At 43.0% G+C, this 144,179-nt stretch overlaps 5 protein-coding genes and 1 long non-coding RNA gene across 8 annotated transcripts in view; 4 read left to right on the forward strand and 2 right to left on the reverse strand.

Moving 5' to 3' along the window:
- Positions 1–22,271: 22,271 nt before the first annotated feature.
- On the forward strand, positions 22,272–35,080 carry LOC144114444 (vesicle-associated membrane protein 7-like). Of its 2 annotated transcripts, none has more exons than XM_077648190.1 (6): positions 22,272–22,508; positions 23,155–23,332; positions 26,181–26,277; positions 31,012–31,113; positions 31,630–31,788; positions 32,948–35,080. In XM_077648190.1, the coding sequence occupies exons 2-6, from the start codon at positions 23,178–23,180 to the stop codon at positions 33,089–33,091; spliced, it is 657 nt and encodes a 218-aa protein (XP_077504316.1). In that variant the 5' UTR covers positions 22,272–22,508; positions 23,155–23,177; the 3' UTR covers positions 33,092–35,080. The 2 variants fall into 2 exon arrangements, with proteins under 2 accessions (XP_077504316.1, XP_077504314.1); XM_077648188.1 differs by having other exon boundaries at positions 22,273–22,412.
- Positions 35,081–45,375: 10,295 nt separating this feature from the next.
- LOC144114446 (inositol polyphosphate multikinase-like) lies at positions 45,376–61,323 on the reverse strand. The gene is made up of 5 exons (XM_077648192.1): positions 60,909–61,323; positions 58,174–58,359; positions 56,011–56,186; positions 53,308–53,389; positions 45,376–49,850 (listed from the first exon to the last, which is right to left on the reverse strand). The coding sequence occupies exons 1-5, from the start codon at positions 60,997–60,999 to the stop codon at positions 49,546–49,548; spliced, it is 840 nt and encodes a 279-aa protein (XP_077504318.1). The 5' UTR covers positions 61,000–61,323; the 3' UTR covers positions 45,376–49,545.
- Positions 61,324–61,500: 177 nt separating this feature from the next.
- LOC144114445 (uncharacterized) lies at positions 61,501–92,019 on the forward strand. Its single transcript, XM_077648191.1, has 6 exons — positions 61,501–61,857; positions 64,930–65,400; positions 68,512–68,772; positions 75,061–75,141; positions 83,937–84,214; positions 86,638–92,019. Exons 1-6 carry the CDS (start codon positions 61,785–61,787, stop codon positions 86,755–86,757), a joined length of 1,284 nt encoding a protein of 427 aa, XP_077504317.1. The 5' UTR covers positions 61,501–61,784; the 3' UTR covers positions 86,758–92,019.
- On the reverse strand, positions 92,012–92,907 carry LOC144114447 (nuclear cap-binding protein subunit 2). The gene has a single exon (XM_077648193.1). It carries the CDS (start codon positions 92,774–92,776, stop codon positions 92,318–92,320), a length of 459 nt encoding a protein of 152 aa, XP_077504319.1. The 5' UTR covers positions 92,777–92,907; the 3' UTR covers positions 92,012–92,317.
- Positions 92,908–113,767: 20,860 nt separating this feature from the next.
- On the forward strand, positions 113,768–122,946 carry LOC144114449 (uncharacterized). 2 transcript variants are annotated; one of them, XR_013311039.1, is made up of 3 exons: positions 113,768–114,100; positions 117,998–119,073; positions 120,364–122,946. It is a non-coding gene; the product is annotated as an uncharacterized LOC144114449 (long non-coding RNA). The 2 variants fall into 2 exon arrangements; XR_013311040.1 differs by having other exon boundaries at positions 113,768–114,055.
- Positions 122,947–129,037: 6,091 nt separating this feature from the next.
- LOC144114448 (ribosomal RNA processing protein 36 homolog) overlaps positions 129,038–144,179 on the forward strand; it is a 26,134-nt gene continuing 10,992 nt past the window's right edge. The window contains 5 exon segments of the mRNA XM_077648194.1: positions 129,038–129,365; positions 129,453–129,468; positions 129,531–129,591; positions 130,975–131,046; positions 137,580–137,646. Coding sequence (XP_077504320.1) covers positions 129,273–129,365; positions 129,453–129,468; positions 129,531–129,591; positions 130,975–131,046; positions 137,580–137,646 — 309 coding nt within the window. The 5' untranslated portion in view covers positions 129,038–129,272.

The raw sequence follows: 144,179 nt of genomic DNA on the forward strand, positions 1-144,179 counted from the left end.
ACTGCTGTCAAGCTACTTTTCCCCTAGGTATTTAATGTCCTAGTCATTTTCAACTGGCTGCTCCCTTTCAAACTGGAGTGGCTTGTATACAGGGTGTCTCAGATATGATGGACCATAATTAAAAAAAAAAAAACAAGTGGTCTTCCGACCTGAAAGGAAGTGCATGTTAGAAGCTATGCAAAGTATTTAAAGCCCTTCAAACACTGCCCTCACCAAACCCAGTTATACCAACATCACTCCGCCTGCTGAGCAAAATACAATATTACACATCACTGCCCTGTCCTACCTACCTCACTGCCCTGGATCATATGCAATTCAAGCGCTGTGTACCAGCAAACATGAACAAACTTGCTCAACTTTCTGCCCAGTTGCAATTAGCCTCTATACAAGCAAACTACTTCTTTCCAGGTTGACCCTGGATCTACTACATGATCAGTAAATAACGTTAATGGAACAAGCTCGTTCTCTCCTCGGTGACAATAGCAAAGTTATCAAGTCAAGTGCTTCCTTTCTCTCTAAACAAAGTGGAGCATAAGCATCACAATTTCTGCATCTTGCACAGGAAAAAAAAGAAACTACGGCAACAACTGAACATAAACCGAACGGAGCTACAAAAATACAAACGAAACATCAAGTGCTTAGCCCGATGTGGGCGGCAACACTTGGTTACGAGGCAGAAGAGTGCTGCCACAGAGGCAGGCCGTGTCGGCTCTCATTTCCCGCACCGAGATTGCAAGCTATCAGCAGCTGCACCTGTCTGTCGGCAGTTGCTTCTATGTGATGATTCATGGTTTTCTGGTATTTTCTAAAGAAAATAAACAGAACCACACGTCACTCGGCGATCGATAGGCGCCGACCGAGAACACAGACTAAAGTTGTCTTCGTCGATTTTCGAGCCGAGCGCTGCTTGTAAGTTGATCTCGGCAGGCCCGTAGCATTCACTGCCTTCAATCAGATTTTTCTGCGCACTTAAGACATCCGCAAAGTACCTTGATTTTAGACGACACGCGAAAAAACAGGAACTAGCCATGGAATCAGCTGTTTTCTTGCAGGCCGCCATGTTCACGTTATGCCACTGCCAGCGCGCCCTCATGGCAAGAGAAGTTAACCTGCAGCAAATTTAATTGCAAAACTGAAAATGCTTCTAATTTTCCCTCATGTTGTTGAGATTGCAACACAGTTTACTACCAAAATAAAACATTGCTTGTTTTCTTCATTGCGTTTTTGTTCATTTTCAGACTAACATGTTCACGCTATACCGCTGACAGCACACCTTCGCGGCAAAAAAAGTGACTGAACAGCAAACTTAATTGCAAAAATGAAAACACTGGTTCTTTTGCTTGGTGCTGTTGGGTTTGAAATACAGTTACTTAGCAAAATAAAACATTACTCGTTTTTATTCACTGCGTTTTTACTGCAAAACATTAGTCTACGGTCCCTTGTCGTGCGATTAGTGGTTTCGGGGCGGAGCCCACCGCCTCCTTGCTCCGCATTGGCCGATTCGGCGGTCGGCATTTCTCGGTGTCGTCATTTTGACGTCACTGTCTCAATATTGAGACAGTTTTTTGAGACTGATCCGTAATCGCGCCCCAGGTGTCTGGGGTCGCTCATGCGCCGTGTATAAAGGACGAAGCAACGTTATGCCTCATTGTGAACAAGGCTCCCGTGGGGGAGCCGAAACGTCATCCCATCTTTTCTTTTGGTCGGCGCCTTCTTTTTTCGTCAGATATCTGAGACGGTTGCTTTGGGCGTTCGCCGCGCCGTCTGGCATGACGTCACACCGCGCGGCTCGCCGCCACCGCCGTTTGGTATGACGCACACCGCGTTCCCTCACCCGGTGGGCATGGGCAAGGGTGTGACATTCCCGTAGAGCCAATGGGGACGATTTTGAAATGCGACGGTGGCGGTGCCTGGGAGTTGGCGGCGCGGCCAGCGCGGCTGATTAGCAGCTGCTTAGGGCGCTCGCTCGAGTACCAAAAACGTAAATAGTTTTCTCCAAAGAACAGTTTATTAAAGGAAACATCAGTAGTGACAATCGATGTACAAAAGTGATTTTAGGCATCTTGGGCATTGCAATATCAGTGACAATCGTTCTAAAAATCAAAATTAATAAATTCCATTATGGAAACCTAGAACACATGAGCCGCCAGATACCAGGATCGCTGCAATCGTTCCGACCGTGGCGACACTTACGGCGCGGACGCGCAACTTGCAACATGCCACAGCACTGGCATGGGCATGCCGCAGGGCTCTGTCTTATCACCATTTCTGTTTAATGTGGCCATCGTCGTTGCGCTCGCCTCCGCTCGCTTCGCCAGCTGCGTCGCATGCCTGATAACATGTCACAGGATTGAAAAGGAGAGCTCGCGTGCGCCGCAACCACAATTGTGCCGTCTTTAAAGGGACTATGCAATAAATTAATTGAGATTACGTAAATCAGACGAGGGATAGGCCTTTCTTCACTCGTCACCTCAATGCTATAATTTTTAAGCTAGCATCAATAACACCAAAGATATAGACGATTAAAAATTACGCTCCTCCTCTCCCCCTCAACTCGTACACGCGGGGCACCAGACAAAAATAAAGAACACAGCTCTGGGTCTGGGCCCCGCCCATGAATACGTCATCGATTGACGTTCCTTTTGCAACTTCCGGTTGTCGCTCCTAGCAGCCCAGCAGCAGCGTTGGCGGCGTGATTGCGGCGCGCGTCGGGTTTCTTTGCTTGTCGTCTGTTGTAGTTAGCAGTAATGGACCCGGACCTCGAGGCGCGACTGCTCGCTCTTACGGCCGCGATGGGCATCGAGCCGTATGCGTTCGTGCCGTACCGACTGAAAGCCAGCGACGACAGTAGCGACTCGGCGAGCCACATGGGAGTGGCTCCGGAACTCCCGACAGAAGCAGGCGGCAGAGGAAAATTGAAACCATGGGCTAGATTACGCAACTGTGGCAATTCTGTCACAAGTTATTAACAGTGACGCCAAATGACGACACGATGAGAGTCACCACGTGACGCAACGAGGAATCAGCCAATTACAGCAGGGCGGCGCCCTGAGAAGATTCGAGGGACCGTCTGCTTAATTTTTTGTAAAAAGAAACAAGAAATAAGCAACGATGAAAATAACTAATATTTTATTTTGTCAAAACATTGTGTTTAAAGTTCGAAAATATTAAGGGAAATCAAAAAGCGTTCGATGTTGTGCTAATAAATTGACTGGTGGGTAACTTTCGGTGCCGCGGGGGTGTGCTGACGGCAGTAAAAAGGCCGCTTTGCACTAAAGCAGCTGTTTCACGCCGTGTTATTGCTTTTTTTTTGCGCGGCGTCTGGAATCGAGGTACTGTGCGATTGACATAAGTGCGCAGAAAAATTTCAACGAATGCAGTGAAGGCTATGTGACTACCGAGCGAACTTGCAAGAAGCGCTCGATACGGAATCGACGAAGACAACTTGTTGAAGTCTGTGTTGTTCGGCTCTTTCGATCGATGACAAAAATGCCAAAAGGTGAGGTGTTGCAGTATGTGATGTGTGGTTGTTTGTTTCTTTCCCCTTGGGAAACAGAAGACGACCAGGAAGCGCCATTTGCTAGGAAAAATAAAGTGCTTTGTCAGCATAAGCGTGTCTTATTTGTATGTAGCTGTGTGTCACAGATGTGACGACGGAACCCACCCCTTCTGCACACTAACTTTGCAAATTGCCTCCAACACCCGCTGTACGCATTTGCTCACCGCCAGTTGTGCGATGCCGACGTGCGCCTCGCTACCAACGGCAGCCTGAAAGCCGCCCATGGCAAAGAACCGCAGTGCACACAGCACCTGCCGCCGCACCGACAGCGCACTCGCACGCAAACCTCCCAGTTCATCGGCGAGTTCGTCGCAAGCCACTCCAGTCGAAAAAGGCGTCGAAACAGCTCGTCCGGCAAGTCAAACGTAGGGAGCCTACATACATGCCGCCTGCCGCCTGGCTTAGGGTGGTGACATCTCTCCCAGTGTTGCCGAAAACGGCCGCTAAACATGACGGGCAGCCATGTTGTTCCCCTTGAAGAGAGCATCCCCGGCTTTCAGTGGCGTGGTCGCTGGGGCGATCTACAACATTAGTTTATATTCTAGTTTATCGGCGTTTCTTTCGAAGTTAGTACCAACAGATGACGCCGTTCCGACGACATAGAGCAGTTCTCAGCGACGGTGCATTACACTCCGAACGGGTCTCTCCTCTGCGCGCGTCATCGCGCCAAAAGGCAGCGCTTATCAATTACGTAAAAAGGGTTCCTCCTCACGATGAGCTCTAACCGAGCTTAGGTGTTGGGCGTTCAGAATTTAATGTTATGACGGTAATCAAAAGATTACGCAGGCCCACTTTTTAATGCTTATCAATTGGTTCATGCGCGGCCTGTACAGAATGTGGCCGTAGTGGCTGTGTAGCTTATGTCGGGCATAATCGCCGCAAGTGTTCTATCGTTGGATAGCTTATGTCGAGTATAATTGCACCGGACTAATTGTAGGTCTCAATTAATTACCGGTAATTAGTTAATTGTAATGTAATTGAAATTTACGCTACATCACTAAGTCGCTGGATAGCTTATGTTGAGTACAATTGCACTGAACTAATCTTGTCTTACCGACCATTAATTAGATAACCGTGATTAAAAATCAATCGTTATGCTCCATCATCAAGCTATATATCGTTGGATAGCTTATGTCGAGTATAATTCCACCGGAGTAATCGCAGGTCTTAATTACCAGTAATTATTTATTTGATTTAAAATTGAACCTAATGCTATAGCATCGTCATATATCGTTGAAAGGTCTCGATGAGTAGAATCGAAAATGTAACGGTAAACCGAGCTAACGCTGGTCTATGTAGGTTCAAAATAAAACCACGCAACAGAAGCAAAACAGTAGCACCTAATGCTTATGCATTCACAGCACGGGAAGAGACTTAAGTGCCCCAGTAGTTCTATTACCGACATCACAATGGCATTTGCGTGTGCAATGTACCATTAGTTTGTGCATTTTGCTCTTCTGTGAACAATTACACATGCTCTACGCAATGAGCTATGCAACCCCATACTAGCACACTGTAGCTTCAGCAAAAGGTATAAACATACTTAAAAAAATTTAGGGAATCTTGAGGCTGATGTTAACAAATTAAGATCGAGTGTTGTAAGCGTCTTAGTTTTGTACAGATTGCCATTGAGTTAACATTAAAGCAGTGCTTCATTTCACATTGCCTACCATTTTTCCACGTGTGCTGAGAAACTAACTTACACAGGGTGTTCAGTAGGAGGCTCAAATGTTCAGAGTGTAACATGAGACTTGCTGGAATGGAATCAGAGAAAGAGGAGCAATACAAACAATGGGACAAGTGAGAAAACCTAAAATCAAGAAACCAAATGACATTTTCAGACGCCTTCGTGTAAACATTCAAGAAGCTTCTTTTATTGCCGACACACTTCTGGCAACTGTCAATTAAAGGGGAGGTGCTCATATTCTTTCTCAAGCAAACTGACAGAATATATAAGCATCCGCAGCCAGCTAAAGTGCATATGAAATTACATTCTTCCATTATCAGCATCTGTGAAACCAGTGAAATTTTTGTACACATATCAGTCACTCCTGTAAAACATATCTGGTGCGCACACTGATGGTGTAATTGCAAACAGGCTTATTATTTTTAAACATTGACCGAAGTAAAGCAGCTTCGTTGCTCAATGAACACTTCTACATAAAACAAAATATACTGATAGCCATGAACAAATTGCATGAGTGCAGTACAGAGGACACAATAAATGGGCTAAATTAGCAGGACTAGTAACGCAAACAACTCAAATGATAATGAGAAACACCACGGCAGCTCTGTGGGAGCGTATGTTTTACAGCCCCTAAATAATGCAAGGCATGGTAGTGATGCTCCAGCCACAAAAATAAGACTGTTACGCACTTCACAAAAGACTTGAAACAGTGGTTTACACATTTGCATCTAGTTCCAACACTTGCTCCTAAAAACTTCACCTTTGATGAACACACTAGTGGCACGCACTGTAAATCAGTTTGCTATTTCCAAATGCTGACTGAAGCAAAGCAGCTTCATTGGTTAGTGCACACAATCTGCAAGCAACAGCTTGCTACAGAGAGGTGACATAAAAATATGCTGAAAGACGTGAACAATTTACAGGCGAGCAAAGTACACACGACATACACAGTGAAAGTGTCAGAGTGCTATATTCGGGTACAACCCAAGGAAGTAGTGGCAGATGCCCCCCGACCGTTTCCCTCCAGCCAATAGCAGTGACCGATTTTCATGACAATGCGGTCAATCCGATTAAGCCACGGTTAACTGCCGTTCATCTGCCACTCCCAGCGATGCAACTTCCCAGCATTAAACATGGTGTCATGAAAATCGGTTGGCGCCATTGGCTGGATAGAATTCTTTAAGGACATCTCCCCTATTTTCTTGAGTTGTGTCAAACTATAGAAAAACAACGAAAGCAAGGCCAAATCATTAACTAGCTGACTGCAAGCATCTAAGCATATGATGTTACCATCCTTCTCAGAGTTCAGACCAGGTTTGTTGCGGCACATGTTTTGCTAGACATTCCATCCACCCTCTGTGCATGCTGCTGTCGTAGATGGATCCTCAGTCTTGTCCTCACATATTTTGTCAGGAGGACCTTCCCTGCCTGAGCATGATGTGTTTCACAGCAACCTAAGTTCAACTTGACAGCCTTGCACAGGGCATTCAGAATGCTAGCAAATGGGGTTTTGAGCACCATGATTTCCTTCATATCTGCAAAAGTCTTAAACTGCTCCTCACATTCTATAAGGACATTAATCACTGCTTGCGTTGGATAAATGAGGTTCTCAGAATTTTTCACGTACTCTTTAAGCTTAATAAGATTGCTATACTGATTTGTAGCATCTCCAACAAGGGCATTTTTGCAGTCACTACAGTTACCAATGGACTTCATGACAGACTTGACCAGGAATCCTCCTAGATAAGCAAGAATGTCACATTCTGCTTCTGTGAGAGCACACACAAACAGGTTTTCTAGCTCTTCAGGCTCTTGGTTTTGTCCTTCATGTCTCTGGATAGTTGGGTCAAGGAGGTCAGCTAGATGCAAGCTGTCATCAACCTCGTAGCTAGAATTTGTAGGTGTGTGCATGAACTGTCCAACACAAATCAGCTTCAGTGCACACTTAACGTCGTATGCACTAGGGACCGGCTTCTTGAGTCTCAACACAGAGAATATGTTTTCGAGACAATCTTGTACGAGCCGGCCAAGAAGCACATACTTGTAGCTTTGGTTGTCCAAGAGGTCTTGCGACAGGCTGAGAGCAACAGTGGTCGATGCCAGAAGGCCAGCTTGTGAAGGCTTCCAATGTGCCGTTGCTCCCATTTTCATTTGACGGAAAGTGCTGCACGTCAGTTCCAAAAGCGCAGTGGCCTCTTTATGCTTTGAAGGATCTATATCGCTCAGAGCAACAACCGGATGTCTGGCCGACATAAGGGTGTACCACCTGCTCACGAGGTTAAAAAACCACGCTGTAGCCTCTGCTTCGGGGGGCAAAATTTTTTGTTGGATTAAATATCGGATAGCAGCAGGAGCCTCACGGAACTATTGCACAGCAATGTTCACTTTCATGGTAGTGAAATGTCCACTGCTGATGTGGATTTCCGACAGCCTATTTGCAATCTTCAGCTCACTTTGACAGTCGTACTTCAACACTGCTTCAACATGCTCCACCTTGACAGTGCCAGAAGGAAGACTTTGTTCCTTAACAGTTTCTTCACCCAGAGTGAGTTCTCCCACTCGGAGTAGTTGGGCACGGATGTTCTTCAAGACGTGGGCGGGGTCAGCCATAAAGAATAGTTGCCTGCCACGGAGGTGCGGGTGCGGAATACAGCAGACAGTCTGTGAGTTTCTGTGGTTGGACAAGCCAAGCAGGTGCCAAACTGCACGGTTGGCAGCTCCCATGTCACTTGTGACAACAAGCACTCTAAGCGAGATTTGAAAACAAAGCTCAATCAAGTGGAACACAATGTCCTTCAAAATAGAGCCATCTATCGACCTTCCAGTGAAGTGATAGGCGATAACCTGTTTCCATCTCGTGTTCACGCCACCAACCATGAACACAAGAGCATGGTTGGCAACATCTGTAGCGGACTCCGGCAATGTAGTGCTCCCAAAAAAGCAATCAAGCGAGCGATCGTGGTCAAATCCTTGGGAGATTTCCATCTCATCCATGAAGAGCACACAGTCTTTTTCTATGTCTTGCATTGTGGCTACTTTGGATTTCAGGACATTAAAAACTTCATGAAGAACTCCAGGCAAAAATTTAATATTTTGAAGCCTTCGTATTAATGTCCTATTGCATGGCAGTGGATATGATAATGATCTTAATAATTCATAGCCTGCTGTTCCACATGCGTGCTTTATTTGAAGGGCCTCTCGAATAGTCTTCTCAGACCACTTAAGGCCCTTCGTAGTTTTCACCGTCAAAGCCCTTCTCTGGTCGTGTTTGAGGAACGGTAATTGTTCCAAGGTTATCATTTTTTGTTGTGGCGACTGTGACTTCTTTACAAGACTGCGCAGTTTTCTCTTTGTTTGCTCGTGAAGCCTCTGTAGGTTTCTGTACTTTTGGGCCAAGTCCTTATTTCTCTTTCTCAGCTCAGCATTCTGTCTTTGAAGAGACAAGTCAGTTGAAGCTGTACTTGAACCAAGTGTGAATGCAGCTTGAGGTATTTCTTTACTTGATCGCTCATTACTATGCTGTGACCTTTCAGCGCTTAAGGATTCGGCCTCCATGGGTGAAGCTGCGGGCAGAGGAAGTCGACTTGCATCAGTGGAATCTTCCCCACTGGCTTTATCTGTTCTCAGAAAGGAATGGGCAATGCTGTCTGCATAGATAACAGTGTCGACAGCTTTGGGCGGCAGCAAGGTGGTTGTTAAAGGTAGATCATACCCTGGTACCTGAGCACATTGTAGTGGACTGACAGTGTCCTGGGAACTCATGCTGTCACTCACAGCCGAGTCTTGTGTTTGTTCGGCTGTTGATGCGAAGACAGGCTCTAGAGCAGCACTACCACATGGTTCATTTCCGGTGGGGTCAAGTACTGGGCTTTGCGTTGGCGTGGCCGGACAAAAGCAAGACCGCTTCTTCGGAGGCTTCCGGTGTTTCGGGATGGCTGAAATAAAAAATTCAGTCAATAGGGTAGCACTACACTCAAGAACTGCAGAAATTCTGCATTTACAGAAGAGCAACCTAGTACCTGCATAAAACTTCCAAATAAACTTCAGGAGTAGTAATATCAGTTGGGTTTTAAGATCCCAAAGCTGTACTGGGGGGCTTTAGATTTCTTACCGCCAGTGCATATTTAACAGCGTCGGAAAGCATGCTACAACTGGCAATGATTCAGTCGTGCAAAATTGTGCTCAACAGCAGGTTGTGTTAGCAGCTGAGGTACCATTGATGCAACTAGAATTACTAATCGTCCTGAATTTTGCCATTTTAGCTTCTGTGCCAGGTGACATAGAACAAATGAGACAGCACAGTATGCAGTCTGCTTTAGGATATTTGTTTGATTCTAGACGCCCCCTTTCTCGCAGGCGTCGGGTGAATTATAAAGAAAAAACGATGCTATACAAAGTATAAACACACTATAGGTGGCCTTGTGCTCTTTGAATACAAGGCTATATCTGTGTGTTACGTTTTGGATCTTAGTATCATATATATGAGTGCATTCAATGTGTAGAGAAGATAAACAGTAGTCCCTTAGGGAAGCAGTGGGTGTTCAAGAAAAGCAAATATAGTAGGGGTAGGCAGAGAGTTAGGTGGCAAAAGTTTTGTTTAGTGCCATACTTTATACCTTTATGGCTTACACGGAACATTTCAATTGTCATTCATTCATTTTTTTTTCAATCTACAGTGAAAAATGAGCCAGAGGTAATGCAGAAGCCGTTAAAACACGGCTTAAGGTGATTTTATGTTTGAAGGTGCTGTTCGAATGCATGATCCTACAATAACGTGCAATATACATATTTTTTTATGCCCGCGATTTAGTTTTACAAGAAATGAATTGCATGGATCCCAACAAATTTCTAGCTAGGGATCTAGATGCTGATGCAAACATGCACTGTAGGAATGCTTGGATATAAAAGCCATATCAATAGACCAAGAAGTTTGTGTGGATAATGTGGCCACAGATGGCACAGGAACCGGTTAAAGGGAAGTCAGTAGGATAGGCTTCGTCCTGCTATGGACCTTGAAATGCTGATGGTGATGAACCTTTCTTTGCAGCCTTCTAAAAGCAGATGAGCGCACATTTTTGAGCTTGCACAAAGCAACCACAGCACTACCGTATACGTGTAGACAAATTTCTTTGCAAACATTTCATATGAATGAGGCAGAGTTGTATTTAAGAGATGGATCAAAATTAGAAGCTTACCTCGATAAGTAAAAAGTGTGGGAACCGCATCTGGCCTTAGCTTCTTTAAGCCATCCTGTCTGTTTTGCTCGAAACTTGTTTCTTCAAAATGTGCCTGAAATGAATGGCAGCAAGTACTTCATAAGCATCAAGAAGTATATTCATACCTGCACATAACTGTGACAAATGCTGCAAACCGGAACATGACTAGCGTTACAACTACAGAGCTGTTTCTACCTGCTGTAATGTTTTCACATGCTGTCATTTACCAGGCTATAGTGCCAAGCTAAAAAAACTGGATAAGGGCTTCCTAAAGGCTTCATATGCATGCCAGTAACCGGGCATATACAAAATGTGTTCTTTTAGTCTGATCTTGGGTTTCCAATCTTTTTCTACCGAATAGCGTCGTACAGCAGAACGGTGCCTAGATAACCAGACCTGACTGAAAATAAGTTCCTCCGACCACAGCGCTCACGAAACAGCGAACGCGTACAATGTCAGAGAGATGTAGAAATTTATTTTCACTACCTCAGTCATGTTCTCTGACATGAGTCTTGGCGCATGTATTACAGCGCAAACAAGGAAGCGGGCGCCAATATATCGTGAGTGCACTCGCGTGAGAATTACAGTCAGCGAGGGCGAATGCGAACAGTTGCTTCTCGCCCTTGGTGCTCGAGACACGCCGCCAGCGCATCTAAAAACTAACGAGAAGATTGCACCCACGCCCGCAATGCGTAGCCTGTTATCAAACCCACGCCGCGCACGCCGTTCGAGGCGGCCGTGGTTTAATTATCGTAAACGTGAAGCACAGTACACCAAACATAACAAGCGAGCAGGTAACAAAAGAGAAAAAGGTACGGTACTCACAGAACATATGCGAGAAGTAGCAGTGGGTTCCCAGCAGTCTCGCTTTACTTGTGCCAGCCAACGTTTTCTTCGGTTGGAGTCAGCCGGGAAACGAAACATCCGTGTGCCCTTCCTGCAGTGGTTCGAGCATTGCGGAACGCAACACCCGGGCATTGCTGCTGCGTAAGCTTCCTGGCGCACTTAGTGCAACAACCGACAACATATGACTGTCCCACTCAACGATGAACGGCGATGAAGACGCAACTGCTGCAGCAGCTAATGCGCGCCTATGCACGGCGGGGAACAAGATGGCGCGGCGTCTTCTCGTAACCATGACAACACACGCGCTGGCAACATGGGTCTTAGCGGGAGGCGGCATGTGCTGTGTCAAAGGAAGTCACCACCCTAAGCCGGGAGGGGGCGCGACATGTAGGCTCCCTAGTCAAACGCGTCTTCGAGCGCCCTCCTTCGCCGTTGCTCGCGCCAGCGCAGCAGCCTCAGTCGTACGGCCGCGTACACCGCCGCCATTTTCTGTCACAAACTCAACGGTCAAATGGACAGCCTCAAAACTGTGACAAAAAACTGTCAATAAGCGCCTGCATAATTAGGTGTACAACGTCATCACTTCTGCCATATCTGTGACGTCATCTGCAGCCACCCATGACGCAAAAAAGCAAAATGGCCGCCGGCCACGACCGACCAATAGGAGCGAGGCTTATTGGCACTTTTGTGACAAGTTTTTCACAATTTTTCTAATTGACAGTTACGTAATCTAGCCCCATATGCGCGAAGGCAATGCCCTGGCTCGCGCTTGCCCGGAGGGTCGTTCGGCGGCACGAGCAGACGATTTTCACGGCTACCGGAAGTGTGCCCGTGAGGTCGTGGCTGCCGTGGCTCCAGCGAATGACAGCGTGTGGTGGCCTGGGGACGTCATGAATACAGTGACGTCTTTTTTCACGATTTTAGCTTCAAAATCGGTCACTACGAGCACACCAATCGGCCCGCGAATTAAAAAAAAAAACACTTTTTAAAAATTCATAATAAATTGCCGACTCAATTCCGAAGACTCATACTTGGTGTGAATGCTTCTTAGCATCATTTCTAAGCATTGAAAACATTTACAAGCGACTCTTTATTCACTGCATAGTCCCTTTAATGCGACAACATAGCTAGACAACCAGACTAACCTGGACGTGCAATCAAGATTAACCAAGGCTAATCATGCTATGCCTTAACTTTCGCTACGTATATCCTGGCATAGCCGAACTAAGCCACTGTCAATTTTATCTCTCTCTCTCGCTGCCTAGTCCCTACTGCGCATACGCCACTAGTAGCACCGAGTCACAGGTGTCCCGCCGCTGCGCAGCTCCGCGCCTTTCCTCAAAATCAAACTTTCAATTTTCAGTTTTCTCTTTCCTCCCTTTCTCCCTCCTTTATCCCTTCCTTTACGACGCGGTTCGGGTGTCCACCGAGATATGTAATGCGTTTACTGTGCCATTTCTTTTCCTCAAAAACCAAACAAAATAAGTGAGCCGTCGGCGTTCATAGAGTTCATTGGTGTTGACAACTTTGCAAAGACCGTTCATTTTCACGAAAGGAAAGGCGCACAAGCGGCTCCGTGGGTCAGTGGAGACCTCAATCTCACTTTCGCTTTGTGTATCCTGGTTTAGCTGGGCTAATCCACATTAATTTTTTTTTAATCACAAGAGTGGCTGGTGCTCTGAACTTAACAAATCCGCTCGAAGTCAACTGGGGGCGAGGAAATCTTGTTCAGAAGTTACGCCTTTCTTTTGACATAGTTGAGAGAACGATGGGCACTGATTGAAACAGGTATGTCTCTAAAGGTTTCGATGTTTGAGAGTTTGGAATACTACGCTTTGTCTCGAGTCTGGAGAAGTAGGTTGCCGTTGGCAAGCTTCGTCACCTTGTAGCTAAGGCCCAATGCATCAGTGAGAGGTTTGGAAACTATGAATGGAGAGATGATTCTCGTTTGCTTCTCGGTTACTTCACAATGTAATACGTGGCATATTGGGAAGATTTCTTTTTTTGCCATAACTGGGCACGCGGAAAATAATTGAAGCGGAAAAGGTAGATCAATTAGGATGCATGCCTGCGTTCGCACGCCCTCCGTTAATCTGTCCCAAAAAGAATTTGCGTTCATTCGGGCTCGATGATGCACGTATGTCAGGTGAGATCACGGCAATGCAGCGTGAATATATACATGTGTTTCTGCACAGTAAAGTTGTTGGAAGTTAGCGCTGCGTGTGTACCCTCTCGTTCTGTGTCCTTGTGTGTTGAGCTACAACGATGGTTTTAAATTTAAATGAAGGTATAAGTGTGCGAAGCTGCGCGAATGAGTCTGAACGCGGGTGCCGCTCGTTTAAAATGACAGTTTAGCCAGTGTGACAGAGGTATTCGAGTTACCAAAATTTAGGAGCATCGGCGATTAACTTTTTATACGTTGAGTGCAAGCTCCGAATTAGTCACAGCGAATACACTGCAGGTCAGAGATGAATGCGGTTAGGCGTGTGCAGAGAGTTTTGTGGGAATGAAGATTTATTTAGCACTGTAATTATCGATCGGCAATGCCGCTCTTATAAAAAACATAAATTGGGGAATTTTTGGAAAGCAGGTACCGAATATAAAGTCTTCCGTGTTAATTTGCTGTTCCGAAAGATATCGATTGTTTTCGTATTCGTGCAAATATTAAGATTTATTACTGCCTGCCAAGTAAACACCGCCATGTACGAAGGAAACGATATATCTAAGCGCGTATGGTATTCAGTGCTATTATATATATTCCGCTCTATAGAATGACGTAGTACATATGTTGCGCTCTTATTCTTCTCTCAATTTTAACTTGTCGGGGGCAATGAGCTAAAGCGCCCTTAGCTAAAGCGCACTTAGCCGAATACTAACGTTACTTGGCTGACAACGGTAATATTTGCTGTTACATTTAACTGCTGGGGATGATGTGAATACTGAAAGGTTTTCGCAGTTTTCTGAGGAAAAATTTTCTCACGGTTGCGATGTGGCGGTTGTGCAATAGTCTTAAAGTTTAACAACAATAAAGAATATAAGCGCATATATAATAACCGATTAACATAGACAAAAAAACTGAACTTGATCATGAAGATAGAGGGCATAAAATGGCCCTTTCGAACTTCTGGCGGGAATATACGATCACTGGGCAAGTGCATTCAGTTGTATGGACGGCAGCGACTTGTTCGTTGAGCTTTGATATGGAACATAACGCCCTCGTCGCTGTATTTGAGACGCCGCGCGACAAAGAACCTGAAGGGCCGAAGACCAACGGAAGACATGTCCAGCATAACGTACTAGATATGAGCAATCATTGTCTTCATTGCAGCGTGAGAGGTAGAAAAGTGAATAGCGCAGCACACTGACATCGCGAAACAAACAGCAGTCATGACGAACATCTACCGTACGCACGCTCGTAAACACTGCTGTCTAGCAGACGACGCGAGCGGGAGTTTTCACCGCTGCACCGCAAGATGGCGACTGTGCTCGATCTCGCGGCCAATAGCCACTTAATTTTAGTTGCGTGTTGCTTCTTTCAAATGATGCGTTAGGCATTATAACATATGAATCACCGCGTGGCATTCGCCTACGACCGCTAAGTAATTCATAATTGAATTTCTTCTCTCCTGTTGTTTCGGTTTCATCAACCGAACGATGGCTGTGATGTGCATTTCATATTTAGGTCACCTAAGGCACAAAAAAAACAATACTTAAGCCAGCCTGCTCCAAGAGCTAAAATGACTACAAATGAGGTTTTAGGAGTTATATTATCGTTTTTTTTTTCATACCTCGTGAAACCGAAACAAGATCAATAAGAAAGTCAGTTACAATTTTTTTGGTTGTCGTAGGCAGATACCACGTGCTGATTCGTGCATTCTAGTGCCTAACGCATCAGTTCAAGTAAGAAAACAAGCAGGCAAAAATTTAGTGTTTATAGTCCTTTAAGCGGTTAAGCCATTTTAAGAGAATTTTATTTTTTCGAAAATATCTACAGTGCTAAGGACTCTTTACACAAGCGGTCTGGTTATCAAGGACATCACAATGAGTCATCATTGTACAGGTATCACATATATGCAAATGACATTTCAGTGCACAGTTCGTGGTTTCTACACGAGCTGGCTTAAAGGAGCTTCATTATGAACTTAAGTAGAATACAAGGAAGGAAAAGATGAGCAACATTCACCTAACTTCCTAATACGGAAGGATGGGCGTGGACATACTTCTATCGCTAACAACAATGAACCTTGTTGACCAGTGGAGGAGGAAGGCCTCCTCACCCAACACGACGAGTTCTTCATTCAAGTGTTTCAGCATCAAAGTTCGAAGGCGGTACAGTAAAGGGAACATTGCTTTCTGCGGGCGTCCCCGCAAGACAGCAAGTCCCCTCCTTTTCCAGAGTACATAAGCACCCACACACATTATTAATTCAACAAAGAAATCGCGACGGCGACTCTGCCACCGCATGCGCACCTGGAACATGCGCGCTACCAAGCGCCAGAAAGTTCGCGCGACTGAGCATTCAAAAACGACATGGTTCAGAGTTTCAGTTCGACCGCATTGCGGACATGAGGCGGAGGACGCCACGCCCCACGCCGCAAGGCGGTCAGCTGTGGGTAACGCTTCCCATTCGCGAATTGCATACATCAGCGGGGAGAGAGGCAAAGATTCTTTGCTTCCGCCTTTTGCGCACTTTCCTGCGCTGGTCTACATTCAGGGTGCGAAACGCAACATATTCGCAAGTTTCACTCGCGGACAATTCTTTCAAATCACAATCAGGAAGTGTACCCTCAAGAAAATGTAAGGATCTCATAACATATGCGTAGAAAGCTGGCGACTTTTCAACCGCAGGGCCTTTCCAATTTGATAACTCAAAGAAGCGACGCGATGTTCCCGTCAAATATACGGTGAGTGCTCTTCCTCGGTACGCTCTGTCTGAGATAAGGTCCCACATGGCCCTTAAGGCCAATACGCGACACATAACTTCAAGATCCGGGATGCTGAAGCCACCCATGTTGGTGGGCAGGCGGACAAAGACTCTTGCAATGCTCTCTGCGTGTCCACCCCAGAAGAAAGATCCACACGCTGTGGCCAGCCTCTGGAGGACGCGGCGAGGAGGGCACGCTATTTTTGCGACGTAGAATAAGGAAGCTATTATGCTTGTTCTGATAAGGTAAGCTCGTTCGGAAAACGGTAGGTCGAAGGATTTTGCGACTTCGATGCGCTGGTCAGCCTTGCGTTTTATTTCATTCCAGGTGTCTCGGGCTACGTCACCGGAGGCGAGGAACGTGACACCAAGGACTTTTACGCCACCTACCCATTGGACACCATCGGGAAATTGATCATTAAAAGATCCAAAGCGTAACGCCTGGCTTTTAGCTGGATTGAGACGTGCACCTGACAGGCAGCTGTACGTGTGAAAGAGCCTCAGGAATGCTCTATAGCTGTCAATGTTTCTAATAAACAGAGAAATATCATCGGCATAAGCTGCTACTTTAACCTCACCCAAGTTTGGGAGAGGAAAGCCCCGTATCGACTTGCAACTTTGAATTTGTTGCAACAGCGGTTCTATGCAAAGGAGGAAAAGAATTGATGACAGTGGGCAGCCCTGGCGTATTCCGCGGCTCACTGGAATGGGGTCGGTTATCTGATCGTTCACTGCGAGGCTTGCTGCTAAGTCGGTGTACAACAATCTCAAGACGTCTATAAGACGCCCTGGGAAGCTAAAGCAGTCTAGAACCGTGAAAAGGTTATCACGCTCAACGCTGTCAAAGGCTTTTTCTTGATCTATAGGGAAACAAAAGCTCCCGAAATCTGCGTGCGCGTAGCAAAAGTGAACAAATCGTGGGTTAAAGCTAGTGACGAAAAAAAAATTGTGCGTCCGGGCACACAGCATATCCGAGCGTTGCTTATTATGTCAGGAAGAGCTGACGTTATGCGGTGTGCTAATATTGCAGCTAGTATTTTATAATCGTAGTTCAGGAGAGAGATAGGCTCTTATGCTTTTGGGTCAGACGGCACACCACCACTCTTTATAATGACCACTATACGACTCTCGCGAAAAGATTCCGGCCGAAACCCGTCGACAAGAAGGCCATTGAGCGTGGACAAAAGATGCACATGTATTTCCGTGAAGAAAGTTTTGTAAAAAACAAGTGGTAGCCCGTCTGGACCGGCTACAGCGGAGGCGTTCATTCCCTGGAAAACCAGGCGAAGCTCTTCCATCGTGACTGGATTACATACACAATACACAAATTCTCACCCTTAAGGATGCAAATCAGCTGTCCCCAGACGAACACCCTTTTGGGTGCTAAAAAGGGTGCAGAGATCAGCACCCCTCAGGAAGGGCGCACAGCATGAAAGTTTAGAGGGCGCGCGTCAGTCTAAGGCTTTTGCTTCATGGGTGGATCAATGTGGAGCACCCTTCCAACATGCATTCGTAGAGGTGTTATGGAAAAATAATACCCTTTAATGAGAGTGCAACCATTACATCTTCTAAAGTATCATTAAGTGCACCATTCCTTAAGGGTGCTGATCTCTGCACCCTTTTTTAGCATCGAACAATTGGAAAAGGGTGTTCGTCTGGGGGCAGGTGAATTACACCCTAAAGGGTGAGAAATTGTTTAGTGTGTAGGCTGTCGCGGCGCTCTTCAGGTATGCAGGCTATCCCTGAGCAAAATTCACGAACAGCTGCTTTTAGATCGCTTATGCCTGTGCTCTCAGTTGTAAAGAGGCGAGTAAAATGTTCACTAAAGACAGCCTTGATGTCCTCAGCGCTATCTGACTGTTCACCATGCGGAAGTTCGACAAACGGGATGGTTGCTCGACCCTCTACGGAACCGTAGCGAACGCTGCGGAGTACAGCGGGGTCCGCGACTGGTCTACCTCTCTAAGTTTGTGCTGCAGTTCGGGAGCTGAGGCGGAGCAGAAGTTCATAGCGCTCTTGTAGCTGATTGAGGTAATCCTGCATTGAAAATGTGAGGGGCGTACCACGATGCACAATGCGTGCTCTTCGAAGGGTATCGTTAATTTCTGCAGTTAAACGTAACTTCCTATCTCTGCCAGCTTTGGTCAGCTTGTCACACCAACTAGCTTTTAAATCGTCCAAGCTGCGTGGTTGTGCGGGATGACTGCACGTTTCTGCGAGAGCTTCGCGTAGGATGGCCACACATTCGGGGTCATGCACTAGTGTCATGTCCATTTTCCAAAAATTCTTGGATGGGGCGGGCTGACGAAAGTGCAGTCTCACAGATACTGGTAAATGGTCCGTTATGCGCGGAGCATCGGGCGGAAGAGCCCTTCACTAGTGACATGAGTAGCGAGAATTGGCGGAAAGTAGAAACGATCGAGCCTGCTCATGTTCGAGCCCCGTTGCCATGTGGCAGCAAACTCGTTACCATGTAGTTTAACCCATGGGTCTATAAGGTTAAAGTTATGGATGAGCTGCTTTAAAGCTTGCACACCAGTATACGGCCGGCCTTGTCTGCGACCACTTACATCCCTATAAGAATCCTCGACGCAGTTAAAATCCCTTACTGAAAGGTTGGATAACTATCTAGCATGAAAGAATCGAGGGAATCAAAGAGCTCAGATGTAAAAGAACGTTGGGCTGGAGCGTACACTACATGCGCTCTAACTCGCCTTCCATGAAGGTTAAAATCCACGGCTAGGGTGCGACCACCAAAGCCGTAGTGCAGTGAGCATCGCGGCGGAAATGTGGCTTTAGAAAGACAACACCAACGCCAGATATAAAAGAATTCGTAAGTGTAAAAAAGGCGTCAATACAAAAGCGCGAACAAAAGGACTGAACATCATACGGGGAACTAAAGTTGCATTCTTGTAGGAAAAGAATATCCGCGTCGTGTGCTCTGGCAAAGCGTGTATGTAGCTCCACTCCCGAAGAACATGCACTCGGACTCATAAAAGGGACGACGAAAGGCGCGAGTGGACTATCTGCGCCGCACACATCGACAGGCACAAAATGCAGTACACGTCGACGCAGCCATGTACCCCGATTCAACAAACGCGGTGGCGGTCGTCTTGGACACCAATTTCAAGGAAATCGCCAGCGCCTCCCTACGAAACTGCTCTCCCACAGAACTGCTGCAATTGCCCTCGCAATCCAGCACGGCGATGCTACGGGAAATGAGCTAAAAATTATTACCGACTCCCAGTCCGCGTGTGGCCTCTTCCTCTCTGGCAGACTTCCACACTCCGTCGCTCCCATTCTGACTACCTCACAAGTTCAAAATTCCGCATGCAAGCACCAAATCACTTGGACTCCTGGGCACGAGGGGCTCGAGGGAAACGAGGCCGCGGACAGTCTAGCTCGAGGATATACTAACCGAGCGACTAACCTCCCCGACCTCACCCCTCTCCCCTCTACGTACGGCGAGCGCCTCCTCCTTCTCCGAACACAAAGACAAGTCTATCCCCCACCACACCGTAAGCTAACGACGGCAGAGGCGAGGGAATGGCGACAACTACAGACGAACACCTTTCTTAACCTACACAAGTACCACATCATCTTCCCAGACAGATATGACAGCATCTGCCCCTGGTGTGGCGGAATTCCAACAACATATCATGTAACATGGGGCTGCTCCGGTCCCAAGCCCCCCGAACTAGACAAACATCACTCCGAGGAACAGTGGGAGTCTGCCCTGCTCAGCTCTGACTTGGCGACGCAGCGAAAGCTGACATCCAAAGCAAGAGCAACTGCGGTGGACATTGAAATAAGGACTCCACCCAAAATCTGTATTTTCGCCTCTCTATCCTACCTTTTTGGAATAAATGTTTTCTACTACTACTACTGGCAAAGCCCACTATCTCCCTCTGCTTATCCAGGTTTCTAAAGCCCCGAGTATTCAGAGAGAGAAAGTGGACCGCCTCCATTGTAAGAATAGCATACACGAATATTCTCAAAACAAGAAAAAAAAGAAAAAAAACTAAAGCCATTATTCTAGGGGGATTTGTGCCCAGACTGCTTCGGGGCACTAGGGATCTTGCGGGGCTTACTGGTGATAGTCGAGCTGTCGCTGTCGGTCGTCTCGGGGTGTGCCCGTTTCATGGTTGTACGGTCGCAGTCCGTGGAATCGTCAACCGCGGGTGAACCAACGAGGGGGCCGAGGGGATGTTTCGAGTCCATTTTCCGTGAGTCGGTTAAAAGTCTGCTCATGCGCACGTTCTGTACGACACTAGCCGGCATGTCATGCCTTCCGGTCGGGGTGTCGCGTCCTGTTGCACGGGTGTCACGTCCAGCTGACTGGCGACGTGGCTCGGTGAAGTCCTGACTGCTGTCACCGCTGGAGCTGGTGCTGGCCGCACTTGTCGGCGAAGTTGTAACGGCCGGTTGCGGAGTGCTCCCGCCTGTGTTCTCTCCGCTAGACTCGTCTGATGTGGTGGACTGGAGAGCAGGGAATTCATCTTCTGGTTCATCGGTGTCCTTGGTTGCGTGTGCATCATCTTCGCCTATCTTCTCATCAATAACCAAATCATCAGCGCCGAAGGCTTGATCAGAATAGCCCCCGGTGGAGTCGCCTGGTGCATGTGTAGCAGGGGTAGATACGACATGCACTTCAGCCGCCGCGGCTGCCGCGAAAGATCGTGGTCGTACACAGTCAACAGTGGCGTGGGCCCCGGCGTACCTTCGACATGGCTCTTCACACCCCTCGGTGGCGTCCCCGAAAACACCGCACCTCGAACAGCGGGGGGGGGGGGGGGGGGGGGGGGGGGGGCAATCTTGCCCGATGTGGCCGGCAAGGCGGCATCTTGAACACAACTTTTGCACACCGCGGTAGTCGCACTAACAGTTTGACCACGGAGATAAAGTTTGCGATCGGGGTTTTCATTTCAATCTTCGCCACTCTTATGCCTGTGCTGATTTCAGGCCGGCCCTTGAAAACAGGCTGATAGACTTGCTGTACGTTACCGTACGCTGATAAGGCTGCCGCGACTGAAGCATCAGCCACCCATAAAGGTGCTCTAAAGACTGAGACGTGAACAATCTCTGGTCCAACACTTACTACAGGTACCGAAACTCCGTTGAGAAGAATGGCTCTCCTGTTCTTGATCTTTGATGCTGCGCTGCCCAAAGCAGCCGCAACGCCAAAATTTACTCATCCCATGTGCTGGAAGGGCTTGACCCCTGCGGGGCCGGTAACAACTTCCAAGGCATCGATGATGTCGTCGCAGTGCTGCCTTCAGGTACACTGAGGAAGAAGCAGTGCGCCTTGGGTGGTGGTTCAGCGAACGCCATCGCGTGGCAGGGCGGAGCCCTGCCTCCCACGGCACAAGGCTGTGGTGCCCGGGCGGTTGGAAACTGGGCGGAACTCCTAGACGATCCGGCGGGTGGAATCCAGGGTCCGCCTTGAAGCTGAGGATCGCGGCACAAACGGGCAGAGTAACGGCACTGATCGCCGGTGACCCAGCACCACGCGTGGATCGTTACTATGCTGTATAAGACATATACTGAAGAAATGGCGTGGAGGATGCCTACTATGGCATCTTAAACGCTGTATGCGATACAGCTTGTACGGTGAAAGAAAGTTACTCAAAGTTACTCAAAAAGAAGTTACTCAGAAAGAAGTTACTCAAGCATAATAGCAATAATATTTTTCTGTATAGTTTGCGAAGTTACTAAATGAATTCACAATGCGCAGGCTATAAACGCTCTTTTGGACGACATTAACATTCAGTTAATTGAGAATTGCGGAGCGGAACAAGAAAAAAAACTTTTATTCGCTTGTTTATATCCCCCCATGTTTATATACATGGAGGAAGTTTTTTTTCTTCCTCCATGTTTATATATGTCAACAGCAATGGTGTCACACCAAATTTGTTACGTACGAAGCGGGTGATGAAAATGAAACTGAAACGAATGGATCGCAAAGTCGTAGCCACCGGCGCCGGCAATGGCTATTTCTGGGGGTTGGCTAGTGTGCACGGGCAGCACGGTTATTAGTCTATGGTTATCTTACAATGTGCGCGAGATAGCCGTGGTGTGTGGTGGGCGTATATGTCGCCGCTACCAGTGAAAGTTTTTGCGTGATAGTCGCGCATTGTCCAGTGCAAGTGTATTTAAGGACGTAGGGCAGCGCATCTTAAGGTATAAATTATTTGTTTGTCTCTGGATGCACGGTGCAAGAGAACAAGGAACAAGACGAGCGCTTTCCTCGTTCTCATCCGTAGTTCCTCTTTCGCTGTGCGTATCTAATATGCTTGATAAATTAGCTCAAGCTGCTGCCAATGCTACGTTAGATCCCTTTATGCGCGTGATGTGTTAATGAAGCGAAGTCACTGGTATAAGCGTCAATTCGTGGTTAGGTGCGTAGTTCTTTAGTCTTTAATTTTACGTTCGCCTGTGTGATCACATCGCCGCCGCACAGGCTTCCGTGTGACTGGCTGTATGGGCATCAGGACGTTTACCTTTTTTTTTTTTCGTATCAGCATCAACACATTACTCGAGTAATATTTACCTGGCGGTGCGGAGCTTCAAGGAAAAAAAAAAACGTTAAAGGATGTCTTTGTGCCCAGTCGAAAACGTATATTTTATGCCGAACAGAATGCCTCCGTGACAAAAAGTACAGCATTGTTAATGCTTTTGTGGTTGCCGAAATAACAATTAAGCTTATCACGAGACGAAACTATCAACTCAAGAATTCTGATGCGCTTGTTCGAAACATTCAAACATCAAAAAGCACATATTGTTCACTGTTGTGATTGGCCAGTAGAGTAATACAGGACGCCGCGGACCATGGTCCACTGCTACCAGCTATCATTTCTTTTTTAACTTGTATCCTACTATAGCTTTCATTACCAGGTAACCTGTTGTGTTGGCTATAATGCAGATTGGGCATCACAGTTGGTGGCAATGGTCCAGTCAATCGAGTACTGTGCTATTGCACGGGACGCCACAGTGCTCGTGAGTCACCAAGAGACGTCTGCTGACTTTGAATACCTGCTTTCGGATGTGTTAAGAGAGATCCCACCTCATGCGGACTTCAAGACAACCCGGTCCCGTGGTGGGTACGTCTACTCCGCAGTTGATACAATTGTTTTACATTTGTGAAGGTGCTCACAATCATACCAATGCTGATAGTTGTAGGGGAATTGGATGCAGTGTTTGTACACTACATGCAGCTCCAAATGCCACAGAAGTGCACAAAAGCACAAAAATATTTATTTGCATATCAGCCATTCAGTATCGGTACTGTCATGATGCTAGCATGATGTGTCTAGTGATCTGTCTGACGCAGAACATAAGACATATGTTGGCTACTACGGTGTATTTAGGGGGACCTCCTAGGGTAGAGTACGTTTTAATCAAGGCAATAATTATTAATTACTACACCTTCCATTCGCTAGCCTTCCTGATTAGTTTAGTTATTAAAGTACTGAACAGGTGGTGGTCCTGGGTTCGAGCCCTGTACCAGGGCAAACTTTTCTTCAACTGCAAAGTTTTTGAGAAAGCTGTGTGGCTTCCCTCTGCAGCAGTATGACTGTGCTCAGGTGGATGCTAACAAGTAATTGCTCCTTTTATAATTTGGCTATCAGGAAAAACAATGGGCAGAGCAGCTTATGAAATACATTGGTTGTTAGATTGAAGGTTGTGCTTTGGTACTCTGAATCAGGAGGTGTTTTACTCCAAATCTGAGCATTGAAGGTTCTCTATAGTCTCCTACCGTATGCACTACAACTGTTCAGTAAATTAAGCTTCAAGGTTTGGGTCACAAGTCTGAATCGATTTTTTGTACTATTAGATTGGCATATGCGTTATGGTAAGAAGAGAATTTTCTGTTGTATTGTTTGCCAGGAGAAGTTGTATTGTGGTGTGTTTTATCGAGCACTCAGTACTTGAAAAAATGTGGGATGGTTGTCAAGCAAGTAAATTTTTTGTCTGTAGCACTTCAGCTAGCATAGTGATTTTAAGTAATCTCTGTACCTCGTGCACTAGCATTTTTATAGTGACTTATGCCACAGTGGTAAACAGATAAGTGCCAGTGACGAGTGAATTGTAATGCAGTTGATATGTGCTTTCAGGCATGCACTATCAGTGTACACCTACTCTGCATATGTGATAAATGTGGTTTTTAATGAAAGGATTGATCAGTAAGAGCTTTTGAATATTTCATGGAGCACTGAGGACAACTTTATTGAATTTTTGTTCGTAGCAGAAATTGATTCGCCTCTTTCTGGCTATATTGATGTTTTTTTTTTTTGGTAGCAAAAGATGCATTTATTGCTGCAAAAATTATATTTAGCAGTATATTTTTTTTCCCACCTCTGTATTCAAACTTGTGACATCAAGGCAGAGCACAACTCTTTAATATACCGTATGGAAGAACGTGATGGTGTAAGCCAAAGTTTTTTTTTTTTTTTTCGTATAACCAGCAAAGGAGCTGTGCTAACTATTTGGCCTTCCACGTTGACTTCGTGGTTGTGGCATTCATCTCCTGCGCATGAGCTCAGTGGTTTAATCACTGCCATGATACTACTTTTCGACAGGTGAAATGCTCCTGAAATGAGATTTTATTTTAAAGAACCCCAGATGGTAGACATTAATCCAGCGACATCAACTAACGTGTACAGGTGCAGACATAAGTAAACAGAGTGCTCTGGTCAGTGCAAATTGCAATCACTCCTGTCGTGGCCAAAATCAAGACACCTTATATATTTGTGAAAAAGCACACCAGTATTAACTACCATCCTGTACATGCCACATATCCCAACTTTCTTTAGGCAGTACTTGAAAGGGGTTAGAAGGCAACAGCTTGCTCCATTTACTTCTCTCCGCACCCGTAACTCATAGCCCACAGCATTGCTTTTTCACATAAAAGGTCCATCAGCCATTAAACATATTGTAACCTTTTATTTTAATCAATCTTGTGGGGTATTGGTTAGATATTGTCTTCACACTTTTGGTCATCTGTTATCGTAGTCTTCTCTTATGATTTAGCACCTTTAAGGAACTGCAAATAGAGCCCATAAGCATCCTTCAGTGTTTAGAGGTACGCCCCAAGGTGGATTTGATTTGAAATAAGGGAGTAATTACTCGTTAGTATCTACCCAAAGGCAGGCAAGTGGCTGCAGAGGGAAGCTGTAAAGCTTCCACAGAAACTTCATGGCTGAAGATAATTTGCCCTGGTTTTATGTTGAATGGATACTAATGAGTAATTACTCTCAATCTTTCCTGTACATAAGCCAGTTGCCTGGATCTGTGAAGCTTGTCGTCAGGCGCCTTCAAGATGCATGCAGTCAAGATGTGATATCATTATGGAATAGGGCTCTTTCCCCTTGATTCTTGTATACAACTATAGCTTCATTTTAGTATCTAAGACAGAAAGTAAAACGGTATCAAGATGGAAATTGACTTCCTGAATTTATGTGTCGTGTCAGACTGAATTTATCTGCCATGTTAAGAAGTGTGGTCTTCATGGTTGAGGTAATGTATTGTGGTCGTGAGCAGAAAGCTGCTGGGCATTGTACTGAAAGTTACTCATGTCATCCTGCCTTGTGGTGGATATCATTTGAAATGTTGAAGCATAGGAACCACAACTAAACAAAGTTCATGATTTAAGTTTCTAGCTGCAAATGCGACCTCGTTATGCCAAAGCAACCGTTCTCCACATATGCTATTGTCTTTTAGAGGGCACAAGCTGATGTTCCTTGAATGCAGAAATGAAACAGTAGTGCTCTTCCCTTGTGAGGAATAGCAAGTATTGCTCTGTGATAGCAAGGTTCTTCTGTGTCTCTTGATTATCTTTGCTCAATACTTTTAGAGGAAGCGCACATATATTTGTACCTTTTAGTTAAAGTAGCTGTGCAAAACAGTTTTTGTGTTGGATAAACCATTGTACATGACGTGTACTTTTAGGTATGTGTTCCACCTTCTGGTGGAGCAAGGTCTTGTCTATATCTGTGCCACACTACCAGAGGCCAGCATGCACCAGTCCTTCACTTGTCTCTTTTTGGTAAGTTGCATTAAAAGACATTCAAGTAGTTTTAGTGTTCATGTTGATTGTGCATATTGTGATAATGTCTTATCCTAACATTATCAGTGTGTCGCGTGCAAAGTATTCATTTTGAGGTAGATATGGTAGAATGTGGGCTACATTTCAAACTCCCGCCGCCTTTGTAATTGCCCTGGCATAGCACTTGGGTACCTCCCTGCCTTCAAGGCAGAAGTCAGCCACTCTGCAGAAGGTGGTACAAGGTGTGGTGCGGTGTTATTTTGTCTTAAATGAAACCGTGAGCACTGCAGTAGTCTAATTCGCAAGAGGATAGAAATTTGGGCTTGTTAAGGGCTCATGGTCTTGTGGTGCATCACTTCGTCCCATACTTTCATCTTCTGCATGTCCGTCTTGGGGTGCCACATTATTATGGGTATTAATCTAAATCCTTTTAGGCTTCATACCAGTATGTAAGCCTGTTCTGTGTTGGATGGTATGATATGGTTATAATGATTGTTCTTGTGTATCGTCTTCAGTACATTTGCCTGATTTTTGAAAACTTCATGAGAAATTCTTGAATTCGTCTGTTGCAGCTGTGAGAGATGAAAGTGGGATAAATCAATTTAAGGTACACTGTATGAATTCAGTGTAAAAAAGCCTTTTTTTTTTTTTAGTTTCGGTGTTCGGACCCACTTTTAGCACACACGTCTTTGAGGGCAATTGGTGACTGGTAAATCAAATGTCCATATTGGTGGGCCTTGGAGTATAGATTTGATCACAACCATTCAGGCTCAGTTTAGCACACGCTGGCATATGATGTTGCTTGTGAGTAGAATTCAGCATGTATGAATCCGAAGTTGATAATGAGGTTACTTGAGAAAGCACTCCCTGTTTAAATTTTTCCACTGCAAAATGTCTGCAGAAATTCATCATCTTTTTTGCCGAGGTCTAAATAAGCCTGCCACATTTGTAGCCATGTTTCAGTGGAGGTGAAACATAAAAGGCACCTGTGTGCTGTGCATGTCGGCTCACACTAAAGATTCCCAGGTGGTCTTAATTAATCTGATAAAATCTGATAATCTGAAGCCCTGATTATGGCATCCCTCATAGCCGATGTGTTACTTTGGGACGTTAAACCCCATAATTTACAATTTAAATTTGTTGTCTGCTTCTCTTTTGTCACATATTAGCTCTAAAGGAGTACAGACACCGAGCTTTAGTTGTGTGCTTTTTTTTTTTTTTTTGGAATGATGCACAGCACATTAGAAAGCATGGACATCCATGTGGATTGTGCCAACAAGTGCTAAATAATTGATAATTGAATTTTTTCCTCTTGTGTTGAGATTTCAACAGCCATACAATGGCTGTCGTGTAAAATGTGAGTTGAGGTCATGTGAGGTATACAAAATCTGCAGTATGGTTGCTGCTTTCTTCATTTTGATTTACCCCAGCTCTACACAAGCCTGCTTGAGAGCTAGAATGACAAAAAATGAACAAGCAGTGATTATATCGCAGTTTTTGTATCCACTATCGCAATTTTGTAGCCCCCTAGGGCACTGGAATGTTGGCCCAGTGGCTTCAGCATCCGCCTCGTGTGAGGGAGGTGTGAGTTTCTATCCCCAGTGCCACCGGGTGCCCACCGGTTTCCAGTGGGTACAGGCTTTCTCCTGTCATGGTGCTTGGCTTCTCGGGGTGAAATGCTTGGAAAATGGGTCTGGACATTGGAGCAAAAGATCTTGTCCCATAGTGCTCTTTGGCCAAAGCTGCCCTTGCACCATTAAAACATCATTATAAGTTTTTGTATGCCTCCTTCTGTGACCTCAACTCATCTTTTATGTCACAGCCACAGTTCGGCTGTTGTAACCAAAATCATTCAGCTGGAATAGGCTAATTTCATGTTGTGACTCATGTGTACTATTAACTTGCGCACAAGTCCAAAGAGAAAAATCGTGCATCTAAAAATTTGGTATCCCTACTCCTTTAAGTTGCTATATGTGCTTAGCACAGTTGATTGCATGTTATGGTACTACAAGCATCTGCATTAAGCTGTGCTTAAGTGCTACGTGTGTGGTGATCCAGTCTCTGTAGTTCTTTGCTTGCATCATGAAACCACAGGAGAAAATGTGAAAAAAAAAAAAAATCTTGTCCCATGGCACTCTTTGGCCACAGATGCCCTTATGCCATAAAAGTCCATCATCATCATTTATTCTAAGTGATCTTGACGTGTGTAGTGAAATGCTATTGGAGGGAGGTTTCATTTATTTAACCAGTTTTCTAACAGCCTATTGTCAGTACACTTTTCACAGTTAATGGTGATCTGAATGAGAAGTTTTCGTCATCTAAAGATGTTGAGGTTTAGCCTTAGAATATACGTTCAGTTTCTAAGTCACAAATATGGATGTTCAAAATGTGCTGGGATTTTAGCATATAAGCTGTAGGTTCGTGTACAGCCGTGCTAAAATCCCCAAACCACAAGGCCTCATTCGGGTATGTAGTGACGCACTTACAGTACCCCTGAAGCTTCACATCTGTAGAAAATGAGAAGTCTTGCCAGCTACAGGTATACTTTGAGCGCTCGATTACATGGCTGTAAAAAGCGCACTCTATGGCCTGGGGACTTTTGACCAAAGCTGTGCTTGTACAGGTGCCCACAGAAGTTTTCGGAACATGGGAAAGATTAAAAAAGCTTGGTCGAAACATGCAGCCACTAACGGAACTGTATGCTTTCTACTTCCCCAGCCACCCTGCCTATTGCACCCTTTAATATCAGTCAACGTTTCCAAGCTACGAGGAAATTCAGCTTTTTTATAGTTTCCATCTTGAAAAAACTCTGTGGGCACCTGTACATTAAGGTCAAGCTTGTTTTTATGTTCACTCTAATTTGCAAAATATAAATTTTATGGCATTGTGTGCTAGTTGTGACCAAATTGTATATATAGTCAAGCCCGAAGGTTGCGGAGATTGCGTTCATTGTTTCCGAAGTTTGTAGTATGTGTACTTCCCTTATTGCACCCAAAAATGTAGTCGAAAGTCTATTATGTACTAATACCTTTTCAGAGCAGACCCTATTATGGCAGTCTTCAAGCTCTTAAACACTGTCATATCACGTGCTCTTTCCCAAGCACCTTGCTGCGAATGGGACTTTAGGGATGCGGTATGATCACGATTGAATGCTCACGATTGAAGCATTCAAGTTAACTGGTAGTAGGTTAACCACCTAGTCTCCAGTCCTTGACAAACCTCCCTAGGCCAAACGCTAGGCCAAAGCATGGTATAACTAAGGTCCCTATCTTTCTGCAGTAGCAAATTTTGAATTCCACGAATGCAGAACAAAGCATCCGTGAAATTCCGGAGGAAGCATAAACTGCATGAAAGAAACGTGCATGTTTATTTTCTGAGCACATGCCTTGCATGCTGCAGAGGTGCCTCTTCTAAAATTGAAGGTGGGTGTAACTCAGCATCAAGTAATGTTTCCTGTTATCTTGATTCAAAAAGTGGTGCTTGTTTCAAACTAGATCTCCATAACAAGTGAATAATCCCTTTGCATCAACAGAGTTGATTGTGATAGACAAATGTTTGAAAGCAATGGTAGAGTGTTGAGGTCACTGCTTCCATTCCAGTCAAGGTGGACAGTTAGTTGAAATCTTCACCTTGTTCATCTTACTTAAATAGAAACTGTGCAAGGTCTCTGTCGTTGGATTTCAGCTGTCAAGCAGTTTTTAGGCACACTTGCCCCTGAGCAGCTATGACTTCAATCCAGGCACGCTTGCAAACTTCAACCTTTCTTCTGGTAGAAGCCTGACCTACAGTGGATCCTTCTCCAGCTATGGTTGGCCTGAACGGTTATTGGTTCATGTTCTGGTAGCTGCATGGTGCCACTGGTAGTTTTTGGTCGTCACTTAGTTGTTTTAGGTTGTGACTGTGCATTGTATGAATATATTTGAACAACTGGCCACTTTTTTAATGTATATCATGTAAGTGCCAACTGTCAAGTGTATCAGCACATTGTCATTACATAGAGTGGTGAAACCAGCAACGATAGGTATATGAATGGAGAGCTCATGCCATCATTTGTGTTATGCCCATGGGATTACTTTTGCCAATGCCAGCCGCCGCGGTGGCTGAGTGGTTATGGTGCTCGGCTTCTGACCTGAAAGACGTGGGTTTGATCCTGGCTGCAGCGGTCTCATTTCGATGGAGGCAAAATGGTAGAGGCCCGTGTGCTGTACGATGTTAGTGCACGTTCAAGAACCGCAGGTAGTCAAGGTTATCCGGAGCCCTCTGCTGTAGCATCCCTCATAGCCTGAGTTTCTTTGTGACATTAAACCCCATAAAGCCAAACCAAAGCAATCTTTGTCAATACTGTGATAAGGCGCTGACACACTGGCTGGTCAATTGCTGTGCAGTTGTTTTAAAGCATTGGCTGGCTGTATACCCAAAATTGAACAGACCACGAATCTGAGACCAAAGTGAACTGCGAGCTTGTGAAATTTAAGAGGAATATTTTACTGATGTTTGTGTGTTGCATAGCTATGCTTGTCCGTCAACATACTGTGGCCATGAATTTTCATAGCCTGAGACGCCCTGAAGATTTAGGCCACAGAACAATGTTTAATTCATTTGAAATGCAACTCGTACTTGTGTATACATTACTTCATTCCTTTATACATTGCATAGTTGCAACTGCCCTCGTCCCTTTTGTTCCTCCCTCTCCCTCCTTTCCTTACCCTCTGTCCTTTCTTTCTTTGGACCCAGATAAAGCAACGTTTCTTGGAGGGAAGCTTGTCATCTCGAGCATGGACAGCACAAGAGCATGAGCTTGACAGAGACTTTGGCTGCGTCATTGCTGATATTATGGTAAATGTTATCTTTCTTACCACAGGAAATGATTGGGTGAAGTGACAGCAGTGGGGAACTTAGTAGAGTGGTTTGGTAAATCTTTTCGATAAGTTTTGATGAGACTTGTTAAGCTACCCTTGTAGAAGTGGTGCTAACACAGTACTCTCCCCTACCTTTTGCAATTGAATTTCTATGGAAATGTATGCATACTTGCAGTTTCTTTTATACTTGGTGTAACTTTAAGTTGTGGAAATTAAAGCTGTTCAAGAAAGGCATTTACTCCAACAAAAACTGATGAGGCTGAAGCATTGCAGAGGTCTCATTATTTCTTGCTCTAGTTAGTATTGTCCTTTATTCTTCGCCTTTGATTTTGTACAAAATTTCATCCCCTATAAGATGGGAAAGTTAAGGAACCGGGATGGATTTTTTTTTTATGCCATGCTTGAGCTTTGCTGGCTGAGCCACTGACAGTGCTTAAAGATCGCCCTAAAGAGGTTAGACTAACAGCGTCATTGCTCTCACATGTCATCGTAGCGCAACTGCAACAGTGGCCGCACCGGGGACCAGATTTCACAACTGCATCGACAGGTGGAGGATGTGCGCGGCATTATGGCACAGAACATAGAGCGGGTCGTTGAGCGAGGTGACAGGCTTGACAGCCTCCTTGAAAAGACCCAAGACCTGGAGCAAGCGGTCAGTTGGCTGAAGTAAAATTTTTTTCCCTCGTTTGTGACCATGAAAGGGTGATTGAGCTGCTGTCTATCTGTGCTGTGTGTGATGCTGGTCTGTCCAAGTGTTGTTAGAAGAGCAGCAGCTCATCATGATTATGCTGTTTTTAAAAGCAAATTCCTAGTATCTTTGGTGTGCTCCTGATGTTGGCCTAGGGTTCTACACCAAAGCTATAAGAGCTGCGAATTTGACTTATGTGCTTTAACAAGACAAAATGTGACTGATATTAGTTTTGCGTATTGGGTATTCTTTCTTCAGAACTATATGCATTCATAGACTCAACGCGTGCTCCATGGTAGCTGCCGTGCTATGTACTGCCTAAAACCTTAGTCGCGGCCTAGACAGGTGGATAGAAAATTCGGACTTGGCCTTAACTGATGAGATGCAGTCAAGCAGCAGCTGAACTAGTATGATGATTTCATCTCTAATTTTGTACTGTGCTAACTAGAGTGTTAAAAGTATATTTTACAATTTCTAAGACATCCAAAATTTTTGGAAGCATATCTAGTGGTAACCTGAAGGGGTTGACCTTATTGTCCATTTGGTGGAGCTCTGTGAAAAATTGATTTTTTGACGCATTATGACTTGCACTGTATATTGAAAGGAAATCTGTTATGGTCTAGTGCATTTCTGTTTGCATTAATCGTTTGTAACAGAGGGAATGGCTTCTAAATGTGATGCACAATTGATTTACAATTGCTACAGGATTATTACGATCAATTTTTGAATATGCATAACCATATTTTAATGAGTAAAAAGGCATCTAGTTATTAGTTTACTCTTGACAATTTTTTAGTTGCTTTTTAAAAAAAATTTTAGATGCTTAGCAGCTCTTCAGGCTTTTTGTATTTTTGCAGCTGTCTTTCTTTCTTGCCCTAAGTCTTTACATTTTCACTTAAAATATGTACATTATGCCGGGAAGGCAAGTTGCTATGTTTGCCCATTGTTCTCGAGTTGTCTTTTTTGAGGATGAACTAATTGAAAAATAAGTAAATATGCAAAGTTGTATTTTGCAGTCATGTAGGTACATGTGCCCTCCCATTTTTTTTGCGTCTAGCTAGTAAACTTTGCTAGTTGTGTTTTTATCGTGGGCATTTGGTAATGCTTCCTTTTGACATTACAGGGGACAGTATTCAAAGCCACTGCAAAGAAAGTGAATCGCCACATGTGTCTTCGTAATGCTCGCATGATGATCGTCATCGGAATTATCGTAGCAGGTGTGATCACCTTGATAACCTTGTTTGCAACAGGTGTGATCAAGACATAATTAGTTTTGCTTCCATATGTGAGGCTGCATTCCTTGAAAACAAACCCCTTGGAGATTTTATGGTGCATAATATTCTGGTATGAAATAATTTTCATGTTTGGAACTCTTGAATGGGCACATGAATTAGTGGCTGGATGTTTGTAATTAGTGACCACAGCATGTTTGTAATGTGTGATACAGAGTATATCAAATATTGCTAGAACTTGCTCATTCGAGTGCGATTTAGCTGCAGTCCTGGCCATATAATGGCGTGCATGAAGTGCCTGATGTATTTAAGTTTGCTGCTGATATGTGTGTGTTTGACCCAAGCTCTGTCTAAAAGCAATACACTTCTGCCATTGCACTGGGTCCATCATAACCATTGATGGAAGGGGCCATTTCGTTAGACTTTTTCACTGTAGACTCAGCTATGCCTTTGAAAGTTGCATTAAAAACATTGCTATTGATTACCCATTTGTACATGATTGGTGCTCTAGTTATTACTTTGTCTACCCGGGTGGCCTTAATTCCTCAAGGAGAAAAAGGAAAGCCTGCTTTATAGTGAAGTAAATGTGATTCTAATAGAAATCTCATCTTTGCTAATGCAAACTTATGTGGTTGTTGACCTTCACAAATACAAATGACCAACTTGGGGACTTGGTGATTGCCATGTTTGCAATTTTCATGGTGCCAAGTAAAGCCTAGATGGATAAATATCTTTAGTGTATTTGTGCGTGTATGTGTGCGTGTGTATTCTGTGAGCATATATAACAGGTGTTTCAGGGCAGCCCGCCACTCATTTTTAAAATAGGTTTTTTCAGGTAAAGGGAAGAATTTTCCGGCTTATTAATACCAGTGTTGGTGGACATCAAAAAACATGAACCATTTTCACTAGTAGAATGATTTACTAAATTCTAATAGTTAACTTTTTAACAATTACTTATATGTGCCTGACTCTAATTAGTGACCTGTAGCTGGCCGTTAATAATAGCCATATCAGTTTTAAAATTTCACAAACACTATTACCCTCGCTGCTGTGGCTCAACAAACTTTGGCCATCTCTCACACCATTCGAAAACCACATGCCTGCAAAGAGCGCAAAGCAGCATCAATCAAATCGCAACACTCTGTGAAGCACCATGTTCCATTCTCTGCCTCGTCTGTGCTGGAGCAGCAAAGTGGACGGTAGTGGGGAGCGTGGCAATGTGGGAAGGGCAGAGAATGTCACTTGGCACACGTGTAATGGAGTGTCATGATTTGATGGACGTCGGTTTGCACTCCCCGCAACCGCGCGGTCTTCGAATTGCACAAGAAATGGTCCAAATTCGTTGAGCCGCAGCGGCGAGAGTAATTGCATTTTCAAAATTTTAAAAACTGATATGGCTCTTACTAATGGCTGGCTAAAGTCCCTATTTGCAATCAGGTGTTTATAAACGTGATAGTTCAAGTTAACTATTACTATTTAGTTAATAATTTTACTAATTCACATGATTCACCTGTTTTTGGACATCTGGTATTACTGGTATCACTATGCTGCAGAAGGCTTCTCTTTACCTTGAAAACCCTATTTTAAAAATTAATGGCAGGCTTCCCTGAAACACCTAGCATACACATATAGTGAAAGTTTTTCTAGAGTGTAAAGTGCTGACTTAAGAACGCAAAGCAAACTACTCTTGGATTCAACATATGGTGCAGTACATATCTTTTTTCCATTTTACAAAAAGTGTTTGCCCTTACGTCCATTGCCAACACCTGGCAGAGGTAAGAAATGAACCATTGTTGTAGATGACTCAAGCTACTTAAAACTTCTCGACGAATTTTTCTAGTCATGACCAAATGATAGCAATAAATTCCTGTGAGCTGAAGATTACGTCAAGGACAAAGATTTTTGTATATCTCATAATATACCTCTACCCTGTGGAGTCTATATTTGCACAGTAATATATACTTTTTGGGTTCAGTGTGTCATGCATGTTTCTTCAAAGCAATAAATGCTGATATAATTGACCATTTCTGCTAACTGTATGTATTATTTTGATGCATGCAGTGGTGGTAATGCTGTGCCAATTGTGCCAGCCTGCGCCATTTAATTAAACATGCTACATGCTGCTACAAATCCATCATTTTTGATGAAATTGTGCTAGTGCTGCGCCAAATGGCATTCCAGCAACCAAAAACTGTGGTGAATCCGAGGTGGCACAGGTAACCGCTGAAAATGCACAGGCATGAGTCTGGTTTCTTCTCCCTGTATATGACAAGGAAGATGAACTATGGAGTCCAAATCTGCCCAAATCTTCCCCTTTTTACTTGTTAGCCCTTTACCACCTACTGTTACTACACGGCATGCATGCATTTTGCATATATATGCCTCGACGACACTGCCAGCATTATTCGAAACGAACACGGTGAGTGCATATGCGAAAAAAAAAGTGCTCTTGAAGAGCCTTGTGTAGTGCTTGTGTAGCACCATCCATTGTCCCATAGGGTAAATGTTTGCCCACGGCTAAGGTTTCTCACGTGTTACTGCTACTACCTCTATTTTGTGGACCTCATTCATTCTCGTTGCAGCCCCGGACCAGGACGAATTTTTCTTCAACTGTGAGGTTTCTATGAAATCTGTTTGGCTTTCCTTTGTAACTGTTTGGCTGTGCTTGGGAGGATGCTAATGAATTATTATTTAAGTTTGCACAGTAGAACCACATAATTGAAACTTTTGGAGTAGAAAGTCTGTTCATATAAATAGTTCATATTGCAGCACTTACAATGAAGGGGTTGCTGTACTGGAACCACACTGTACAGTCGTGATCTCAAGCTTGTGATCTTACTGGATGTCCTCTGCCATGTGAGCTTGTTAATTATAAACCCACCATGGTGACTCAGTAGTTAGCATGCCTGGCTACTGAACCGGGGTACCTGGGTTCAATCCTGGCCGTGGTGGCCACATTTCAGTGGATGCGAAATTTAAAGGCGCCCGTGTGTTGTGCGATGTCGGTGCACGTTAAGGAACCCCAGGTGGTCTAAATTATTCCAAAGCCCTGCACTGCAGCGTCCTTCATGTCCTATGTGTCTTTGGGATGTTAAGCCTGACAATTTAAGAACATTAATTATTGTCACAGTGCAAGAAAATACTCTGAGCAGAGTCTCTTCATGAGAAATGCTTAATTTTTTTTTTTTTGTTCGCAATAAAGCTCGAATCTCTTTCTGGTTGTGTTGATGGTCATCCAACAGCAGAACAAGTGTTTATTGCTCGGGAAATTGCATTTAATTGTTTTTACACCGCTCAATTCAAACTCATCCCATATACTCCGAAATAACTCTATCACTGTTTTGAAGGAAATGGCGCAGTAGCCCGACCTTTGGGACCCGTGCCTAAAAAACTGGCGACACACTGTTTAGTTTCGAAATCGGCTGATGGTGCCTACACCTGTTTTTCTTTTTTTTTTGCCTTTTCTACCTTACAAGAGCTCCGTTCTCAGTAAAAGCCTTTGTCATTAGAACAAGGTAATCTGTCGATACAGGCCAACTTCTCAGTCCTCAGTGTCTCTTTAATTAAATATTTTGGGAAGCAGTGAAGTGCGTGGTACATGCCTGGCAAGTCCAAGACCATGAGCGGAGGAAAATGGTGCCGTTCTTTGAGTCAAAGGCCATGCATGTGGAACAAAACGCTTCGTCGCGAGAGGCACGGATATATTGGAGTGCAGGAAATCATCTGTGCGGTTAGGGTGGCTTTGGTGGCTACCATAGCGTGAGCACTCCTTTGCAGCATCGTAATGCTACCAAAGCAAAGTGCCCGTTCTCATCCCAGAATGATCGCTGTGACCCATGCTGTGACTGGTGACGGCCTGTTTATTAAATAAATTGCGGCTTTCCGTGGCTATCTCCTTCAATCAGAGCAGGTTTGAGGTGCAGTTAAAACTGTGATGTGGGAGTGAACAGTCAAGTGACACTTTTCAGTTCTCGCAGGCATTATTAAGCTTGAATGAAGAAAGTACTAAATTTAAACTGAAAACTGAAATGGGCATTTCTCAACTTTCTCTCCAGCTTTCACAAATAAAGCTTTGCACCAGCGTTAATGATACAAAGGTTAGCTAATTTATCTTTATTGAGCAATTGACAAGTTAGGTGCATTGAAAAATGTGCGAACCTGGTCAAGACGGCTGCCTACAATCCTGCACTGCTAATTGAGATCTGCAGGCAGCATGTTGTCGTTTTTTAAACATTGGCACCAGTTAGGTGAAGGATCCTATATAATCGCATTTCTAGGGCTCCTGCTACAAAACACTATGAAGCTGCTCGAAATTGAATTTTTGCCTGCTACAAAGCCAGCTCCTAAGCATGCTCCAAAATGCTCTTGGTTATTCCTACCACTGTTCATGTTAGATTCTGCATTCTCCTCAATATTTCTCATCCTATGCCAGTGATTATTTTAAAAGCGGAAAACTGCATTCACTCTCCATTGTAAAGAATGCAAATGCACATGATTATGCTTAGAGTGCTTTAAGCTGCATGCATGGTAGCAGAACTCTTGTTGTGAAAAGGTTTGTATACTTGTTGCACATGTATTACTATTGTTTAAGAATTGCGAGCTTCTGTGGTGGGAGAAACAAACTCCCACGAGTGCACCACTTTCCAGGCCCGACTTGGTCATGTGACTATAGGTGGTGCACACCCTAGAGTGGCTGCAATGCACTGTGATGGCAACACTGCTTCCAGACAAAGCCCACCGTACAGGTGTTGCTGCACAGCTCTCTGGACTCTAAGCCCTCCTCCAAGGCGAACTGGAAGCATTAGTAGCTATTTCGTGCCTTTTCCACCCCCTGACAGTCCAAGGTCCACCTGGATCATGTGACCACAAAGGGAACATTCTGGAGAAAATGCCTGCTCCCTGGCCTGTGAGCTCCTTGTGGATCAAGCCCACCTGAACATTTTCTTTGGGCGGCAGGCAAGCACAAGAGGTTTTCACTTGCAACGAGTTTTCACTGCCCTGGAGAAGGTTCTTCGTGCAGCCATCTTTGTTTGGGTAGTGGAAATGCGTTCATGCTAAGTTTGATGACTCCCATAACGAAGTGGCTTTCACTCCTTCATTGCTATGCCCATTCAGTGCGGAACGCTGTTGACCCATAGATACTGCATGATATTTCAAAGCCACCAAAGCACTTTTTGACTTGCTACCCTATCAGTTATGTTGTCTAAGAAGTCAACTTTCAGTGTGAAGTAAGTTATTGCTTTGCTGTAGAGAGGTGAATTTTAGTCCACATGAATAAGAATGTCTGGGTGCTCATCCTGAGCTAGCAACCTTGAGCTAGACCGAACAATTCATAAAAAAAAAAGGTTGCAAGTGCAGAAGCGCTTCATTCGATGCCTTGTTCACAAGAACATCGTCGAGTTTCTACGACTCCATGTCTGCTAAATTGATTCCGGCTTGTTTTCTCGCCTTTTTCTTCCGAAGTTAGCGTCCACAAGGCATTTCACTGCTCTTGTGTGCTTGTTGGACATCTGTATATGCCTTCAACATTAAGCAGTTTTGCATAGTAACACATCGGCCTTGATAAGTGAAGTTTTTTTTTTTTGTAGCTGCAAATGTTATTGAAGTGCAACTGTATCTTTATGCATAATCTTTAGTCGCTTTAATTAAAATCATTTTTCCACCTGGGACCGAATTGTGTAACAGTCACTGTCTCAAAGCCTCGCTTCTATTGGTCGGCACTGACTGGTGAACATAACTACCAGTAAGAGCAGTGCTGGTGGATGTGTTTGCGGCAGGCTGGTGATTTGATCATTCCGCAATTTGGCTCCTGATGTATACTACCCATTTTTTCCTTTCATGATATTCGCATGTCATGCGAAGTTTTGCTGTCATCTTCGCAAGATTTTTGTATTTTACAATTTTGCTTGTATATTACGATTCTTCACTTACTCTTGATATGTCTGCTATTCATAAGACCATTCATATTAGTTGATGTGTTTGTACTTTCTAATGGTTTCAAATAAAAGTACTTGGAAGAAAATAAGTTTTTCTAACACCTTCGATAAATAGACGCTTTCTGTGAGGCAGGAAACATTTATTATAGCTCGAAATATTGCCATGTCAGAGAATTTAAACTTTCAGTTGCTTTATGCAATAAAGCAAGCGACCTTTTATTTGACGTTTAAAAATATTCTTTGCTTTTCATGTTATAAGCATCAAAGTTTGTATTGAATAAAATTTCACATTACTGGATAATATTACTATCTGAAATGCACACTCTCAAATAGTATATTCATATAGTTTCATTCTGATGTACTGCATGTTTATGGAACAACATATCATTTTCATTTAAAAATAATGTGAACGTACAAAAAACACCCATTTTTTCCATGGTAAGGAAAGAGTTGGTCATCTTTTTGTTTTCTAAACAGCTCACTTGTGGTTATTATGCAGAGATGAAATTAGAGACATGGTTTGTGACATGTTACACTCAACAGCAGCTTTTGAGCACATTTTAAGTGTAGCCCTCAATGCAGCATTTGTGCCCTCTTAAAAAGTTTTGCATGCTTCTTTGTGTATATTAAGCCTTGGCATAAACAAAGGCCTCTTTCTCTTTTCCAAGTCTTTAGACAAGATTTGTGTGCATCAACAAGATTGAATGGGCCACTCATTTAATGGGTGGGCTGCGTAGAAATGTGGAAAACTTTTACACAAAACTACTTTAGGATCTTCATAATTTTCACAGGCACATGCTGTAGCATTAAACAGTACTGCCACTACCATCCTCTTCTTTCAGTCTGTATGGTAATACCACATGTTGCTCAGACCTAGGGTATGTGCCATCTTTGATGTAATTCAAGCCACATAGGGTAGCTTGCCATACACTTGCAAAGCTCTGTAGCCATTATCTCCAAAATGACTGCATAGTTTAGAAATGGCAAGGTGGGTCAACTTGTGCAACACAATAGTATATGTGTAATGTTGCGACCCATACAGGAGTTCATAAGATACAGCAGAAATTGTTGCAGGCCTACAAATGTTTCATGAATGCCCACAAGAAGGCTTTCTTTTGTGTTTGAGCTGTGCTTATTCTTTATTAGTTAACTAGAAAGATGCTTTCAATTTTTTCAATCAGTGTTGTAGACCTACCTATATTGTACCGTTGTCCATGTCCATGAAGCTGGTCGTAACTGTAAGGCTTGGTCACAATGGGTTTGCATTCCAAACACAAAGACAGGCAAAAAAATTGTTGATTATCAATGCTTTTAGAGCATAAGGTGGTCTTGAATTGGCTGTATTTTGCATTGATCAGTATTACATTGTGCAGGGATATGCACGGGTTCATCACATGGTCTTCCTTTTCTTTGACACCATTGTCCAAGACTGCTATCTACGAATGCCTCTACTTGGAGCTAGATGTCTCGGCAAACACCCCTAGCCACCTCATTCAGGAAGAGTGCCAAACACAACACCCTAAAGAAGACAACCATAGCTTGCAATGAAGCTCAGTGCCGCCACCTGACCACCACCTGCCAAGGCCGTGCCACACTGAAATGGCAACTCACTCCTCAACACCCATATCCCCAACCCCCGACTAGTGTGGGACCATCTACCCTACATCGCTGTGCTCTCTACATCAAGTAGCATAGGCTTGGAATGAGATTCTGCATGCCACATAGAGCTTTTAATCTCAAGACCTTATCCCATGGCATCTCCTACAAAGGTGCCACCACCTCGGACTACAATGCTACAAGTGCATTTGTAGGCCCCACCACCATAAAGTGGTAAGGTAGGACTTGTTGCCCCAAAGTGCAGCCTCAACTTACATACTTCATTCTATGAGGCGGAGGTGGAACATTTAAGAAAATTTTACTCCTCTCTCTCTCCGAGCATATTCGTTCAAGGAATCCTTGCTAATGCTATTAAACAGTGTGCGATAACAGGACGTACACAGGAAACTTGGAGACAGAGGAAAGAAGTTTCCTGTGTACGTCCTGTTAGTTACTAGCCCGTCAGAAAGCTCTGCTAATGCTAGTGCCACTTGGATTTATCACCATGTCGGCAGCTATTTTTACTACTGAACGTCCAATTCCAAATTGGACAACACCCTAAGCGGAACTTGCACCATTCCTAATATCTCTGTATGGCCTCTGTTTCCTGCTTTATTTGCCTATTCAAAACATTTCATTTTGGCATACCGAGTGCTGTTCCTTTCAAAGAGGAAACCATTTTTGTCAATCTTAAAATCTGCACTCAGAAATGGGGAGCGTGTCATATATCGGTAAATTTTGGGCTCTAGAAAAAGCAATTGATCTCTGCCTGCCTGCAAGTTGTATAAATGTCATCTTCCATGCAGCTGAATTCAAGGAAAATCTCTCCCATTTATCGACACACACTGCCATTATTCATTATGTAAATAAAGCATGCTGTCAAAGGGGGCAACATGAAGGCATGCAAATAGCAAACACCCAGTGCAGATGATTCTGTTCAGTGCAGCCCATTCTAAGAAAAGAACAGGTGATTGCTATTCAGCCATTCATAGCCTCATGAAGCGATGAAGTATGTAAAAATTATTACCGAGTTTCTTTGTTCAGCACTTGTGATGTCTACCTACTAGTTTTTACATCAGTAAGTGATGAGGTACATATCTTTGAATTCAGTACAGAATGAAGGTCAACTTTGGACCTTCAATGTTAGCTAAATGCTCTGGTTCATATTGGGCTGTACTGAGCCCATGTATTCTATTCAAGGCCTACACGGGCCCTTGAAATCCTTGAATACCTTTAATTTTCAAGAAAGATTTTTTAAGGGCCCTTGAAACTTCTTAATTTATGATGCAGTCCTTAAATTCCTCACAAAATTTCTATCAGTATGACCTAGCACTCAGAGCAAATTTCTACATAGTGATGAAGAGTTGGAATGAGTCAGCAGAGGTACCAGTTTCGTGAAAATACATTCTTTGCGAGGTAAATTTCATGGATTCCACGTCCGAGTGTGTCAAAGTCTCCTCTGCCTCCTCTTTCTTTTGCTTTCCCGTGGCAGTAGCTGCGTCATGTGGAAACTTTCACAAAACCTTGATTCTGTTCGGACCAGTGATGCTGTTCTATGCAAAGCAGTTTCGCATAATTTTTCCTTGTGCTTCACACCAGGAAATGTATGTTGTAATGCCATGCCTTGTGAGAAGCACAGGCTGTAGCCTGTCTGGCTTGAATTCCGCATTGAGGACTGCATATTCTTCCCACAGAACATCAGTGTTGCTACAATGAAAAAAATTGACCCAGAAGGGCCACTAAAAAGCTCCAAGCACATCAAGCATGTCGCTAAATTGCATGTAATAGCAGCAGCATGACAGGAAGTTTGATACCCACTGAAAAATAACTTGGGAATGCTTGCACTGGAGCGTAATGACGGTTTAAGTTTTCGGTGTAATAGAAACTGCCTTCAACATTACAAGCAAATCCATTTGGAATACATGATGGAATTGCAATATGCTTGTCCTTGCACCTGCTGCAATGAAGTCAAAAGACGTGGTAGCCTCCTCAGTGTGCTATCTCTGAAGTTGAAGACTATCTTGTGAGCCAAGAGTATGGTCTGTTCTTTGCAAACCAAAAAGAAAGAGAAGTAGCTAGCAAGCAGGAAAATCGAAAATGAAAGGTGCTGTAGGTGCAGCTCAAGAACTTGAAAAGACAAAACTGCAGAGAATGACAGTCTATGCTGGAGTCCACAGAAGTATCCCCAAGTATACCAAGGTTAAAACTGATATAACCGTCCTTGTTTGCTTTGAATGGTGGAGGAGAGAAATGCAGAGATGGTGTCCATAAAAAGGGAATTGGAGGCAAACCCTCAAAGATTCCTAGTCTCGGCGATATCTAGTCTATGCAGTCAAATATTTTTTTCTCCTTAGTTATTGCTTCATTGTGTCCTTGAAATCCTAGAATTCATCTTGAATTTTAGGTCAAATATTCTGTACAAACACCGATTCTATTCAGTAGCATCAAAAAGGTATAAAATTAGTTTAGTGGGAGCAGTCCTATTTGCCCCATATTGTTATCTGAAACATGTGCATAATGAATATAAATTTTAGGTGGTAACGGCACAAGGAAGTGCACCTTGAAGTTTGTGGGGCACATGCCTACACCTTTCGCCATTTTAGATATTCAGCCGTTACTTTTAATAAAGACCAAGAAGTATTATTGAAAAGGCACGTAAGCACTGGTTTTAGGTAAAAATGTCAACAGGAGCCAGGTGGCAACACAGCCTGTGGGCATATTTGGATCAAATAAAGGGAAAACCTCTGCTTTGACAAAGCATTTTTACTGGACAGCTTACACATCTTTTTGTAGAGAGCACAGGCCTCTGGGGCTCCAAAACTGTGCATGTAATATTTTTGTACATTGCATTTTTCAAATTAAAGTGGGACTGATCTCGTGCATATGCATGAAAGAAAGCATTCTTCACATCATTCGTTGGTTGTTGCCTGTCCTATATTTTATACTTTAATCATCTTTTTGTGCTACTGTAAACTACACTGGTATCTTTTGTGCTGTTTTATTGTCACTAAGGTATGTTCTCATTTATACAAACAATTAAGTACAACACACACATCCAAGTCTCGAACAGAATTCGAGGGGGGACCAAAAATTTGTTCAAATCACATAGATTTCAAATTATGCCATGCCACAGCAAACTCATCTTTGCACTGAGAGGTGCATCAAGGTATATATTGCAGTATTTTGAAAAACTAGAAGCTGCTTAACATGTTTTGTACCTTGTCAAGCACTATGAAGGAGAACAGGGATATGATAGCAAAAGGTGGCAATGTGTGAAAATGTATGAAAATGTGTGAAAAGCATGACTAACAGTTTAATGGATTTCAGCGTGCCAAGAAAAGACAGCACCATTGGTACTCTGCTACTAAGCACAAGGTTACAGGTTGTTTCTGGCTGCAGCAACATTTTCATGAAGGCACAACAGAATTATGCATGTGTACTGAGATCGTGGTCTATGGTCTATGGGGGTTTAACGTCCCAAAACGGCTCAGGCTATGAGAGACGCATTAGTGAGGGGCTCCAGAAATTTCGACCACCTGGGGTTCCTTAACGTGCACCAACATCGCACAGTACACGGGCCTCTAGAATTTCGCTTCCATCAAATTCGACCGCCGCGGCTGGGATTGAACTCGCGTTCTTCGGGTCAGCAGCCGAGCGCCATAACCACTGTGCCACCGTGGCAGCTCAAGATCATGGGGCACAATAAAGAACCCCAGGTGGTCAAAATTAATTCGTAGCCACTGCAGTTCATTGCAGTGTACTTGATTACCAGTGTGCAGCCTTGCCGCATAAAATTTCATTTAATCATTAATTAATTTTTTCAGAATTTAATTATAAGGAAAGCCTGCACGAGACATACTAATAAATGTTATGCTTCTGTAAACTGTACGAATAAAATATTTTCTTTTGTTCATATAATCAAAGCATATGCCCAAATGTAGCAAGAAATTCTAATGACATTGCCATGTTCATTTCCAAAATTATTTTACGATTTATTGGTTAGGCAAGTCACAATATTATCCAATCAGAACTAACTGCACTGAATTTTTCTTGCCATTGCAATGCTTTTAAAGATATCTAAACCTTAACTACATAAATTTTATCACTTGTCTCATGTCTTATCAAAAATAATTAAATTCAGATCACTGTCAGCCTTTTGCATACATACAAACACAGTCTGCTGGTCAGCGTGAACACATTAGATCTTGTTGGATGTTGTTCTTGTTGTTGTTAGTAGCTATTTATTAATAAAATAACAATGGAAGGAAAAAAATGTTGTTAGCCACAGCATCTTCCATCGAAACCTGAGCTGCGACTAACGGGAATAAAAGGCCGGAGAGGATGGAGAGAGGAACAGAAAGGAGGGAGCAATAGTAAGAAAGGATAGGGGTAGGGGGTAATATAAGCTATGTACAAATACAGAATATGGAAATAAATGCGGGATTCTGTGCCGTGCATGATAGGGGTATGACCTGGCAGTTAATAAAACGTCCTTAGCAATAATGGTGCAATAATTAAAGGCATCAATGACCAATTATGTGCACCACCCTGATAGCAGGATTCCCTTCCAGGCAAAGTAAAGAAATATAAGAATAAAACAATTCTTCAAACAAGCATGCTGTACTTGAATACTGCGGAGAACCTACAAAAAATTTGAAAGAAAAATGTAAATTACTCATCACAGGAGATTGGGATTCATGTGCATGTTTTCAAAGTGCATTTTTTTCTCATGGGCTTGGGGCAATTTAAACTGTTGCTGCATTAGACTTCCATCAAGCAACAGGAAGCATAAACGGTACAACGTTTATTGTCATGAGACATAGTGTACACAAACTAACAAGCAAAAACTTGTGTAGATGTTAACAGTCATTTTAACACACAGTTAAAGTTGTACAAAGAGCTACGCCTTTATATTGCTGCCTCGAACTGTGGAAGCAGATGTGGGCACCCTTCACTAATTACATTAAAATTGCATCACAAAGTGTGGTTTCATAGCAGAAGCATTTGTATATGGTTTACAATATTACATACAGATTGCATACAACCTCTATTCCTATATATTGCATCATTTTTATGTGCAAACTCTGCTGCGGTGATCTCCCACAACTTCTTCCACTCTGAGATGCTCTGCCCCAGTTAGATGTACTACGTTAAATTTTCAGTTCTTTGACAAGCTCACTTAATGCATTACATAGACACCAGCTTCAACGCCTTAACATGCATATTGAAAGGAGCTGACAATGACCAAATACACTGCCTCGCATTGACAAACTTCGATACAATATTACTGGTTTTGCCACTATACTGTTAATCCCCAAATATATTACCATGGTTTAGCAGCTACACAAAAAAATTTATATTTTAATCTGGCACTGAAAATGCACAAAGTTAGGTGAAGAACGATCTGTGGTGAAATTGGTGCCATTATTGATCCCACTAAGTGACCATATATGAGTATGTATGACCTAGCTGTTATTAAATGCAGTGAACTGTTTCTTTTAAATTTGTTTTATTCTATAAGTAGTTGTGCTCTCTCCAGTGCATTCTGTAACGTAAAGAACTGCATTAAAAAGAGCCACTGCACTTATCTACTCCGCTACCCTAAGAGGCTATAGGTTATCTTCCCTTTGCATTATACACTTTGCCCATGCCCACTTTGTCTTCTTGATTTCGGCTATGGTTTACATCAACAACTGGGATGTTGGAAATGTGGTGGCTTCATAGCTCGGTGGCTTGCATTGGAATCTTTAAACTAAAGGAGTAACTACTCATTAGTTGTCTATCTGAGCGAAGCCAAGAGGCTACAAAGGAAAGCTACACAGTTTTATTATAATTTTCACCGCTCCGAAGCTGCGACCACCATATGTCCGAGGCCGTCGCTCTACCAAGCTAACCACGACACCTAGCAGATGACAAGACGAGGCTGAAACAACTGCCAGCTGAGTAACCTGTTTAGCTTTTCTTGGTAACTGTTGGCTGCACTCAGATGAGTGGTAATGAGTAACTACCCCCTTAATTGAAATAGGCTCCACCTTGGAGAATTCCCCTAAATACAATGGACTGATGCTGTTGTATGCATGCATGCACACAAAAAGAAGGTACAAGCATGCGTGTATTAGCATTGAAGTAATCAACAGTCCTGAAGGTCTGTGAAAAGATGACAACCACATTTTTCAACAACAAACTTGCTCTTGTAAGGGCCACATTTGTTTTTGGTTTCTTTTTCTGGTGTGAAATTTCTATTGCGTTCAACTGCCACTATTTTTATCACTAAGATATACATGCAAAGAATTGCATTTACAGACCAAAAAATGATTTACAGTATTTTAAATTTCTTACACAACCACTACGTGGTATCAGGCACTTAGGTTGCCAAGCTTTCTACCTTGTTTTGACCTTTGAAAATTTTTTGACCTTTAAAAATCACTTTTCAGTCCCTTTAACATTAAAAATTCGAAGCGACAGCCTAATTTGTGGTACAATAATGCACAGACAAGCCAATGGCTGCCAGTGCAAAATGGCCAGCATTTATAATAAGCCAGAGGAGTAAAAGCCACCGGTGCCCCACAGTGAAATTAGCTAAAGTGTTTTGGCACATGACAAAACGATGTTACATGCATGTGCTTGATGCACAGATGTGAAACGCGGCACTACATCCCAATGCACAGCTCTGATATAGCTACCAGTATTAACCGTAAGCACCTCACTTTATGACACACACAGAGCTGGCAACACCACACAAGAGCATAGGGCCTACAGGCATGAAATGTAACCATGTTATGTAACCGTACAGTTGCATGAGTGACCTTGTTCCCTAGCCTCCTAAGTTGCACCACAGCGGGTTATTTTTTGTTTTTGTGCTAAAAGCTGAACTTCCACATTTACTTGTTTGACAAATACACTTGTGTATTAAAATGAAAGAAAATTTTAGCAAATCTATCTGATTGAAACACCACCCGTTTCATAAAAGTTGAATTCCTTTCGAGGGCTTCCGTGATTAGAGACAAGCACAGATTTGCACATATATTGTGAAATCTGGAAACCACAGGATCGTGTACGTTGCATGATAGATGCCATGAAATACACTAAGATGCTGAAGAAATTGCCCATAAACAGGCCATGCTTGACGAAAAATGAAAACTTCAGAGCTCTGAAGCCTAAACATTACCGGAGATTAACTTTTGAGCAAGCATTTGGGTGTGGAGAATAGAAAGCTGGACCAAGCTATGTGTGTCACCCCTTTTTCCCTTCTCAAGACTGCCAAATCATTCATAATCTTCATTTCTTTGCTGGCTATATCTCAACCAGTAAAATTTGCTCTATAGTTTTTTGACAAGCAGAAAGTCAATGCACAAAAGAGTGTCACATCAGCATGATTTATATAAACATAGAAAATTAGTTCAACAATATAAATGAACATGGAATAAACAACGCAACTTATACAACCTGGAATTGATAACCTGCCATTCTAGAGCAACATGTAAATTTCCCTGTTCATTCAATGAGCTGCCTAGCTACCCTGGACAGAAAGCCACAGATGAGGCAAAAACATTGCATTATGAATAGACATAACCCATTAATTGCCTCTTATATATTTCTGGCACCCAAAAAGAAGACTGCATTGAAAATGAATACTTAATTGTCACTTTCTAATGTGATTATGTTGCAATACAGTATGAATGATAACATATGTCAACCATTACAATTGTTGCATAACTAAGAAATTTGTTTTGGAGACTGCTGGGGCAAATTTTGCATCAGCATCTATACCCTGCAAAAGGCTTGCTATGTAGTGCTAATACATCAGTGTTCTTGAGTTCTATAACAAGTGCTATTAAAACTGCTCTGCAGAGTACCTGCTAGGAATGTTAGAAAACACCAACATCAGGTTCAAAATTGTGCGCAAATTTGAGAGTGCCATCTTCAGTGCACTCTCTTGCAGAGGCATCAAGCGGACAGATATTTATAAGTGATTAAGGGTGTACCATAAAGTACAGATCATACTATAAAGGTGGCAAGTACATTTCGTGGTTTTCAGATTAATGGTAGTGCTATGTTAGCTTTCAATGTACACATAAGCACATTTTCTTTATCTTGTTGCCATCAGCTACTCTGTACCACTGTCCTTTTGCTGACAAACTACAAGGGGTAAGTCATACAGTGGTCGTTATGACTCTGATGAGGTGTAAAAAAGAATACATAAAAGGCACGGCAGTACAATTGTACACACTTGTACAAATCTGGTGACAAAAATGCCCTAGGGTGACATCATTGTGTGCCATTTGGTAACCAGATGTCACATGTCAGTTGGCTCACTATTTTCACTGCTAGCGCATGCCTGTCTTATGCGTATTTTCTTTTTTTATTTTCAATGTCACACACTTTTGGCATAATGCTATTCTGTATTCAATACTTTAATTACAGGTTCCAGTGCTCACTAATATTAGTATACAGCGAGTAATACCATGAATTGTGTGAACTGAAAAGAAGCTTAAGCATTAATAAATGTAAACATGGTTATGGAAGGTATGAATTTACCTATCAGGCACACATGCCATTCATTATTCAGCCATACAACTGCTCGTTTACTACTTCCCAAACAAAGCAGAAGACAGACAGTATTCTCACAGTCCCTTGAAAAGGCAACATTAGTATATTTTTCATAAGTATCCTCACATAGTTGGTTGCACAGTATACATATGCTTTAAAAAAAGATATAAATATGGTTTAAAAGGATATCACAAGCTCGTACATGTCACAAAATTGGGCTGCCGGAAAAAAATCGCATTTCATCACAAGTTTGAGAATACTTGTACATTTTTACACTTTGGCATATCTGTTACAAATGGCACGATTTAATTGCAGTGGATTTGCCTCATACATAAAAAAAGCCTTATTTTAAGGCCCATAGCTGACAGAAGCAAGACAACACAACCTACACTGTTTGTCCTCAGTTGCTATGCATGTGCAATTTCACGCAGTACACTGATAAGCTTACAGAGTCCATGCAGGTAGTTTTTATCATACTCCAATGTTGGGAAGACATGAGCAAAGTCAATCATCTTAGCAACACAGCGAACTGCCTTGGAATCAGAGCTATCAGTCTGAGATTCATATACAATCAAGACTGAACTTGAGTAAAAGGCATATTGATGCTGAGTCTCAAACCAGCGTCGAATGTGTTCCAGTTGAGCCAACAAGTCTGGCAGGAATGTTGGCACATTGGGCTGTTGCAGTGTCATGCCTAAAAATGTCTGAAAAGCTGCAAAAGTAACACACAGACACTGAAAAACTCCCAATCTGCCAAGACAAAAGCTCCAGAAAAGAAATACAGTGGATTCTCGTTAAGACACAATCTGCTGGGACAAAATCTCCGACAAGCTGAACAGTTAAGGGACCTTCAGCTTCCCATAGATATAATTTTAAAAATATGTCAACACAAGCCATCAAATAAGTGAGCACTGATTAACGTGAAGCAGTGCCACAGTGTCTACCATCTCACAGGAACAAGTGGCCAGCCAATAGGTTTTTTGCCAGAATGAGTGCAAGGACATAAAAGAAAATGCAAGAGCATAACTGAGCATGCTTGCATGAGCAGGCATTCCAGCCTGATGAGAACAATGGTGAACTGTGGCTGTCCTTGCACATGACACTCGGTTTAGCGCAACCTGCTGTTTAAACCCAAATACAAATTCGTCTGCTGCATGACGGTTGTGGGCATCCTTAGAAGTACTGAGCAGATATTCTCCTAAGTAACAAAAAAAACTGGTGTTGTAGAAAAGGCCAAATCCCACAACAAATGATAACGAGTGGAAGTGTTGTGTACTGGATATCTGAAAGCATTTTTTGGAGTTATTAAGAAACGTTTCCAAGCAAACTCCTCAGTTATAATTGTTCTATTACTGGTTAAATTTTGAAGTTCATTTCACTCACTCTCATTTGTTTGTTCGCATTCCTGTGAAGGCCCCTAAGATGACTACATGGGGGGGGGGGGGGGGGGGGGGCAAAACTACATCACAAGTTTGCAAACAGCACTAAGTTCAAAATCATGTAAAATTGAAATTCCTCAACAGCCACAAGAAAATCAAAGAATTTTGAAAGTTGTAAGCAGCAGTACACATGTAGCAAGGTAACAACAATGGTTACAAACAAGAGGAGCTAGTCTATCAAACTCTAGCCAAAAGGCTAGAGTCTTGAAGACATCATCATCATCAGCCTGACTACACCCACTGCAGGGCAGAGGCCTCTCCCATGTCTCTTCAATTAACCCTGTCCTTTGCCAGCTGTGGCCACAGTATCCCCGCAAAACTTCTTGACCTCATCCGCCCACCTAACTTTCTGCCGCCCCCTACTACGCTTGCCTTCTCATAAGGCTCTTCTTTGTATTACGGCAAAAGCCTTTCTTAGTTCATGAGTGACTTGGACAAAAGCTGTAGACAGAGGCTGTGTGCAAAAGTGTCCGCACAAACTGCCAATCATAAGTTGTATGGTAATTAAAATAATGAAAGAAAGTTGAGGTCAAGGTGGGAATTGAACCCGGGCCGCCATCATGCGAGACAGGGTTGCTGCCACTCTGCCACGACGCTTCAACATTTGCAGCTGAATAAAGGCATGCCTAATGAATGCACAGTTCTTAAAAATGTATCTTCGAGATACCTACCGAGGCCTACATGAGTAATTATGTGCATGTTAATTACAGATGTCGCACTCAATCGAGTACTAAATTTCCTCCGTGCTTGGTGTGCAGTTGTAACGCCATCATGCAGCACCCACTGAAAACCCCCCTGGCAATGTATGGCGCTGACCCAGCTGATGGCGCAGGTGGTGGACCGCACACAGCTTTTGCGTTTCCGCATGTAAGGAGATTTAAGTCCAAGTCATAATTTTTTAATAAGTCAGAACAAACATACAATGCTAATATATGATTTTGTACAACCCAATATTTTAGCCACTTCTGTTGAGCAACTTTTCACATACAACAGTGGAAATCAAAAATGAATGCACACTAAAATAACAATAAATTACTAGAAATGAGTCATAGCAGCAGAGGCAACCTATTATGACATGTGGCTTGTTTGTAAGCCAAGACCACTTGTTTCCTGCCCCTAATATTCTTGTACAGCCAGAGGTACTGTCATTGCAAGCAATGCATCGAGGACAAGACAACTGAGCCACGAACAGAAAAACAGGAAGCTCTTAGCCACGAGAAGCTCAATACTAGCTCAGGTTATTTTAAATTCGAAGGCGCAAAGACTCTTCTTCAAAAGTGTTAATCAACCTAGCTTGTATGTCCTTCCCAGGAGCTAATATATTGGTGCTTTTGTATTGCCACCTCAATTTTCTTGTTCACGTTTCATTCGTTGCTGATAGTACCCAGCAGTTTTTTGCTGGAATGATTATACACTGTTCAGAAAAATACAAAGCGTAAAAGAAAAAGAATAGATTTTTCATAAATGTTTTAATTAGACCTAGTTTTGCACTCATTTGGAAAATTCTAAAGGCTGTCATGTGACCGGAAAATTTTTTTGCCCAAAACATTTTCGGAAATGACATTCGACAGCACAATAAAGAGCCATAAATTTCTTAGAAGAAACTGAAAAGGGTTGGGAACAAGTTCTGGTGCATTCAGTTTGGAATGACCAAAACGCAGCCAACTGGCTCAGGTCTGACCAACAGCCTTTCTTATCCATTTACACAATCTAGTAATTGAATGCAAATGTCACAGGAAAGCTTTCAGAGCTTATTATGAAGCACTGCAGAAAATTGAAGTAGCCAGGTACTGTTGAACAGCCTGTGAGATAAAGCTATAATAGATAACTGTGAAAGTTATCTAAAGTTCCTCCAGCAAGTTCAGAAGAAACGTCAATATCAAGTACAAGTCGATTACACTAGAGCACCATTCTAACAACTGTGTATGCAGCAAAATTGTGCTTACTGTAAACAAAAACAGGTTTTAATTGAATTCCTATGCCTTGTGTGGCTACCCAACATGCTCATTACAATAAATGCCTGTGGCCATGATAGTGCTATACACTTGCTGAGCCTTAATTTAAGATTTAGGCATTGGTAACTGTGCACCTTGATTTAGAGCATATTTCTTGAGAACCTAGAGGCCAGCTGTCAGAGGTACATACTATGTGCGGTTTACAAACTTCCAGTCTCCACAAAGGTGCCGACGTGGATGAAAAGGCTTCAAAAAGTTTAGCAGTACAGCTTTGATATTTTGCCCTGAACTAGCTAAGCATTGTAAAAATGCTCAAAACCAGCGGTTCTTCCTGAATTCATGGAGATATAGGAAACTGTAATAAATTTTGATCAGTGACATGGAAACACTAGCACATCTTCCCAAAATATGTGACAAGGTAGCATATTTTGACGTGAACACCTATACTTACAGATCATAATTAGTACTGAAAACATTTTTCATTCATAAAGCGAAAGACATGCTTCTTGAAAGGTATTTAATAATCTTTTTGTTGTGCTAACATGCAGTTAGTAAGCACAATTATATCAAGCTTAAAATGGCCTTCAAACAGCTCATTTTTATTTTTATTTTATTTTTTACTTTCGATCATGGAGGTTTAAATATTTAAAGCCATGCCCAGAACCTTTCTACAGTCTCTAATATTAAATTTTCTGGAATTTACATAGAAGTTGTTAGATCGTTGCCTAAGCCCTTACACAGGAACCTAAGGTAAACAGTGAGGCAAACAGCATACCGTCAAGTATGGTGTCTGGTGTCTGCTTGAGGCCATAATCCTTCCCATAAATGCAGTACTTCTGTTCATGTTTGTCAAAAACCTGTGAGAAAACAGCAAAGAAATAATCTTTCTTCTTTCCTTTACAGCCACTTAAACTGTAAAAATACAGCAGAGGTCATGTTGACCAGCAGCACATCGGATCTTCAGGGATTGGAGCAGCCACGAGCACTGCACTAAGCACACGGGCTGTCTGTTGCCGTCTTCCTCTTCACCCTCATATAAACACGGAGCAGATGACGACTCACGTTACAAGCATCCTGTCTGAAGCTACTATGCAGCAGATCCATCACTGTATTCCTAGTGACCGCACCTATGTAGCCTACACAGGAATCGAACTTTTGACCCTCAGGTTGCGAGTCAGACACACTACAGCTATGCCACGCAGGCACGTTCGTACAGCGTGGTTAAACTGGGGCTTTATATGTGCGTCGTGTGGTCTTTCACATAATTATTGTGATTGTGAGAGAGGATACAGAGTCCATGTCTGCATGGGCAAGAGGAACCGCTGTCGTGTCATAGCCTTAAAGGCAGAGTATAAGTGTACGCTCAACTTTTTACTTTTTTATCACGGGGATCCCCGAGTCCCTGAGGTTAGGCTACACCACCATTTACTTCCAATTGTTGACTATGGAGTCCTTTGCAATCTTGATGTCACAAGTGTGAATCAAGAGGGGGGGGAAAAATGTTTCATTTTTAGATCCAATTTCTCAGCAAGTCTTTTGCTGCTGGAATGAAAAAAACGCAGCCAGTAAGAACCAAGGAATTGATTTCTTCTGTGAACAAATCTTTGATGGAGTTGATTAGTGTCCCTTTAATTAAGGTGGCTATGTTGTTTTTCTTTTAGACACTTGACATTCACAGTAGGGATGCAAAACTGAAAGTTCATTCTACTCACTACTTATTCTGACTGCTTTCGCGAAAAAGAATCTAGAGTGTATCCTCATTTATTGATCAGCACCAGCCTAAACTTGGTAAGGAGAGTGGCAACCAGCAAAGAACAAACTATCATACACAGTGTTTGCGTCGTGGACGAGAAAAACAGATAAAATGAAGCTAGGCGGACAAGATGCCATGCCATACATATGCGCAAAGCAAAATTATGTCATGCAGATGTACACAGGTTGCATGCTGGGCACTCACAATACTGTCGCAAATCACTGCAGATAATTGGGTTAATTTTCAGTTGGTACTTTCCTTTAGTTGGCCAAATGTTTATTTCTATCCCTGAAAATTCTGATTTCTCAAAGTGCACAGAATTTCCCTGATAGTTCCAGGCTTTCCAGGTCACTAGACACCCTGCATTGCTCTGCCAATGCTTATCGGACATGAGTGTAGTACAGCACAAAGCCTTTCAAGTGACCCCAATTAAATAATTTGTTCAATACAATTATGCATGCAGATCTCCTCCTATGTTAAACAAGAAACTGAGTGGGTTCTGCCATTGCTCATGGGGCATGTCAGCATAAGCACAAATGCATTCATGTGACTCTAGTTGAATTTTTGTTGAACGTAATTATGCATAAAAAAATTTGCTGGGTTCTATCATTATCTGGCAATGCTTATGTGCATGACAACCTCACTTTACTTTTGCTCCCACTGCGGCATGATGGTTTTTTTCATTATGTTTTATATATTATACAAAGCTATAGTGCTTGATAGCAAATGAAGATATGCAATTAGATGTTTGATAACAATACTACAATTATGACTAAATTTATCTACAGAAAGGCATACAATCTCTTTGATATAGTTTCCACAAAGTGCAAGTACACTCCAATGTCATACCACCATCGCACATGCCTAACACATAAAAATTACACATTTGCTTCCTCTTCCACACAGACAGTAAAGAATCAGTAAAAGGCAATACAGGGTACACCAATCCTGCTGAAGTATTTTCAATACATGCATCAGTATTTGCTTTTTTTTCTTCATTAACATGGTAGTGTGGTAAAAGAAATGCAGCCCAAAATGTAAGGACAAATAAAAATTAAAGCAGCAGTCATTTGTTTGTAATGTGTGCAAGAATAGAAAGAGGAAACAAAACTGAAAAAAAGTCAGAACAAGGCTGAAATAACATCAGCGCCATACCTAAGCTTTCACATGAAAAAAAATAAATGGGTGAAAAACACCAGACAGGACACTGCATGCATAGAGAAAAGAATGGAAAAAGTTTACAAAATTTTCAAATCTAAAGTTTGAGTGCACTGCTTTAAAATTCTTGTCTAAAATTCTCTGCTAAATTATTCCTGTTTTTCATCTATTATAAGAAGTAAAAGAGCTTATATATGACAGTTTTAGCAACGTTGGGTTATAGTGCTTGTGTTAATGGGCCTCATATACAGTGAATGAGACTGTGCTCATTTTCTCTTATTTAGGAAAGCATAAAGCTTAATCTGGTAACTTGTCACCGTATGTAGCTCTTCATGTGTGCTCATTAATGACCTTTTTTGGTTTTCTGCTTTTCACTTTATCATCAATCAGCTTAAAGAAAATGCAGCAGAAGATAACGTGTCGCTCTGACATTTATGTAAACCTGCCCTCAGATATTTTCAACCAAAATGTCTCAGCACAGACATGTTTTGTACCGAGCTCATTGGCTGATCTTACAGATGTTACCACCAGACATTGGTCCAATCAAGAGGTTCAGCAGTGTCTCACCCGCATGCCAAGGATACGAAAACCAAGCTGCCGGCTCCATGGGTACTTCGCATCTTCAAGGGCAGCTTTCTCAGGAGTAGCCAATGGGTCATAAGTTTGAGCCCCTATCTTCACATCCATGACACTGGGCCTCCGGAACTCACGGGTCACATCTTCCAATCGCAAATACTCCACTTCTGCCAAGGAGGCACACATCCATGAAAGTAGCCACCAGGGGGAAGGCTGGTGGCAAAGCACAATGTGCAGCACCTCATATCACGGCCAGGCTATATTAAGTAACATACTTCACGCGTTAAGGGACTCTAAATTCGACACCTCAGCGTTACATTTCTTTAGTGCAGTCTAACATTTGGGCCCCTCGCAGTTATTCGCCATTTGTTTGGCACAGATGGCTGTTCTAAGAAATCCGAAACTTGCAAGCCATATTCTGTGCCAGAGTGATTGAACTCATGATATCATGAAATAGTATGGTGCCAGCTGCAAATGACAAGACCACAGCAGCATTTTTTTTTCATCATCTTGACAATTGATGTGCTTTGCACACTATTAATTCATACATCACACTTTTAAAAAGCCACTAATCCAAAACATACCATCATACTCTAGGCATTATTTCTTGGAAACAACCTCTGAGGCACGTCCAATAAGCTTGCTCATCTAAATATCATCATCTCTTGCAGTGCAAAAATGCAGTCTCCACAGGTACTTACATGCTTAAGCTATTTTACAACTCAACAAACAAATTTTTGGTGATACCTGCATATATTACATCCTTTAAAGGTTATTTAAATATTTCAAGCGACAATCAGGGTTTGCACTCCCTTTCAAGAGTAATTAAAGGCTGTCCTGAGAAATACCGTATAAATATACGAAGGGGATAACTATTTAGAAATGCCAGTTTTTTGCTGGTAAACACCAACTGAACTTCTGTTCTGCATGCTCGAGCAGTGCTTATTTGTGGGGGCCAGTTTGAATACTGGGACAAAGGGAGACACACAGAACTCATTGCTGCAATGTATTCTATGCATCACCCCACGTCCCAATGTTCAAGCTGGCCTCCACAAATGGAACCACACCAACTAGTCCGGAAGAATGCCATTCTAGCAACACTCACTGGAATTAGCGCATCTGCACATGCAAGCCCAGCAGCTCCTTCAGTGTTTTGTGCTCCTGTGGCTCCTACAGTGCACTTGTAAATTTTATAACAGAGAAACTGAAGCAGTATTACCAACAGCTTCCTCATACAAGTAGTATTTTTATACTCCAGCTATGTGAGCACATTTTGCCATCTTCAAAAATGCAACTTCCTTCATGCCTCACTGCCTCTTAAAACATGCTGGGTAAGTAGAAGCAGTGTTGACTGTAATCACAACTGCTTGAGTAAGGGTGAAATCATCATTGGCCTTCATCAGCACCATGCTTAGTCCTGTACTCTTTTCAAGCGCAGGTCAGGTGACTAAATATTCACAGTAACTTCACAAGTAAGTGTGAAAGCATTACTTCATGTAAGTTGCGAAACGTAATTCACTGAGTGCCAGGCATTCTGTACCAAAGCACATTTTGTTGCTTATGGATAAATGAAAGCCACTTTTTGCATAATTCCTTTTGCAACAGCTCACCACTGCACCTAACAGAGATTCAATACCCTTTTTATTCTTTAATATCTGTTCTGTTTTCATAACTTAGAGGTTTACTTTCTACTAGGTGCCAAGATGATAACAGATGCTACACAGTTCAACAATTCTTTGTCACTACATTTACCAATTGTTTTCAGTACATAACTCAGAGTAACAATTGACTTTTCTAGCAAGACATCTGAAGAGCAATTTGGGAGACTTCGTACGTTTTGCTAACCTTGTTTAAAGATTTTTAAGAAAGCAAGAGCAGGTTAAATGATAAATTTTCTATCCACTTTCAATGTTTTGAGAAATCTGCAGAGCATCTATTAAATTATGAAAGCCTATGAGAATGTGCAATTGCTGCTTCTACATTACAGTCATAGTCCTAACTGCATGCATATGTTCTGACATGCAGTACATGGGAGGTAGTCATTCTCGAATCCAAATTTTCCCCCAATTCTTTTGCAACATTTCTCATTATTTTTATATAAAATGTGCAACAGTTTTTAATGAAAAGTGATGCAATCTAATGCTGCACTCATGCCTTGTCCAAGGAAGTTCGTCTTCCAGGTTCCTAAGTACTTAGGCAAGAAGGCTCTCAGGTTCAACAGCTCCGGTGGAGATTCTTGAGCACTAAACACTCGTTCATAAAACTTATGCTCTCGAAGTGTGCGCTCATCACAGCTCAGCAGAGGCTTCAGGATGGACCCATCTTTATGCTTCAGGAGGCCTGCAAGTAGTAAGGAGACAAAAAAGCAACGAAAAATTTCACTGTTCATTTGAGGTTGTAAAAGCTAGCTTCACCAGATATCGGACTAAAACATACCTTAATATCAAGCAACATGAAACACAAAGAGAGTAACAATAAATAAAAACAGAGAAACACAGTTAGCTATGATTGTTTAAGTTACATCATTCCTTTATTGGCACCCTTTTAAAACTCTAACTTTCCGGTTCTATGCAGGCAAAATCAATACAAAGGCTGCATGCAATTAGGAGCTGTTTCCCCATTAAAAGTACCAGTGTAGAAAGAATGAGTCCATCAAAAATGAGAGAATGAATAAAACTGCCCATGGAGATTCGCACAGGTTTTTCACTTCATACAAGAATGAAATGCACAAAGACGGCCTTTTTGATTATTTTTGATGTCTTGCAAAGGTCTAAAAACATCACTGTCACCTTGTTAGTCCTTATTTAGCTGTGGTTTGGTTTATGGGCTTTGATGTCCCAAAGCGACTCAGGCTATGAAGGACATCGTAGTGAAGGTCTCCGGAAATTTCGACCACCTGCGGTTCTTTAATGTGCACTGACATTGCACAGTACATGGGCCTCTAGAATTTCGCCTCCATCGAAATTCGACCGCCGCGGACGAGATCAAACCCACATCTTTTGGGTCAGCAGCAGAGCGCCATAACCACTCAGCCACTGCGGCGGCTTTTTTAGCTGTGTGTATATTTATTACTAATGCACGACCTGCTTTTGGCAAATAAACATCCTCTGTGCTACAATGTAAGCTACAAATATTTGATGTCTTATACTGAGGTATTACGATGTTCACTATTTGGAAGTGGCTGGCACCCAACTTCCTGACCATTGTTCATGGGTGCTGCCAACTTTGCTACTAGATCATTAATACAAAATTTTCTTTCTGCAACTGCAGCACTAATTTAATCTGCTTGTGCTATGCTAAAGAAGCCAGAGGCGGATTTATGGGGTGGCGAAGGGGGCGGTGGCCTCCCCTCCCCCCTTCACCAAGCGAAAAATTTTGCATAAGCAAACAATGCTGAATGCCATTTTTTTCAATAGAAAAAGTTGGAAACGTTGGAACAGAAAACTTCAGATATAAATATCAACATGCTGCTTCATTTTCTCCCAAAATGGGGCGAAAAAGATTCAGGCCACTTTCAAGCAGGACACATTGTACAGTCACAGCCACAATAATACAGAGCAATGAAGCTCCTTTCACACCTTACCAAGGCATTAGGTGGAACTGAATACATATGGGGGTAAATACTGCTGGCACACAAACAAGCATAAATGGAAGAAGCCGTCTCATCTCCTCTACATAGCACGTAAAGCAACCAACACGTAAAAAGAGTCAGAACAGCAAAGTATGCTCTGTATTATTCTGGCTGAAACTGCACATCCCTTCAGTAAGCAGGTGTCTTCAACCTGCAAAAACTGGTGATGGCTGTTACGTTGGAAGCACAGAGACGACACTCCAATGAAAGCTGTCTGCAACACCTGTTTCTAAGACAAACCTAAAACAGTGTAGTTATTATGTAGCAGAACAAGCACGTCATGTTCAAAACCATAAGTGTGTACTCTTTGAAGCAAAATTATCACATTCTGCACAAAAAAAAGTCAACTCTTGAGCATTGTGCTTAGAGAATGTTGGGCAGCCTTGTTTTCCAGAAGTTTAAGGTATGTATGCATGGCAGTATGCATAAAATGTTTCCGCTCTGCAAGAAAGTTTTGCCTGCTTGGGCAAACGAGCATGCACAAAGACATCAGTGGCTATTCAGTCTCCACATTAAACAAAATCTCGGCAACAGGTTTTCCGAGACTTGAGTTACTCAGTAAACATTCAAAGGCTTTTTTTTTTCCCTGGTACACGCATTCTTCATTTCAATATGTCTTTTGATAAAAATGTTGACACCAACATGTTTAATGGAAGGGCTTTTAATGACTGCAGAAGCGATCGTAGTTGTATGGCTCTCAAAGTACCGACACACCTGAACATTCTTTGATGATCTGAAGTTGAGGAATTGACAGCTGCAACACATTTTTAAGAGGCACAGAAGTAAGGTAGCAACGTTATTTAACAATGCGCAGCAAATTCACTAGGGAAGGCAATTTAACAAAACGCGCAGATAAACCGCCATGCATAAGGCAGCACAGCGGAACGAAATAATTTATTGAACGTAATTCACTGGACACCTTCGCAAGCCGAAGGCAATAGCGTTTATAGGTATGCGCACGCTTAACCACGTTCAAGTAAACTTGTGCGAATTTTACGAATTACCAAGTGACAACCCATAGGAAATATATTACCAAGCAAACTTCGACAGTCTAGTCTCATGGTTTTATTCACAAAAAGTTCAGCAGCGGGAATAAAGATCGGCGTAACAGCAGCAGCGCGCCAGACGTCCCTGTCAGCATACAGCAGTATGCCGCGGATAAGACCATAACGCAGAATAACACAAGGATAAAAAAAAAAAAACACCACAGCCGGAAGTGAATATTTCGGCGAACATTTTGGGGGATGATCTGAATTACCTAACTTGGTTTTTTTGCTCCCGTGGACGTGCCCGGCAATCTGATAGTCGAACAACAACGTCCCATCGGGCAATGGAGTTCCTTCCTTCATGACTGGCTTTGAGAAACCAGTTAGGATTACGGACCGTATCGCCCGACACAGGCCAGCCAGTGAGCTGATAAGATTTGCAATGTTCGCAAATTATGAACTCGAAACACTCGAAGTAACCCAAACTAGTGCAGTGCTGAAGTCGTTACAGTCACATAGCACTTTTTCAGCGCATTAAACCCATGGTGAACATAATAATCTAATAAAAAATTACTCAAAACTCGTTCAATCAACAACTTCCTTCAACTTTGACCTGAGATCGATGAGATCGAATTTAACTTCCGCTACTTCCGCTGCCTCCGCCCACCTCCGCCATAGCTTCCGCTACTTCCGCCAATTCGTTCGCCTTTTTCGTATTCCAACAGTGACAGTGACAAGCAACTTTATGATAATTTTGTTATTATGCTTTGGTTATTAAGACCAAGCTTCAACATTATTATTTTTGCGTATATTTTTCGCAACTCTGGCGCGACTTTAACGGTGCGGTTCGGGCGGCTCGGGAGGCGCTGCTCGGGCAGTCATGCAGTCGCTACTAAACCGCATAGCGTAGCGCGAAGCGGTGATGAAACTGGGTGAAACCGTTTCTGTTGCTTAAGTGCTTACGCGTGCTGACTAAAAGATTGTAGCCCGAGGACGGAGAAGCAAAAGGCGATCGCGGCTACAGACATCTGCTGTCCATTCTAGTTTACAAACTGCAGTTGTGCTGCAGTTTGTTTTGTGTAACGTCGTATCTGAGTTATCAACGAAACTCTTATTTAAAAGCAGTATTCGTCAAAATCGTCGCTGCCATGGGAGTCTTCAAGCTCTCAAGTAGAACTGCTTGCTTCTTACTTTGGCTCTTCATTGTTCATAGTGTGCAAGGTAAACCTCAACAACTTGTGTGACCTGTGTAACGGCACGAAACACGCTGCCGTACCTTTGACTTCGAAAGTTTTGTTGAGGCTTCACGGTCGAAAATTTTCTGCTTTTGTGGACGATTTTGCACAAATCGGTACTGTTTCTGTGAAAGCTATACTTTTGAGGGCCGGGCATGTCTTGTGCAATGTATTCTCTGTATGCGTGTGTCTGCATAAACACTGCACCTAAGGATATGCGCGTGTCCGGGTATTGCAGATGAGTTTAATTTAGGCACTGTGTGGTGCCATGTAATCGGACATTATTTTATATTAGCTGAAAAGACATCTTACGTTCAGTGATGTTGGGGGGTGTGTCTGCGCGCGGTAGCAAGTAGTGAGACATGGGAGTAAGAAAGAAAAATTTCTCATGTCAAAGGTAACTAAAAAGTATTAACAGTAGTTTCTTCCCAATAGTTGTGATTTATAGGCAGGCGCAGCCTCTTATCTGCAAAGCATGCGAAAAAACAGGCCACAGTGAAGCAAACAAACACTTTGGGCCAAGTCTAAAAGTCCTTTCATTTCGCCTGTACTCGAGAAAGAAGTTTACGACGTTTGTTATCAGTGCTGTTCACAATGTCACAGTGGCTGTCGTTTCATTTGAGCACCATTTATGAGTGTGGAGGTTCATAGAAGCTCCACTTTGGTTCTTTCCAAAGGATGTGCAGGCTAAGTTTGTTCCTACTTTTGCAGTGGCATATCATTTCATTGGTTCTGTACATCTAACTTGAATAGGACAAGTTGTCGGGCTAGTTGGTGCTGATCCATTCTTGTTGGTAGCGCTTAAAAACACGGACAGAATACAGAAAACATGGAAGACGACGTTACAAAGTGATATCTAACTTGTTTGTTGATTGTATATGTCCTGTAGTGTGAGGAATCGAGGGACAATACCATGCATACAATAGCACATAACGTGCATATTCCAGTACATTATTGTAATTAAGGAGCCGGAAGTGGAATGTTATGGCCCTAGTAAATTCAAAAGAGACATATATTTTTACTTATCACGTTTGTGGAGTCTGCCAGGAATTCTATCAACTAATTGTATTTCTTAAAAAACACACCAGCAGTTGAAGGTTGTTAGTACATGTTAGAAAATATAAATGTACTTAACCAAGCAACAGAAGACGGTGGTTAGAAGAGAGGCAAATGCCATGAAACCATGCATGCATGTTTATTTCTTGTTCTAATAAAGTTTTACAGGGCTTCTTTAAGTACAGTAATGATATTTACATACCTTGGAAAGCGGGACTAAATGGCCCCTGTATTTGTTTTGGTTCCATTTCCTGAACCTCATTGCAACTGCAAAGGCCAGCTGCTTAATTTTTTTAACATACTTCTCCTTCCAATGACATAAGAGGAGCAGGACAACTGTATGCATACCATGACAAGGTCCTGGGGCCTTTCGCAGCCACCTTGCGCATGCCCGGAGAGTGAGACCTAAAACCCATGTTAGCAAGGAGTTTGTCCATTGACTTGTGCTATCATCTATGATTGCCAAATTGGTCATTTCCACTCTCTTTATCTGTTGTTCACAAGTGCATTTTATCTTCAATATTTGCCTGCAGGCCTACTGGATAATCGTGAAAATAAGTTGTTTTATAATTACTAAGGCAGTAAGTTGTGATAGCAGTCATAAATGGTTGCTGTGGGCATGGTGCTGGTTTTCCTGCAGCGTTTGAGTGTGATCCTCAGCTGAGTGTGATCCTCAAGCAGCATACTAGCCAAAACATTGATGTTTTGGCTAGTGTGCTGCTTGAGGATCACACTCAGCTTGGCACTGAAGCCAAGTCATTCATGTTCATAGGTGCAATCAGGCAAATAATTCTCATTTAACTGCGTGTAAGTTTTACCTAATTCCATAAATAATTTTATCCTCTGGCTGTCTCAACCATTAAACATAAATTCCAAGTTTGTGGAATTTTTAAAATGTGAAAAAGCAGAATAATTTGACTGTTGAATCACAAACTCCTCAACACCGGCACTGTCTTGTGTAGAATAGGCACTGTGTGCACCAAGCTTTTGTTGCACTTCTCGCAGATGAAGAAAGTATCTTGAATCAGGTCTTCATGATGGCTGAATTTGCATGAAATACATGGTACCATGGAATTGCCATATGTTACAGTGAAGAAATTAACATTACGCTGTGCCTTAAAAACATTTTAGAAGTATCAACACAGGAAACAGACCTTTGATCTCTTTTTGGGAATCTTACCATGAGGGTAGATAGCTTCTGGTACACTGATTGCTTTTCATGTTTCATGCTGGCTCGAGTGATTTCCTGCAGCTTGTCCATGGGAGACAGTACTTTCATAGCAAGATGTGTACAGCTATTTTAACATTAAAACTATGGGCCTCATCTTTTGTGGAAACAGAGTGTAATAAATGTATTCTTACTTTGAAAGTTAGCTGATTAATATGTTTAAAAGGCCAGTTTGGAACCCTTTCTATTTTTAAAATTACAACTTTTTCTTAACAGTGACAGTACTGTGTGTATGTATTTACCATATGATGAGAGTTGCATCAGTGGTTTTATGCTAGCTTTGCTAAGGAATTGCAGACTTGTGTAGAAGATTGCAAAGGTCACCTCACATTAGAAAAAAGTGTGCTGTTGTGAGTATTGCCTGAGGGGCAAGGAACATACATTGTGAGGATCGTTTTTTGGGATATAACTTTTGCCTGCTGTCTTACTTTGATGCAGCAACAGGCGTTAAGTTTCACTTATGCTCAGAGTGTTTTATGCAGTATGCTCAGCATGTTTTGTGAACATGCTGAGCTGCCTTGTTGCCACAGATGGCATGTTTGGCTTTTCTAGGTGTGCCAAATCAGTCGCAGTTGTGCTAGCTGCAAACATTTTCTTTTATAGGGCTAGAATGGTGTGTTTGTGGTAGAAGGCAGCCGTTTCGTTAGTTTAAATCCACAAGAGACTGTCCCATCTTTTGTTGCATTTGTTTTTATCTGTTTCAGAAATGTCATTTATTTTCTCTTCACACATGCATGGACACACACACACATCTATATATTTTCCCTTTTGCAGTTTGTGCTCTGACAGTCCCTTCTATAGCTTCGAAGAAAGAAGGAAGTGAGGAAGTGGCAAGAAAAGCAGCTGCAGCAAATGCTGGCATTGAAAAGGACATTAACAGACCAGATGCATCTAACGCTGCTGCACCACTCGGTGTAGAACATTCTGAGAGCAAGAAACCTGTTGACAGTGGTGGCAGTGGTGACCCAATCAAAGTTGTGCAATCAGAACCTACTTCCACTGCAGAGAGCAAAGCTAAATGGGAAAGCAAGGATGTTCAGAGCCCACTGAACAGACATGCTCAAGTCAAGTCGAACCAAGGTCACCGGGATCGAGTGGAGAGTGGTGAAAGTGCTCAGAAACCAAGTATGTCCCCTGCTAAGCCGCTGGCTCCCAAACCAGCGAGTGCTCCGGTGGTTGAGCAGCAGGAAAGTAAGGTTGGACATCCAGCCTCAACAGGTAGTGACAAGTCGACTGCCAATGCAGGTAAATTACCAATGTTATTCGCATCACTTGCAGTGTGAAAGCAGGAACTCTTGCTTGTGGCTCCTTTTGTAATGGGTTGACAGTGTTTCTGTGGGATGTTATATAAGTGCAGTAATGGTCACATGGGCCTTTACTTTTCATTTGTACACCTAGAATTCGAGTAATTGTGGCCATGGGGTCAGTGGTAGTTGTAACTCTTAATACTACAGCGTCCCTTCACTATAGGATCAGCAGCCTGAGCTATGACCCAGTTGCCTTTGAATTTGTATCCTGCTATGGACTTCAGGGGTGAAAAACCTGTATGATATACCCTTGTTTTTCTCCAAGCATGCATGAAGAGTTTGCGGAGACAATGCAAAAAAAGCTGTGTGACAGCACCTGCTTCTTACATGCATATAGTTGCAGTATAAGTTAAAGCCATGTTACTTGCATTTAGCATCTTGAGCAAACTGCAAATATATAATTTTCACTAGTGTAAAAAATCGCATATATTCTAATGTGGAATGTTGCAGTTGAGGTTCCTAAGAATTCTTAAAATAGAGCATTTATTTCATGCTCTAACTAATTAATGCACCAAACCCAGGGTAAGTAGTTGAGCATCTCAAGTGTCCTTTTTTAACTAGAGCAGACAAGGGAAAGGAAATGAGGGGCTTGTTGTGTGTACATATGAAGGAAGTCAACAGCCACCGAAACCAAGGAGCATAGTGGAATGCTTGTATTAATGAATTTTTTTTATTTTAGATATATTACAGGCCTCAAGAGGGGTCAGGTACAAAAGTTTAAAATTTGTGGTGCTGATTGATTGGAGGTTAATAGTGTAATTATGTTTATCACTTAAAGATAATTGATTAGAAAGCAGAAGAAAAAAATTAGCTGTGGTTTAGCTTTAGTTAAACCTGGTGAGAAGTGAAAGAAACCTCCGACTCTTCGTCGCTGGTTAAACGTACCGCCTGAAGTACTTTCTGCTGTTCCTTCGCCCCGTAGCACTCTTCCGTCATTTCTTGATGCATGTCGCATGTTCTTCTTCTGTCTCTTCGGCACGGCGTTTCTTCCTAGCCTCATTGAAACATTGAAGCTTCGCTTTCCAGCGTGCTATCACGGCAGGATGTTCTTCCTCCTCCATCGCAAAACCGGTTTCTACCCCCACCAGCTCGCCGTTGGTATATATACAGAGCTCTCCATTGATGTCACAGATGGTGGTTCCGCCCCTGTTGTCAAGCAGAGTATATATCTCCATGATTGATGTGCTTGGTTACTCAAATTCCTTTTATACGACATCACCGTCATACAGCATCGCAAGTTGTCCCAGCTCTTCACCCTTTGACCTTGACCTTCGAGAGATTGGGGGGTTGGCACACCATCTTGGTTTGGCATATATGCACCACTATGGCCTATCTGAATGTGCTCCACGGTTTGACCTCTAAAGCTTTTCAAGGTCATAAACGGAACTACACTACCCTCTTGAAAATCTGGCATAGTGAAGCTTTCGCTTCAAAAACAACCACATGCTGCTGATGAGATCTGAACACACAACCTCCGAATTTTGTGTCCGGTGCTCTAACAACTGAGCTATCGCAAAGGTTAGCCAGTCTTCTGGTTTATGGTTTATGGGGGTTTTAACGTCCCAAAGCGACTCAGGATATGAGGGACGCCGTAGTGAAGGACTCCGGAAATTTCGACCACCTGGGGTTCTTTTACGTGCACTGACATCGCACAGCACACGGGCCTCTAGAATTTCGCCTCCATTGAAATTCGACCGCCGCGGCCGGGATCGAATCCGCGTCTTTCGGGCCGGCAGCCGAGCGCCATAACCACTCAGCCACCGCGGCGGCTACTAGCCAGTCTTCTGCTTTTGTAGTTATTTGTATTGCATGTAACCTAACCTTGAGAGTGTTCACCAGCGCCACCCTCGTCCACAGCGGCGGACGTAGTACATCCTGTATTACCATGAGTATGATATGGAACATCATCGAATGGTGAGGGTGAAAGCTGTGCGATAACCCTCCAGAACCAAGGCCCTTGCTAAGGTATTGAGCACCAGCAGCGTTTGGTTGTTTTTTCTTCTGCTTTCAGATCAGTTTTCATTAAGCGATAAAATAATTACACTATAAATTTCCAATTGATCAGCGTCACAAATTTTTTAAAAATCATAATAATTGAAACATTCTCCTATGCTCCTTGGTTTTGGTGGTTGTTGGCTTCCTTCATGTATCCTCTTTTAAATAGGGCATTTCAGATGCTCAAGCACTTACTCTGTGCTTGGTGCGGTAATGGCCAGAGTATGAAATGAATGCTCCGATTGCTCTACGTAAGTGTGTCATTCTAATTCAAATCTTGTTTTAACCGCTACGCTAAAGTTCATATCTGTTTTCAAAACAAGAAGCGGCAGCAATGCTCATAGGTACAGTTACTCAAATAGTTGTGCTCTCTTCAGGCATAAAACTGGAAAGGTGCAAGCAAAGATGTCAACTAGCCTACCCAGGGGGCACCCCTAGTCCTCTGTAGATAAATGGAGTTATTTTTTTTTTTACTCTTTTTAAGTTAGCAGGCAGCTGCAGCAGCATGTTTCATTCAAAACATTTTGGACACGGGTGTGAACACGGGCAGCTTTATTGCCTGTATGCATTATCAGCAAAGTTTGAAAGCTTATTTGAGTTTGGTTATATACATCAAGGCGGATGAATAAAAGGAAGTGTGGTTGGAAGTGAAATTATGACTCCCAAATCCACTGCTATTTGGTTAAAGTAATGCCAACGACAAAATCACGCGAGCTGATCTAGCAATCTTAAAGAAAGTATGTCCATGTTGCAGGCAAAATTAAGACACCTTTAGTAAAAGAGAGACATTTAATTCATTTGCATAAACCTGGCAGATGTGGTGTATCTTCCTCGGTAAGGTTTATGAGTTAGAAAGGTTGCAACATCACCCCCCTGCTCCTCTCGCACTGGTACACTGATGTACAATAAAGTGTACAGGGTTAATCAGGGAGGTGCACTGTTTGCTTGCTGTTCAGATGGACTCTTCTGTTTCGTATAAAGCTGTGGATGTGGGGAATCGGGGAGGTGCATTGTTTGCTTGCTGTTCAGATGAACCTTTCTGTTTCGTATACAGCTGTGGATGTGGGGAAGATGAAAAACTCTGGTGTGAATAATACGGCAAAGCATCCTGAAGATGAGAAGACTTCTGTCAAGAAACCACTTGAAGGCTCTGCAGCAACTGTAGGTGCCAGCCTTGCTGCAACTTCTGAAACGACTGAAACGACTACGTTGGCTCAGGAAAAGACATTGGCAGCAACTACCTTGAAGCCAGCTGAACCTGCACATCTTGTAGCTTCTGAACATGCAAAGCTTTTGCCAGGTGCACCATCTCAAGGTGAGTACATCTAGAAAAGCATGTAATCTGCAGCTTGTTAAAAGTGATATGCACCAACTATCATTGCGCATTGTTTTGTTTGTGTGCATTCGGCATTGGGATTCATACTGTAGAATTCGGTGTCAGTATAGCTTTTTCTGTTTTGAAGGCAGGAATAAGTATGGCAATGATATAAGATTGCAAAAATAACCTTGTTAATGATGCATTGTTACTTCTTTATGCCATGTGAAGCTATTGACACCATGTTTAATTCTCTATTTGTGTGTGCATGTGCACGCGCGCGGGTGGGCCTTTTCTCTTTAGGACTCCTAGGTACAGCTGGCCACTTTTTTAAAAAGTATTGTGTGAGCATCGACTACCCGGTGCTGCTGTGCCAGAAGACGGAGACAAGAAAGCATGTGACGGCAAGGGCATGCCCACAATTCCTGCTGCTGGAGTGAGCATCGCCTGCTAGGCCGTTCTGATTAGAGGAAGCAACCCTTACCCATTATTGGCTGTTATGCATTGGAGCCCCAAGAAGCTGCAACCAATTTGCTTTTATCCGCTGCATATACTGGGGTGATATTTGAAAAGAGCACACATTTGGGATAAAACAGCCTAGCCTGCCCAGGAAACCAGTTGCAGTCGTTACTTATGACACATGAATTGTAGAGGATCCACAATATCGGTGCAAGAATTTAGTTAAACGCTTTCGAGACGCTGCCTGCAAGCGCAGCTAGAGCCTAGCGTCAAGCTTGGAACACTACGCTTTTGCACCAGTCCAGAGCCACAAACACACAGCAGATAGAACATGAAACAAATTCTCTCAGAAGTCGGTCATAAAACTTGCTTCACGGGGGTTTCTTTGTACGAAGCAGAGCAACCAAGCAGACAGTGCTTTCTGCGGAAGCATGATCAGTGCGCATGCTCCGTTCCCTCACCTGATTTCTTTTCTGCTTTGCCTCAACACCGCTGCGTCAGGCAGTCAACGCTTGTGCAATACTTTTTGAAAAAGTGGCTGACTGTACATTGCAGCTAGGTAAGCATATTCCAGGAAAAGTTTTGTTAAGCATGGTTAAATTAATACTCCATTATGTGGTTATTGTTTCCTGCATCATGTTTCTACTTGTTAGTCTGATTTACTATGATAATAGTTATGCTGCTAATGGGGATGAAATATTTCTGATCACTTGTTGGCTGATGCCAGTTAGGTGAAAAGGAAGGTACAGGGAATTCAGTACAGTCATGTATTGATTGATTATGAAGACTATATCTCAATCAATACATGACTGTACCGAAGTCCCTGTACCTTCCTTTTCACCTAACTGGCATCAGCCAACAAGTGATCAGAAATATTTCATCACCATTAGCAGCATAACTATTATCATAGTAAATCAGACTAACAAATAGAAACATGATATAGTCTTCATAATGTGAGCCTATCTTGAGGTGTGTAGAGGTGTTAGGCAAAGTGAGATGTAGTCATTACAGGATCGTGTGGTCTAGAATTAGCATAGATTTGAAAAGTTGTTGAGAAGAAACACGTAAATTATTCATTTTGCAATGCTTAAGTGCAGAAATTCAGGATCTCACTCAAGAACACATATGCTGTTTTAGGCGAGAAAGATGAGCATACAGTAGAAGCTTGCTAATTCGAAGTCACTGGGACAACGATAAGCATTCGAGTTATCTAGCGTAGCAAAAAAAATAGAACCTAGGCAAAAAATTTTGTTCCAGGAATGCGGTGCCCTTTCTATTGGACGAACTTTGCGATTACCGTATACTGCCATGTAAAAGTCAACCCCAACTCGCTTTTGCTGGCCAAAAAGAAAGGGTTGACTGCAAATATGAGTCGACGAATACACCCCCACTTCGTCCCGCCGCATCACTTTGTTTTGCAGTTTCTCGCAGGATGGCATCGCAGCGCGCGCACAAACAAAATAATGCAACAAGCACGTGACAGTGCGATCACAAGGACAGCAGTCTGAAGCCAATAGAGATGAAAAAAGAAAAAACTGCGCTCCACCTTGCCTTGCATACTCGCTTGTGGCTCGACGGACTTGTGGCAAAGTGAACTGCAAATGGTCCTGTAGTTTTGGATTCTGGCGTGACACAGGCCTCAGAGATTATGGAAAGTTTGCTCTCACATTGCCTACCGCTCATCAGAGGAAGTGACTGCCAGCACGAAAGAACCGTGTAAACAGCGCACAATTTTAATTTTCTTTAGCAGAATCGATTCGCATATGAATTCACGGCATTTTTCCCGGCAGGGCATCCTACCGGGAACGGGCGCCGGCACAAGGTGTGCACTACCCACCGCGCATCCAAAACTACCTTAGACTGCAAAATCAATCAGCTATGCCGTTAACCTAACCCTCTAAACATGACACACCACTCAAACGGCGCAGGCCAGCGTTGTGTGCAGTCAACCCGTCGCGGGCATGGAACATGAATGGTGGTGTCATGGGACAAGTGCAGGCGTGCATTTCAGCAGTCCGCAAGCCATGCCATAGAGTGATTCTTGTGGTGGTACTGGGGCTGGGTCGCTTCGCATATCAAGCATCAGTATTGCTCTGCAGTGCCACCTTGCGGCTTTGAGGGGCCGCCGCTTCACTCGAAATCGGGATCGGGATGGCGAAATCAGGATTGGGCATTCCCACATAGCAGCCCAGATCTTCGAATTAACCGGGCCAGTGCAGGCCGCTGCTTTGAACTATCCAGTCAAATTTCCATTAGAAATTGCAGAAGCACAAAATTCTTTGAATTATCCAGGATTTTGAATTAACCTTGTTTCGAGGTTTTACTGTAGTGAAGGTTTAAAAAATAACAGCCTTGTCAGTATAATCATGGCGTGGGCAATTGAAGTAGAAGGTAGGAATTTTGATTGAGGTGAAATTCTAGAGGCCTGTGTACTGTGCAATGTCAGTGCACGTTAAAGAACCCCAGGTAGTCGAAATTTCCGGAGCCCTTCACTACGGCGTCTCTCATAGCCTGAGTCGCTTTGGGACGTTAAACACCCATAAACCATAAACTGTAGGGTAGCAGGCAGAATATTGGCAAGTTCTCCCAGAAAGCAAAAAGGAAGGGGGGGAGGATCTTGTTGTGAGGCACCAGATCAGCTGATCTTGAAAGTCTGTAACTTCACAGAACGGAAAAAATTAGCAGTGCTGTCAAAATTTATGTGAAGAAGGTTAGTATCACAGGTAGGCATAACACTGGGAGGATTTAACAAACACTAAAAAAGGGAGGAAGCTTGAAAACAGAAAAAAATGAAGCTAAGCATGGACATAAAGCAGGTCTACTAAGTAAATACAGTTGAATCTAAGCGTGGCACAGATGAGACAGGGACGAGGAAGGCACATGAAAACAACGGGTCAGGCACCAACTTACAGCTGAGGTTTATTCACCCAAACCTTCCCATTATTATGATGCATCCGAGCCATATCACAGAAGCCTTTCACAAAAGCATAAAAACTGCCAATAATTATCAACATGCAGATTCTTTACTCAAGTCCAAATCATTAAAGGACTATAGACACCAAATTTTTGCTTGCTTGTTTTCCTATTTCAAGTGGTGCATTAGACATTAGAATACATGGATCGCTGTGTGGCATTCTTTGCCTACGGCCACTAAATAATTTATAATTGAATTTCTTCTTGATGCTGTTTTGGCTTCAGTTTCATCAACTAAACGATGACTGTGACGTTTAGTTTATAGGTCACGTGAGGCATGAAAAAATAAACAGTGTAATTGCTAGTAGGTCATTTGTTTTCATTCCAGCTCTTGAAGCAGCCTGGTATAAGTGTTGTAGTGAATTAAAACTACGTATAAGCATTTATATTGCAAATTTTTTCATGCCTCGCGTGACCTAAGTGTGAACTATACGTCACAGCCCTCATTCAGTTAATGGAACCAAAACAGCGTGAAAGAAGAAAGTCAGTTATAAATTATTTAGTGGCCGCAGACAAAGAATACCACGCAGCGATATCCATATATTCTAATGTCTAAAGCATCATTTGAAATAGGAAAACACGCAACTCAAATGGTCTATAGTCCTTCATATCTATATAGTAGCTTTATGTAATTTTAAATATCATCTTCTACATGATTTGTAAACTTGATGGGTTAGGTGAGGTCTAAAGCAGAACAAGCATTTCCTCAGACATGTGCTGGTGGTTTGATCAGCTGGAATAAAAGAAGAGTAGTCCTTGTTAGTCAAATAGTGCGCGAGTAGTATTTGCTATTCTATTCAATTCATGCCACACTTTTACCGTTTGAAGTATTCGAACGTCCTAAACATTCACACATTACTAAATTTCTTGTTCACCTGAACTCGCGGCCAAACTTTGCGACAATTCCAAATGGCAGCAGCTATCACTTCTCACATGAATTAACGTGCCCTTTTCTCATACAATAGACTGGGCTGCGCGCTTGAGGGTCAGAAAATGTAGTGCAGCACCTCGTGTCACTTGATTACGTCGTGCCACAATGCAGTCAACGTCTAGCTGTGAACACGCTAACGAAGAAAGCGAATGGGTAGAAACTGAGCTTACGGAGGATAATGGAACTGGCTAGGCTGCAGTTGTCTTGCGGCGGTTGCACTGGTATTGGTCCTTCACAATTTTCATCTATTGGAATCTAGAAACTGCATATCGTAGGCCACAGATGGGAAGAAAAGGTTTATGACAGAAACATAAGTCTCAGAGCCAGACCGTTCAACCGCACCGCATACAGTGTGGCCCGTGTGCTGGGGACGAAACAACGCCAGCCGTGCAGCTAGTTTCATTTTCTCACCTTTGGGAAGGGGACGCAAGAAAAGGTGCCATTTGGTCTCATGGTTATATTCTTGCAATTTTGTTTTCCTTGAAACTTCCAGCCGTTAAACATGGGTAGGAGTCATGCAGTTGTCATTCGTAGGAGTCATGCAGTTGTCATTCGCATGCTTGACCTTATGTGATGTGACCTTATGAAGATTCTGTGCAGCGTATTTTTGCAAAAGCTAATGCACTGAAATATAGTATTTTTCCGTGCACTGTTGAGGACTGGAATTCACTGCCGAAAGAAATTTTGATACCAATAAATTAGAAAATTCTCTGGAAGTGCACCTGTCACACTGACATTAATTATTGTAGTATGGCTTTGTGCATTTAAGGTGTAAATGATTTTCAAGCTTGTTTGAATGTATTTTGTCTCTTCCCACTTCTGCTTGAGCCTAAATAATGCCTGCAGTATTGTGAGATAAATAAATAAAATTGCCATACCTTGGATCTTTTAGGAGCAATACTTGCAATTCTTTTGTGCAGTTTTAGCATCATGGTGTCTTAGGTAGCTCCCAATCTGCTTTAATGTTCCAACACAGGGGTTCTCAATCTTTTTAGCATCAGGGAACCTTAACTTCACATTCAAAAGCTGTTGAGGAATCCTGCATGTCTTGGATTCCGCCTCTTTATACCTGACATGCATGCAGAAAAGAGCTTTCTGAAGCACAGCCCCTAAAAAAATTGATGTTTACTTAATAATTGCTGGCTGCTTAGTGAATCATTGTGCTGTGAGCAATTGCAGTATAACCAGTCCCAAAATAAAAAGGGGCAAAGGAAAGTTAGGGTTTAAGGCATGCATGGATTTAGTTGCTGGGTGAACGTAAAAAACACACTCATGTATCCCAAGGGTTCCTTAGAACCCAGTTTTTAAAAAATGAGTGTGGTTCTAGCTCAGCATTTTTTATTTGTCTTTAATCCAGTGGTTCTTAACCATAAATGTAACAGGTACTGTTTGATTACTGTGAAGGCAGTTGTAAAGCCTAGGGGAACACAGGTAGAAGGATAACAGATGAAAATTGTTTTTGTAGATTGGACTTGTTTTATGAGTGCACACACTAGGACAGTTCAAGAAATGTTGTATTATTACTTTGCTTTCTTGCCATCTTCAAAATTTATCAGTACATTTCAGCAGTGGATGCTCAAGCCACTGCCTGTGAAATATTGAAGTCCCTGAAAAGACTTCAACAAGCGTATACAGTCATGAAGCCGAAAAAAAGTTGATTGCTTCACTTGAAAGAAAAAAGCCTTAAAGATTTCTCAAAACATATTTAATAACCCAGATGAGGCGGCAAACTCTAATTTGAAAATCACTTGTCCAGACGAAAAGTGTTGGACTCATTTCTGCTGCAGGAATTTTCTGCGCATTTGTGTGTATTCGTTGCACATAGCAGTGGCTGTCCTTTTGCATGCCTGAACCTTTCTATAGTAGCGCCTATTTGTTGCAGCTATTTGTTACTGCATTACTAGTGCATTTATTCTTTCTCGCAGGGCAAGGAGTGGAGAAAAAGTATTCAGGTACGGTGCCTGACGTGCCCAAAGACTTTGGTGGAATGGCTTCAGCTAGTACAGGTGAGTGGTCACATTGAGCATAGTTTTGGTTTTGTTATGTCGGCACAGCCATAGTAGGCTGCTGGCACGGGTTTTAATTAACACTCTGAAGGCAATGGTAGCCGTTGTTCTGGAACAGTAGCCAGCTGCAACGGCCATAGTCTTGGTTGCTTTCTACATGGCAGACAGAACAGTCCTTCCACTCTCGAAGGAAATCTCATAATGGACCGGCAGACATCTCGCCTTTGGATATATCTGGTTGTTGCAGTAATGCATCCTGGCTTGAGCTCACATTTCAACTTGCAGGCATGTCTGTTGGAGGAATCAAGGTTGACTCCAAAAGCGCGACTGAGAAAGGTGTGAGTTGCGACGGGACAAATTGCACGCCATTTACCCTGCTGCCTTGCACTTGCATTTTCTTGCCCAGATGAGCAGCTGTGAGAGCAAACTTCCGGTAACTATGACGCGTGCTGGTGTCTGAAGCTACCAAACCACTGGCTTTTCAGTTTGCCTCTAGTCAGGCGGCCACATGCGAGGGCGCCGTTTTATCGCCTTTTTACCTGCATTTGCCTCTGACTACTGGCTTTGCGATTTCATCATTTCATCTTTATTTCTTAGAACTGCACATGCACCATCATGCTATCCCATGGGGAACTACACAACGTGAGGTAGGACGGGAGGAGTCAACTTTCTTTTTTTCATGCTTGTTGCTTTCGCTGCCGCCGAGTCATTCAGTTCATTGTGGGTGCAGGTCAGCCCAATAATCAGTTTCTTTTGGAAGCCTTCTTTCGCTTTCCTCCTCACTGCCTGGATTGTCGTCACCACTACATGACAATATAGGCAGCAATATACAGTGAATATTGCATGTTATGACCTTTGCAAAGTTTTTTAGGACGTGTTTGCAAAATCTTCATGTAATTTACACACCCCCTTTTAACGTGACAGCGTTAAGGTGCTTTTGTCACAGAAAATATCACCATCGTCGACGTCATTTGACTGTAAGCGAAAAATCCACGAAAATTCCTTAGGGAAGCAGCCTAGGAGGCAGGTGGCCCACCTAGTCCACATGACCCTGCGGCATTATCACATTCTGTCCACTGTATAGTGAGCAGGGAGCAGTTGACTTAATGATTGGTCGCTCGGGAAGAGCAACCTGGGTCGCACAAGGACCGGTGGCAGCACCTGCCAGCGCAGGCCAGTGGCACATCGTTTAGCCGCTGACCACTGCCCGAGGAGTGGTATGAGGACTTCCAGGGATTTATGACTGTAAAGTACAGAATGACCATTTCTACATATCAGGTGTTTCAGAGAAGACTTTCAGTAATTCTCGAAAATAGGTTTTTTGAGGTAAAAATATGGCTTTTTCAGCATAGTATTACCAGTGCTGGCGGACAACAGAAAACTGGTGAATCGTTTTGAGTAGTAAGCTGGTTAACTAATTTTTAATAATGAACTTTTTAACTATTAGAGTTAGCGCCTAGTAACACCATATCAGTTTTCAGAATTTAGAAAACGCGATTACCCTTGGCACTGTGGCTCGACAAAATTTAGCCTTATTAACTAGTTACGCACACTGGAAGGGTTGCTTCGCCTGCATGGTTTTCAAAATCGCGTGTATTCTGGCACAGCGTAGCAAGAATTTGTTGAGCCACAGCACCAAGGGTAATCGCATTTTCTAAATTCTGAAAACTGTTATGGCTGTTACTAAAGAGTGGCCACAAATCTCTAATTGCAACTAGACGCCTAACTCTAATAATTAAAAAGTTAGTTATTAAAAATTAGTTAGCAGGCTTTCTACTTAAAGCAGTGCACTGGTTTTCTGGTGTCCACCAACACTGGTAATACTATGCTGAAAAACCATATTTTTACCTCAAAAAACCTATTTTTGAGAATTACTGAAAGTCTTCCCTGAAGCACCTGGTACTCATATGGGAATTAGCCCATTACGCTATCGCATCATACCCTTAAGGTGGCACTTAAGTGACCCCTCCAATTTTTTTAAAGCCTTAATTAAAAGAAAATAGTGTGCAAATTATGTGAGTAAATATGGTACCCAAAGGCCCAAATTAACGAATGCCCCCCTAACCCCATCCCACCCCACAACATTGCCAGAAACTATTCGCATCATAGTAAGTTAACCAAGGTGGTAATCGTGTTCTTTTGAGATGAATAGTGCATGGCAACAACGATTTTCCAAATAACCTCAGATGCATAGTGTGTGCACTCTCTCAGTATTGTTAATGCGGGACTGCTACAGAATGGTAAAGGCCTCCGTGGTGGCCTCCTTCACGGTGCAGTGTGATAGCAGTGGAATCTCCTTACAAGCGGCACCCTTGCATGTGAAGGAGTGCCTCCGCACTAACTATGAACAGAAAAGGATCATACGGATTGAACTGGGAGAAATGCGTCGGCTCTGGAACGGCGAGACGCCTTCTGGTGAGAAAATGAAAAGACCAGTGACGCACCAGTCAGCGTCCGAAACTGCACAAAACTGTACTGAGCTGGCTGGCTTATGATGCACGGCTGGATCGCCATGGCTATGGTCTTGAGCGAAACTCAGAAAAGGGAAACCAAAACTATGTGACCGCACAAGTTTTTGGCCCCAGGGCCCTGTGAACGTTGTTGCACCAGACATTGCCCAACGTAAAAGGTGCACGGCCACTCCTCTGACGTGATAGTTGACATGACACAGGATATTCGCTGCGTCGTTCATACGGTGACATAGCCTCCAGTTGGCAGCGCGTCCGAATTAACTGGTGTGGGCCTAGCGGTGTCCGAATTAACGTGTGTCTAATGCCATAGACTTTCATGGCGTTAGCCCGGACCACGTCGGCAGTCTGAATTATCCGGATTTCTGAATTAATGGATCGAATTAACGGGGGTCAAATTAATGAGGTCACACTGTATGCAGCGTGTACCACGGTGTGTCGGGACATTCCCAAGCAGGAATCGAATGGATAGCCCTATCGATCTGAATACCAAAGACAGGAAGCCAGTTTCGTCCAAGAAGGTTTTATCCAGTTCTCTGGATGACTACAAGTGGTTAACTGCAGGTGCTGCAGTTGAGCGTGATTTGTACCATTGCCATGCCCAGAAATCGCAGAGACTGTCCAGTCGATGTGTGCAGGAAAACGTTCATTTCCAGCCGTGGTGAATTGCTTGTCCATGTGACATTGAATGTAGCTTTGCTAATGGTTGTGCAGGTGGAATCAGAGTCCACTTCAACGTTAAAATACTTGTCATCTATCAATACCTTCCCTGTAAACTTTTTGGAACAGGGACGTAGTAGGAAATGCAGCAGTTGCGTGTGATTGACCGATTAGCGATGCGGGAGCCGTCTTGAGTAGCTGCTGTTGTGGTTGTGAGATGCTGTGGGCATTATGCAAGTTTTTTGCAATCATCTTCATTTTGATGCATGCCTTTGCAATGTGTTTTGCGATTTTTGCAATAGTTACTCACAGCTGTCTGAAGCTTGCAAGTCTCCAGACTGTATTAATGATCGGATATTTCAGATGATAGTCAGCTCTGTTTTCTCTTGCCTGCACTTTTATGCTACAAGTACTTGCTTTGTGAATGGCTTTAAAGTCAGCCTTCACATTCTTCTAGCAGTCAGCTATGTTTTCTGCGCACAGTGAAGTACAGTCGTTCTTCATTAATATGACCTCCGTTAATATGGACAGCTCGAATTATGGACAGTTTCTCTGGGGACCATACTTGTTCAACATATATACACCTCGTTAATATGGAAACTCGCTGTCTGGACAGGGGGCAAATGCACAGAGCTCATTGGGGCCCATGTATTTTTGTCACGTTAATATTGACAGCGATGAGAACAGACTCTTTACTGCCCCAACCATATGTTTCATTGCCTTCATTTTGAGCGCAGGACAGCAGAGGAATGCAATGGAAAAGTGCACATGACTGACTGATAGCCCTTTTCTTTTGTGGTTTCATGTTTACCAGTGCAAAGTTGCAGAGTCCACGCTCCTTACTATATACCGTTTTGCATGAAGGGTTGTGAAGAAAACTCTCTCTGCAGTTTGTGCTGCATAGAAAGACTAATTCAGCAGCTGCCAGCCAAGTGATTCATGGGGTCATGGTATGTGAGCAGTCGTAGTAGGAGTTCGGTATTCTGTTCATGAGATGTTTTCAAGCGTATCATGAACAGATCACTAGGTGCATGAAGATTCACGCTATTATTTCAGGCATAATGGCAACCATGATAATGGGCTCAGAGCTTCCAAAATTGTGCCTGATTTGAACTTCACTGCGTCAGCACTATGCAGAGAAGTGGACCTTAATCGTAGCATTTTTTTTTTCTGAACGTTCTTTTTTTTTTGCAATTTGTTATTATGGACGACTCGCTTTATAGACAAGCTTGCTCAGGAACCAAAGTGTCCATATTAAAGAGGAACGACTGTAATGGGCCTTCTGATCAGCTTCTTCTCGGCGAAGAGGTGTTGTTAGACCTGCTCGTTTCACTGTCCACGCTCAAAACAATTGTTCAGCATGACATCCAATGGCAGCATTGCTGGATTTAACCGCTGGTCCTGAAATTGCTGTCTGCAGCGAGTTTTGTGGGTGCTGTCATATTTTCACTGACTCTCACTGCCTTCATGGTCATGCCATTCAAAACGTGCGCGCAGTACACTTCGGATGATTGTAGGTTAAAGTGCACCTTCAGTACCGTATCAGTCTCATCGAAGTTGACCTTAGCTCATCAAAGTTGACCTCACTGCGTGCTGGGATTGCACCAGGGCACAGGCCACGTCAAAAGTCTTCCCCGCATAGCATCAGCAGGTGGACATGTTCCTTCAAGACAAACTGCAGCTGTTCATATCAGGATTTCCGGGAACTGGACTTGCCGCTGTACTTTAGCATCCGTGTAGACAGCGCAGAAAAGACGGGGATGTAGGAAGAACACAAAGACGAGCCTTTTCGCACTTACAGATTACCAACTCGCCCAAGCATCTGTTCTGGCATGCAACCAATCTCGGCTGTTGCCATAGCTTAAAGGGGCTCTGAAACACCTTCCAAGGAGAGCACATCAACTCGCTCAATCACTGCAGTGTGTTGTTATGAAAACCTGAGCCAAATAATACACTTCTACACGCAGCAGAGGACCCACAATCACGCGCTAAAGTTGGCGAGCCCTTCCCAGCAAATTTTTCATGCTCGCACTCTCCTCCATCGCTCGCATCTGCGTATGCAAGTTGAGATGTGGCCATTGGTTAGATTCTTTCAGACTTCAGGCAGCTACCATGGCCACGGCCAATAAGCTGCGTAACTCCGGCGGGTCAGGAAGCCCCGCTCCCGGAGGTGGTGGGGCCGGCGGAAGAGCTCCGATCTTCCAGCGTGCAAAAAGTGACGAGAGGAGAGGAAAAGGCGCGAAGACGGTGAAATTCAAATTTTGACTACTGGTAACTCAGCTTCTACAAAGCGCATTAAAAAAAATTCCTGTTAGACGATATTTGTGAATTGGCGTGCTTTAATGTCCCAGGCATACCGCAACTTTATTAGAGTCCGTTTCAGAGTCCCTTTAAAGCTGGTGGTCACTTGCTTAAAAGATGATGTATGTGTAGGCCATCATTCGGTGAGTGTTCAGTCATCCTTATTGGCAACTGTTATGTCGATACAGCTGTGGTTGGCGTCTGTCATGGGGTTTAATTGGGACTCAACATGAGTGGTAACTGCTATTCTGGAACAGTAGCCAGCTGCAGCAGCCCCATGCAATGCACTCATGAGGCCACAGTCTTCATCCTCATGCACACAGCGGACAAAACAAGGTTTGTTTAGTTCGTGCATGCACGCCTGCACACGTGTGTGTTTTACATAAACGTGGGATCAAAACTGAGACTGTATTCTAAAGCAGCCTTTTCATTATTGCTTACTTTTGTGTGTGATCTTTCCTCTAGGGCAGTGCTTTGCTGCAGAAGCCAGGGTTCACTGATATATATGTGCCAAGTCAGTCATACCTGGCATATTTCAGTTATCTCACTATAGATTCTGAATTGAGTTTGAAAGTGGCATTGACAGCTACTCTGTGGTCAGATACAATTCAAAAGTGCTAGTAGCACTGAATTCCATAATTAATACCAGGTGCTTTCTTTCTGTGGTACACAAATAATCCACATGTATGATTTTTGACATGTTCTTTCTCTGCAAAAAGATGGTATCAAAGATGCCTAGCTGTTTTGTTAAACAGTGACATGTTTTTAGCAGTAATAAAAGTGCCCAAAGGAATCGTCTGTCAATATTCAACTAAAATAAAATTATTTCAATGGTAGCCTACCTTAAAAAAGAAAAATAAAGCTGTAAAGATATAATTTCATCAACAGTTAATGACTATATTCTGCGCTTTAAAGGCCTGCTTGGCTGAAATTTTGCAACCCTTAAAAAGGTTTTTTCATAGTGCACTCCCGGAATATGTTACCCACAAAGCACTACGTTCCAGTTTGAAGCAGTCAAGGCGCCAACGGCATGTAAAATCAGCATTTACAATACCAAAACTGGAAAAACGGGCGCCATTACCACCCGCCAGTAGTGACGCTTGTTTAAGACTGGAGTCCAGACAGGTTCGGAGCGTGTGCTCAATGCAGCTCGTGCAAAGCGCTGGTACTGGTACATACTGGTTATATATGAAAAGCACATATGAAACCACATAACACGCATCCTCAATGGGATGCAACACCCCGGAAAAAGTTTTAAACGTGTTTTGTTTGCTGTGGTAGACTAGAAAACTCCTCTCACAACCTCAGCAAAGGTGATCACACCGCGGTGCTAGTGGGTGCTGTTTGCCTGGCAGTATTCGATTACAGCTTGTGCAAAGTTCGGACATTGCCAAGGAAGGAGGCATGGTCAAACGGAGGCCAAGTAGAAAAACTGTATTATCAAGTCGTGAGTGGGCACGCGTGCCTACAGCACATGCACACTGTGCTGTGCATGCAATATGGTTATTGTATTGATTAAAAAAAAAAGTGCTGCCTTCTTCTTTCCCTTCTCATTTTTCTCCCCCGTGGAAAGCTATTCCTGCCTGTGCTTAGGAAATTGGAGCAGGTGCATTGAACGTGAGGGAAATCAATAAAAACATCTGGATGTCAAAAAAGGGAGAGAATTCAGTGCAGTGTAAAGCAAAAGAATATACCAGAAGCAAAATTTGTGTTACAGAATAAATATATATTTTTCTCTTCGAGGACCATGGCATCAATCCGGTCCCAATGGTGGGCTAGTTCATCTTTGCATGCCTCAGCCAGGCAAGCCACTGCGCATTGAAAAATACATACCTGTTACAAATCAACAAAGACTTAAACACTGAGTTCATTGCTGTATTTACGTAGAACCACTTAAAGCCTGTGTACTGCAGGGGCAGAAAAATTTCTAATCTTTTCAACTACACAGCTGGGCAGAACGCCCTGTTTGCTGGACACCAGTCGACCATATGCCACCACACAAATTGCTGGCAGGTATTGTATCTGTATCTGTTAAGTAATAATGAAGAACATATAATGAAAACTACATGTTGTCTTCCTTTGAAAATAATATCATTCAAATAACTTATGCGTTCAGGTCTCTGAGGTCATATAAATGCGGATGGTAATGCTGAAGCTTCCTGTATTTGAACTCAGGTATGAACGGCATGAGGCAGTAAATAAGAAGTTTGGCGTTTTCAATAAGGCACATGTGCCCTTGCAGTATTCTTGGCCCGACCTGCGAGTCTTCGTAGCAGCAGATGCACTCGGTGCACGACGGCATTAATGCACATCGGATACCGCTGCACCTGCTATAAACGCGTGCATGTTTATTCCTTTTCAGACGAAGCAGACCTCTCCTTAGACCTCTGCCTGGTGTAAACAACATGACATCAAAGCGGCGTTGCTCGATGAGCAAAACCGTCCACTTTAGCTTCTGAACTGGCTAAGCTAGCTTATGACCAGCGTTCCCCTGTCATCTTTATTCTCTCGATTAGAGACGCCTCACAGCCTTTCTTCTCTCGATTATACTCCCCTCGGTACGTGGCGTGCTTTGCCGATCGGACCAGAAACACGTGCTCTGGAGAGGTAGACTAGGAGAGGTCTAGTAACAACTTGCAGAATTGCAATTCCTGCCCTGCCAACAAAAGGGGTTAGCACTAGAGAGAAGCATCAGTCGCCCACCATTGTTATCTTTTTTTGGAAAAGAGAGGGGGATTCACATTAAAACCTGAACTCCAGACAGTTGCCACCAGCTTTCGAGATCAGGTGTAAAGGGCAGTAGCCGAAAGGGTACAATGGGGCTTTCCGGATACCTTGCATTCCTTTCCGCAGCCATGCACTGCGTAGGCATGATACCAGAAGTTATTTTTAATTTTTCTCTCAGACCATCGAGCTTCATGGCGATAACATTGAGAAACACGCCAGAAAAAGGGCATACAAGGGGCGCTTTGCGGCTGTAGCTCACTTGAGAATGCCTGAAACCGGTGATGCCGGCGGAGTCTTAAAGGTGCGTCATTTCCGGTCTGGCTTGTTAGCTGTCCAACACACTGCTAGGGGACTGCATCGTCTGCTACAGAGGTTTTGGAACACTTCTAGCTAAAATACTAGATGCTTCACAGCCTAAATATTAAAAATAAATATTGTTCATAATGTGCACACTATATCGAGCACAAAATTAGCCGAAGTAATTTTTCAGTAAAGTGGGCCTTTAAGCCTGCACAGGAACGGGCAATAGGGGAGAGATAGGCTATTAGTGTGTGGTTTGTGTGCGCATGCATGTGCATACGTGCATGTGTGTTCGGAAAGAGAGAGGTTTTGTAGTCTTGTGGGCCTCTTTATCTGTAGGCAACGTTGAGTATGGCCAGCTCGACTCGGGAGAGGACCTTGGGCCACCCCTGCCAACGCAGAAGAATCCTGCTGTTAGCACCTCGGTGCAGCTTGGTGCCCAGCCTGCCGCGGGGTCCGTGGGTGGCAGCCGTCCAGAGAAACCCCTTGATGCCTCAGCAGCTGCAGGCAGCATGCCCCTTCTGCCAGCCCAGGATGACAGCCACTTTTTTGCCTACTTCCTGACTGCTGTGGTGCTTTGTGTGGTTGGGTACCTCGCCTTTCACAACAAGCGCAAGGTTTGTGTTGACTGGAACTTCTTAAAACAGCTCTGCCTCGTTGCTTATACTTCAAGTGGACACTTTGGCAGAGAGGTGTGCTGAAGTTCTCCAGTGGTGTAGTACTAAAATGGCATTACCAAAGAGCAAAGTATCATGATTTTTCTTAATTATTTGCTGTAAAGTGCAGTCTCCATATGAGTGAAATTCGAAAAGAAAAGTGTGGACCTTCATTTATCGCAGCTCTTTGCTGAGCAGCTGCAACAAAAGTTAACAGAAGCTTGCTTGTTTTGTTCAAAAGGGTCCTGAAATGCCTTTCATTGGTGGCACTATTTTGTTTGTTCCTGGGCTTTCTTCCTCCTCTCAGCATTGCCAGGATGCTCAAGATCACAGAGGTAGGCCTAGCCAAGCATAGAGAAAGCACAGTATCATGAGATGGTCATGCATCAGTGACACTTTGAAGATGTTTAAAGATGCACTTGTGAGCATGCTGTCATACGGGGAAGCTAGCCAATAGCGGTATTTTAGTTTCACTGGCACGACACAAGCAGTCCTGATTCAAAACAAAACAGGGATGGGCAAGAAAGAATGTTTGAGCGTTCCTTCAAATATCCAAACCTTAATGCTTGAGGCAAACACAGTATGCAGCTATGAAAAAGTACAAAGAGGTTCAGTGTTTCTGGCCAGGGTAAAAGAAAAGAGGTGCGTTATATGATGGCTTACAGGCCGTTGAGGAAGAAGAGAAGGCAGTGAATGAGCCGTGAGGAGTAGGGAAAGGAAAAATAAGTGAGTGGGCGCAGAACTACTCAGCATGAAACGTGAAGTAGAGGCAAGAAGTGGTGACATGGCGGCCACTACAGCAGGAAAGGCCATGTGTATTAACACAGGGGAGCTTCCCACAAAGTATTGATGCTTCTTTCTTCTTAGTTTGTGGAATTCAAAATTTTCTGCTGCAGAAAATTAGGGGCCTTACCAATACTAAATTTTACATCACATCCATCGCTTGGCTGTTGAACCCAAAACCGAAACAGCATGAGAGGGAAAAAAATGATTACAAATTATGTTACAGTCGTAATCAAATACCACATGATTATTTATGTTTACTAATGTCTCGCATTTCATTAGAAAGAAAAAAACATGCAACCACTATTTGGTGTCCAACCTTACCACCCTCAAGAGGTGGTTCAAGGTCTCTTAATATTATTAGGGATGGAAAGGTTTTGGTAGAAGGTTTTGGTGTTCCACTGGCATGTTAGTTGTACGCCAGTTTCCCAAACAAGCTGTCTGGAGCTGGCTGATCTGCCGCATTCACACGTCTTAATATCAGAGAAGCTTGGAAATGTTACGTTGTATATTTAGTAACAGTTTCATAGCATTAATAGTGAGGTTTATATTTCTCTTCATTTAATGCTCAGGGTGTTACACTTCTGCCATGGTCACCTAGGAAATCCTTAAGTGAAAACATGTTCACAGCTGTGTTTGCTAGATACTTTGTGATTGATAAGTATTGCTCTGTCTGCAGACTTTGGGCCACTTAGTGTGGCAACTTTGAAATTTTGTGCCAGTTATTCCTTGAGAAAAACTTCTTGCCCATTTTACTGCCATTGTATCAAAGCTTCAAACAGGTCACATTGTTCTGGCCATAATTGTATGCTGCATGTAAACAATTTTATTTTGTCTTTTTCCCATTTTACATGAGTGGGAACAGTGCATTGTTGGTTTAAGTTCATTTAAGCGCAAGTGGAAGACAGCCAAGGTTTGACAGAGGAAGATAACCATGGCCTTGCATAAAGTTAATTTATATTGTTATGTAGTAGTGACGGTAGGGAGTTAAGGATGCAAGTAAGCACTCTTGAGAGATGAACTGTTGATTTGGATGACCTCATGCCCTCGGAAAGAAACTGAGCTAAGCTTTGGTGGTAGCAGCAAATGCATTCGGTAGTCATTGGAATCAGGTTAGCAATAGCTGCTGGCCATGCTGTATTTAAAGATGACTGAGAACTTTCCACATGAGGTACTTGAAACACTAAGAACTATCCCAAATGTTGTGGAAACCTTTGCACATACTGTTAATTCCACAGCGATGTAGTCATGCCTTGCGTAGCAAAGAAAAAGTTATAAGGGTGAGTGCTGGTGGCAATAAACAAAGAATATGGAAAACAGTCATAACAGGGCTTCACGGCAATGTGGTAGCAGTTATTTAGTTCCTTTGTCACACATCTGCAGAAAATAGTCATGCACCTATATTAAAATGGCAGGATCATAAACTACGCATACTGTAGCATGCTCTAAAATAAAGCGGCTGTTATCATACGGGTTTTCCTCACGGATGTTTAACATTGCAGCTGGTGAGAAAATGTAATAACAGGACTTTTTGGGCAAGTGTTCTTTCTGTTTATAATTAAGTTCTGCATTTTTTTTTTATATTCATGAAAAAACTGCAGATCCTGGCTCTGATTCTGGAAGGCAGGCATGAGCGCCAGAGGAGGCACAATGGGCACTACCGGAGGCTGGACAGTGTTGATGACGCGTCAGCAGTCCGCAAGGGCCGTGGCAGCTTTTAGGCAGGACGGCCTTGCTCAGATCACATCACTACAGTCCCCCACAAAGCACTAGCAGCAGGGCTGCTAATGCTGACCATCATTCAACATTTCATGGCCACTTTGACCTTCTGGAGTTGTCTTTCAGTAATTGTGCATTAACCTAAGACTTTTATGTGCCTCATTCGTTGGTCTTTATGAAAAGATGTTTTGTGACATGACACTCTTCCAATGTCAACATTGGACAGTGAACTACTGAGTAATGTGGCATAGAAATGTTTCCTATATGCTCCTGGGCTTCAATACCTGATACTGTGCTTGACAAGAGCTTGTGACTGTCTGTGCAGCATATAATGTCACATTTATTCATTCTGCCCTTGTATGAATAGGCAATGAGGTACAGTGTGCAGGTCTAGTCACAAACTCTAGTCAAACATGGCCTTACAGGTTGAACAGTGATAGTTAAGCTTTCTCGTCAAAGACCTTGTTGAAATGTGCTTTGTTTGGTGGAAACAGCTCATCTGGCATATCATATATGTTCTTGCAGTGCCCCCTCTGTACTTTTATTGCCAGTCACATCATGTGCTACGCAATGCAACCCTTTCAGACACCTCTCCATTTATCCATAGTGATGTGGCACTACTCGGATGAAGTCACGTTGTAGAACAAGCTGCTGGAGTGACTGGCAAATGCTTCTCTGTGTAGGACTGCCTCAAAAAAAAAAAAAAAGAGTGCAAAAATTGGTTGTCCCATTTTTCATGTCGGGATGCTAGTTGTGGGGTACTCCTCCTTTTACTGCATGTGCAAAGCAGAAATGAGTGCTAACAAGTTTTGGGGAGGTCAGAAGGGAACATAGGGGAGAGGGCTTGATATGCCTAGACTGCCTTATCTCATTGGCATGAAAGCATAGAGGAGGAAGTGGTTCTTTTAAGGTGTTCAAAGGTACCTTGCAAGATAATATGGTTTGCTTGCTTGTTTTGCACTGTATTGCCACATATGTGTGCTCAGGTTTTCTGTCATCTAGGCAATGTTGTTAGATGTTAGTATTTTGGCAGGACGTTTTAGTGCATGCATTTTCTCATGCCATTGTCATGCATGGATATACTAAACTGACTTGTATGTTGTGCAGAACCATTCTGTATATTTTTTTTCTTGAGGTATGTCACCAACAAGAAAATGTTATAGGTTAGGTGACAGAAATGGGGAACAAGCAAGAACACAATACGCACATTTTTTTCCCCTTCTTTGTTAGCAGCTGGAACAAAGCATAGATTTAGAAGTAGTTTGCTAGGCATAGTTCATTAATTGATTCAAGTTGTGTTACTCTTGGTTGATCAAATATTGTTTCATCACAATAAGGAATACAGTCAAGGGCAACCATTTTTAAAATGTAAAAGTTTTTTTTTTCTTTTCTTTTTCAAAATAATAACCTGGCACCATCTGCATAAAGAGTGCACAGTTCGTGGCAAGTTTTGTGCACATTTTCTTTTGAACTTAAGTTGTTGCACTGTATGGGGCCATTGTGATATTAAATGACTAATGTAGAAGTCTATAAGTCAAGGCTGGTGAGTACGGCATTTACAGCGACTCTTTGCTTGGGTATGTCATGATATGCTGACTTGTTTAAAATTTTCTTGCTGTTATTCTTGGAAAGTCTGCACCAATTTATAGCATGCTATCAAAGCAAACAGCAGAAGCATAACTCTGTAACTGCAGAAGGTAATGGAAACGCGTCATGCATTCAGAGTAAGTGGCGCACTTTGATTTAAACTGCCTTATTTACTTGCTGAACAAATCAGACATTGTTCCTTTGATGCAAACAGGTATTTATTTTCTTTTTAATTGTAATTGTTTTCATTGTGTAACAGAAAAAATTTGTCTTCCTCACAGTTGTTTCGTGATTAGTGCTGCACAATTTCTTTGAATTTTACAACAGACATGACCTATGTGCCAGTTCCTTGTGCAGTGCTATGTCTACAATATATTGTGCACGCTGCGAGATACTACAAAGGCATTGTATTTGCAAATGATATTTCTCATTTGGGAATGTGAAAGTAATTTGGGCAAAAGGCACTTATGGTGCACAGGATCATCCTAGTTATATAACTGGCTTGAAATTTTACATAGTTTTACACCATACAGTCGATCCTGGACATATCCAATTATTGTTTATACAAAACAGTCAGAACATCTCCTTGAAAGTCCCATGCAGAAGTATAGAACTGTTCACATTTATTGAACTCCCGTTCTCTGAACATTCGATATATCAACTGCGCCCTTGCAAGTGGCGGTTCTTTTAACGGCGTCCCCACGATTGCTTTTTGCGCTCGGGGACGAGTTGGCTGTGCGGCCTTGGACGCCTACTGGCTGTGCTAAAAATGTGAAACCACGCAACTAGGTGAACGTGGGTGTGTGAGGGTAGCCTTCGGTCTCCCATACTCATTTTCCGCATGACACCGCTGTCATGCACTAAAGGCAGCTTTTGGTGCACGGCGTGTCGTGCAGTGACGCCCACCTATTTGACGGTGGTATAGCGGCGGCCCTCGCCTGGTATGCTTCACTCACTTAGCTGCCGAAAGCGTTGCGGAAACAAAGTGTACCTTAATTTTAATAAGAGATTTTATATAGTGTACTGGCAACAGAGCTAGGCCTGTTATCATAGGGGTGGCTAGCTCCATGAATTGTCTGCTGCGGTTTCGATGCGTCGCCCAGGCTATAGGCCTAGCAACACATTGCTAGTGGTGTGCTGCTAGCACACCGGCAGGCACATCATTACAAGAAGCGTCTCAGTAGCGTTGGTGCTGTGTATTCTTGCTTCTAGTTTACACAAGCTTACCTACTGCCATTTTTTTATTTATCAAATTATCGATATATCAAACTATTTCGTGCGTCCCCTCAGAGTTCAATATATCCGGGATCGACTGTATGTGATGCTGCACTGTAATATGGCCCCTGTCTTGCTTTCTTATTGTGTGAGATGGAATCCTGTATCATATAGTGTGATAAGTACAGTAATATACATAGCTTGATGTGTGCACATTTCATTCGTTATGATTTGCTCATCAGGTATCACTAGTCAGCCAGATAGTAACTGACTGAATTAGTTATCAATTTGGCTTTCATCCTGGAACAGGCAATTGCATAATTACATGTGGAGTTGACATTTTTTAAAGGACTATAGACAATTTTTGTTGCATGTTTTCTTTTCTGTAGTGGCACATAAGACATTAGAATGCATGGATCACCATGTGGTATCCACCTACAGCCACTATAATTTATAATTTAATTTCTTCTATCACGCTGTTCCAGTTTCATCAACTGAATGATGGCTGTGATTTGTAAGGTGTGTTTAGGTCACGCGAGGTGTGAAAAAAAAAAAAAAAAACCTGCTGTTTAACTGTTGATATATCATTTGTTGTCATTCCAACTCTTGAAACAGGCTTGCTTAAGTGCTGTAGTGATGTAAACCCGCATATCAGTGATTATATAGCAGTTATTTTTTTCCACGCCGCATGTGACCTACACACACCTCACACGCCACCACAGCCAGAACTGAAACAGCTTCCAAAAGAAATTCAATTATAAATTATTTGGTGTACTATTCAATTATAATACCACCGGGTGATCCATGTATACTAACATCTAACGCATCATTTGAAAGAAGAAAATGTGCAAGCAAATTTTTTGTCTGTTCTATTTGTGTCAAAGCTCACAGAGCACTGAATGCTTTACGTACTGCTGTGTTTGTTCCTGAAATTGTTCTGCACGTCTTGCAGTTTTAAATAAGTCTGGCTACCCGTTTTCAGTACACATGATGTTCATAGCGTCAAAATGCAATGTTGTAATGGCTGTGCCGTTCTGGCTTTTACTTTACATCATTGAACTTCTTTCAAGTGTTTAGTAGCATAAGTTTTTGTTTAGTAGCATAAAGAGAATGATCAACAAACCTTGGTGCTGCTTCAAACCTTTTCCTCTAGAGGTGTTATTTGCTGGACATAGTTTTTCAGACATTGATTGGTGATGTTTGATAACTGCCATTGAAGGTTGTTGTTTATATTGGCTGTTAGTTGACATCAAGATATGATATCACATCTGCTATGTGATCTTAGTGCTGTACTGTTTGTTGAGAAGACAGAAGGCATGTACAAGATACTGCATGAAGTTCACTAATTCGTTTTTGCTTTTGGCTGTGCCTTGCATGCATTGCTCCTTATTCCACATGTAATTTGTCAAGTGGTTGTGATGAGTGTCATGTGGTAACTGTCTAGAGCTTCACGTGTGCAGCAGCAACAATGCATATGGCAAAGTTGGTTCGAATGTACGCATTGTACAGGAGCAGCAGTATTGATGGATGTTAACTGTTCTAGTTCCTTTTAGTTATTACAACATGTTAAGTTCTCATGTTTCTGTGTCATTTTAGTTCATATGTGGAAACAGGGATTTTACTAAATTGTCCAAAAGAAATGGTAGTTTAATTTGAACGTTATGCAGGATGCAGGATATAAATCGCATGTTTGGTGGTACATGCATTTTTCATGCCTGTATCCTTTACAAATATTATATGCTGGAAGTGTAGCTGGCCACTTCAGCCTATATAGTGAAACAAAAAAAAAGTGCCTGAAATACTTTTCATAGCTACAAGGTCCTTCTCTAGACAAACTTGGGGGGGTCTACCTTGGTGAATGCATCTGCTAGCATTAGTGTACATCTGATGTGTCTGTTCTCTTGAGTGAACCGATTTGCCATGCTGGGTCGGTGGTTGTATTATTGTCCTGCAGAACACCAAGTTCATGAGTTTGAAACTGGGCACATTTCGGTGAATGTAAAATGCAAAAATGCTCATGTGCCGACATTTCAATGCATATTAAAAAAATAACCTCACGTGGTTAGAGCAATCCAAAGCCCTCTGCAGAAATGTGTCTCAGAGCCAGGATTTAACTTTACTGACACTTTTTTTTATATCTTTGAGTGAGCTAGTCTGCGTATATTGGGGCACCCAATGCAGTAAATGCCCACCTTTACTTTGGCGTTTTTTTTCCTGAAACACATAAGCATTTTGTTGCAAGTTGAATGGAATAACAACAATCACTCATTCTGCTTGCATGGGGACTGCTGATCATGTATATATTGTACAGTAGCTCAAGTGAAGCACAAGTTCTCTGCCAGTTTGTGTGTTGCAGTTTGTTTACTGATACTCTACTAAAGCACAATAGTCTTCATTTGTGTGAATATACGTTGGAAAGAACAGCTGCATTAAACATGAAAGTAAACTGCAGTATTTGTTTTTGAGGGGTGCCTTTATTTATCAGATGAGATGACAGCTGTTGAAGCAAGCAGTGGATACATTTATGTGTGCAGTGCACAACTGTTGTGCACTGCGCACTACACACGAGCTGTTTGACAAGGATGATGGCTCGCGGTTAATGCGCACGACACTACAAGGCTTTGTTCAGTTTTCAAGTCCCACACAGGCACAACAGCATTCAATGAAGATGATTTCCAAGAACAGTGTGGTCGGCATAAAGCCCAGTGTTGCTACCACACACTCTCAACTGTCCTGCACACGCATGCAACCGATGCTGCGTTAGACTGGTGCTGCCGGCGGTACCACACGCTGGGCCATCAGTTTCCCATAGCCTCCGCGACCACTGTCGTAGTCCGTCCTGTACTCGTCACGCACTTGTCCGCCACTCTTTCCACGGCCATACTGACGTCCTTCCATAAAGCCGGCGTCCCAGTCAGTGCGAATGATGCGGTCATCCAGTTTAGTACCGTTGATGTAACGCATGGCATTCTCGGCATCTGCACGCGTGTAGTACTCGACGAAGCAAAATCCACACGGAGTTTTGTGAAAACGGTCGAGGCCCATAATAACCTTCTTGACATCGCCGCACTTAGAGAAGAGTTCGTAAATCTGTTCTTCTGTTGTGTAGAACGACATGTTGCCAATGTAGAGTGTTGAGCTGACACGCAGCAAGCGTTCTTGCTCCGCGCGGCTTCCCTTGAAGTGCTGGTCCCGGTAGGAGCTCAGATCAGCCGTCATTGTTACCGCTTCCCGTGGTAGGACAAGTCGCACTATTCAAGCGAGTCCAGCTGCCAACTCGCAGCGCAGTATCGCACGGCTGCACCCGCCACTTGCACGTAGCACGCAGGGTCTAAAGACCGTGGAGGAATACTACTGCCACTATTACCGCTCCAATGCGCCTGCTCTAGTTCATTCCTTTAACCGCTAGGGCCGTAACGCTACGAGTGGCATAGCGCTAGTAGCGCTAGTGCGCTAAAGTTACTAGCGCGTTAGTCGAAAGCTGCTGCCCGCTGGCCGCTTTTTTTGTTTTGTTTGCTGTAAATTGCTTTCATCTGATGCTAATATGCTCCAAACGAAACGAGCAAAAAGCACCCCACCTCATGGGAGGCTGCTCTGCGAGTTGTTCAACCACCTCAGGGACTCTTTCCTTCCTCCATGCTCGGGAATAACTTTTTTTTGAGACAGGAAAGGGAGAGAAATTGTCCTCAGTCCACATTCCGTGGCGGTGGGATTTTCGTTGTACGGGCTAATAGCAGCTAATAGTGAGAGGGGTGAAAGGAAAATTCCTTTTTCCATGCGGTGCATGGTTGCCAGGGCTGAGGAACCCGGTCCCTACACCCCGCGGGCCCTATTCTCGACACGCATGGCCGCCGTTCGCCGCCATATTGTCTCTCTGATTGGCTTATTGGGCGATCACGTGCAAGTCACGAGTTTTAAATTTGTGGCGCGAAACTATCAGGCTTCGAAATAGCTTTCTGCCGTGACGTCAAAATGACGTGTACTTGAAGACTGATTTTTAGCACAGTTATATTTTGTGCCGGGTCGGTAAATTTAAATGTCTGTGGAGGAAAAACGAAGCTACAGCTGGCATGGAAGAAAACACTTGGCTCGTTTTAGCAATTTTGAGGAAAAAAAGTTCGTACTGTGAGGGTTGCTTCCTAGAATGTGATTGGCTGGAGGAATGTCACGTGATTCACGTGATACGCAAGCATAATTCAGTGAGGTCAAAATGACGTTTAGTGACGCAAAGGAAATGCTGCCATTGCTGAAAAATGCCCCATTTGGCCGCCATAATTTGAGACGGCCGCAAGATGGTCGAATTATGGTGGACATAGTCGAATTATGACCACACTGATTTATACGGCTGTTAGCTCACCGTAGTTTGGTAGGCGCTTATTTGAAGTAATAAACTGTTCCGAAACATGGTTGTTTTGAATGTAGAAGCATTGAACGGCGTTGTAATGGTACCTCTTAATTAAGCAGCCTTTTAGAGCCTTAATTATCAGAGCGTAATTTTACACCCGCGTAAGGTCTCTAGCTGCGCTCCCGTTTCAAACGCTTCTCTCATGATAAGAAATTATCGGTCCGCGCGGTCGCGGTTGCTACAGCGCGGATATGGCGGCGTCCGTAGCTGCCGTTTGTTGTCACGGGCTGCGAGAAGCGAAGCATTCGTGAGTGCGCCTCAGTGTTTTCGAAGGACTGCCCGGTTCGTGAGTGTGGCTGCCTGGCCAGCGATATATGGTGTGGTGGCTGTGCAAGAAGATTTGCGGCAAGAGGCAGCGCGTGAGCACCTTGGTCTGCCTTAAACATGGTATTGTAGGTGCTCCGGCCGTTACTCTGATCCTGTGTTTCAAGGCGCGATCGGTAGCTGTGAACGTCTGGACACCAATTAGTTCAGTGTTTGCCTCTATTTACACGCTGTCGCTGACCTGATATTCTACTGCGGGAGTGATGAGAGGGTGGCACAAAGGGTTGTCTGCCGGCTGAGCAACATGCTTCCAGAATGTGTTCGGCTTGTCGGCGGGACTGTGCTCATCAGGAAATTGCCATCATCAGTGCATCATCTGTGTGCTCAATTTGTGTGCATCAGTGTCTGTGTGCATAAGGGCAGTTTCTGAAGACAGCGGTGTCAGCAAGGCAGCGTACATGTGCCAGGTACATCGTCTCGAGTATCGATGAGGTAAGGGAAACAGCAACGAAAAATTGCTGTTGACTTTCTTCAGATGGCTGCATGCAAAGTTCATATTGATGGCTGGTGGCTTTCTTCGGGTGTGTAATAACAAGTCCCTTATGTTCCTGCCCTTTTTTGGTCACATGCAAACAGCTGTGAATCTCGTGGCACATTTATTTGTAGCCTATTAAGCGAGGAAGCCTTGCGCAAATAAAAACAGCATTTTAAAATAGTCTTGTCTGTAAAGTAAAACGCACAACGAGTTTTCAGATTACTACAATATGCGGATGTGGGTGACTCGTAGGGCGTCTGCATGTCTATGGTTTTCTTTCATTGCACACAAATGCAATGGCTTGGCATCTGTATTTTGATAAATGCAGTTGCAAAAGCATTCGTGTAGTGAGATTTTAGTGCAGTTCAATATTCTGAGGTAAAGTTAACCTTGGACTTCCCCTACAATGTGCCTTGTAGCAGTTGCCTTCACTGCAACACAATAAAAACAAATATGTAATAATTATTTATACCCATAAGTCTGGCTGTAGTCAAGCTGTTTTCACAGTTTTGTTTTACTTCCTCCATCATTTTGATAGAGATGACCAATAAAATATAACTGTTACAAAAGCAGTTTATTTGAGTAGTAGTTACAGTCATACATGAAAATTTAGTTTGATAATTACAGCCCTGCGATGTCTCGTATTTGAAAGTCTTTTCTCTTGTGTGTATGAAACTTGCATTGCACTCAAGCTCACGCACTAAAGACAGTGTTGATTGCCTTCCAGGTGACATGTGTATAATGTGCCTCTTCGATGCATCACTGCTATCCTAGGAAGTCATGTGCTGAGGAATGCTGCTGCAAGGTTCAACATCATGCACCTCTCAGCTAGAGTGCTTCTCAAGCAAAGAATCATTCTTTGGAAGGGTTGCATTGGATGTCTTCACAGGTGTCAAGTGCTGTAGATATGGAACAGGATTTTTTTCAAAGGCAATCACAACTTGCACTGTGCGACACATTGCATGCATCCGCACTTAGCTGCAGGACTCACTGACATAGTTTTCACCTGTAGTCATGCTATGATCAGTCTATGTAAACATTTTTTGTGCTTCAAGTTTCATTGCACACAGCAAGAAAGCTGTTCAAGTCTGTGATTTTTGTGCTGCTCTTTAAACAGGACCAAATTTTCCTTTCAGTTTCTCACTAGAGTGTGTAATGACAGGTGTGTTTGATGTGTAGACTAGGCTTTTCTCTAATGCTGCAGTTCTTCACGTGACAGGAAGCGTAGAAGAAACTTTAATCCTACCATCTGCAAATTGGCCGGATGTGTGCTTATACACATGCTTTAACGCTACTGAACAGTTGCTAATTCTTAATGTACTGCAATGCTGTGTGCTCTCTTTATGCAGAATGTGCATGTTGGTGCTTTAGTGCAGTGAAACAGAGGAAGTCACCAAAATGTTTTTCTCCTGCCAGCAGAGCTTTGAACCAGTACTTCTCTTTGATTTCTGTTAAAAGTTTGTGCTCCATGACGTGATTACTGCTTCACTGAAATTTCTTGACATGCACGAAACATAGGGATGTGTATGCAGTCATTTATCACATCTTGCTCAGGGCGCAGTCTGATTTTGTAGGCAACTGTTCGTCCGATAGGAGGTCCCTAATGTGTCATCTGTGTGTGCTCACAGAGCAGAGCAAGCTTTGTCTCCTGACATTTCTTTGCCTCTGTGCCTGTTTTCTACTGTTGCTTTTAAATGCTATGTGTAGTGATACAGCAATCCACTAGTTTTCCTCTGAGCAAAAAGTGAGGCAACTCTTTCATGTTTGCCATCTGCCAAGCTTGTATGAATGAAAGACAAGGCACTGTCTGCTAGTTCGATTAGTTTCGCTGTGTAACGCCCCGCTTTTATCAACCTTGTTGCTGGCACTTTGCTTCTTGGCTGCTGCTAATGCTCTTAGGCAAATTTGACAAAAATTCCAGACAATCTGTTCAACCTATGTTTCTTTGGTAAAACTGGGGCATCAATGGATGCATTGCTATTTTTTTATTCAACACAGGAATCTACTGGATTTGGCACTTCGTGAAATGGGCATTATCAATGTGCACATATACCGCATCACACTTCTTTCACACATTGCAACTTGTCTTGTTACCGGAGAAATCTGCCTCTGTGACCCTGATGTGTGCGGGATTTTACCACTTTTGCTGTGTGGCAGCAGCAATCGGCTCATTACTGTCATTGCCATCACATGTCCTGCAGCAGTCATGAAATTTTCTTTTGTATCAAGAACAAATGTGTTTGTTGTGATACTTTGCAGAAAGGAAGTTTGTTCTACAGCTGACTTGCTCCGAAATTTTGCTTGAGCTTCTAAAAAAAATTTGAAGCAAAGCAATTATTTTTTTAAAACAAGCTAATATTTCAGGAGGCTCAAATTTTGTGCAATATATCTTCCAGTGCACTCAATTTCCACTAACATATTGCAGTTTTCTCTGCCTTTGTATTACAGTTGATTTGTTTAGTCAATAAAATACACCAGTTTCACTTACATCTATCCTGATCACCAGTTTATTGTCTACTTTACCCAGTACTCAGGCCTTCCCTTGCGATTAACTGTGTCAGTGCCACCAATGTCTAATCCCACCTCTGTGTAAAATTATCTATGCATGCGTGGCTGTGCTGATGTTCGGCAAAAAAAAGATGCAAATGACTAAATGCATGAGAAAATTGCATTCAACCCTTTAGGGCACTTTGTACACAACTGCGTACATTGCAAAATAATATTTCTCGTGGTTTGCTTTAGTTGTCACTGATTTATTCATTTCAATCCCATTTAGCATCCATCGTCCTCTAAATAGGGTGCTTTTTATGGTTGCAGCACATATTTTTCTGGCAGAATACAACAGCATAGCAACTGCTCCAGTATGTATGTTTGTAAAGAATGCCTAGATCAAAAATTGGAATGCTTGTTCTGCTTTGTATTTGGCATTTCTGTTTTGGTTTTTAATGGTGCGCCAGCTGTCTTCAATTGTAATGAATTCCAGGGTTGTAGTCAAGTCTTCAGGCCACATGGTCTGCTTTTGATCCCCGAAGTGCAAAACTCAGTATTCTTGAAGCTTAAAGGGCCTTGAAAGGCTAAAATAAGGGTTTTCCTCACCTCGCAGAAGTTTATAGCATGATGGGTGCCTTGAATAGTCCACTGCACAGCTAAAAAGTGAACCCTGTGGCGTGAAGTCTTCACGTAGGGGTCTACATGCACCGTATCGTTGCAATTCCTACTGCTGACTTCTCCTTTTAGCTGTGTATTGTATGGTGCTGTGAGGATAATTTATTTCGTGTTGAACAATCTCCTGTGGTTTATTAATTATCATGAATACATCCTATGTGGTGCACACATTAAAAAACCTACCGGAAGCCAGTGGCTACCGTCGCTGGCTAGATTGCTTTTTGTGCATCCTGGAGACTTTCATCTTAATAGTACCCTAACCAGAACACTACCGCTGTCTGTATTGGTGCCTCCCATATGTTGTCCTGAGGGCGACATCAACATTGAATGTCTTGCCTATTTCCTGTCTAATCTTACGCTTTTGTTTTTCCTGCCATGTTCCTACCTCTATTGCTGCAATATTTGGCTGTATTAAATTCAAAAAAGCAGTTACCAATTTTATGTGTTCCCCCACTCTTCTTTGTATACTTCCGGGCCTTCAGAGTATGGAAATAAATTAATTTCCTCCTTGTCTCTAGTGCTCCTAAGTTTACTGTCATGTTTTTGTTCTCCTTCAGCTCTTCGGCTCATGGTGCCACTTAGTTGTCTCTTTAAATACTGCGTGCAAGACCAACCGGAATGCTTGGCCCCAAAACACATGTTCGGGCTTTGTGTGACATGTACTAGGCAATGAGTGTGCATACATGAACATTAATTTAAGTTTCTTGAATCATACAAATAAAGCTGCCGCGGTGGCTCAGTGGTTATGGTGGTTGGCTGCTGACCCGAAAGACGCAGGTTCAATCCCGGCCGCAGCAGTAGAGGCCTGTGTACTGTGCAATGACAGTTCACGGCAAAGAACCCGAGGGGGTCGAAATTATAGAGAGCTCTCTACTACAGCATCTCTCATAGCTTGACTCGCTTTGGGATCATAAACCCCATAAAACAAAGCAAATAAAGCAAATATCTTGCACATTGCATGTGTCTTACTGTAATATGGTGTCGTCACCGATATTTACTCTCTACCTCTATGTTCCTCCCCTGCCCCTTTGTGGAATAACAGGTGAAGGAACTTTTCCTTATCCGACCTCTCCACCTTTTCTGGCATATATCTTTCTCTCTTACTTGGAAGCTTGCTGTACTGTACTTGATCAGGCATCTAAAGGAGCTGCTTTATTTTATGGTAGGTGCATAACTGTTATTCTACAACGAAGAAACTTCAAGACGCTGCCTGACTCGTGTTGCTTGTGTGGACAGCAAGGGAGGTGAGGCGGCCTGTAAGTGCTCAAGAAAATAATTTTGCCCCACCTCACAGAATGTTTTGCTTACTTGCATCGCACATATAGTGTAGCTGCTTCTGTGTGGTGGTCGTGAGTGTTACGCATTCACTTGAACAAGTAGAAAAAATTTATGCCTTTCTAGGAAGGGAAAAACAAGCAAAATTGCTGACAACATTTGTAATTTTTATGAAGTAATATATGTGCCACTTACATCACAAAAGTGCATGCGTTCAGGCTTGCGAAGCAAAATATGAGTACATCACTGAATATTGTGAGGGTACGCTCTATTCAAATTATGTTGTGTGTGTGTGTGGGGGGGGGGGGGGGGGGGGGAGTTTTCGCTTTGTTTTATGTTGTTTGTTATTAATGCAGAAAAGAATCTTTTTTCCCCGGCTTTGCACATTTAAGTTGATAATAAGGGATGCGCACTCGGTGTGTTCTCCTTGACGAGATTTACTCCGATATTCCGCGCTTTGCAGTTTCGTTTCGTGCGCGGGTGCATGCAAACATGACTAACAACAGAGTCTGGTGCAACGCGTTGCCTAAAATGTGCACATCGGCTTGCCTTGCCAAGCATGCATTTCAGCACTAAACACATCTTGGAGGCCTTCCAAGCGCACACAGATACAACTCCGCTGCACCCCGCTCTCTGTTAAAGCCGATACCTAGCGATTAAAAGCTTTAGCACCTTTGCTGACCTGACGGTAGCTGACGCGGCGCCTAGGAAACAGTGGGTTTCCGCAGAGTTTACAACGCTAAGTATGCGAGCGTTGTCCTCAGACAGGGACTGCTGGCCTGCGCGTATTTAGGCGCCGTTTCGGGCGCCTTTTCAGCACTGGCGGCACCACTCTAAAAATATAGCTCTCGTTGCTTCCTTTCCTGGCCTGGACGAGATGACTTTTCCCTCAGAAAACTGCCTTATACCCCTGTTACACGGGCGTTTTCAACGGCAGTTCAGTTGACTCTCAGTTGAACTGAACGGCAGTTAGCGGTGTTACACGGCAGTGCTAACTGCCGTTGAAATCTCAACGGCAGTTGAGTTCGACTGAGATCGGGGGTCCCAGTTGAACGGCCAACTGACAAGATGGCGACCTAGGGACCGAAAAACTTGCCCTCTTACTGGATTGTCTTGGCTCAGTGTGCTTCGAACCCGCAAATTTCTACCGCAAAGCAAAAACTACACAAAAATAATTGTCACTATAGTAAGGAATATATACACTGCGATCATTTACAACAAGAAAAAAAATGCACACACTGCTTTTTTCTTATTTAAACTTCGCTCTAGACGCGAGGTCATGTGGTTAGAGTGCTAACTGAACTGAACGCGAAGTGCTCGTGTAACAGCTGGCGATTCCAGTTGAGTTCAACGGCAGTTGAAATCCTCAACTGGCGGTTAACTGAACTGTCGTTGAAAACGCCCGTGTAACACGGGTATTAGTCTCAGTTCCTGCATTCAACTGTAGCTGGTAAGCAAATGTGCGAAGCTGTCGTCGATCGTTATAAGGAGCAATGCCACAAAGGCATCATGCCGGCCAAAGCTTTCACTTTCCGCTCCCATTCAGCACGTACGCCATTACGAATACCCTGGCCCCGTTCCTGATGTTCGCCAGCTTCTCTGGGCAACAGTACGCACGCGTGTGGCGCCGCTCGTGACTCGCGGGTACGCCATCAGTTCACCTCGACTGAAAAGTCGTCTAGGCTGCGCCCTCGCTCGCACCGCCGCATCGAACTCGATGAATGCTTTGACAACCGACGTGCGAGTCTTTCGCACTGAGTAGCCTAAGTCGGTCTGCCCTTAGCTGCTGCCGGACATCCGACATGATACTCAAGAAGCCGCAACATATTTCACTCCTTCGCACTGCCCCTCGACGCGTATGCACCGAAGATTGCAACGCAGAGGCTCAGCGCAAGCTCCCGAAGCGGCGTTCTGTTCCGTACTTGGCGCCAATAGTAGCAGACGACGGTATTTATTTTTAGATCAGTTTTTACTTTTTTCTCTCTCTTCACGTAATCAGATTCTGTGGATACGTAACCTGGCACCGCCTTGATGGTTACGTCACGCCAACGTCACAATTTGAACAAAATGGCGAAATGTCGAGAATAGGGCCCCCGGAGACAAAGGCCCGTCTTTCACCCTATGCTGTGTCTTCTGCATTGCCAAAAAAAGTTGTCCCCAGTTGAAGTGGGCAGAGTTCAGCATAGAGTTTTTTTAATTTACTATTAACTAGAGGGAAAGCTGGAGCCCCGCCTATGGGGGTTTGCATGGAGCTTCGTCCAGACCACCTGTACCACCATGGGGCGGAGAGCTACCGACTGCAGAACAACTTTTGGGCAAAAAATAATGAAAAAGCAAACGTTGTTTGATAACCACTAATGCCCTAGCGTTTAATACCCTTTTCATAAATCGCAACAAACGAGCAGAAAAGCATGTAAATGTAAAGTTTGCCCAAAATAAGCGATGGCTTGCTATCCTATTGGCCAAGCATTGCAGACCACGAAAGCCAATATTTTGTGCTTAACAGGCGCATTTTTAAAAATAATTGTTTTTGAAAAAAATGTTGCTTCAACATTTTAAAGGTTTTTCCACAACATTTCGGAAAACAAAAACCTTTTATTGGCGTCGTGTGCTGTTGCGTTTTCGCTACTATGGCTTTTGCGCACTACTTTTACGCCGAAGTTGTCTGCGAGCGGAGCGCGCCGTGGACACGGAATGGGACATCTTGTAACACCACTCTATGTTCCTGGAAAAAAACCTACTGTCCCGCACCAACACGGAGGAAGGAAACCTTCTTCTTTCCTCCATGCGCACCAAGTAGCTCATCGCCCCAAGATGCTTTGCGCGCCAATAGAAGCGAAGCGTCTAGACAGAGCCAGGAACGTCTTTTTCTTTGTGTTTACTTCAGTCCGTCCCCAGGAGTCCAATAGAAGCATAGGGTGCGTTCCAATACTCCCAAGTAGGGAAAGCTGGCGGCACTGCACTGCAAGATATATATATATATATATATATATATATATATATATATATATATATATATATATATATATATATATATATATATATATATATATATATATATATATATATATATATATATATATGCCGAGCCTAATTTACCTTCTAGAAGGTACTCTACATGCTATAATTACTCAAAAATTGACGATCTGCAGTGTGTTTCTCCGAATACGTGATAATTTTTAAATAAATTTTTTTGTAGTAAAAGAGTGCGTCAAAATAAACTGACAACTGTTATTTAACCAGCAGGCTGGTAATATATGCTTTAATTTTTTACCATTTACAATAATGTGCCTTATTTATTGAAAAGTAATTATAGCTGACCATAACATCCGCACGAGTTTTTAGATTTTCAAAATATGATTCTCGTTGCGGCTGCAGCGCAATGAGTTTACGATGGCGAAACCGCATGGGCCAGAACACGGCCGATCTCGAGAGGGGCGCACTCTTTCATAGAAGAAAAGCGCGCTCTCTTCGAGACCGGCCGTGGCCAGAAGTAGAGAATGTTTTGAGTGGAAGGAGCGGAGACCGGTTCTATTGTTAGCCGCGGCCCCGCTTGTGTAGAAAGTTGCGTCGGCGCTGTCGTCGCCCGCACTTGAAGAGCCTTGCTTGCTGGGAACGTTCGTCGTGCTTGCTTCTGGAAGTTCTTGCTATCGAGAAATCTCTGTTGGCCTGCTCTTCGCCTGTGATGCCTGCCAAGCGACGGCTTAATCACTGCTACGCGCCAGGGTGCAAGACGGGATATGCTCGAACTGGCCCACCCAAGCCCACAGCAATTCCTAATAACCTCAAGTTCCTCAATTATTACAATCTGTCAAAGAGCGTCGCTGGGTCAAATGTTCCTGAGGTTGTGGTTGGCTCACTTCTATCATGCAAGGACCAGGCGGCAGATTCTCACAAGCAGCAGAAACTTCTTGATATGCTCATCCACATGGGAAATCTTGAAGCAGAAAGAGCTCTTAACAACAAAGAAGCTATGACAGAAAATTCTTATAACAATCAGAGGAGTGACTCAAGGCTTACTTACCATATTGCGGGGTGTGTTGAAAGAAGGTGTATCTTGAAAACAAAATGTCGTGTGTGCATGGATCAGCCTCTTTTAACAGCTACCGGTGGCAAAAATTTGAATGCTGCCACATTTACAAAAGCATGCGATTTTGGTGGCTTGCTCAACCCCGCACTGAGCCTCTTCAAGTTCATGAGTCAGCTTGAGGATGTTTTCACAGGTTGTTTTAGCTATGGAGAACTGCATCACGACAGCATCATGATTGTGCTTGCTCTTCTGAACATGACGGGCATGAACCGTATTGAATGCTATCAGCACTTCAAGGAGCTCGCCTCAAATGTGACTGGGTTTTATGTTTTATCTTGTGACCAGAATACATTTTTTTTTGTCAAAGGTCTCAACATGTCTTGTGACTTCGCCTGAAGGAAAGCACAGCAGCATTTAAAGTTTAACCGTGTGTAGCAAATTGAGATGGAAGATTTTGTTGAGGACTGAGTGGGGCACAGTATATGTAAATAAAATAAGTTGTCATGCATATTCGTGTATATTTTTTCTAAGCGGGGGGGGGGGGGGGGGGGGAGGCGGCGGCTACTGTTGCCTTAAGACTGGGTCGCCGTGCACAAAGTGTGCCGGAACTATTTTTGGCGCTTCTTTCAAGTTCGTGGAAAGTTGGATTTAGATATGAACTGCACTTTTACTAGGTACAGCCTTTGTCAAGAGCTCAGAGCTCACGGGGTTTGCTTCTAGGTCGTATAGTGGGGCTCCTGTAGCACATTTGGGCGTTCAGCCCATTGGAGGTAACGGGACAAAAAATCTTACCTTCTGGAGATATAGAACGCTGGAAATGCATTACGAGCTATGCAGTGTGGCTCGGAAGTGAACTCCGTCGGCTCTAAATTTTTTACAAAGGCTCTACTTGCACTGATGCTGCGAGTAAGTCCACTAGCTCGCCCTTCTAAAGAGCTACGTGCTTTAAAAGACAACGAAAGTGCTTCATGTGACAGCGGCACGCTCCTCGCCGAACCCTGGCTTATTCCCCGTCGTGGGTGTGTGCCATATCATTAACGCAACAACATCGCAGTCACTGTATTCCGCTAGGCTCTTACGGAATTCCGTGTCGGAGTGCGTGCAAACTAAACAAGATCGTGGATGTACACGGGGGAGGGAGCTCCTGTGTAAATTTCCAGGCATTTCACTTACTGCTATGCATTGTTTTGGAGTTTTTTATGGGGTGCGTGAGGTCATAGAGCATTTGCATAATTAATTTTACTAAAGAAGAACGATGCATTAATTTGAACATCACGCGGGCATTACGCAGAGAATTCCGTGCGCGGCAGCAAACGGCAGGCTGACAGCGAAGTCGCATTCAAGTGCGGTGGACTGCAGCGCCACCGCCAACTTTCACGCTCACCAGCCCTCTCCGCGGCGGCTGGTCCCGCCACTCAAAACATTCTAGTACACTCTACCAGAAGTGCTTGCAGCCACGCATAGAAGTGTGTACCTAGCTATCTCCTCTAGCAGTTCCCGCCACGGGCACTAAAGTGTATACACTTTGTTCCCTGTTACTGTTTTTCAAAGTTCAGCTGGTGTCAAAGGATATCTCTTTAAGAGCTATTCCTTATAAAAGAAGAACTAATCGAAACTAGGACACATCTCGCACAAAAGATTACAGCAGAAGCCTTAACACAGCTGCAATGCATGCCTGCAGGCTTTCGACTGGTACGAACTAAAAATGTAGACATTTTAATCTGACATATGCGAGCTGAGACCACATAGAACCCTGTGGTTTCCATAGCTGGAGACCTTTGGAAATCTGCCATGCTTATGAAGTTTACCTACTGTTGGGCCAAAACAGAAGCATTCAGCTTCTATTTAGTCGCTAACTGGAACTATTTGCCGTTTAGTTTCTGGTGCACCTCATTTCTGATCATAGTTTCACTTAGTTCCAGCTGGAACAATGCTTTGGAAGAGAAGGTGTGCCATCACATGTTAGCAAACAACTATGGTTCTTTGTTTAAAACTAGCCAACAGGTTTCTGGTTGCAAATGGGTGATCTTGGTTCATATGAGCTGCAACTATGCCAAATTCTCAATTTAGGATGTTTCTCTTGCGTGTATGTAAATACAGATGGCAATTACTCAGTGAAGGCAAATTATATTTCACCTTAACTAGCTGATATATCTTCTCGACTGCAGAAAAAAAAGAAAGGTTTAAAGCTCCTTCAAGTAAGTGCTGTAGCAATACAGGACCCATTTCATTTTCAATGAAAGGTATGCTATTTTTATCAAGCAGAAAGATACAGTAGGGATTAAACTGTAATGCGGGACATAGGTCATTTGATTACTTGGGCATCACAAAGCTGAACTTTTCTCATTGAATAGAAGTAGAAATAATTTGCTTATTATTAAGATGTCAGGTTGAAAGCTCTTGACATTTGTTCTTATCAAAGCTGCTGAGGCAAGAAAACTATGTAAAGCATACATTGTACCCCATTAAAGATGAAGCATGGAAGAATATACATCAGATGAACCTGTGCTCAGTGCAAAAATGATGCAGACAGCACAAAAAGTGCCAGTAGACCCTGTAGAAGAATTTAAATGCCCAGATTGCAGTATGTGTCAATCATAAATCAATATGTTCGGAACAATGCTTGCGTACGAAGTTTCAAATCGGGTCATTTATTGAGCAGAACAAAATAAAATGTACTTCACTCGTCCTGTCTATACATTGATGAAAAGGCATGATATGCCTGACAAATTAATGTACCAGACCTCTTTCCTATTCATCTCTCATTCTGACAATTGTAGATACATCAGATAAGGCAGACTATATAATTACTGCAAAAGAAGAATGAAAAGAAGCAAAAGGTACCAGAAACAATTATCCCAGGCACAACAAATACACAGTTTTTTTTTTCTTTTTGAAACGTTGCAGTCAAACTTATCATAGTGCACTCACAGTGGGAATGTGATTTCGCAAGAGGTGTGCTATCAAGTAGAATTGCTTTTAGATGACATGGTTTGTATTGTGCCATGGTTAAACATCTTCAGTCTCACCTTATTTATGCTCTTTTCGAAGATGCCATCTGGGAAAGGCACTTTCATTTACCATCCACACACACATGCACACAGAAAACTGGATTTTTCACTGCCAGAGGACTGTGAGTGGTAATGCAGTAAAACGTTGAAGATTAATACAGCAATTTCAGTTGCACCTTCAGGCTGTGCACAGATGTCACAGTAAAGAGCTCATTGGGTGACCCATCAGAGTTGTCAGCTGCATATAAGCCAGCGTGTTGCCTTTCTGTGCTTAGCTAAACTTGCAGGATCATGCAGCAAACCATCTGTGCAAGGCGAGACCCTATCTCTTCCATGGAGGGGCTAATCTGTGACATCTTTGCAGAGTTTTTTTTTTTTCAATCAATAATAACAGTAACAATAATAATAATGCCTTATATGCATTAAAACAATGTTATGTCTAAGAAAGGCTTCTAAATACTTCAGATGCAACTGCAGCACAAGCGCCCAGATTCACATAAAGCAGACACAAAATAATCGTCTTGTGCCAACATGAGAGGATCTCTTTTGTAGCCTTCCTGTTCTAGACAAACCTCTCACCGCCCCCCCAACTTCGTATTCTTCAGTCATTTTTAAGATATACCTCTCACCCCTGGCCGTTGTTTCGTCTACCATCTCAGAGCCTTCCCTGCATGCCCCATTAGCAGCAATCCCTACGCTAACCTGGATCGTTCCCTTTCCTCCTGCACCATTGCCTTTCAATTACAGCATTACCCACAGCCTTGGACAAGCTGATACTGAACAGTTGGCTTTGGTGACCCTGGCACAGGATGTTCGTGGCGTTTCGTGTTGTGTCATAATAAGGCTGTTTCTCTTTCTCGCACACACACACACATACACGGCTGCTGCAGCATCCGTCCATGCGTGTCTTCCTTAATTGGAATGTGGATGTTTGCGTTGCAGTTATGTCCAACGTATCAAAACAACTTGCCTGAAACATCGTTTTCCTCCTAATATATTTTGTTTACTGGTGAATATATTGGAGCGCTTGTCTATTGTTTGGCTTGGTGGGTGCCATTTATCAAACCTTCTTCCCTCTGTATAAATTAAATGGATGATTTGTTGCTTTGTCTGATGTTTTTAAATAATGCTCCTCATTCACCTACTTCTTTTTTTGTACCGTATATAGGACAGTTGACCACCTGCTTTTTTTCTGCTGTTCATTATGCAAGCAATGAGTGTGTGTGTGTGCAGTTTATGTCCAAGTTGAATGAGCCCACGCTTGTCTTTGGTTTGGCTTTATGGGGTTTATCATCCCAAAGCGGCTCAGGGTGTGAGGGACGCTGTAGTGGTGGGCTCCGGATAATTTCGATCACCTGGAGTTGTATATGACTTATTGCACAACAAAGGCCTGTAGCATTCCATCTTCATTGAAGTGAGGCCAACAGGGACAGGATCAAACCTACGCCTTTCACGTAAGCAGCTGAGCACCATAACCACTAAGCCACCTCGGTGGCTTGCCCATGCTTTTAATTTCGTGTTTTGGTGTATACATTGCATTCGTCATCACCTTTTGGGTCATCTCATCAAGCCACTAAGAGCAATAGCTTTTTGTGGCTGCTCCCTCCTAGCACGAGAAGAAAATTCAATTTGAATTTGAAAAAATTATGTATAAAAATATTTCGTTTCATCACCTTACTTATTTACTCTCAAGGCTCAAGGGCATTATTTAGAGAAATGGGTGAACAGAACAAATTATTAACACAACAAATCAGTTGCAGCTTTCTTTAAGGTGATGTTATTGACAATCACAGCGATGAAGGCAAAAAAGGTGCTTGCAATCATTACTTGTGTGTTGAAAAAATGAATTGGAATATAAGTATGACATGAGAGAACGCAGCCTTTAAACATGTGATTATTACGTGATAAAATGTAGGGCTCACTGTAGTGCTCATGAAAAGCTGAACATCAGTGCACAAGCGGAAATAAATAAATGTTTTAAAACAGAAAACAAGACAGACTAGTGTTCAAAACTGAATGGTAAAAAAAAGAAAACAGGCAAAAATTTAATGTAAAGCAAAAGAAATAGCAGTATTCAATCATGACAAATTTGGCGTCAAAGGACATTTGTAATGTTTAAAACATCTGGGCATCGTAATCTCTCTTCCAAACTTCAGCAAGAATTGTGGACAATTTAAGAATGTGCGGTAAAATAATTATTTTGATCCAAGTTTAATATTAGTCTTTGCTGCTTTTGCCAATGCCAAAGACAGATAAAATTTTTCTCAAAACTTCTAATATCTATAAGTGCAGTTTGAAATACTTTACATATAACCTGACGATACCTCTGAATTTTCAAGTTGAGATTATAGGGCATCGTCAAAGGTGTCTACCACTCATATTAATAAGAGAGCAAGAGCTACATTACAACTATCCAACATTAAAATAATCATTAAACTGCAAAATCAAATGGCCCCAGTTGAAGGATGCATTGTGCTTCTGTAAGTTCCAGTGCTTCCCGTTAAGCTGGTCCCAAGACGTGATCCCAGCTCTTTTAACAGCACTTCAACAAACCCTAAGAGAAGCACAAAGTTAGTGTACAAAGTGCCATGAAATTGTGGCTGGCCATGCGCATGTCGAAGACCTCATTCCAATAGCAAGTACCGCACATAAATATCGACACAGTGGTAAGATTTATTAAAATGAACACAAGCTTTTCCTTGATGCCAACCAATATGAATTTGCCAATTTTGAGTCTCTTTGTGATACTCATGGCAAAGTGAAATGTGTCTTCACAATTACTTCTGCTTATATGCATTTCTTACAATGCGACTTATTATTGAGAAAGTTGGGTTAGGTCTGAAGAAAGCATATCAGTCTGAGCAGTTAAGACACACAAACAAGGAATTAAAATATAAATAAGCTGCAACAACCAATTCATTTCATAGTGAGACTGTGCACTCGCGTCTCGTGGTGTTCCTATGCGGTGTTGTTCCCTTGTCTGGAATCTAGCGTTCCCCAGTCAGTATGCACGACCAACTAGCCTTACGAAGCTTTACTGGCAACTTATTTCCTACTCATATTATTACGCTATTATACCCAGTATCCTAATCTCTTAAAAGACGTTCAGTCTCACAGGCAAGTGAATGTGCTTTAAAGGTGGGGGCACACTCTATTGAAATGCTACCTAGCATGACCTACTGACAAAAGTATCCCCACAGAACACCACTGCAGTGCACCAATTGTCTGGGATGTTTTTTCTGCCACCCGTGCTTTCTGCCAACACAAAAAGTGCATGGATTCAGCCAGGACAGCTTAAGAGAAGTGGTACAAAACGAATTCCGAACCTGCTTTTTGACGTCAGTATGGAATATATTGTGGGAACAGGGCACAACTGCATTTAGCTTAGGTGCATAGGGCACACTGTCGCGGAGTTCCCATTTTGCGTTAAAGGTAGAATGAAACTTGGGTCACTGACCATGCCGAACACATTGATTTACATTTCGGAACCCTTACAGGTTTCTTGTACACAATGAAGGACCGATCATGAATGAAGAAGCTTATGTAGCCTTAACTAATCGGCACAATGATCTTGCATAGGCCTGGTGAAGGCTTCCCTTTGTTCTGTTGGGTGTATTCAGCATGGTCTGAATTATTAACGATTTCAGGTCCAGCCACGCTTATGAATTTCTTTCAGTGGCAACGATTTCCACATTATCGCAAGCAATTTCACTAAACTTGAAACCTAATCTCCCTCTGTACCACAAATGTCTATAAACTTCTGCAAATCTTCCTTATTGTCAGCCATTAGCACTATATCATCCGCATACATTAGTCCCGGTAATGAATGTTTAATCCATTCTCCTTGCTTGAAAAAAGAAAGGTTGAAGCCTAGTCCGCTCCTCTCTAGCTTGGTCTCCAACCCCTGCAGGTACAACATGAACAACAAAGGAGACAGAGGACATCCTTGCCTAAGCACCCGCTGTATCTCTACAGGCCCCGATCCATTTTTTTCCCATTTTATAAGTACTACTCTGTTACCTTTATATATATCTTTTAAAAGATTAATTACTCCATCTTCCACATCCAATGTGCCAAGTATGTCCCACAAATACTCTTGAATAACATTGTCATAGGCTCCCCTAATATCCAGAAATGCTAGCCATAGGGGCCTGTGTTCCTTTTCAGCAATCTCTATACACTGCATCAATGAAAATAGATTATCCTTCAACCTTCTTTCTTTCCGGGACCCATTTTGTAGTTCCCCTAGCACCCCCTCGTTCTCCACCCAAGCCTGCAATCTATCCTTTATAATCTGCATCACCACCCTGTAAACCACTGATGTCACTGTTATGGGACAGTAGTTACGTCAGCTTTATCCCCCTTTCCCTTATATATCATGTTCGTTCTACTTAATCGCCATTCATCGGGGACTTTTCCATCCACTATCATTTTATTCACTACCTGTATTAATGTTTGCTTGGATTTTGGTCCTAGCTTCTTTATTAACATAATCGGAATACCATCTGGTGCTGTTGACGTGCCACTAGGAACCTTCTTCTCTGCCCTTTCCCACTCTCTTTGCTCAAGTGAAGCTATTGCAGTAATTGGTCTATCCTCCGTCAATAAATTATGTGCAACATTCCTTTCTTTAAATTTTTCTGCCATCCTTGTTCTTATGTGTTTGATTGCTTCATCCCCTTCTAATCGAATACCCTGATCTGTAACAATAAATGTTCGCTCTAGCCTAGTCTTATTACTCATTGCATTTAGATGTTTCCAGAATTTTTGAGCTGCTTTTCTATCCTTTTCATTTACTTTTGACATCCATTGGGCACCATTTCTTCTAATTTTCGTATTAATAAAATGGGATGCTTCCCTTCTACACTTTATGAAGGTATCCCATTTTCTGTTTACTTCAACTTCTGGTTCCCCCTTCTTGTTAGAATATATGTGTTCTCTGGACGCTTCCTGACGTTTCTCTATCGCACTCTTGACCTCCTCATCCTACCAATTCTTTGGTTTGAGTCTTTTCCCTTTTAGCTTTACTTGCACCTCAGCTACCTCTAGCTCCAGTAATCGAGTTAATTTGGTATAATTCCATTCTGTTCCGTTGTCCTCAAAAATTACTTTCTCAATTTGTTTGGCTGCTGCTTCCAATTGCTTTTCTGAGTAAAAATTCCCCTCTGATTGTTCATCTCGCTTCAGTCCTACATTGGTTTCTCTTCTGAAGCTCAACTTGATACGCTTGTGGTCACTAGCTAGACTTCTGGAACCATGTTCATCTATGCTCATTACCCCTAATCTATTATACATCCTCTGTGACATTAGTGCATAAATCTATCGTCGAGTGCAGACTCCCTGCCTCCCACGTTATGAGCCCTTCACACTTCTCGGTACTGTTGCATACAACTAAATCATGCTTCCTGTCGAATCTGTGTACCCATCCAGGTCTTCTATGTGTGCGTTCATGTCGCCTAATATAATTATCTCGCCCTGTCCTCCTAGCTCATCAATGTCACTTGCAATTCATTCTAACATTCTCCTGTTTTCCTCTTTGGCATTAGCACCTGTTCACAGGTATACAAAGCCAAGGAGTGTTTGCTCCCCTGCCACTTTTCCTTTTAGCCATAAATGCTCCTTGCATCCCAGTTTAACCCTTTGAAAATTCATACTTTTATGAATGAATGCCCCAATTCCACCTCCCTTTCTGCTGCCCCTCTGTTCTGTTGCAATATTTCCATGCATAGTCCGGGTTACAGGGTGGTTGCTCCATGTCTCTAAGATGCGTTTCGTCTAAACCATATATCATTAATTCCTCCTGCCTTAACTGTTCTTCTATTTCCTCCCATTCCAGTCTATTCCTGCCACCTTGCATGTTAATAAAACCTATATCTGAATTAACTTGGCCCTCGCACTTGCGTCTATTTCTTCTCCTATGGTTCCATCGTCCCTTTGATCTTGGTTCTTCCTTCTCTACACTGGTTCCCTCAGAGCTCTGGGTCCCCCCAAAAAAGCTGCTGCCTGGCGACCTATCCTACTACCCGCCCTCTTGCCAGTGGCACCACCGTAGTGAATGCCATCCTGTGTAAAAGGGTGGGGCCTGACCTCGTAAACTTCCCTGTTAACTTCCACCCCCCCGTATCTTAGTCGTCTACTCATTAACCTAATTACACGGTTAGCCTCAACGACCCTTTCTGTTTCGCCAGCCTGCCTCTGGGATTGTGCATATGGTCACATGCACACTCTCAGAGGCCTCTCTAAGTCTACACATCCCCACTTCTGCTTCTCGAGATTCTGGCTCCTCTCCTTCAGCACGTCATTGAGACCAGCATGGATAACCACAAGATGTTCGCCATCCATGCTGCCCCCGACCACCTCCTGGGCTTTGGCCATTGCATCTACCATGCACTTCCCTTTCTGGGCCTACACCTGCACCCGCCTTCACTGTCGTCAAAACGCCTCCCTCAACTCTGGCTACGTTGCAGTCCCCGACTACCAGAACCCTCCTGCGCTCTAACCGTTCGCTTCCTAACTGCGACTGTTGCCCTCCGGATCGCACTAACTGTCTCTCCCGCCGCCGTACGCCGTGCCCATTTTTACCTCCCTCCCTTCCCCACTCAAAGCCCGCTGCGTTACAGCACTGTAGGATCGACGAGCCTCGTCCCCCACCAGACACTGTTCCGAACCGGGGTGCCCTGCCGACCGCTACTTGAGCGCTTCTACCTGCTCTTCTAGCTGGGCCCGCTTTTCCCGCTATTCTTTCAGCTCGCCCACAATTCGCTCCAACAGGTCGGCATTAACCTCCTCCCTTTTAAGCGACTCGGTGACTTGAGTTTCTAACTTAATCCGTTCCTCTCGTTCCACGTTCAGGTCCCCTTTGAGTTCATTAATCCTAGCTGCCCATACCCCTTTCAACGTCTGAACAGACTCCTCAAAACGCTTACATAGCTTGCACGCGAAGCTAGCCCCATCTGCCTCGGCTAAGCTCCTGATCTCGGTCTCGTCTAAATAGCACCAACGGTCGCACTCCTGGCACTGCACTAACTCCCCGTCCCCGTACACCTTGACCCTCCTAGCTTGCCGACCCATCGTCCGGCCGACTACGCATCGTAAAAGCCCGCCAAAATTCCTACACAAAAAGCCTTCGGCACTACGCAACGTAAAAGCCCACCAAAATTCCTATACACACACACACCTCCGCTAGCCTTCCTACCCTTAACTCAGTCAAAACTACCGCCCGACAGCATGTGCAAGCGCAAATACCAAAAAGCATTTAACTTCGGACGCTGGAGCTCAAAAAAGAAAAAAAACTGCTGACGCTAGCGTCACCGCATATGTTTGACGTCACTGCCGAAACTCAACAAACGTTCTTTTTTTTTCTCAAAGAAGGGGGCAATCAACAAATTAAAAATTTTATGCTAGTAGTTTATGCGCTGTTATTTCTTTAATTCAAAAGGTCGAGTTTGGTTTGTACCAAAATTTTAGTGTTCGCGCTGCGTACGCTTTGTTTGTTTGTTTGTTTTTATTGCAGTGGCGCGAGCCCGCCAGGCCAGAGCCATAGCTAGGGTGCACCTTACCATAGCTAAGCTGCGGCGCGCTGAATGGAGTGCGTTGTAAAGAATGTTTGGCGTGTTATTGTTCCTGATTACTATCCTTTTTGTGCTCCGCAGCGCCTGTCGTATTCTTTTTTTTTAGTTGCTTTCAATACTAACAACTATAAAATGGCTTTGTTCAGATCACGACCGGCTTTATTACTTAGTAATAAAGCCGGTCGTGGTTCAGATATATCGCTGCAGTGCCGACGAACCTTGCACGCAATGAGCATCTTTGGGTAAGTCCAGCAAGACTACTGGTTGTTTTGCGGAAGAAAACGCTGGTGAGTATTTAAAATTATTGATTTCTCGAATCTCAGCATACTTGAATATCGTGTTGGCCCTGCCAACGGCCTAGTATTCGGTACGGTACCTTCTAGCGCAGGTACCGTGCCGAATACTACGCCGTTGGCAGGGCACGAGCTGTCTCCAACCTCCGCAAACACTCCGTGCAGCATGGTCTCGGACTCTGCGCCCATCGCTCAGGGGCTGTTATAACAGTGCAGGACGCGCAATCGAGCGTTCGTGTTCAGCGTGCTGTCGACGGTACTTGCCGTTTGCGTTTCCTCCTCAAATCGCTGTGTGAAATAGGCGGGAACGATTTACTTCGGGAGGTTAAATTGCACGCAACTTAGCGGCCTGCATATGAGCTTGTCTACGCAGAACTTATGCCAGAAATTCTCTTACCTCAATTTAGCATGACCGGCTTTGACTAACAGTTCTCGGATCATCGAAACCAACGTCGGTTTTCTGTACACTACCAACCGACATCGGACGCACCATTTTGAGCTCCTATTTCAAGTGCGCGTCTCGGTATCGTAATCTTTTATGCTTGATCAGCGTACTGTAGCAGCCTGCCGACTGATTGAAAATGTATATTATAAATGTGCTGGCCGCCTCTTTTCATTGTGAAGTAGAATGCTAATTCACTAGAAAGTGAGCTTTGTTGTTTAGCACTAATGGGAAGCTTTGCTTAAATGGTGCACTGTAGAACAAAAGGAAAGCGTGACGAAGCGTTAAGGCATCACATACTCGTTAGCATGAACTTTGTAACTACAGTGCACTGATGTAGGTGTATTAGCTGTTGGTTTTTCCTTGTGTATTTTTTTATTCACTGATGAACTGAGCAGAGCCACATAAAAATGTGGTGCCTCCTATTCAAGTTTTTAGGGAAAGCAATGAAACAGGCTTACTGAAGAAGTCTGTCCAGAAGAAGAATGTCCTGTCCACTTCTGTTCGACCTTGTTTTTTTCGCGCTGCATTCTTTTACCATGTTCACTGACCAACAAGCCCAAACAGCCGCTTTAGTTCACGGATACGGCGAGTGCGGGAGGAAATGGTGCATTTCAAAGTGAGGTCAGCGTACCCACAGCAAAATGCACCTCAACCCTGACTTTTCTGTCGTAAAACCGTAAACAACTGGCGTTTCGATGCCAGGCAAGACTCCTCTCATTATACGCAAGCCACCGCAGAGTGCATATTGCCGAATCCGACGCCAATTTTGGCTCTAGTTGCTAGGCCTAATGACGAAGGCCGACGCCGATGGAGCGCTTGGTTCGGCTTTTTCTCGGTTCTTAATGTTTCGCGTTCTTCGCGTTCTTGTTCCGGGTCCATCGTAAAAGCAGTCACCGTCCAGCGCCTGTGCACATGTCGTGCGGCGAAATTTAGTCATGAAGAGCTTTAGAATGTGTGCAGTACAACTGACCCCTTCCTCCGGCATATTGATAATAAGGTCGTGATTTTTTCTACGAAATTTGATTTTCCAGACTGCCTGGCTTTTCGGTCGTCGACTGTAATACCTCCCTGGAAAGTATCATTGTAGATATATCTCGGTGTGCATGTAACTTCTTGCCTTTCTTAGAAACTGCATTTTGAATTTATTGCTTACAGTGCCGACCGTATTTTAGTGTAGCTACGTCGAAATTTCTACCGTTTCTCTAGTTCAGTAAAGTTACTTCTTTATAAAACTCTTGTTCAATCTAAATTGGAATATGCAGCATCAGTTTGTGACAGCGGAATAGAATTTGAATTTGTACAAAACCAGGTGTTCATATTCATACTTTCCATTTATCGCATTAGCTCTAGTGTTACCACTATGAAGACTACCTTATTGTTGCCACTGCTTTCACACCACAGAAAAATTTGTTTTGTCTGTTTCACAAGATCTAGCTACCTCTACATTTGTAACTACTCCTGCACGTTTCAGGCCGAATCGATTATCTCCAAACAGTGGGTGTTCCTTAATCTCATACTAAACATTTTTTTAATCATTTTACTCCAGGCAGTGAAAACAAATCCAAAACAAAATTTCGTCTGGGATTTGTTTTCACCGTCTGATGTCGCACCACAGTTGTCTCTGACATATTTGTTCTTGCCGTTTTTTTTTTTTTGCCTCTATCCTGATAATATATTTTTTGCTCCTCTGTTTGGCATTCACTGTATGTTATCACACTCCCTGAGGGTGAATAAATAGATTATGGTGGCACACACAAGTCGGTTTTGATAAGCTTTCACCAGCACTATACTTGATCTTTGGGTTTAGGTGAGATGCAATCTAATAATCGGGCTGTGCCAGTATTGTTACTATTACATGTTGTGAAGAGCTCATATCCAAGGTTCATAGGACTTGGCTTGTGAACAATGGTTATGTGGTGTCTGTTTTCAGCTAATGTGTTCTATTTTATCATGACTGTGGTATTGCTATGAGTTCTGTTACATTTATTGTCTTAACAGTATTGGTTGTTGCCACCAGCAGATAGCCCTATCTTAATTTTTTCTCCACACGGGCCGACTTGTCTCGCGTATGGCTGTTGAAGAATACCGGATGGTAGGCAAAGATTTGCGATCATGTGTAGCCAATTCTCCACTATTTAGGCCTTCTCATGAAGATGTGTCCCTGTCAGGAGAAATATTCCCAATTTTGCTTAAATAAACTGCGACTGATGGACTCGGTAATTTCAGTCCTGACAGCTGCTTTAGAAGACAGCTGTTTTCAATTCTTTGTGGACAGTCTTCCCCACTTAAAAATTTGAGTTCTACGCCAGCCTGCATGCACGTCATCTACGTTGGTCTCGCTGCCTGTCGCTACGTGATGGCAAATCTCCCAAGTACACATGTACGCATTGTCAAGCTGGTTTCTTAAACCATATACCATATTTTGCTGCAGAAAAAAAAAAAGCTTGACCTTTAAAAAAAATATAGGCTGCTCTGAAGATCAGGATCTTCACTGTAATCTCTTTGGCTTGATAAACATTGAAGGGGTCCTAATGAACTAAAATTGGTTAATGCACTTTGTAGTTATTGGTATTAAGGCCAAGGTTGCAATGGTAGGTACAAATGAGGTTAACTTGGCTGCCTTACACAATATTTAACCATTCTTGTGATATATGTCAACTGTCTTGAAATGCATTTTTTTCTACCATTCACGAAAGACAAGGGACGGGAAGAAGGACAGACACCGCGTACGTCAGGCCGGTCACCAATGAGTGCTTAGCATACTTTAGACACCAACACTTAATTTTAAGGACCCAATTTTTTTTTTTTTTTTTCGGGACAATCGAAAGTGTACTATCTAAGGTGTTGGATCCCACAACAGTTTTGTTTAAAACGGTGTAAAAAACTTTTACCGAGAATTGTTAAATCATAGCATGGACCGGTTTTTATCTATCCCGATGCTGGAAACCGTGGTCAACAAAGCACAATGGCGATTGCATGTCGGCAATAGTGCTGTGACAAAAACTAACGCAAATCTCACCCGCCAGACACTATTAAAATATTTTAAGCAGTGTCCATTTTAGTTCCCACACCCAAAGCTGTTATGGCACAATGATGTACTCCTTGTTGACAAAAGTTGTAGTAGGCTGTGGTTGCCGCTTCATCCATGGAATTGAAAACACTGTATTGCCATCTAGTTACAAAAGCTAAAAGCACATGGTCGACAATGCGAAGGGAGCCTTGCTTTTTGTTGAAGAGCGCACTGGAGAGTGTATTAACTATAATAAAACATGAACAGTCTCGAAATAAAAAACGCTACACTTTAAAAAATAGACAAGTGATATTCTACTGAGATGTGTTCATGTGGTGGGCTACAGTCATAATGTCAGCTACTGCATTAAACTATGCTTTGTGTAAATGGGGCTTTCCCTTATGCATATTCTGGTTTTCTGTGCTGTATTGTGCAGGCAAATCAAGATAAAGTCTGCTTGTTGCTAGAGGGACAACCTGTATGGACAACTTCTGCCAAACTATGCAGATAATATCCTTATTCTCATATCCTTTTTAACTGTGTATCTCGTGTTCTTAATTTCTGATGACTGTTTCCTAAATTGGGTACATGACAGTCCTTATGGGTAATTTCTGATAAGAACACAAGGGGTGTTGATTTGGCAGCACCTCCATACGGGCTGCGGACTGTTTAGCGCCTAGGTTTTCGACTTTTTGTTGCATTTCAGTCCAGTTCATTGATTTCGCTTTTGGCTTTGTCGAGCTGCATGGATTGAGAGTTTTTTGCTGCTAAGATCACCTGCTGTGCCATAGTAAACGGGTTTCAAACATCGGGGCTGAAAAAAGCAAATTTTCCCATATCCCCTGAATACTCAATCAGTTGCGTGTCCTGGGAGAACTGTGCCCCACTGTTCTTCTTGGGTGCTGGCAAAACAGACTGCGATTTATTCTCACGTATATAGATTTTCTTGGGATCCTAATCGCACACCCACTGAAGGAGTGAGTTCGCTGCAGCTTTTGATGTAAGCAGAGGCATGAAATGCATGAAAAGGCAATGGCTGCAGTATCTGCCGCACCGTTTTGTCCACACTGCTGGCTTATGGAACTTATTAGAGCTACTACAACAGGCTTTCAAGCATAAAAAACTTCACTTTCACTTGCATCCTTTTTCACATTGTGATAAAATCAAATTCTCCAGTAAGAAAATCATTTTCTCTTGTACCCATTGCATATCTCTATTTTATAAGCACTGCTTTCTACACAAATAACCACTATTACCCATGGCTGTTGAAGATAACTAAGTGCCTCTTGAAGTCAACACTGGGATGCCAATTTATATTTGTTGAATCTACAGAACACTTATGCACTTCCGCTCGTGGTAATTGGGTTTTTTCCTTACTTTTTCTGTCTGCCAGGAAATACAAGCTCCCAAGAATGGACCTTTCAAGCTGCTTCCAGCCTTTACATTCTAGGGGTCTTAAGGGCGGTTCACATGCAAGCGTATTGGCGAACAGCGGCGCGGCGCTGCGAAGCGGTTCGTGAGCTTTCGTTTCACATGCATCGCCGCTGCGCGTTTCCCACCGCTGCGAAAACCAATGTTGTTGGCAAAAGATATGCGTCTGCAACCGGTTTTGGCAGCCTGAAAACACAAAAAAGGCGTAATATAAAAGCATTATTTTGTCATTTCTTTTCACCGTTTATTTAAATAAATATAATTATTGCGTTTTAAGCATTAAACAGCACTTTATACAATTTCTTTTTTAAACAAAAGTTCATACGTGCGGCGTACAAACTCGCGTGGCAACGCCGGGCCGTCATTGGTTGAGATGCGGTGCTGCCGCGTCGCCGCCACGAAAATTTCCAACTTGCCCGAACCTCGCCACTCCAGCCGCTGGGGCTTTCTCCGCCACTTGAGAGAGGGTGTACTCGCCGCCGCGGCAGAGTTCGCGAGCGGTTCGCTTGCATGTGAAACTGGCATTAGTGTCAAAAGCCATAAATCCACATGCCCTGTTGTAGTATCCGGTAATGCATATGCATTAAGCTATGAACATAAAGAGATGCCTTTCAGACACTCAAGTACCTGCTCCATTATACGTGCTGAATGCACAAAGCAAATATACATTGCTTTTTGTGTTTGGGGAAATCTGCTCATGCTACGACGCTCTGTTTCAGTTTACAGGCATGAGAACCAGTATTATGAGAACAAAGTGTACATACATGCTAAATAGATGCCTTTCAGACACTCAAGTGCCTGCTCCATTATACGTGCTGAATGCACAAAGCAAATATACATTGCTTTTTGTGTTTGGGGAAATCTTCTCGTGCTACGACGCTCTGTTTCAGTTTGCAGGCATGAGGACCAGTATTATGAGAACAAAGTGTACATACATGCCTGAGGAAGAACCTTTGAAATCAACCCACTGCTATGAAATCATGCAGGAGCTTCCCTTCGTTTATCTGCATGTGCAAACTTAGGTGCATAAGAATCCATCTGGCTGTGTCAGGAAAACTATTGAGGCCACCTGTGCTAAATGTATCGTAATTGACATTGCATTTTAGCTGTTAGAAAACGTCAGTTTCAAAGGTTCGTTCTCATGATTTACTACAGAATGCCATTTGCTCTTCTATTTTTCCTGTGCAGATTCTTTCACATTTTGTCCTTGCAGAAGTAAGAAAATGACAGAATCTGCAGTCAGATGCGATTTTTATGAATTCTCACTTCTCTGTGCATTGTCGTTTATACAAAAGCACACATGCACCGCTGCTTGTGGGATTTCATTTTTTTTTTTGTAGTGACTCTCCTTTGTTCTCCATTATATTTCAGGCCATTGAAAAGCCAATGCATACAAGGTTCCACAGGGAGAACCCTTCAGTATCACACCTGGCAACTTACCATGTCTCCGTTGCTTCATGCTCATAACCTGCATGTGTTGAAATAATTACTTTTTTGGTGCATCAATGTTTGACGCATCAGTTTTTATCTTGATTCTTGTGCTGTGCAGCCTTGAATGGGCATATTCTTGCTTATGTTATTCAGTGTGACTCCATCACTTTTGTTCTCTTGCTTTATATGCTGATTGGGACTTTGTGAAGAGTGTAGCTCTGCAAATATTGTGCTCTAGGTATCATGTGGTGAATCCTACATGGTATGTTATTTGCTGCTGTTCACTGGTTTATGGGAATTGTCTTTCTATTGCTAAAGAGTGCTCTGTTATTGCTCTTGGTTGCTCACAAACGACTGAACTCCTTTCTTCATGCACATATCATTACTGACTCTCTGTCACTCCTTTCTTCATGCACATATCATTACTGACTCTCTGTCAGAACAGTATTCGTTCCTTTGTGCATTCAGCCCGCACTCTGACATCTTCCATTCTGTTTTGGGCCGTTTTTAATAAGTGACATTATTTATCTGTATGGGATGTACTGTGGCAAAGTTTTTTTTTTTTTTTCTTGCGATAGTGTATGCTCTTCTGCACCTCTGTATTTCATTATGTATGAATTTCAATTCATGGTGATGGTATTCCGCTGGGCATTGAAGCTCTCTTGGCTGTCCCATGGACATTCCCTGGGCTTCTTGAATCTCCACAGGACGCCCAAGGCTGTTTCATTGCCCATCGGGCTAGACTTTCAGTGAACTTCGTGGTGGGATTTTTTCCTTACAATATGAAGCTGTTTGAAAAAAATTGCTTGCCCAATGTTTCTGTAGAACTCCATGTTCTATTGATGCTGCACACTATTACACAAGGCAGCTCCAGTTTTACCAGATTCACTTACCTGCAATGTTCTTTTTAATTTTGCCCGACCGGGGCCCTCGCACAAGTCAGGTCTTCATGAATTATTAAATGGCCGTAAAAGCAATGTATTGCTGCTGCAATTCTGCTTATAATAATGCAGCAGATGGCGACTAGTTGCACTTTTATTCACTATATCTTGCCGCATTCACTCTCTCTGCAGTGGAGGCCTATTCATGTGCCATCTGCCTCATATGCAGGATGTCCGGGTTAGAATCCCATTCCCTGTGAGCACCCACCAGTGATACACTGTACAAGCTTTCCCCCTGGCTTATACTGGATGTAAAGCTTGGAAATGGGTCTTTCACCCACCATATGTAGACGAAAGTGCCTTGTGCCGTTGTGCTCTTTGGCCGAAGCTGCCTTTGTGCTATTAATATTCATTGTCATCATGAACTTCCACTCTTGTTCTCTGATGAGCTCCCCTCATCAGCATGTTCCCAGAGATTGACTTCTGTGCTGTCCGTGGTTTTAAAAAAAGCCTGTCACCTTAAACGCTTCCAAGCAGCGCACTGTTTTACAGATTACCATCAAGTAGTGCATTGTGAAACTTGGTCATGAGAGTTTCTTCTTTTCTGCTCCCCCAAATTCCCATCCCAGAATTATAGATAAGGGTATACACGAGTAAATGCGGTATACCTCGAGACACTGTAGTGTGCATTTTCAGATGTGCTGCTACTGACTTGGTTAATATCACTTTTGGAGACATTGCAGGGGAAGCATCATGTTAGGGCAAAATGGCAAAATTTTTGGACAGCTGTTTTCAGGGCTTTTCTGCCAGTAGCCATTATCTGAAAGTTTTTTCCCATGTACAGTGCAAATAGTATAAGATGTTCAATAAACAAAAGGAGTGCTGTGCCAGTGTGTTACGCCATTAAGCATAACTTATGAGTTGATGAGCCTGCACAGTCAGACTTGTACTGTCCTTCCTACGATGCCAGTAATTGTGCAAGTGAACAGGTCAGTGAAGTGGCCGTTGACTTGAATCTATTATGTCGGAATTTGTAGCCAATCGTCAGTTTGTTGTGAGCGTAAGTGTAGTTCTCCTCTGCACATAGTATTGGAAGTCAAGAATGTTTGCTTTGAAATTCACTTGTTTTAAATCTCGCCCTTCTGAATTTACATGACCAGCCACAGCTGTTGTACGGGATTGTTCTATATTCACCGTTTCATGCATGTAACACGAAATGAGCTGTGGCTTGTGTAGACTTGTGTCTCAGTGGATGTAATCTGGCTTTCATGTGCAGGCTGGAGCACCAGGGACTGCAATTGTGATGAACTTCCTGGGCAGAACTCGGCAGCTAGAATCTGTAGTTTTTCTCCATTACTGCTTTCTTGAAGGCTGTTTTTCAATTAGCAGTGTGAAGGGCACGGAAGCTTCAGTTCAATGAACTGTGGTGAATGACAGTGATATTTGCCTTTGATATTCTGGAAAATATTTTGTGTGTTATGTGAACTACTGGCCGAACTGTCACCCCTGTGAGTTCTTGTCTTTGATGCGAAAACTTGTACAGGAGTCAAGGCCTCGTCAGACTTTTAGCGTTTGGCCTTTTTGTCCCCTTTGGCTCTCCCTGAGTAGAAAATAAAGCAAAAAAAAAATAGAGAATGCTAAATATAGCTGACTACCACTTGTTTAGTTATTAAGCTTACCTGGGTGGACTTCAGACAGTGTTTGTCATGATGCCAGTAATGCAAGTGCAAGGGTAAAAGGAAATTAGTTTGCCTGGATTACAGTGGCTGCCCTATTTTGTTCGCAGTGGCGATATTTATGCCAGCCTAAATGTTTTCTACAAGTGCACGCAGAAATGACTGTAGGGACGTCTTCCTTCTGGCCTGAATTCTCTTTAAGGCTAATCTACTGAATAAAACTTTTTGTAAACATCCATAGCTGTTGATGAGTGTGTCGTCCACATTCATCTTGTATCCCTAGCTCCAAGTGAACTCTGGACTGTTGGTTCTTACTGAAATTTTTCTACCTTTAAAACGCAGGTTCTGTGGTCATGCAGACCGGACATGGTGTATCTCCTGGCCTAGATTCTCCCCAGCACAGCCAGTGCATGGAATATACTCCTCCTGGCATGGGTAACTGCCAGGGTGAACCCACAAGAAAGAACCTGCTTAAATGCACCCAGTGCAGCAAGGAATTCAAGTACAGATCGCAGCTATTCAACCATCTCCGAATCCATAGTGGCGACCGCCCATATCATTGTGACCAGTGTGATAGAAGCTTCACAGAAAAGGGTAGCCTGGTGGTACACCTGCGCACTCACACTGGGGAACGTCCTTATCATTGTGAACACTGCGATAGCAGCTTTGCACTCAAGGGTAACCTGGTAGGACACCTTCGCACTCACACTGGTGAACGTCCTTATCATTGTGACCACTGCGGTCGCAGCTTTGCACAAAAAGGTAACCTGGTTGTGCACATCCGTAGCCACACGGGTGAAAAGCCGTTTTGGTGCCAGCTGTGCCCCAAGGCCTTTTCAGGTATTTCAGACCTTGCGAGGCATGTGAGATCCCATAAGGGTGAAAAGCCCTTCCAATGTGATTTGTGCAAAAAGACATTCACTCAGAGGCGAAATTTGAAACATCACGAGGAAAGGGTGCACAAAAAATAGCAGTGGTCCATGATGCCCCTTATCAATGTTTTGTTAGCTACTGTTCTGTGTTCAAGCTAACAAGATTTTAGCTGAATACCCTATGAGAGATGTTGAAAGCTAGCCTCTGTATTTGGCTACATTTCTATTTTTGTGTTCATTCTGACAGACTTGTCAGATAACATTTGTTGTGCCTTTAGAGAACACACAGAAAGTCGGACTAAGTCTTTGCTGAGCAATGAGTGCAAGCCTGCTAAGCTCGTAAGCTTGCATGAGAGTATATAAAATCATGGCATACGGGGATGGCATCACTACCTGTTAAAAACAGACCTTGAAAAACTATACCCAATATTTATGGCTGGTGGCAGTTGTCAGCCTGGCTCTGAAGAAATTTGGGGGAGTTAAAGTGCGCACAGCACTTCTTTTTAATCTTGCAGTCTGAGTGGGCTATATTAAGTGACGTTCAGTTTAAATTCGCTCATTAATATCACTGCCCCTATAATTGACAGCACAGGAACATCAGCTCCTGTGAAAATTTTTGTGTGTTTGTTCAAGCAGTGTTAGTGGCAGGAACGAGTGGGGACAAATAGGTGTTCAGCCTCAGAATGATATGTTTTGTCTTAGTTTGCAGGCATCAAGAGTTCAGTGTTGCTTGGAACGAAAACTAACAAAAAAAGTTCACCAGCATCTGCCTCGCGATTCCTTAGAGCACTGTCTCTACTGGATATAATGGCATTATATGTGTAGGCTATTAGGTCCACACCATTTTCAATCTCTTTTGGTTGTCAGAATATCAGCTGTTGGTGACCATTTCACTTTGAGTCAGCTATCTTTGCTGTATTGGTGTTACTTAAAAAGGCTTATCTCCTCACATAAGCTGCCATGATCTGCGCTTATTGAAATAGAAAATAATCTATGTACTGCAGACAAAAAACATCATTGTAATCTTCTAGTGTACTGTCAAGCTCCTAATTTCGGTCAGTTGTGTGAAATTGTTCAGTGCGCATGGGCATCTACTGCATTTGTCATTGCAAATTGTTGAATACATTGTGGCTGTTTGTGCAACTCACTTGACATATTGAAATTGAAAAGCAGTGCAGTTTATTCTTTTGGTATCCGTGCGCTGCTAACATTGTATAAATTTATTCTTTTGGTTTTATTCTTTTGGTCTCCGTGTGCTGCTAATATTGAATAACTTTATTCTTTTGGTTATGTATCATTATATGTTCACTCCTGCTTGGGCCAAGCAGTGGCCTGCAGTATTATAAAATAAATAAATAAGTTCCTTCGTTAGCCTGCTTCTTCACAAAGCTGCAGTTCCTCTTTTTTACTATTATACTTCAAGCAACCAGAGACAACATTGTGCCTTGCATCCAGGACAGAATTCCTATTGCTCTTTTCCACACTGTGCTGTTCCTCACAGCAAGGCTATTCTATCTGATGGAATTGCATTAACAGTTGTGCACCAACTTGTGGTAATAAGAGTAATTACTCCTTGGCATCCACCCAAGTGAAGCCTTATGGCTACAAAGGAAAGCTATGCAGTTTCCATGACAACCTTGTAGTTAAAGAATAATTAGCCATGGTCCGGGATTCAAACCCGGGACCACTGCTTTACTGGAGCGGTCGCTCTGTCAGCAAATTTTGTTTAACCAAGAGGTTTCTGTGGAAGCTGCATAGCTTTTCTTTGTTGCTGTAAGGCTGTGATTGGCTGGATGCTAATTACTTATTGCGCTGTCATTACAAATCTACTCCAGCTTGGGAGATTTCCCTAAATGATTTGACCAACTTGCATTAGTTTTAGTGGTTGCTTTGGAGGAAATTTTAAATCATTCTCTCGGCAACCATGAAAACCCTTGCATCGATCGATTCGAATAAAGAGCAATGATAACTTTCTTTGCAAATTGAAAAAAATTGCCCCTACTGTCTTTTGTCGCACATGGTGCAGTCCTCCCCATGCCTTGCATCCTTATTCTTTGCTGCTCATGCTCAGTTATGTTTCTTGCGCTGCCTGCACATTTGCAGCTATTTCTTTGTGGCCAGCTCTATGGGGCATGGACACATGTGCCAGTAGGCAGTAGGCATGGTAGCCGCGCCGACGAATTGAATTATTATTGTGACATTCGCGTGGGTATCGCCGAAATGGCTAAGCGGACCATGAATGGAACTTAATTTCTGGCCTGTTTACATGTTTATTCATTCCTGAAAGGTTCACAAGGGACTTTGCATGAGGGAGTATTGCTGGAGATTATAATGCACTGCACAGGAGTTGTGCAGAATTTTCTATTAATACTTAACGCCAACAGTAGTAGCATGTGCTGCAGCGGCATTTGATTCATGCCAGGCACAAACGTGGAATTGAAAGAGTGACGGCGGCAAGAATTATTTTTATTCGCAAGGAGCCGACATGCACAGAAAACAGAGGGGTAGGAAAACGATAGGTAGAAGGAATTCGGCACATAGACACATATCCGCAAGCCATTTTGACACAACAGTAACAGTGACTTCTTATTTATTTGGGCTGCCATCAGCCACTGCTGTTTGAAACAAATGAGGCAGATTTGTCACCACTGCATATATTTATGCTAGCTAATTTCCTCATTTCGCCTATTTTTTTGTCAACTTTTTCTAGCACGTCACAGCAGCCTTAGCCACGGCTCAGTTTAAGATGCTTTGCCCTTTCGCGTTTTTTTGCCTTTTTTAATTGACTGCTTTCACATAGAGAAGTGCAGTCTAGTTGATAAGTGAAACCTTAATTATGACTTCTTCAGGGAGGCCTTCTGCATGAATGGGGCAACCAACTTCTTTCTGCAGTCTACTTCTAACCACTTCCAACGCATCAAGAATACTTTCGGAATGCAGCAGGTAAACCATTCTGTTAAGAAGTTTTCAAGTTTCAACACAAAGCCATAAAGCTGCTCCGATAGGTACAGTGCAGTCCTCCGTGGTCGCTGTATTTTGTCAGCCTCGCAAGGAAAAAGTTTTCATTGGGAGAATGCATTGTAAGCAAGGTTATAAACATTTGGTAATTTGTCTTCAATATACACATTTACATGCAACATACCCTGCTAGGTAGAAAAAAAGTCTGCAGTTACTTTTAGCAATGTGCTCATCGTGGTCATGCGCTGGCATGCAAGCTGAATCCTGTTCTTGATGGAAGGCCTTGACACTGCATTTGAAGGCTGCTTATCTGGGCATGCTCCATATCACCTCCGTCTTCAAAGTCTAGCAGAGAATCTAGCACTGTATCAGTATGATTACCTTGCAATACTCATTTTATGAGTCCATAAAATGAAAGGCAATTGCCTAGGATTAAAAAATTGGGTCAGTGTATGGTGCTGGTTGCATCCTGAAGACTGCCTCATGATTCTGAACAGATTCTCAAGAGGATCTCGGCTAAGCTTTGAAGTCATCCGATATCTGTACTTCAGCGTTTCTTTCAGGTATGCCAACAGAAGGAGTGTGCTGAAAATATTCAAATGAAGAACAGCGGCTGTTGAGGCGCTCAGAAAACCACAACCCCTTTTTACAAGCCTCTCCCAATTGACGAAGAATGTTAAAATCTTCATATGTGAACGTCGCCATACGTGAACAAAAACGTGGTGACCCCGATAAGCGTGCAAACCAGTGCAAAACCGCACAACGAAACAGAGAGACCCGTCGCGGTGGCTCGGTAGTTAGGGCGCTCGGCTACTGATTCAGAGTACCGGGGTTCGAACTCAACCGCGGCGGCCGCAAACGCAAAAGGCGCCCGTGTGCTGTGCGATGAAGCACATCATTTACAGGACTCAGGTTCGCATCTTACATGTTTTAATTTTTATTTAAATTCCTCATAAGACGGTATATAATACTGCATGGCAGCAGTATTCAGAAAGGAGAATAGGGTGTAAAAATAGGGGGATTCGTTTCGCCTTCGACTCTGGAGTACGCGCACAAAATTTGCAACAAAAAAATCGTTTGCGTCGCTACGCCGATGACAGAACTGCGCATTGAAAAACCACGGTTAAGCTGAAATTTAAAAAATCAGCAATCGCATGCGCAAGTCATCTGAAAACACGCAGGGAATTCGTTTCGTGGGGCGAAACGCACGCGTCTCTATGACCGCAGTAGTAGCTCTATGACCGCAGACGACGTGAGTGGTAAGGCACACCGATTGCTCGCAGTGCTCGCAGTGCCACCAAGGTAGATGTGGTGCCACCGCGGCGGTCATTCAGCAGCAGCCCCCGCCGCAGCCCAACGTTTCGAAAAACTCCCGCCGGAGCCGGGCGCGACTTGCCCCTAGGGAGCAGCCTAACACCGCCTGGAAAAATAAAAAAAGAACGCTCGTAGGAGTTTACCTATAAATACGTACACAGTATAAATTGGCAATAAATTCAAGCGCTTCCTTTCATTTTTAATAGCCTTAATATCATACTTTTAATATTTTCAATAGTTTTCTTGGTGTCACTTATTTTTTGGCGATTGCTTTCCCTCATAGGCGATCCTTCATTAGAAATTTTCGCATTAAAACGATGGTACATTGCCCAGTGCTGCAGTTAGAGTATATCATGAATCGATACACAAAGGAATGTTGCATCATGAGCAGCAACGTAAACCAGAAGAACGGGTCGCTGAGCGCACTCAAAATTATTGGACGTCGCCGGGACACGTGTGCACGGAGCCTGACACAACAGATGTCGAGCAAGTGCGTTTCAAATTATAGCGCAGCACGCCTAAATTAGCGCCATATGCACACTAGTTCGAGTGCACTCTTGTCGCAGATGTCAGCGCGGTGAACGCCGCATGTAGACGCATCTCTTTGCTGTGTGCTAGCAGGAGCGATTGCGCAACGTATGTAGTGCTACAAAAAAAAAAAAAACAAGCCAACCCGACTCAAACTTTTATCCACGCGATAAAACAAGCGTGCCTTATTGATATAATGCCTAGTTGTCGAAGAGGGTCGCTGAACAAATATTCTGCCAGCGAACTCCGAAACCCCTGCTCAAGAGAAACGTTGGGTGCTAGCAGACAACTCTTGCTCCGATAGCTCAACCGCCGACCGCAGCGCCGCGGTGGCAGGAACTGCAGCGGCCGGCTCCTCCCCATGGGCGCGCCGAGGAGTTTCGAAACTGAAGTATATCTATAAACGTTGCCGCAGCCGGCGTACGCTATACTAGCATGCATACTAGCAAGTATTTCTACTGATAGCAATGCTCGGCTCGACTCGAACATGGCTCAAACTGCAAAAAAATTGCCGGACGTGACGTCTTTTCTTCAAACCGGATGCGACGTCTTGGGTTGAAATAACGCTTGCGTTATTTCGACCTTTGTAGCAGTCACTTCCAGTGGTTGCATCGTTTGGCATGGCTAGCATGGCGCTAAAGAAAGATACCTATGATTCAAGTGATTCAAGTTCCTCGTCCGAAGACGAACATGAACGAGGAGAAAAAAGCGAGGTGTGTTGTTGTTACAATTTATTTGCTGAGTGAGCAGGACACTAACGCATGCCGTTCTCTGTTTCTCTTCTGTCTTCAATCTTGCAGGAGGATATGAGCAGCAGTAAGTCTGACAGCATCAGCCAAGTCGTCTTAGTTAATAGAAATGGTTCAAACATTTTACAGGCCTGCCGCATATGCCTTTTGATGCACATCAAGCTCTCAAAGAAAAGATTGGTCTGAAGATGTACGTACATTCATTCTTTATTGGTTGCAATCTGGACGTGTATGGAATTAATACGTCTTTCTGAAAGGTCGCACTTCGTGGTCTGTTTGTCACAGGCCATTTTTCATGGCAGTAGCTGCTGGATTAGCTGCGAAAGCAAAGCGCCCGTGTCCTCTGCGGTGTTAGCGCATGGTAAAGTACCGCAGTTGGTAAAAATTAGTCCAAGACACAGCAATTCAAAGTGGGCCCTCGAGGTTTCAGTGGTGCATTATGCATACGTGCGTCTCTAGCGCACTGCTGCCACAAACTTATCAAAACACACGGAGAGTAATTACCATCTCGGGATATTTAAACTCCTTGTTTGCGTAACGTTACCACTTGATTTATGTTTGACAAACTTAATAGGTAAGCGTTTGAGCACCCCTGGGACATACAATGCAAGCTCGAGCATGAAGGATCGCTTGCGCACTGCAGCGCAGGTGCTTACATACAAGCAAGTATGTGTTGATGTAGTTGACTACTGGAACCTGTTGGCAAGAAACGAGGGCATGGTGCCTTGTTTTGATTTATAATCATTGATAGATGACCTCTAGTGTTAACAGAAATGAAGGGGCCTATATTTTCTGGCATTAGTGCCTATAGGATTGAAAACGAGGTTTCTGTGGAGTGCAGGACAGCACCGCTTGGTTGATACGCGCCTCTGTTGCTAAGACTTCAGAAGTTCTGGTTTTGAAAATTATTGATTCGACCTGTTTTTTGTGAAAGAAATCCACAGCTATCAATGCAAACTTCCAGATGTGCAACACAGTCATGCTGTCTGTCTTATTTTGTCTGGTTTTGGTGTTAGTGAAGTGCGCTTTGAAATTAGTCCCTGTCCATGCATGAATATATCTTGATAGAATGAAGGTAAAATGTACTAGTGGAGAGAGCACACAATACTCTGCTTTGACGTGTTTCACTGAAGGCTGCATCAGTTCGGGAGACAGGTGTAAATGGTCCTCAAACCTCACCGCTGTTGTGTTCACAGCAGCAGCAAATGCACATAAAGAGTGGACAGTGTCCAGTAGATGGCTGCCTAGTGGCTGCCTGTTTGGTGGTCCAGGAGTGCAGCAAAGGCTTACTCAGTTGTAAAATCTTGTTGACTCTTGTACCGTGGAAACTTGGAAAAGCTATGCGAGGTGCACCATCATGCTGCTTGGGACATTGTGTGCAAGCCAGTGGGATGCTTTTATATTGCCTCGTCTAATGTCAATGAAAATGTGGTTGGAGAAGGTGTGAATGGTCTGGGCATTTTCATTGGAGATATTAGTTTGCCCGGCCATATGCTTGTATCTGTATTATATTTATACATAAGCATTCAGTAAGCAAAGTGTTCTCATATGCCCTTTCTGTGTGTGTTTGCAGGTATGAAGAGGCTGTTTTTGGCTCAGATCGCAGGAAATCAAAGCAGCACTTTACTCGGGAAAACAAAAATCGGTAATAACATGAGAAGCTGTTTGACCATGTCAAAGGTTATATTTACTTCTCATCTCATGTGCAGAGTTATTTATCAATTTCATCACTGACTTGGTGATAAGCATCCAGTAACAATTTTAGCATTGAGAATGGTGGAGTAAATAATACTTTGCACTCTATGCGAGCAGCTATGACCGGTAAGTTAGACCGGTTGGCTGTTGGTGCTGTTGGTGGGCACGGGCATCATTGCTCACTTTTTGCATTCTTGCATTTTGAAATTTTTGCATTCCGTTTTCCTTGCGGAGGCATGTTTAGTAGGCCTTGTTAATTATGATAGCAGTATTCACAGGAATAATTGAGAATCATGGTACACAGTATAATTGATGCCCTGAAAGTAGTGCTCAGTCGTGATGTGGGTGTGTGAGGACCTGATTGAAATTGCAGAATTAATTAATCATCTAGGAGTGCGGAAATATTTTCTGTGCTGTCTTGGCATACTCACAACAATCGGATTTTCCTCCCGCTAGATAATAATTTGTGACTGCAAAAAAATAGTTATTCGGTGCCTTGGTTAGGCAGTGATTTCCTAATTGCTGATGGTTTTATTGACTCAAATGTGCTTTGTTAGCCCGTGAAGGCTTCATGCAGAGGTATGTTGTATTCTGTACATCCCTGTGTATAATTTGCTTGAAAACGTGAATGCGATTTTTTTGTCAGGTGCCCCTTCCTAAAACTTGCCCTTTCTTTGGGCTGTTTGAAATCTAGTGGTGCTCTGATTCTATTGGCAGTTACGTTAGTTAAGGTCTCGTGTATGAGCCACATGAAGTTGATGGGTTTGTAGTCTTTTAGGTGTTTGATGTAGACTTCATGTTTTCATATTATGTCATTACATGTTCAGGGTTGCAAGCTTTCCTGCTATTGACTCCACTTTCTGACTGGTTTGTCTACTACAGTCAAACCCGAATATATTGAACTCGAAGGGGATCATGAAATAGCAAATGGCAATAGATAAGTTTATCTGTAACCTAGAAGCAAAAATAGATAGCACTTATATTAGTGTAATGCTTCCGGCAGTTATGTGCCGCTCATTAGATTTTGCTAGGCCTAACCTGATTTTCATCGAAGCTGCATTGGACAGAGCTTTGGAAGTAGCTGTTGCCTATCACAAGATCTAGTCCTGTTACCAGTGCACTGTGAATAGAACAATTGCTCATTAAAATTAAGGTACAGTTGTCTTCTGCAACGCCTTTGTCAGCGAAGTAAGTGAAGTATTCCAGGTGCGGGCCTGTGCTAGGCATTAGTTAGGCTGGCTTCACCATATGGCAGCAATGTGGTGTGGAATACAAGTACAAGAGACAGAAGGTCACCCTAAAACACTCCACGTTCATCTCGTCATGCGGTTTCACAGTGCTAGTGCTGCCAGCAGGTGCCCAAGCCGTGCAGCCGACCCATCTCCGTGTGCAAAGTGTTCGAAGAGCACCGGTAGAGGTGCTACATGCAGTGCTGTGGTGTGTCGTTTGATATGTGGTACGACCGACAAGACTGAAGCTCAGTATACTGCATGACATTCCTATACTATACACACGGTTTTCAATTGGATAACTTGTGTGTTCGATGTAAACAGGCTCAGCTGTATACTGTACAATAAAAGACTCCTCTGCTACCTTAATTATCCTATCGAGGTTGTGCAGTGGATATGGTGTTTAGCTGCTGAGACCAAGGTCTTGGAATTGAATCCTCACCATGGCAGCTGCATTTCAATGGAGGCAGAGTACAAAAGCGTAATGTCAGTGCACGTTAGGAACCCCAGGTGTTTGCAAGTAACCTAGAGCCCACCACTAGAGCATTTCTCGCAGCCCGTGTGCAGATTCGGGATATAAAACCCCAGGTACCACATACTATACTAATTATCTTGTCGAAATTGCTAATGACATTTCAATGTCTGTCTTGTACATACAACTGGTTTCTGCCAGACTCTAGTTTCTTCGTTGTTGCTTTGAGACTTCTTGTGTGTTTTAGCGGTTCGTTTGTTTTCTTCATGTTATACTCCTGAATGTTGCTGTTTATTCTTCATTCGAAAAGAACCCACAGCGTCAGAGGCATTATTGCAAGGAGCAAAGAGGTTTGTAAAATTCTTCCACACAGTTGTGGCACACCACATCCGCAGGTAAACGATTCCAGTCGTCAGTGGTCTGAACAAAAAAAAATGAATTTTTGAAAAGATAGGTTCTAGAGGTGCAAGGTTGAAGGAAGATACGATGACACAGAGGTTCCCGTTTGATTGTGGTAAATGAAATAAAAATTTTCAGCCGTAGATTTTTCCGATGTTCACGAAGTGACATCCAGCCTAGGTCTTTCTTTAACACAGTGGAGCTAAGAAAGCGATCACTTTCCCAGAACGAACCTGGCAGCAAGAGACTGAATTCTATAGAGTGCATCAGTATGAACACTGTGAACCAGATCCCACACAGGACAGGCATACTCAAGAATAGGCCCGACATGAACATGATTTATAGCCGCTTTTATAATCATGTTCTTTGGATTTCGTTGTAAAAAACTTAGAGATCATCCAGCCTATTAACCTGGGCCGACCATGAACCATCTTCTAAAAAAGGCACTCTCAAATATTTGTAAGTAGATTATCTTTTTAGGACCTCTCCGTGCAGTGAATATTGATAAGTTAATTTGCATTTTTTTTTTGCGTGAGGGATAATTGTACACATTTTTTTCACATTCAAAGACATCTGGTTTTTAGTGCACCGTAGTTCAACATCATTAACACATCATTAACTGTTTGTGATCCGGTTCCCCAGACACATTTAGTGTACGGAACACAATCATCAGCAAACAACTTAATGTTAGATTGTATACCTGAAGAAATATCTATATCAATTAAAAACAAAAGTTGCCCAAGTGCAGAACCTTGAGGCACTCCTGAGGTAACAGACCAGATCTGAGTTTATGCTGTTGAGGACTTGTTTTCATGATTGTAAATGGTCCTCAATCTATGTGGCGACTTTAGTGTTGATCTTTAGTTCTTTCTGTTTTTTTACCAAGATAGGATGGGAGACAGTGTCGGAAGCTTTCCTGAAATCTAGGAAAATAAAATCAATTTGACCATTTTGATCGAGTTTGGAAGCTATGTGATGTTAGAATTCATTCAGCTGCATTGTACAAGCGAACCCCTTTCTAAAGTCATGTTTGTGTTTATTCAAAATACCTACAAAAGTAATGTGTGTCATTAATTCTGAAAACAATGTGTGTTCAAAGAGTTTACAACAGACTGGAGTGAGCAAAATTGGAATGTAGTTTGAGACTTTGGATTTGGGTCTATATTTAAAAATGGGTACTACATTTGCAGTTTTCTAATCATTAGCTTACCTTCTGAAAGTGACTTTTTATATATTACATAGAGGCAACTGGCTATGGCAGCAGAACAATTCCTTAGAACTCTCTGAGATGCCATCAGGACCGCAAGCTTTTGATTCATCGATGTTTTGAAGCAGTTTCGCTGTACCGTTAAGGAAGAGCTCAACCTGATCCATACAAACAGGCTGCACGTTTTCAGGCTTCAAGTGAGGGTTGTTACAAAACAAACACAGACTGAAAAAATTCTCTTAACAACCTAGCCTTGTCATAATTATTAGTCACATGACCTTCATACTCGAGAGCTGGGAATAGTAGCTTATCTTTTCCACAATGTTTCATATATCTCCAGAATTTCTTTTTGTTGCGCTTGTAAGATGTGTGGCTAAGTCATAAAAAAACTAATTATGGCTTTCCTTTGCCTGGTGCTTATAAAGTGATGTTAATTCCTTTATCATATTAATGTTGTTCACTGACTTTGTCCTGCAATATTGAGCATATACGCGGCATCTCTTTTTGATGAGTCAAATTAGAAGGACAGTGATCCATGGCTTCTTCCTTTTCTTTAGCTTCGAGGCTGACATGCCTGGCACATAGAATACGTTAGAGCTAGAACTCATTTCTTGAACAGTGTCCACAAACTATGTCCAGTGTGTCTGCCATGCACTCAAACAACAAAAATTGGTTTTGTAGTGCCTGTGAAATCGCCTTGTAAACTCCTTTGTTAAAAAAGATGATTCTCTCCTATCTTCGTTCTTTTTTTGTTTTTGTGAGAACTTCGGACTAAATTAGTAACTACCATTACCACTTCCATTTATTGATCACCTTGATAGGTTTGCAAGTTTTGTCTTGTCTTTGGGTCCAGAAATCTGATGTTCAAAAAGGTCTGTGGTTTTCTACAAGATGTTGTAACAGCGTAAGGTTTTGGATGAGTGGGGAATCCACGAGATCGTTCATGGCGTATAAAAGGCACACAAACGAAAAGGGGAGAAACACCGGACAAAAGTGATAACTTCCACTGCGTTTTATTTGGCACACATTCTCTCATAAATTGGAAAGGAGACAGTGTGTTACTAAACACCAACAAAGCATGAAAAGAAAAGATCCAACATGAAAAGATCCAACAAACCGGAAGTTGGTCTTTTTGTGCGCACCAGCTGCTTTTTTGCAAGTTTGCTAGCGCCTGCTCTAGCTACCTTATTCCGTATCTCAGTTGTGAATTTGTGGTTAGTTAATTTGGTCGTGTTGGGGTGTTCCTTACATCTACATCATTCTGTAGTGTTTATGCCTCACCATTTCTGATTAACTCAAAAAGCCCTGTGACATTCCATTTAATGCGCAGTAACTCCTCAAGCCAATTGCACGAGTTTCAGTGAATAGAAGGCATGGATCATGTAACCTCTTGCTATCCTTCCCTTCTCACACCATGTCCAGCTTGTTCCCTTCAAAGACAAGTTTAAAAATTATATTTGATTATCCTAATAGCACTACAGTTTTTTAGTAGTCTTGAATATTCGTGTCGAGAAATTCAGTGCTTATAGTCAGTGACTACTCATGTAATAAATTTGCATGTACAGGTATGCATTTTGAAGTGAAGGAAGCAATAATTGTACATGTTCTAAGGCCAGTGATTCTTTCAGTGTCCTGTGTTAGCAGTGCGAATGCAGCGTGCTGAAATTTTAGTGAGCTTTGCAGAATTGTGAATCGGAAGCTTCCATAGCAGTGTCCCTCTTGTTTTCTAATGAACTGTACATAGTGCCTCTGTCATGTCTGTGTAGGTGTGTTATTTATGGATATTTGTATATGTGTGTCTGCTCGTTATATGAGTGCCGCAATAAGTGTTCATGAATAATAAGAATAATAATAATGAATGTATAAGAATAGAATAAGAATGGGGTGGAGCGCATATGGCAGGTTCTCTCCGATCATGAATGGCAGTTTACCAATATCCCTGAAGAGAAAAGTATACAACAGCTGTACCTTACCAGCACTCACCTACGGGGCAGAAACATGGAGGCTAACAAAAAGCGCTCAGCTCAAGTTATGGACAACGCATTGAGCTATGGAACGAAAATTGATAGGTGTAACGTTAAGAGGCAAGAAGCGGGCTAAGAGACAAGAAGCGGGCAGAGTGGGTGAGGGAACAAATGTGTGTTAATGACATAAGAAGGCAAGATAACCGCTGGTCCTTAAGTGTAACGGAGTGGATTCCAAGCGAAGGCAAGTGTAGCAGGGAGTGGCAGAAAGTTGTGGGCGGATGAGATTAAGAAGTTTGCAGGCATACAGTGCGCGCAGCAGGCAAAGGCCAGGGTTAATTGGAGAGACCTGGGAGAGGCCTTTGCCCTGCAGTGGGCATAGTCAGGCTGATGATGATGATGAATAATGCACACGTCCATCGTGTTAGATACTCAGGAGTTTACTTTTTTTTAGCTAATTTATGAGCACTTACTGTGGTTGTAAGCAGCATCTCTCAATCTTCATTGTTTTCTTGTTTTTTGTTTCTTTTGCTATGACTTGGGCAGTATCATAGTGATGGGCTGGTTTTGAGGGCACACCTAAGCTTTGTAGTTGAGATTGACAACCCATTTTGAGATACAGCTGATGAAAATGCCTTCCAGCTAATCTGTTTTTCATCACTAGAGCAAAACTTTATTTTTATAATACAGGTTTACAATGGTCTTGTATGTCTACACAAATATCTGGAAAAAGCCACCGCAGTGGCTCGGTGGTTATGGTGCTCGGCTGCTGATCCGAAACATGCGGGTTCGATCCTGGCTGCGGCGGTCGCATTTCGATGAAGGCGAAATGCTAGAGGCCCGTGCACTGTGCGATGTCACTGCACATTAAAGAACCCCAGGTGGTCGAAATATCGGGAGCCCTTCACTATGGCGTCCCTTATAGTCCGGATCGCTTTGGTACTTTAAACCCCATAAACCACAAATAGCTGGAAAGAAATAATTCTTGACTTCTGACCTACACTTTTATTTCCAAAGTTCGTGTTGCGTTTTAAAACAGTACATGGAGAATACAAGGCAATGGCATTATTCCCTGTGCACAAATTGGCATATGTATGTGCACATTGTACATGATGCCTGATCACAGGTTGCATTGTTGCAAACACCTTCTAGCTATTGTCCATGTCTGAAAATAATATATATTTAAGACTGATGTGCTGTTGCATTTCACAGGCCCCGTGAAATGTCTGCCAAGCGACAGGTACCTGTCTTCAGGGAAGTCTTTCAGGTGAAAAAAAAGGTGAGCATGCAGTAATATCTTGTGTAACAGTGTGCTAAAGAGGGCTCCTTTTACTTTAGATCACACAAACAGTCAGTGCATTCTGTGCAAGCAGCATGACTGGTGCTGAAAGGAAAGATGTATGTGAAAATTTTGAAGGGGCCCTGAAAGTTTGAAACACTCTTTGAAGCCTATCTAGTTGTTGGATTATTTGCTAATGAGCATGTGCATCTAATACAGTTGCACATGTCGAGAACTGGGGCCGTATTCTGTACCGCTCTCAATACTAAAACGAGACTAAAACGCTCACAATGCCGCCATATTGCCCGCTCCTATTGGTCAGCTTTGGCCGGCGGACATTTAAATTTTTTGCGTCATCGAGGGCTGCTATTAACGTAGTGAACACGGCTGAAGTGGTGACGTTGCGCACCTAATTATGCAGGCTGAAACTTGAGAGCGAAAAAGGTAGCACCTAAACTGCTCACAATCTTTGTGAGCGAAAATGGCGGCTGTTTACAGCGTCTTATCTTATACAAGGGTGGCCGCACGAGCAATAGTGTAGGAGGATGCGAAGGCGATTTTGACGCGCGGGTGAGTTATTTCGACGCTTTGACTTAGGAAGGAGACTGCAGAGTGGCTGTGCGATGAGCTCGCTGTTGAACTGGGAGGAGCTTGGGTGAGTGCGCTGTCAGTGGAGCTGCAGTTGCTGTGCGCGCTGCGCTTCTTCGCCACCGGTGGGTGTCAAGGCACCGTAGGAAATGAAGCAAACGTCGGCGTAGCCCAACCGACTGTGAGCGGGGACCATTGCCAACGTTGGGTCGCAGAAGGGGTGTGTTCGCTTTCTGGGAAGAAGAGGTACTGCACATACAAGTATACTTTACGTTTATGTACAGTTACCGTATGGAATTTTCAAGTGCAATTAAGAAAAAAATTTCTCTTCAGAGTTTCTGTTTTCATACAGAGGCTACCTGTACAATAAATGCTGCATGGTACAGAACTTTAGAACGCTAGAACTTTATCTAGTGAGGCTAGCCTAGCAGTGCTGTTCGAGGAACTAGCGTGAATTAAATGGGATGTGATAGGGCTTAGCGAAGTTAGGAGGACAGGTGAGGCGTGTACAGTACTAAAGGACGGACACATACTGTGCTATCGCGGATTAGAGGATAGACGAGAACTAGGTGTGGGATTCCTGATTAATAAGGATATAGCTGGCAACATATAGGAGTTCTATAGTATTAACGAGAGGGTAGCAGCTATAGTAATTAGGCTGAATAGGAGGTACAAGCTGAAAGTGGTGCAGGCCTACGCACCCACATCCAGCCATGATGACCAGACCGTTGAAAGTTTCTATGAAGACATAGAATCGGCAATGAATAAAGTAAAATCGCAGTACACGGTACTGATGGGCGACTTCAATGCGAAGGTGGGCAAGAAGCAGGCTGACGACCACGCGGTAGGTGACTATGGGATAGGCTCTAGAAATAGCAGGGGAGAGTTATTGGTCGAATTCGCGGATAAAAGTAATTTACGGATCATGAATACCTTCTTCCGCAAACGAGAAAACAGGAAGTGGACCTGGAAGAGACCCAATGGCGGAACTAAAAATGAAATCGGCTTCATACTATGCGCTAAACCTGGCATCATTCAGGATATGGGCATCCTCAGAAAGGTGCGCTGTAACGACCAGAGAATGGTAAGGTCTAGAATTAGCTTAGACTTGAAGAGGGAACGGAAGAAGCTAGTGAAGAAGAAGACCATTAACCAAAAGCCAAAAGAGGGAAAGCCAAAGAGGGTTAGCCAAAAGAGGGAAAGCACAGGAGTTTAGGATAGCGCTGCAAAACAGATATTCGGCTTTAACTGAGGAAGACGATCTTGATGTTCATACAATGAACGATAATCTGACATCAATAATTACGGAGTGCGCAGTAGAAGTAGGCGGTAGGACAGTGCGACAGGATACCGGGAAGCTATCTCAGGTGACGAAAGATCTGATTAAGAAGCGCCAAAGCATGAGGGCGTCTAACCCTACCGACAGAATAGAACTAACAGCTATCAAAGTTAATAAATAAGCGCTAAGTAAGCGACATAAGGAAGTTTAATATGGAGAGCTTAAAAGCAGGAAGAGGAAACTAGGCATAGGTAAAAACCAGATGTATGCATTAAGAGACAAGCAGGGCAATGTCATTAGCAATATGGATAAGATAGTTAACGTAGCCGAAGAGTTCTACACAGACCTGTACAGTAGTCAATGTAATCAGAGCGTTAATGAGAAAGACAGCAGTGCACAGCAATGCGTCATCCCGCCAGTAACGAAAGATGAAGTAAAGAAAGCCTTAGAAGCAATGAAAAAGGGAAAAACAGCTGGGGAGGATCAGGTAACTGCAGATCTGTTGAAGGATGGAGGGGACATCGTGCTAGAAAAACTAGCCACCCTGTATACGCAATGCCTTATGACCTCGACTGTACCAGAAGCTTGGAAGAATGCAAACATTATTTTAATTCATAAGAAGGGAGACGCCAAGGACTTGAAAAATTACAGGCCGATCAGCTTACTATCCGTTGCCTACAAAGTATTTACTAAGGTAATCGCTAATAGAGTCAGGGCAACGTTAAGACTTTAATCAACCAAATGATCAGGCAGCCTTTCGTAAAGGATATTCCGCAATAGATCATATTCACACTATCAATCAGGTGATAGAGAAATGCGTAGAATATAACCAACCTCTATACATAGCTCTCATTGATTACGAGAAAGCATTCGACTCAGTGGAAACCTCAGCAGTCATACAGGCATTGCGTAATCGGGGTAGAAGAGCCTTATGTCAAAATACTGGAAGATATATATAGCAACTGCACAGCTACTATAGTCCTCCATAAAGTCAGCAATAAAGTTCCAATAAGGAAGGGCGTCAGGCAAGGAGACACGATCTCACCAATGCTGTTCACCGCATATTTGCAGGAGGTATTTCGAGGCCTGAATTGGGAACAGTTGGCAATAAGAGTAAATGGAAAATACCTAAATAATCTGCGATTCGCCGATGACATTGCCTTGCTGAGTCACTCAGGAGGTGAACTGCAAATCATGATCAATGAGTTAGACGGGCAGAGCAGATCGATGGGTCTAAAAATTAACATGCAGAAAACCAAGGTAATGTTCAACAGCTTAGCAAGGGAACAACAGTTCACAATTGGCAGCGAGAGCCTGGAAGTTGTGACGGAATACGGCTACTTAGGGCAGGTAGTGACAGCTGATCCGGATCATGAGAGGGAGATAACTAGAAGGATAAGAATGGGGTGGAGCGCATATGGCAAATTCTCGCAGATCATGAGTGGCAGTTTACCAATTTCCCTCAAGAGGAAAGTGTACAACAGCTTTATCTTACCGGTACTCACCTACGGGGTAGAAACGTGGAGGCTAACGAAAAGAGTTCAGCTTAAGTTAAGGACCACGCAGCGAGCCATGGAAAGAAAAATGATAGGTGTAACGTTAAGAGACCGGAAGCGGGCAGAGTGGGTGAGGGAACAAACACGGGTTAATGACATCCTAGTTGAAATCAAGAGAAAGAAATGGGCTTGGGCAGGGCATGTAATGTGAAGGCAAGATAACCGCTGGTCCTTAAGGGTAACGGAGTGGATTCCAAGAGAAAGTAAGCGTAGCAGGGGCCGGCAGAAGGTTAGGTGGGCGGATGAGATTAAGAAGTTTGCAGGCAAAGGGTGGATGCAGCTGGCAAAGGACAGGGTTAATTGGAGAGACATGGGAGAGGCCTTTGCCCTGCAGTGGGTGTAGTAAGGCTGGTGATGATGATGATGACAGTGTACATAATGCATTTTCAGGACTAGAAAACATTTTGGCATATATAAGATGTGTAAATACCAAAGCTAAGCTTTTAGCTTGACGGTATGTGGCTAGGTGTTTCACTCAGTGCGAAAAGCTGTACCTACTGCGAGGAGACCGCTGTACAACAATGCATAAGAAATATTGTTAGGTGCAGTGGCTACAATGACTGCTGAATGACGAGAGCATCACTGATAGACAAAGATGTTTAAACATCACAGACACATCATCAAGGAGATGGTGTCTGAGTAAAGGTTATTTTACAATAACAAAACATGCAACACCATGACTGGGAATGCTCTACAGCTCTGAGAATATAAGGGCAGCTCCACTATAGGAAATTTTGAGCACTCTCTTATTGCCCCATAAGTGGCACCTAGCTTGGTTTGCGATAACACAAGGCTATGAAGTCTTGTCAATGATGACACAAGACGGTGACAATGCCAAATGTTCCGTCAAGCTCCTTATGCTATCACGTAATATGTTTGACAAGTGTAACTGTTTTTAAGCTACTTATTGTCTAGGTATTTAATATCCGTCATTTTCAACTGATTGTTTCCTTTCCTACTGGAGTGGCCTGTATACAGGGTGCCCCAGATAAGATGGACCATAATTAAAAAAAAAAAACCTGTGTTCTTCCGAGCTAAAAAGAAGTGCATAGAAGCTATGTAAATTATTTAAATCCCTTCAAACACTGCCCTCACCAAACCCAGCGGTACCAACATCACTCCATATTACACATCAGTGCCCTTTCCTACCTACTTCACTGCCCTGTATCATACGCAAACTTAAACATTGCCTCTACAAATTCGTTGTGGAGAATTCAAGCGCTGTGTACCAGTGAACGTAAACAAACTTGCTCAACTTTCTGCCCTGTTGCAATTAGCATCTACACTAGCCATACAAGCAAACTACTTCTTGCCTGGTTGACCCCAGGTCTAATACAAGATCAGCAAATAATGTTAATGAAACAAGCTCGTTTCCTCCTTGGTGACAATAGCAAAGATATCGAATCAAGTGCTTCCTTTCTGTTTAAACAAACTAAGTGGAGCATAAACATAGCGATTTCTGCATCTTGCACATGCAAAAAAAAAAAAAAAAACTACCGCAACAACTGAACATCAACAGAACGGAGCAACAACACCACCAGCAGAACATCAAGTGCTTAGCCCGATGTGAACGGCATCACTTGGTTATGAGGCAGAAGAGTGATCGTTGCCACAGGGGCAGGTCGTGTTGGCTCTCATTACCCGCACCAACATCGCTAGCTATCAACAGCTGTCTGCTCCTGTCAGTCGGCAGTTGGTTCTATGTGATGTTTCATGGCCGTGTGGTATTTTGTAAAGAAAAATAAACAGAACCAGTCGTCACTCGGTCATCGATAGTAGGTGCCGACTGAGAACGCGGACTAAAGTTGTTTTCGTCGATTTTCCAGCCGAGTGCTGTATGTAAGTTGATCTCCGCAGGCCCATAGCATTCACTGCCTTCAAACAGATTTTTCCGCGCTCTTAAGACATCCGCAAAGTACCTTGATTTTAGACGACACGCAAAAAAACGAACTAGCCATGGAATCAGCTGTTTTCTTGCAGGCCGCCATGTTCACGCTATACCACTGCCAGTGCGTCCTCATTGCAAGAGAAGTTACCCTACAGCAAATTTAATTGCAAAACTGAGAATGCTTCTAATTTCCTTTTATGTTGAGTTTTCAACACAGTTTATTACCAATATAAAATATTTATTTTCTTCATTGCATTTTTGTTTATTTTTAGACTGACATGTCCATGCTTTACCGCTGACAGCACACCTTCGCGGCAACAAAATTGACTGAACCGCAAATTTAATTGCAAAACTGAGAACGCTTCTTGCTTTGCTTGGTGTTGTTGAGTTTCAGATACAGTTTCTTGGCAAAATAAAACAATACTTATATTATTCACTGCATCTTTACAGCAAAACTTAAGCCTACGGTCCCTTGTCGTGCAAATGAAAGCTTCCGGGGCGGAGCCCTGCTACTAGCCACCTCAACCTTGCGGCTAATTGGTTGATCCCGCGGTTGGCGTCTTGCAGTGCCGTCGTTTTGACGTCACGCTCTCAAACTTGAGAGCGATTTAGAGAGCGGTGCAGAATACGGCCCCTGGCTAGTAACTGCATGTATGACAATGCAGAGCCTGTAAAAGGGTGGCGTGCAGTAATGCAGCTTAGTTTATAGCATATGTGTTGCCTATCCTTTCTACATCCACTTTTTTTTTTGTGGTGTTTTGCAAAACTGTTATGAACCAATCAGCCCAGTGCCAATATGTTGTTGGATTCCTTCAATGTCACGAGTGGCAGGTGCCAGTGTTAGCAGAAGTGAGGAAAGCATGCCAAGCAGATTCAATGAGTTGTATCCCTAAACTTGAAGTAACAGGTTCATGTGTAAAAGAAAAAGAAAATACTATGAACTATAATAAGTCACAATGTAGCTAGATAGAATATGCACAACCATTGTGCAAGGGTGGTGCAGACATGTAGCTTCTAGCCTAGGCATCATGATGGGAAAGGGAAGCCTCAGAAGTGCTGGAGATCAATTTTTGATCATTGGTCACTTTTCTGACACAAATAGCGTCGAAAAAATTATTACATTTGAGGTGGTACACACCACACCAGACATATTTTGAGAGTGATGAAAGGTGTTTTTGTGCCCTTTTAAAAGGTATAGTTCTTGTTACACTTGTGAGCAGGC

The sequence above is a fragment of the Amblyomma americanum genome, chromosome 1, assembly GCF_052857255.1.
Source record: "Amblyomma americanum isolate KBUSLIRL-KWMA chromosome 1, ASM5285725v1, whole genome shotgun sequence".
In the NCBI taxonomy this organism is placed as follows: Eukaryota; Metazoa; Arthropoda; class Arachnida; order Ixodida; family Ixodidae; genus Amblyomma; species Amblyomma americanum.

Coding starts and splice junctions, on each gene's coding strand:
- LOC144114446 (XM_077648192.1), bottom strand. CDS start 60,999: ATGAAGGAAGGAACTCCATTGCCCGATGGGACGTTGTTGTTCGACTAT. Junction 58,360..60,908: donor GAGCAAAAAAACCAAGTTAG/GTAATTCAGATC, acceptor TACTACTTGCAG/GCCTCCTGAAGCATAAAGAT. Junction 56,187..58,173: donor GACGAACTTCCTTGGACAAG/GCATGAGTGCAG, acceptor CCTCCTTGGCAG/AAGTGGAGTATTTGCGATTG.
- LOC144114445 (XM_077648191.1), top strand. CDS start 61,785: ATGGGAGTCTTCAAGCTCTCAAGTAGAACTGCTTGCTTCTTACTTTGG. Junction 61,858..64,929: donor CATTGTTCATAGTGTGCAAG/GTAAACCTCAAC, acceptor TCCCTTTTGCAG/TTTGTGCTCTGACAGTCCCT. Junction 68,773..75,060: donor GCCAGGTGCACCATCTCAAG/GTGAGTACATCT, acceptor TCTTTCTCGCAG/GGCAAGGAGTGGAGAAAAAG.
- LOC144114444 (XM_077648190.1), top strand. CDS start 23,178: ATGGTCCAGTCAATCGAGTACTGTGCTATTGCACGGGACGCCACAGTG. Junction 26,278..31,011: donor CCTTCACTTGTCTCTTTTTG/GTAAGTTGCATT, acceptor CTTTGGACCCAG/ATAAAGCAACGTTTCTTGGA. Junction 31,114..31,629: donor GCGTCATTGCTGATATTATG/GTAAATGTTATC, acceptor ATGTCATCGTAG/CGCAACTGCAACAGTGGCCG.
- LOC144114447 (XM_077648193.1), bottom strand. CDS start 92,776: ATGACGGCTGATCTGAGCTCCTACCGGGACCAGCACTTCAAGGGAAGC.